This window comes from Anguilla anguilla, chromosome 2 (genome assembly GCF_013347855.1).
Source record: "Anguilla anguilla isolate fAngAng1 chromosome 2, fAngAng1.pri, whole genome shotgun sequence".
Taxonomy (NCBI): Eukaryota; Metazoa; Chordata; class Actinopteri; order Anguilliformes; family Anguillidae; genus Anguilla; species Anguilla anguilla.
In genome coordinates, this window is record NC_049202.1 from 36,302,868 (window position 1) to 36,424,763 (window position 121,896).

The 121,896-nt window shown below is 42.7% G+C and overlaps 3 protein-coding genes across 12 annotated transcripts; all 3 read left to right on the forward strand.

Moving 5' to 3' along the window:
* Positions 1–1,766: 1,766 nt before the first annotated feature.
* Positions 1,767–30,636, forward strand: stat3 (signal transducer and activator of transcription 3 (acute-phase response factor)). Of its 8 annotated transcripts, none has more exons than XM_035405023.1 (24): positions 1,767–2,073; positions 8,252–8,401; positions 11,596–11,839; positions 12,345–12,437; positions 12,733–12,814; positions 13,010–13,107; positions 13,540–13,691; positions 14,848–15,006; positions 18,027–18,119; positions 18,284–18,343; positions 18,558–18,581; positions 18,707–18,800; positions 19,272–19,319; positions 19,654–19,737; positions 20,971–21,069; positions 21,404–21,539; positions 22,461–22,513; positions 22,616–22,710; positions 24,573–24,712; positions 25,220–25,432; positions 25,623–25,668; positions 26,230–26,283; positions 27,951–28,051; positions 28,983–30,636. In XM_035405023.1, exons 2-24 carry the CDS (start codon positions 8,274–8,276, stop codon positions 29,036–29,038), a joined length of 2,352 nt encoding a protein of 783 aa, XP_035260914.1. In that variant the 5' UTR covers positions 1,767–2,073; positions 8,252–8,273; the 3' UTR covers positions 29,039–30,636. The 8 variants fall into 8 exon arrangements, with proteins under 8 accessions (XP_035260914.1, XP_035260915.1, XP_035260916.1 ...); XM_035405024.1 differs by having other exon boundaries at positions 25,626–25,668; XM_035405025.1 differs by having other exon boundaries at positions 25,220–25,429.
* Positions 30,637–35,026: 4,390 nt separating this feature from the next.
* On the forward strand, positions 35,027–108,197 carry stat5a (signal transducer and activator of transcription 5a). Of its 2 annotated transcripts, XM_035405021.1 has the most exons (20): positions 35,027–35,175; positions 80,153–80,215; positions 84,649–84,786; positions 86,409–86,565; positions 87,278–87,367; positions 87,898–88,072; positions 89,186–89,316; positions 89,923–90,074; positions 90,332–90,487; positions 94,114–94,293; positions 95,936–96,023; positions 96,878–97,000; positions 97,286–97,378; positions 97,821–98,027; positions 99,925–100,019; positions 100,578–100,720; positions 102,288–102,443; positions 102,729–102,780; positions 105,603–105,710; positions 105,843–108,197. In XM_035405021.1, the coding sequence occupies exons 3-20, from the start codon at positions 84,659–84,661 to the stop codon at positions 105,964–105,966; spliced, it is 2,358 nt and encodes a 785-aa protein (XP_035260912.1). In that variant the 5' UTR covers positions 35,027–35,175; positions 80,153–80,215; positions 84,649–84,658; the 3' UTR covers positions 105,967–108,197. The 2 variants fall into 2 exon arrangements, with proteins under 2 accessions (XP_035260912.1, XP_035260913.1); XM_035405022.1 differs by lacking the exon at positions 80,153–80,215 and having other exon boundaries at positions 35,035–35,175.
* Positions 108,198–109,415: 1,218 nt separating this feature from the next.
* ghdc (GH3 domain containing) lies at positions 109,416–119,445 on the forward strand. 2 transcript variants are annotated; one of them, XM_035405031.1, is made up of 10 exons: positions 109,416–109,926; positions 110,708–111,007; positions 111,474–111,670; positions 112,422–112,736; positions 113,113–113,410; positions 114,212–114,401; positions 115,496–115,567; positions 115,692–115,825; positions 116,556–116,644; positions 118,294–119,445. In XM_035405031.1, exons 1-10 carry the CDS (start codon positions 109,830–109,832, stop codon positions 118,513–118,515), a joined length of 1,914 nt encoding a protein of 637 aa, XP_035260922.1. In that variant the 5' UTR covers positions 109,416–109,829; the 3' UTR covers positions 118,516–119,445. The 2 variants fall into 2 exon arrangements, with proteins under 2 accessions (XP_035260922.1, XP_035260923.1); XM_035405032.1 differs by having other exon boundaries at positions 109,418–109,582.
* The last annotated feature ends 2,451 nt before the right edge of the window (positions 119,446–121,896 follow it).

The window sequence follows — 121,896 nt, forward strand, 5'->3', positions numbered from 1 at the left end:
AACAATTACATGTTTTAAGTTAGCAATTGAAAGTAATTTCTCAAATGTCTTGAGGGACTTTAAAGAGTATCACATCACTAGAGCGGAGGTGATGGCTATGTGTATTTCTAATTAGTAGACAGCTGAGGTATGAAGGAAGTAGACCAATTATTGTTTTGTAAATGTTTTGTAATATATACCAGATGTAATGAGGTCATCTCAGACAATTTATATAGCAGACAATGATGGGTTAATGATTTAGCACCTGAAATGAAGCACAAATCACTATGGTAAACTGTGTCCAAGGCATGTAAAGTACAGGAGGAAGCGTGCATGTAAAGTATGTCTCCACAGTCTAAAATGGGTAAAAATAATAATAATTTTAAAAGTAGCGAAAATGAGTTTCCTCTTGATTTAACTGAAATATTATTCCTGAAATAGAAACCTAACTTTGTCCTCAGTTTTTAAAATAATTTACCTGTATGAAATTTAAAACCAAGATTATCATCAAGCCAGGTATTTATAGCAAGATACTCTTTCATTGCACTTGTCATCTAAAGTGGTGATTTTCATTTCATCTATGGACTAAGAATGAGACATTGCACCAGGTAATGAACAAACTCAAAAATCTATGCTTTCATTTATTTGAATCCATGAGTATCCTTTTTTCCCTCCCATTTTGGAATGACCAGTCATGAACATTTGCTTTACACAGAATTCAGCAGACCACAGACAAGTATGCACTATGACCCAAAGCACATGCCGCCTGCATAGTGTCCTTGTTAGAAACAAACAACTAAAAGGTACATTTGCTGGCAAATTTTACTTACAATAAGGAATAGACTGTGGCTATATTGAGTAGAATGCATATTTTTGAGGCTGACATATGTATTGATGCCAAGTGATGTAGTTCATTTGCCTGTCTAACAACCTGCAAACAGCCTTTGTTTTACTTTGACATGGTGGAAAATGTTCAGTGCCCTGCTAGCAACTCTAAGAGCGTTAAAGCCTTTGCCATTCACTTCATTGATCTGTTGGTATGAAAATGAATGCAGTAAAATTCTGAGTCTTAATGTAAGTATATATTTTGGGAAAGCAATATTGTAATAATTGTAAAGCGTTCTCTTAGAAAAATTTCTACACATCTGTCATAAAACAAGTAAAAATAATCTTGAAAACATGTCTTAAAATTTGATCATATATGAAAGTAATGAGAAAAATAAAAGACTTTCTGTATGTATAAGAGTATTTTAAGCAGTATTTAGGTTACCTATTTATCACATTGTCACACATCAAGCTAAGTGATACATTACACTACACTGAACTGACCAGCTCCAAAGTTCACTACATCTGTGGTGTTTTCAGGAAAGCGCTCATGGGCTATGATATGCGCTCTACTGTTTTTCAAATTGGGGGAATTTCAAGAGCTTTCGAAGTCCAACTTTAAAGCTCAACGTTATCTATTCAGTTGAATGGACCTCGATCTGCTCGTCCGTATTTTGCTTATTATTCCTGGAAATCTGTGCGTTCGGACGCAGTCAAGAACATCGCCACAGTTTACATTTCTCTTATTAAAAACTGCTGGTGACGTAAACTCTGCCGGTAATTCAGATGACTTCCAGCCTTGCTATTCTAAAAGAAAATACCCCTCCCTCTGTATAATCGCATTATCAAGGGCAGATTTCATTTTAAGAAGAGGGAGTAGTATTTTCTCGGAACAGCGACGGGGGCGTAAGCAGTAAACAGTGCACAAGACACACCTCTTTTTCTCTCAAACCATACCTTTCTGGTTTGTTTCAATCACCGATTGGCTTACCTCTCAAAGAGTAATGATTTATTTATTAGACAGGGTCCGTTCTGTAAAACCATTGCGTTGTCGAGCTGTCTATGATTTTTTCAGTATTCGTTCGGTTGTTCCGTGTGCTTGCGACAGTGAGGGTGTCGTAAAGTCATATTTTTCGAAGAGGTTCTAGATATAGGCCTATTAATTGACAGAAGTTATATAGTCTCATTTAATCAGACCGTATATTCACGTCTCCTGGTTTTGGAGGTACTGTAGAATAGTTCATCAGACGGGAATTTCAAGAGAGAACGGTAAGTTTATTTCTGGCAATTAGTTTGTAGTTTGCTAGCTACAGTCTGACAATGTAGTTACTATTGCGAAATGTGTTTAATGCGGATTGTAGTTGTTGTTTAATGTTGTTACTTAACACCTTGTTAATGTGATTGGTTTAATCTCACATGCTGCCAAATACTAGATTGTTTGTGTCAAGTAAAGATGTAGCCTAACATATGCTAGCTGGCTATATTGCAACGATACTTTCCAAACAGTTTATCTTTTGCTAGCTCTTGTACTGCTTTTATTTTATTTTCTATAGTTGTTACCGACTTGATACCTATTTACAAAGCCAAAACAATCTATTTGCACTATACTGTCATATTGTGAATGGATGAGAGCTGTCATACCGATGCACTTAGTTTACATATGAAAGAATACCTCACTGGGAATATCGTCTAATGTTGTGATCAGTTATAATAGAATTTCAGCTGAATATTTTGAAGACGAAGAAAAAAAACGTATACCTATACACTGGAGAAATTATTGTCTCTACTGCGACTCACGTGAAAGATGATAATGACTCGAGGAGAACGGAATTTCTGATAGTACTCTTAAAACTATAGGCTGTACTCATCTCGAAAGGCCAGCTCTGTGGAAAATGACTGGCTCTGAAATGTTCAAAATGCGGGAGGCAACCTAACTCTCTTTTTTAATTTCTCTTTGAAGTGGGATGTCTGGTTTGTACCAACAGATAGGCAACAGCTCTGAGACTTAGGCTAGTACCTGTGTTGATTTCTGAGTATATGCACGTGTGTGGTCTAGGGAAATTCCTGCTTCCGAATCAGTGATACCGTAGCTTACAAACATCATGTTGACTTTTCAAAGATCATGAGAGACCGATAACGGTGTCATTAATTTATATATAAAACTGTAATACGAAGGGTCCTATGCATTATCTGGAACCGTAAGCCGTGTGAAGCTGAGCTGCCGTGAGTTGTAGAGTTTGTAATGCACATTTCAGTTCATTTTCATTGACTAGAACAGAATTAGTTCTCCACTGATTCACGGTCAATAGTTTTAGACTTAACTCTACTCCTTTGTGCACAGTCATTTCATCCTGCAACATTGCTTCATCTGTTGATATGGAGCGAGCCCCATGGAAATCCTTGCTGTACTGCTGTAAATTTATTTTTATTTTATTTATTTATTTAGTTTATTTAAGAAGGGACAGTGCATATTAACCAACAACAAATGTAAATATGCCAGATTTAGCCAAAAGGCTCTTTTTCATCTGTAGTCCCTGGCCAAAGTGTTATAAAAAGGCTTCCTAAAAAGATAAAAGATAAAGGTAAACAGTAAAACATACAGAGCAAAGAAAAAGAAAAAAACACACACACAGTTATTTAAAAAAGGTGGTCAACACAAGCAACAACAGATGTTAGAGGGTTAGAGGGTACACAGACATACTGACATGACACAGAAGCATAGGACATGTGACATTTCAGTGCTGACAGGTTTGTATTTTAATCATCCATAGTTTTAAGTGATGGCTAAAAGACCTGAAGGTATTGAGTTCTTTGAGGTGAGTTGGAATTGAGTTCCACTCTCCTAACCCTCTAACTGACCAGGCAGACTTTTCCTCATTGGCATAATGCAGTCCGCTCTAGTAACCTCTCTCCTGATGCGAGATGTACCCGTTCGATGGCTAACGAATGCTTTGAGTGGAGGTGGAGCCAAGATTGTGCTCTTATTTTTACAGTTTGTGGACATTAAGTTTACAGTATTTACAGAGTGTAGACATTTGGTAAATCCACGTTTCTCTTGTCTTCTTACATTGTAGTTTCAAACGTATGTTGTGGGTGTCCTCTGGCCTTGTGTTTGATGTGGAGGCAGTCCGTCTATGCGCTACTTTTGTCGTCTTGTCAGTGCTTAAAACTGAAACCAACTTGTCTCTCACATAAACTGCAGTATTTTTCAGATGCGTCACCAAAATGAAACGATGTATTATTTATGCAAATGGGTAGTAAATGTTTTATTTGGCAGGTGACAAAGACCACTAAAATATAATGCCAGCGGCTTGCATTATAAGGAAATCACTGACATAACTTTATTTCTGGCTTACGCCACTTTCTCTACCCATATCTTGTTTTGTTTAATCACATTTCGTGAGATGTAGCTCATATCTAAGGCAGCTTAGAATTATGCAGTATTAGACCAGCTATGGGCTGATGGGCTTATGGCATTATCGTCACCCAGCATAAGTATTGGCAAAGTGTAATTCTGAGAATCTGCTTGAACTGAAATTGAGATTTGTGTGAACTTGTGTGCATGTGTGTATCATACAGACATTTATGATGTGTACGAGGATGCTGGAGGATGCTTGTTTATCCAATGGAGGCAATTAGTTACAACGTACACAGAAAATATACTGAAAAGTATTTGCCTAACATAATTCTGTTCTCAAAATTCTTCCATTTCTAAAAGATAAACAAAGCATGCAGGGTAAGCTTGAAGTGACTGAACTTCTGGTTGCTTTTGATCTTTTGCAATTTGATCTTTTGCTGAACGTGCGTATCCTGAACAATTATAAAAATATCTTCAGCATGACTAAAGCAGGAAGGATTATTTATTTTTTTGTATTCATTGTTACCCTACCTGAATGGCCAGGTATGCTTCTTTGAGGAAGTAGGTTAAGGCAAAGGGTGGGTCCTGATCACTGCAGGCTGGCAGCTGTCATGCTGTATAAAAGGCAAGCAGTCTGTGTCTTAACTATATACAGTATTTTCAAAACATACAGTTGCCTAATGTTTGTTTTTTTCACATTGCATGAAGAATGACATATAGACACATCACTGCCCTCCTGCTATAGTTTAAGAGACAATGAAGGCCTATTCCATGGCCACCATACAGACCCATTGTAAAAAAAATGAGTTCCTTGTTTTCAAAGTATTGTGTATCATGTTATTGGAAATGGAGGTGTGATATGGGTGTATTGTTACATAGTGAATTAGTCCTAAGTACATCAGATGATAAAGAGTGCATAGTCAATGCTCTTTGATGTATTCAGGTCATCCAGGAAGAAGGAAGTTTTAAGAATATAGCTGGTGACTTGATTGTTCTCATTCTTGACATATTCCCGTAGGTCAAAACTTCCTGTTAGACTAGAATGGCATGGAATATAGGAACCACCATTATGAGAAGATCACACAGTCAGAAATTGATTGCTAATCTTCGGTACAGCTTTGGGTGTTTCATGGAATATGTCTTGAATATTGATCCAGAAGACGGTGTACCAGGGGTTAGAAGTGTTATCACAAAAAGAGAAGCTTTAATTTGTTCCCTTTGTTAACATCGCATAAGCATAAACTGTAAGCATTTGAGCTCCCAAGTGCTCATTCCCTACTCATGCCTTCTTTATAATAGAGGATAAAATACAAGCAGATGATATCTGACCATTCTTAATATGGCATGCTATGTGTCTCTAGAATTTGTATTTTGCGTTACATTTTTTTTTTACATTTTTCAACACCAATGTGCATATGGCTTGAAACACCGTAGACCCATGACATTGCTTCAGGATTATCCCTGGTGCGCCCGAGGACTGCACGGGTGCTAGGTTAGCAAGACAGATGTGGAGGCAACTATCCATTCAGTTTACAAGATGGGGTTTTATTGTGATCTCTTACTGTAACTGAACAGGAATGGGGAAAAAAACCGAGAGGGTAGACACTGAGCTAGCTCGCTTGCTCATTAACCTCTGAAGAAGATGCTTGTCACATTGACACTTTGGTCTGGCTCTTCTATTAAATTAAATTTTTACATGAAACTATGTTTTGAGCACTCCAGTTTTTACTCAGCTAGTCTCACTCTGGAGAACTTGCCTGGTCATGGAAATTTGTTATTGATCACAGACCTAGTTGGTGGTTTTAAACGCCTTCTCCCTGCCTAACCCTTTCAGTAGCTGAGCTGATTCACATGGGCTTTCCTGTCCTCTGTGCTTTTCTCTGTTTATGATTCATAACACCAGAGACTAGTCTGACTGGAAGAATAAGAGTGGGTGATTGGGCAAATGTCCACTTTTAGCTAATGTTACTGTTCCTAACAGCTCCAAACCCAAAAAAGGAAATGGCTTCACCCTGCGATGACACTTGGCAGAATCTGTGCACTTCCAACAGAGAGAATTCAGGATGTACTAAATCTGCAATCCACCTAACAAGGGTTGCCATAATATTACTGTTTCCTACCCGAATGTGCTATTGTCTTTACCATTGATTTTAGCTCGAGCCATCTGTATTGCAAATTCATTGTTTTTTGGGTGATAGCTAGTTATGTTGGTGGTGAGCAATTTAGTGTTTACAGAGAACATGTTTCTACTGGCAAATGCATGAACTGGACATGAGTACACAAAACTATTTATGCCAAAAATATGGTAGATAGCCAGTTATGCACTCCTGGCCACAGTTGCTGTTGGCATGGACTGGAATTGATCTTGGCTGTATGGTTTGCCCCTGAACTTTGGTAAAGCTCCTCCGCTGGGTAGATGCTCATGGGTTGCTATTCTTCTAAAGAAAGATTCCAGACCAGAGCACAGCTTACAGTTTTCAGTATTCTCAACCCTACTGAAAAATACATTGCCCAGGACTAAATATTTAATGGCTAACTTTCTCAGGCAAATGTCTGTGAAGAACATCAGACTAAACCTATTGCTCTTAACCTGGAGCTGTGCTGTTGTTTAGGGAAATATTTGTCCATTCATAGAGTCTCTTTGAGGGCCTTAGCAGGCGTGTTATGTTGTATTCCTCATTTTCTGGTATTCAGGGCAGCTCAGGTGTTCTTACTCTCAATTTTTTTGCATGAAAGTTTTCTTCCCCTCACACCTTCAGGATATGAAGGATCCAAAGCTATCACCACATCTGTGTTAGCCGTGCTTAAACACATTCTGTCACCACATGTTCTGATGGGGCCGTAGAGCACATAGGCTGCCAGAAGGTGATAAGTCTTGCCTTCTTGTCATGGACATCAGACACAGAACCCCTTTTCTGGACTGAAACACTGAAGATGAGGCCTGGATGCCTGGTACTGTTTGAGTAATGAAAACAGTGCTAGCAAGACCAGAGCTTTGTGAGTGTATCTGTCAGTCATAAAATCTGCACTATGTTTTCGTTCATATTTCCAAAGCCTTTGACATGCAGTATAATTCAAAATAGCTGTAGGGTGTAATGCATATTGTAGTGCAGATATCTTGATGGCAAATAGCCTAACATATTTTGGAGGGAGAAATCAGCTAACCAGTAGCATCCATCCATCGATCCACTTTATGACTCACTGACTGCTCTATCCAGTAGCACACACATTTAATGTGTTATCTTTTGTTAAGGTGGATTTATCAAACCTTTTCCTTCATTTGATGCTTATAGTCGGGCACATCTCAGATCTCAATGTTGTGTAAACACACTTGTGGACTCTTGCTTGCCATGTCATTGAGAAACAATGGGTTGGCCATCTCCTTACAAAGTCCTGTGAAGTCACACTTCTGTATCCATGTCTTGATTGAGCTTTTGTTTTAATTAAAGAGGACGTTCCTGTGCTACATGGTAGACTGGGTGGGGTATCATTTATCTGTCAATGCTGGCTCACACTGTTGGTCTTGCCCATTCACAATGTGTACACTGGACATAGTGCTCAGAATATGGTGTGTGGGTTGAGTCTGCACAGTCTCTCTCTCTCTCTCTCCCTCTTTCTCTCTCTCTCAGTGCTTCAGTGCTTCTTTAAACTTCTTTAGAACTGTCTTCTATTATAAATGTTTTGGATCTTCTAATAAAATAGTGTTGTTTCTTGTGTCTTTTCTTATACAAAGAATTTGATCAAAAGTTAGTTTATCACCCTTTTGACTAACTCTTGTGTTGTAGTTCTTCCTCTTGCAAGTTTTTTGCATTTATATATACTGTAAGTTAGGAAAATGGGGCATAGGATATATCCATATTTGAGTAGTTAGCTAGTATCACAACAACAATATGAACATACGGATTCTCCCTAATGTATAAATATATTTATACTGTCATTTTTCAACCTTCATTTTTTTTGCTGAGATGGGACAGTCCAAAACAACAGTTTCCCAAACATTTTTTGGCCCGTCCCATTTCTGCAGTGTCCCCCATGCATTGTAAGTACTGTTTTTCTGAGACCTCCGTGTCTTCCTGTGTTTCTGTACAGGGTTCAGAAGGTGCCAGTCAGGATGGCCCAGTGGAATCAGTTGCAGCAGCTGGACACCAGGTACCTTGAGCAGCTGTACCACCTGTACAGCGACAGCTTCCCCATGGAGTTGCGGCAGTTCCTTGCCCCCTGGATTGAGAGCCAAGACTGGTAGGTACAGTGAAAGGTCTGGGTTCATATCGTGCTGCCCCTATAGATATTCTACTTACTAGCAAGTCACCTTAGTATGTGCTTCACTGAAAAAGTTGGATAGCTGAACTGAGGAAAGGTCTACACTCTTCTATCTCTGTGTATGTGCGAATAGGGCCCGATAATAATTTTGGGAATTTCAGGGCATTTTCAGTCTGCTCCATCTTGGAGTTTGTCCTTTTCACGGTGCATTTTGTGAAACCACAATCGCCCTCTGCTCTGAACCCTGAAATCTGGGCTGAACTGGGGCTAAAGTCCAGGTTGTTTTGGCTCAGTTTGCAATCGTGCCCTGGATACAACCAGTATGAACAACTGAGTCCAGGAAAAAAAATTCCGAAATGAGGGATTTGTTCATTGTTTTGTTGAAACTTCACATGCAGTTCATGTGGATTACCTATTCTCTGCTACGTGTTACTTAAAGGCGTCAGAGATACTGCATGTGTATTCTCATTTGAGATATGCACCTGTGTAACTCGGTAATAGGTGGTTCATCTTCAGTTTCACTGCGTATGAGCTGGCCATGAACAGCTGTTATTTACGTGGGCAGGGTACGTATTTCAAAAACTTCCAATTTAAAGGGGAATTTCGCTTTATAACACTTCTGCTTCTCATGACTGATATTGTCCTTCTAATGAATGTGTCGCCCTTCATTTCGATTAGTTAATTCATTATGTTAATATTTTACGCTGTTTTGTTGTTTTCCTTTACCAATGCAGGAAGTAGACCCAGGCAGTTTAGTGTCGAACTGAGGATGCATATCATTGCACGACATCTGATGTGGGCATACCTGCAGACAATAACATTAGGTTGGTCATAGAAATAGTGCTGTATGACTACTAGCTAACGAAACCAAAAATGTCTGAGGACAAAGGAGATTTTGTTTTTGATCATGGGATTGTTGTGCCCTATCGATTCAAGCCGGAATACACAGAAGAAGAGCTTTTATTTTATTTATTTCACCAGGCAAGTCATTAAGAACAAATTCTTATTTACAATGGCGGCCTGACAAGAAAAAAAAGCCACTTAAGGGAAGGGGAGGTGGGCTAGAAGATAAAAGCACAAAATACATCAATAATAACAAACTAAACATAGGCACATGAAAACACAGGCAGGCAAGCAACAGTCAACAAACGAGAGCTGGCTAATTTGCAGGCTGATCGTGCAAATCACAATGACATAAGACCATGAAATGTAAAACATTATATGTTAAATAGATGTATATCTTCAAAGAGTCATTTTAATACAAATAAATAAATAATTTAAAGCTAAATGAAAAAGATGAGTCTTTAGCTGGTGCATAAAAGTATCCAATGAATTTGCCCCTCTAACAGCCCTGGGGTGTTCCACAGCCTGGGGGTATAATTTAAGAAGGTGGATGCCCCAATCTTTTTCTTCGTGCTGTGGTATCGAGAGGCCAACAAGCCAGCATCAGATGACTGCACAGAGGGCTCGTGCAGGATCATAAGGAGCCATGGAATCTGTGATAAACGTTGGGCCTGAGCCATTGAGTGCTTTGTAGACATGCAGGAGGAATCTATCCTGGATGCCACTGGGAGCCTGTGTAGGGAAGCTAAAACTGGAGTGATATGCTCCCATTGCTTTGCTTTGCTGAGAAGACCAGCAGCGCCATTCTGTATGAGCCGTTAACTATTAATAGATCTTTTGGGCAGCCCAGAAAAAATGGCATTGCGTTAGGTACATTTTAAGTTTTTCACCATCACGCCTCCTGAAAAAGATTGTACCTCAGCAATGTGTTTGAGATGACAGAAAGCTGTCTTTGTCACCTTATTTATGGAATAAGTCTGGACCAAGTAAAAGAATTTCAGTATTTCAGTTACTCCCTACTCCCAGTTATTGATGGAAGATATGCCAGAAAATAAAGAACTTTGTGTATTTGTGTCATTCAACAGAGAGATATAATTGTGTGTCATTAGCGTAGCTATGGAAATTAACAATTTACTCTCTGATGAGCCCACCTAGCGAAAGCATGTAAATGGAAAAAAGACCAAGACAGCTTACATGTGAAAAAACAAAGAGTATGTTGTACCTATCTGACACAGGCTAACAAATTTCCAGCAGCCAGCCCAGTTCTCTAGATGATCTTATGAGGCTATTGTGGTCAATTGTATCAATTGCTGCACTGATTCTGTATCTAAAAAGACTGTTTGCATCACTACTAAGTCTTAGATGATTGACTGTTTTGGTCTGAGCAGACTCTGTGATATGGTTGGCTCTGGGAACTGACTGAAATTCCTCTAGGGTATTGTTTTTATTCAGAAAGTTGCTGATTTGGTTAAAAACTTCTTTCTCTTACATATAAAAGGCAGATTTGATATGCGTCTGAAGTTACTCAGTACCACACTGTTTCAGTTAGATTTCTTCAGTAGAGGCTTCACGACTGCAGTTTTGAAAGCCTCAGGGACAATTCCTGTCTCGGGGGATGTATTTATTATTTTGAAGACAGACCTGGAGATATTATTAATAATATTCTAAAGAAATGTAACACAGATTCTGCTATATATTGTAGTAAATAATGTCTTATCTGCAAAGTTAGGATCACTGTCTACGTTTAGAATATGTTACTGACTCTACTGTTTGGCCAATTTGTTCTGCTCTTGTGAAGCTTTCAATCAAGCTTGACTTCACATGGACATTGTTACATATTCCACAATGTACATTTTATCTCTATCTTTTCTTATTCAGTATTTTAATGAAGATTTTGTTTCTGGGAAGTTCATGTTATAGGCCAATATTATGTTTGTCATGAAATCAAAGACTGAAAGTTGTTTGTGTAAAAGAATTTAAGTTTTTCCAGTTCTGTGTTATCCCCAACTTCAACTTGTTATACCAACCTTCTCATTCATGCAACTCAGGTACCTTTGGATAGAGAAGTGGTTCTCAGACTCAGTCCTGGGGGACCCCTGTGTATGCTGGTTTTCATTCCAACCTCAACAGCCATCCCAGAATTTTAACAAGCATACACGGGGGTCCCCCAGGACTGAATTTGAGATCCACTGGGATAGAGAGTGCTGTACATAACAACTTAGAATTTAACAGGAATTTTGAAGACCACATGGTTCTTTCACTTCCACTTGCAGAAGAGAAGTTCAAAAACTTCATGCCATCACTGTAATGTCTTTTCCCCCTATGTTCAGGGCCTACGCAGCTAACCAAGAGTCCCATGCCACGCTGGTGTTCCACAACCTCCTGGGGGAGATCGACCAGCAGTACAGCCGCTTCCTGCAGGAGAACAACGTGCTGTACCAGCACAACCTGCGGCGCATCAAGCAGCACCTGCAGAGCAAGTACCTGGAGAAGCCCATGGAGATCGCCCGCATTGTGGCCCGCTGCCTGTGGGAGGAGCAGAGGCTGCTGCAGTCGGCCACCTCCACCTCGCAGGTACTGGGCCTAGCTTTCAGTTCATTGTAATCGTTTTGTTATGTCAGTTTAAATCAGGCTGGTCCCAGCAATACTCCCAGTGCAGAAATTGGTTATTCAAATGACAGATAAAGCCACTGGTTGACCTTGAAGCTGGCTGAGTTACCCAAACAATGAGAGAAGCCCCCCCATTTTATCCAAGACAGAGCTTTTTTTCAGACCGTATGCAGTGCCATTGCTCAAGAAGGGATACTTTTCTCGATGTAGCTAGGCCAGAAGCTCAGCAGCGTACAAAAAGTTTAGTCTCTAAGCTGCCTGTTAGCTTTCTGCAGTGCACAGAATGCCATTTCGTCATACTAATTTCGCCACGCTAATTTCATTCATGTGTTGCGAAATTCACTTATGAAACGACCCTGTCGACAGCACATTAAAGCACACACATGAAAAAGAGCGCATTCAGTGTTAGGGAACGTCTCTAAATTTACATCCTTAAGACTAGCTATAATCCTCCATTCCCCCCCTGCAGGACGGGCAGGTGACCCACCCATCAGGGGCAGTGGTGACAGAGAAGCAGCAGATGCTGGAGCACAACCTGCAGGATGTGAGGAAGAGAGTGCAGGTGAGGATTCCCTGGGTGTGAGGGCTGACCCGCCTGCACTTGCGTCTGAGCGCGCTCGCCTCAGGCTCATTTACCCGTGTGTCTTTCCACAGCAGTGGCACAGGCACTCACATTTCCAAGGTGGGCGAGCTTCCTCTTTGTAGCTGTCAAGGGCCTTGGTGGTTTTTAGTGCTGATAGATACACTCTGTTCTGGCATTAGCTGAATGGATTTCTGTCCCTTTTGGACTGTTGGCTGTCCTGTCATATCTGCTGTTGACAGGAAACACACTGTGCTGTTTCTGTCACTCTCCTCAGGACATGGAACAGAAGATGAAAATGCTAGAGAACCTACAGGATGACTTTGACTTCAACTACAAGACTCTGAAAAGCCAAGGAGGTAAGGTCATACTGTAGGCCATTCAAGACATCCTAATACTCCTACTGTATACCCTCATTATAAATTGCATAACTGTCTCATTGCTGTAATGAGATGAATGAGACTCTCTTAGCGACGGTTGGCCTCTATGCTTGCTGAGCGCATTTAGAGAGCAGATACTTGCATCCACAAAGTGAATCTGTTCCTATTATGCAGAGGTGCCGCAGGAACTGAACGGGAACAACCAGGCAGCCACCAGGCAGAAGATGGCCCAGCTAGAACAGATGCTCACTGCCCTGGACCAGCTCAGAAGGGTAGGTCATTCGCAAATACTACTAATTTCACATAAAGCTTTAGTGTACCTTTTTTCCTCAGATCTGTAAAAGAATGTATACTTGTATTTATATTTGTTATATATCATTTTCATTCTACTTCATTGTCCACCATTCCCTTTTTTTTGCAATGTTCTGCATAAAGCATCATTATTTAGGGAAGATTTGTACATCAGAAATGTCTTTTTATCAGCACCGCTTGTTTAAGTTCAAGCCCTTCCCATTGGGAACAAAGGAACACATAGGGTCCTGCTATCTTCTTTTGCTCCTTTGATACCTGCTGTTACTTTGCTTGCAAGACTCTGATCTTCCAGCATGTGCAGCTGAACTAATAGAAGTTCCCCCATCTGTAAAAATATGTGGAGTATGGAAACCCAGATGCAAACAGGCACTGACTGCGCTCTCTCTTGGCAGCAAATTGTGACAGAGATGGCGGGACTGCTGTCGGCCATGGAGTTTGTGCAGAAGAACCTGACTGAGGAGGAGCTGGCCGATTGGAAAAGGAGGCAGCAGATAGCCTGCATCGGAGGAACACCCAACACCTGCTTGGACCGTCTGGAGACCTGGTACTGTACGATCACCTTTCCCCTAAATCAGAATTCTCATTTTTGATGTAGCTAATAAGTCGCTCTGTGTAAACCAAGGCAGAATGTGATGTATGCACATTCACTCACAGGTGGAAAACTGTTGTTTCTTTATTATGTATGAACACAAGATTATTTGACACACAGGGTTTTTTTCAAATAACTGTTGTTTGTTCAGACATTTAAGAAACAGTGGCTTGCAAAAGCATTCAGACATTTTTTCACAATTTATTTCCTCAGTGCCTTATAAAATGACATTTTTAAAGAGGAACTAATATTTCTGATCTACTCCAGCTACTTCGCAATGTCACTTCACAGTACTGGCCTGCCAGTGTATGCATCAGATATAATGCTTTTGCATGGCAATTAAATTTTCGTCTCATCTCAGCATATACAATGAGCTCCATAATGTTTGGGACAAAGACATATATTTTCTCGATTTTACTCTACTCCACTATTTTAGACTTGTATGATAATTCACATATGGTTAAAGTTCAGATTCTCAGCTTTTATTTAAGGGTATTATACAGTTAGGTTCCACCATGTAGAAATTAGAGCACTTTGTATACATAAGGTTTGGGACATATTAATGTTACGCAGTTGAAATTTGTCATGTTTAGTACTTTGTTGCATATCCTTTGCATGCAATGACTGCTTTAAGTTTGTAACCCATAGACATCACCTGATGCTATGTTTCTTCTCTGGTGGTGCTCTGCCAGGCCTGCACAGCCAATTAGATGCCTCTGTACACTTCAGAATTCATTCTGCAGCTGCTATCAGCACTTACATCATCACAGAACACACATGAGGCAAAATCTGTGGCAGCCATACATGTTTCACCACCATGTTTCACAGATGAGGTGGGGTGCTTTGGACCTTGGGCAGTTCCCTTTGGCCTCCACACTTTGCTCTTGGAATCACTCTGATACAAGTCTCATCTGTCCACAAGAGCTTTTTCCAGAGCATATACGGTGCACATATATGCATCGTATATTGTAAGAGTCATTGCAAGAATCATAGTTAATTACTGTTATATCCAGTGCACTTCATTATGAACCTGTTTCTAACAGCCAGATAGCAATAGCTTTGTTCGCCTGTGCTGTGGTTGGACTAAAGCCCTGACCTTGTCCCCTCCCAGGATAACATCCTTGGCAGAGTCCCAGCTGCAAATCCGGCAGCAGATAAAGAAGCTGGAGGAGCTGCAGCAGAAAGTGTCCTACAAGGGGGACCCCATCATCCAGCACCGGCCCGCCCTGGAGGAAAAGATCGTCGACATCTTCAGGAACCTCATGAAGAGGTGGGCGTCCCACTCGCCTCCCCATCCACATGCAGTGTATAACCACCCACCCATTACCAGATCGTTATCTACTTCCCTATTATGCTGAAACACTGTCAGTTCCAGTTCTTTGTTTTGGCCACTTGAATCTAGACGACACCGGGTTCCCGGAACTTCTGAGAATCTCTCGGGTTTGCACGCACATGCAGAGATGCTTGCAAATGATAAGTTCTCCCGGAAGTAAAAAATAGAAAAATGAACCTCAATCTATTTCTGAAATCATGCTAGAAATGATGTGTGTATGCGCACGTTTTTGGAAACAAGCCATCAACATTTTTCCCCACTCGTCCTTTCATGTGACTTGCATGGACATAACCCAATAAATTTTATTTTTATAAATCGCGTTTTACGCCAAGGTGTCCCAAAGTACTGAACATTTTAAAGAATACGAAGCCTGTACATGAAGATTTCTTGAAAGCACAATCAAAGACAAGTGCCTTTATTTGGCCATGGACAAACCAGCTATTGTGTCTTGCAAACTTGTCTTGCAAGCTTATAATGTCAACCTAATTGGGATGGCAGGTTTGCCACGCAGGGCCACATTTATCATACCTATACAGCACTGAGAGTTCGGCACTTTTCAAAGTTTCCTACAAAAATAACCACAATGACCACATACTCTCAGCCCTTTTTCTCATTAATTTCTGTTTCTTCTGACATCATGTCAACAGACAGAATTCACAAGCAACTTCACTAGAAGTGAAGAAAATAAAGCCCCAAACTTAGGGGATTTTGCATTTTTTCCTTCTTCTACTTTCTTCTCCTGCTGATTACATCATTACAAATGCTCCAGGCCCACAACGTATACATTTCCCCATTGGACATTTAGCTACGTCAGCCAAACATCGAATAGACTTGGCCCTGTGTTTTTTCATCTTACCGTCTGAAGACAATGCGGTCATTCAAACTTCAAACTACTGATGAATACTTATACTCCAGCCAGGATATGTTTATACTTGGTTGTAAAGTTTTACATTTTACAAAATGTACAGTACAAGTTCTTGTATATTTGCAACTTAAAATAAATAGTGATTGTAAAATAAATACTGTTCATACATTCATATATGCATACATGCCGATAAAAATGAAAAATATTGAGGCCTATTAAATTAATATTGAATCTTACAATCCAGACATAGGTTGCCATTTTTGTATGTGGAAAACATGTTTTTCTTCAGTTACCCATACAGTCCCCTCCAAAAGTATTGGAACAGCAAGGTCAATTCCTTTGTTTTTGCTATACACTGAAGACAATTGATTTTGAGGTCAAAAGATGTACATGAGATGACAGATCCGAATTTCAGCTTTTATTTCCTGGTATTTTTATCTAGATTTGTTAAACAACTTAGAACATATCACCTTTTGTATCAGACAACCCAATTTTTAGGTGAGCAAAAGTATTGGAACATGTGACTGACAGGTGTTTCTTGTTGCCCAGATGTGTCCTGTTAGATTGATTGGTTAAACAATAAATAGTTCTGAATGTCTACTCTTGGTTTTAGCCTTGGGTTTTGCCTGTGAAAACTGCATTTGTGTTGTAAAAGATAAACTAACATGAAGACCAGAGAGCTGTCTTTGGGAGAAAAGCAAGCTTAGAAAAGAGGGGAAATCGATCAGAGCCATTGCACAAGCATTGGGGATAACTTGTACGACAACCTGGAATGTCCTGAAAAAGAAAGAAACCGCTGGCGTACTGAGAAACAGATATCGAACAGGTCGACCAAGGAAAACAACAGCAGTTGATGACAGAAACATTGTGAAAGCTGTGAAGAAAAACCTCAAAACATCAGTCAGTGACATCACAAACAATCTCCACAGGACAGGGGTGAAGGTATCTCAATCAACTGTTTGAAGAAGACTTAGAGAGCAGCAATATAGAGGCTATACCACAAGATGCAAACCACTCATCAGTAGCAAGAATCGGAAGACGAGATTACAATTTGCAAAGAAGTACAGAGATGAGCCACAAAAGTTCTGGAACAAAGTTTTATGGACTGATGAGACCAAGATTAACCTCTACCAAAGTGATGGAAAGGCCAAAGTGTGGAGAAAGAAGGGATCTGCTCATGATCCAAAACATATAAGCTCATCTGTGAAGCACGGTGGAGGAAGTGTCATGGCTTGGGCTTGCATGGCTGCTTCTGGAGTGGGCTCACTAATCTTTATTGATGATGTAACTCATGATGGTAGCAGCAGGATGAATTCAGAAGTCTACAAAAACATTCTGTCTGCCAACTTACGGAGAAATGCGTCCAAACTAATTTGGAGGAACTTCATCATGCAGCAAGACAATGACCCAAAACACACTGCCAACACAACAAAGGATTTCATTAGGGAGAAAAAGTGGAAGGTTTTAGACTGGCCAAGTCAATCACCAGGCCTTAACCCAATTGAGCATGCATTTCACCTCCTGAAGAGGAGATTGAAGGGAAAAACCCCCCGAAACAAACAACAACTGAAAGAGGCTGCAGTAAAAGCCTGGAAAAGCATCACAAAAGAAGAATGCAACAGTTTGGTGATGTCAATGGGTCGCAGGCTTGATGCAGTTATTGCAAGCAAGAGATATGCTATCAAATATTAAGTGTTATTTGCTTTCATTTACTTAAATACTCTCTGTTCCAATACTTCTGCTCACCTAAAAATTGGGTGGTCTGATACCAAAGGTGCTATGTCCTAAGTAGTTTAACACATCTAGGTGCAAATACCAGGAAATAAAAGCTGAAATTCTGAACTCTTGTCTCATGTTCATCTTTTTATCTCAACCCCAAATGTATTCAGTGTATTGCAAAAACAAAGGAATTGGCCTTGCTGTTCCAATACTTTTGGAGCGGACTGTATACTGTATCTTGGATCGCAACTATTCTTTGCAATAACCAAGCTTTTTGTGTTTATACATTGTTAAAAGGTGTTCATTGACCATACAGTACGTATAGCGTGATGTGTATCAGTGTGTTACATGGCCCGTGTATTTGGCATTGCAGTGCCTTCGTGGTGGAGCGCCAGCCCTGCATGCCCATGCACCCAGACAGGCCTCTGGTCATCAAGACTGGCGTGCAGTTCACCAACAAAGTCAGGTGAGCAAGTCACACCACCGCAGGACATTTAACCTGTCTGGACCTTCATTGGTCAGACAGCAGAAGGCATTAGTGCGTGAATGGTTGCAGTTTTGTGGATTTTTTCTATAGGGTCATATATTGATTTTGTTCTGAACTGGATTCTTTGTTTCTCTTGTTTTCAGGTTACTAGTAAAATTTCCAGAACTGAATTACCAGCTGAAAATCAAAGTGTGCATTGACAAGTGAGTTTCAAATGTGTTTATTTTTAAGTCACTTTCAAAGGACCAGGAAGTTCTGTATGAAAGAGCTGAAAGCTTTCATTGCTCAGACTCATGTCCCCTTTGAGCATTATCTGAGCACAGTCTGTAAGAACTGACAGACTAAGGAACAGAAGCCTGTTTGTTCTGCCTTGAAATCATGAGCCTGTCAACTAATTGGACGTAATTGTTTTTGCAGAGAATCGGGGGATTCGCTGCGGGGGTAAGTGAGTTCCCTGTCCTGGATCCTGACTGAGGATTTGGTTTGGATGTGATAAATCCTGACAAAGGTGAAAGAAGGTTTTCTTGATTTTTTAAAATTCCTTTTTAATACCATTGATGTTCTAGGTCCCGCAAATTTAACATCCTGGGAACCAACACCAAGGTGATGAACATGGAGGAGTCTAACAATGGCAGTTTGTCTGCAGAGTTCAAACACTTGGTGAGTGCTAATAACAGACCTCTCTGGTCAGTACTGCTGTTAGTGCTGTTGATGCCACAGCATTACTAACAACAGGCCTCTGTGGTCAGTACTGCTGTTAGTATTGTTGATGCTACACTTGCTAAAAACAGGCCTCTGTGGTCAGTACTGTTGTAAGTGTTGATGCTACAGCTCTTCTAATAACAGGCCTCTGTGGTCAGTACTGCTGTAAGTGTTGTTGATGCTACAGCTCTGGTAATAATGGGCCTCTGTGGTCAGTACTGCTGTAAGTGTTGTTGTTGCTACAGTGCTGGTAATAACAGGCCTCTGTGGTCAGTACTGTGGTAAGTGTTGTTGATGCTACAGCTCTGGTAATAATGGGCCTCTGTGGTCAGTACTGCTGTAAGTGTTGATGCCACAGCTCTGCTAATAACAGGCCTCTGTGGTCAGTACTGCTGTTATTTTTGCTGATGGTCTATTTGTCCACTGCAGACCCTGAGGGAGCAGAGGTGTGGGAGTGGAGGCAGGACCAACAGTGACGTGAGTATTTACTGTAAAAATACAAGTTTACAAGTCCAGCGTGCAGGTTCTGTCATTAGTATCTTTAATGCAGTTTGTTCATATTGTGTTTAAAATATAAATATTGAGTCTTTGATTCTAGGGTAGTACAACTGCTATTGTACCCTTGGGCAAGGTACACAAATATGGAAAAATGTTAAAGAGTCACTTTGGAAAGGAGCGTCTGCTAAATCCCTGTGATGTTGTGCCAGTCTCTTTTAATTCTTACCGGCTGTCAGTCAAGAAGCCGGATTTGTAAATAATGTGAATTGGTGTGACCACTGGCTCTGACCCCTGACTCTCTCCCGATTCCTAGGCCTCGCTGATTGTGACAGAAGAGCTCCACCTCATCACCTTTGAGACAGAGGTCTACCACCAAGGCCTGAAGATCGACCTGGAGGTACGCCAGAGGCAGGCTCTACCGGTTTCTAAAAGTGGAACAGTTCACCGAGCACTTGAATACCTCTGTCAAAACACTCCAGATGATGAGTTTGTTTTCAACATAGCATTGAACGTGCTGTTACTCAATGCGCCACCTGAATAGCAATTACCCCAAGCATATGCAGTCCCACATTCAGGCAACAGTGAGGGGATTTCACGGCCACATTCAAATTTGCATGCAGTTGAGTATTATTAGAGAATTAGAGGCACACAGGTTGTTTTAAGAGGCCATTTTCTCATTATGGGTTCCTCCAGAGATGTCCTAATGCCACTCGAGGGTGTTCTTTTCTCTGATCAACTGCACTAATCCACATTAGTTTGTCCTCCTCACCTCTGGCATGTTCCTTCAGTGCCGTCGGGAATCAACTTCCCTCTGGCGTGGGAGGGATTAAATGAATTAAGAGGTGTGAAATTAAATGTGCTCTGCGAAACATTGCTCTTTTCCTTATCAACACAGCTGCATGGAAATCCAATCAATTATCGCACAAAGGAAAATGAGCCCATCAATTACGCTCTTTGCTGATTCTTTATCACCATCAAATTCCTTAACTAAATATTGCTGTTATTTCTTATCATATAACAGCGATGTTTCTGAGGGCTAAGCTTTGGTCTTTTCTTTAAAGATATATTATTCCAGAGTTTGAGTCCTTACCATTACAAAATTTTCCTCATATATATTCTGTGGAGCACATGCTTTCTGCAAATTTAGAATGGCCAAATTTCGTCTCACCACCGCCATTAATTCTGGAGAGTGCAGACGAGACACGCATGTCCCCCCAGACACGTGTAGCCTGCTGGCTCTTCTTTTTTTACGCTGTCGTTAACCAGCTGAGCTGCCCTTTAGGCTGGCACAGGTAGAATGAGTGCTGCTAGCCAGAGGAGTTGTGTAATGAGCCAGGAATACCCTGCCACTTGAATCTCTCTCTCCCTCCTCGAGTGGCTCCATGGCCAATACACGCACAGCTTTGGGGTGCTGCCCACCAGGCAACAACACAGTCAGGATTCCCAATTGTGTGGAGTCCTTTAGCAGATCATGCCAGGCCCTCTCCCCCCCCACCCATATTTGAAATATGGCTGCCATCTATTTGTGTTCTGTGTACATGTATTTTCTGTCACTGCATTGAGTGTCCTTGTTTGGAGATTGACAGCACAAGAGTAAGGATTGGCAGTGAATGTGTATTCCCTTCTCTAGGCACACTCCCTCCCTGTGGTTGTGATCTCCAACATTTGTCAGATGCCAAATGCCTGGGCCTCTATCCTGTGGTACAACATGCTCACCAACCATCCCAAGGTAACATACCGCCCCCTGGTGGCTATCTTCAAATAGTAATGTTGAATTTCCCTTCTAATGTGCTGTGTAATGTGGATAGTGAATCATAAAATGTTTGAATATGAATTACATCCGGTCATAATTTATCAGAACATGATGTTTTCTTCCATAGAGCAAAGGTGTTTAAATTAAAGGTGTTATATATTGTATAGCTGTTACAAGAAGTGCATAGTGGGTAATGTTAATGGTCTCTAACAGGTTTCTAGTGGAAATTTAATGAAATGGTTGGCGCTGAACATTTGGTGTTCAATTCTACCCCCACCCCCCCCCCCCCCCCCCCCCTCCCTCCAATTAGAACATCAACTTTTTCACTAAGCCACCAGTGGCTACTTGGGACCAGGTGGCTGAGGTTCTGACCTGGCAGTTCTCCTCCACCACCAAGAGAGGCCTGACCCTGGAACAGCTGACTACTCTGGCCGAGAAGCTGCTGGGTGAGGAGGGATGGCGCCTCTGCGTTCACCCCACAATCTGCGACTGTGCTCCTATACTGTGACTGCGACTGTGCTCCTACACTGTGACTGCGGTTGTGCTCCTACACTGTGACTGCGACTGTGCTCCTACACTGACTGCGACTGTGCTCCTACACTGTGACTGCGACTGTGCTCTTATACTGTGACTGCAGTTGTGCTCCTACACTGTGACTGCAACTGTGCTCTTATACTGTGACTGCGACTGTGCTCCTACACTGTGACTGCGGTTGTGCTCCTACACTATGACTGCAACTGTGCTCTTATACTGTGACTGCGACTGTGCTCCTACACTGTGAACTGTGACTGTGCTCCTACACTCTCACTGTGACTGTGCTCCTACACTGTGACTGCGACTGTGCTCCTACGCTGTGACTGCGATTGTGCTCCTACACTCTCACTGTGACTGTGGTCCTACACTGTGAACTGTGACTGTGCTCTTACACTGTGACTGCGACTGTGCCCCTACACTGTGATTGCGACTGCGCTCTTATACTGTGACTGCGACTGTGCTCCTACACTGCGACTGTGCTCGTGCACTGTGACTGTGCTCCTACACTGTGACTGCGACTGTGCTCCTACGCTGTGACTGCGATTGTGCTTGTGCACTGTGACTGTGCTCCTACACTGTGACTGCGACTGTGCTCCTACGCTGTGACTGCGATTGTGCTCCTACACTCTCACTGTGACTGTGGTCCTACACTGTGAACTGTGACTGTGCTGCTACACTGTGACTGCAGCTGTGCTCTTATACTGTGACTGCCACTCTCCCTTGTTCACTTATAGAGTGGAGCCACAAATTGCATGTCACCTATTTGTGGCTCCACTCTCACCGTACAACACAAAGACTCATTTTTTAATTCCCTGTTGCTAACATCTCCACAGGTCCATGTGTGAACTACTCTGGATGCCAAATCACTTGGGCCAAGTTCTGCAAAGTATGTGTTTGTAACGATCATAGCAATCTGCATTATTATTCTGGACTTCATATTTCCTCTAGATGTTAACATACTGTGCGATTTCTCTTATCGCCAATCCAGGAAAACATGGCTGGAAAAGGCTTCTCTTTCTGGGTGTGGCTAGACAACATCATTGACCTGGTGAAGAAGTATATCCTGGCACTCTGGAACGAAGGGTGAGCAGTTGGCAAATACTAGCACTAGATCAAAAAGAGGTCTGCCTGAATCAGAATTTTGCATTTTAACAAACAAATGCAGGTCATGTGGACCACAGCACAGCTTAAGTGTCTAACGGGTCAAAGGTGAGTCAAAGCTTTGACCTTGCACTGGCCATTCAGGAATCTTTTCATGTTCGTGTTATGGCACTGTCGTAGTGCATGGGCGGGGCACGTGGTCTGGTATTCAATGCAGATCATGCAAGTGCTGGGTACAGTGTCTCTTTCACTCACTAGCAACCCAAGCTGGTCCATCAAGTGCCTGCAGTTCCATCTGTTGAGCTGCAAGTGTAGTATCTTCCTCTGACTCTGTGTCTGTGTGAACCCATCTTGCGAATTGGTATGTGATAAGATGTGATTTCGCATGGTTTGGAGGAGAGCATAGGCTTGTCTGTGCTCTCCCAAATTGGCAGAAGAGGTTGCAACAATGAGCTCTGATATATATAGTTTGGAATTCTAAAATGGGGAGATTGTGTCTGTTTAAATCAGGTTGCATTTTTTTAGCATTAAAATCAAGTAGGCTGTCCAATTCAGTGACCTTGAAATGTTGATATATAATTTAATATTTGTTTCCGTCTACTACTGCAGTGATACTGCAGCATAAAAATGCTCTTTTTTCCTTAGTTATCTTCATATGAACAAACCAGAAAGTACTGTGTGTAGCTTCATCTACTGAAAGAAAATATTTTTGCAGCTAATAGATGCCAACTACCGCAGCTGGAAAAATGTACCATGTGTAACAAATTAGCTGTCCATATACAGGAAATAAAATTAATTCAATCTCTTCTTCTGGTCATTAATAAATTATCTTCTTGGCAGGAGTAAAATAAACCAATTTAAAAAACCTTGCAAGTTGCCACAATGGAATCCAGATACTAATCACTCCAAAATAACGAACTAACTGCATTTGCGATTGCGTCGGCTTTCTGTGCCATTAAATAGGGCCCGTAATGTACAGTAAAAGCATTTCAATTGAAAATGAAATGAGTAATTCCTTGAATTCTGAGAATGATCGTTTATGATCTAAAGGTTGTGTGCTGTAGATGCGAGGGGGTTAATGCATTTAGATTATACGACTTTACTTTCAGCATCATCAAGAAATGCTTTAAGTATTTCCTGACTTAGGATATTGCTCGCCAATCTTATTTGTGCATGCATTAGCCTGGAGCGTCTCAAGTGTCTTACTCTCCGACAGGCATTTTTTGCTCGCTTTTAAAAAATAGACTCATCCCATTATAGGCGACAGTGTCTACGACCCCCAGTATCCCCTCAAAATGGTTTCCGCTCCTCACAATCGCCTTGCTTGATGAGTTATTCCTTCCGGCAGTTTATACGCTGCCAGAGTAGGAATCCATTAGAAGTCTCACAGACAACATCACACAGCTTCCACAAAATTTAAAGTTTTTTTGTGCGCACGCGATAAGTAAAAGAAATGGCGAAGCGTACAACTACATTTACATTAACCAATTAGCTAGCATTGACTATTAGGCTACATTTTGGCAGGTTTATGCTTGCATATTTTGGCTCCTCTATAACCAGCTTCAACGTGCTTTGGTTGCCTCATAAGAATCCAGCTGTTAAAATTGCCCAAAGAACATGTGGGCCATGAACACGAGTCATCGTGTATACATGGCATATGCAAATTTCATGTGCGTAATTGTGAATTTATTAATTATCTACTGCTCGTAATTTGCTAATTGTATTACGGTCTGTGTGAAACTCTGTGTAAGAAGTGGAAGCCAGTTGGGGAAATAGAGATTTATTGTGCTCTGGGGGCTGTCTGAGAGGCGGAATGACGTGGTGTGTTAATGTGTGTCGGGCAGGTACATCACGGGCTTCATCAGTAAGGAGAGGGAAAGGGCCATCCTCAGCACCAAGCCGCCCGGGACCTTCCTGCTGCGCTTCAGCGAGAGCAGCAAGGAGGGGGGCATCACCTTCACCTGGGTGGAGAAGGACATCAGCGGTGAGAGCAGCCGAGGCCCACGAGGGCCGCTCGCGGTTGTTTTCCCCCAAAGCAGCGGCCATTAGAACGGGAATGTTCTCGCTGAAGAAGGGCTGGTGGCTTGTGTACCTTGCGGGGGAAAGCCCGTTCGTGATGATACTCTAAAAGAATTAAGTAGCGTGTACTTCTTTTCACGAATTGAATTTTAGTTGAAGCCCTGCTTGGGCATGGTTCTGTGAATCCAGGTATTTTCAAATCTAGCGCACATACAGTAGGTTTGCATCTGTCACAGCGTTGGTTTTGCTAACTTCTTTCCAACCACACCCACCTCATGCCTTTCTTTCTTTTACTCCTTGTTTTTCCCTCACACTTTATCTCCTTTCCAACATCTCTCCATCTCTTCCCTTTCTCCCATTCTCCTCTCCCTATTCACTCTTCTTCCTCTCCTTCTTTCACACCTATCCTCCTCTCTGTCGTGTCTCCTCTTCTCCTTCCCTCCATCACTCTTCGTCTCCCCGCTCTCTCCAGGTAAGACCCAGATCCAGTCGGTGGAGCCCTACACCAAACAGCAACTCAGCAGCATGTCATTCGCTGAGATTATCATGGGTTACAAGATCATGGATGCCACCAACATCCTGGTCTCGCCTCTGGGCTGCCTCTTCCCGGATATCCCCAAGGAAGAGGCCTTTGGGAAGTACTGCCGAAGCGAAGCCATCGAGCCTGACTACACTGACCTAGGTAGTTGTTGATTTTCCTCCCTGCCAGAGGTGGTTACTCAAGGAGAGGCAGTCTGTTCATTTTATCTGCAAAGTATCAGCAAATACAGTTACACCCTCAATGCTCTACAGTACATCAGCCACATGTTAATGTTAATTGTAATTCTTCATTTTGATGACGCTTTCAAGGTGACAATTAGTCTTATTGTGTTTAGTAGGTACTGCACCATACTTGAAGACAAGGTTCATCTGCGTTACGTCGTAAGTATTTTTGTACAATTTTATTTTCAGCTATTTTATGTAGTGAAACATATTCCTCTGTACAAATTGTTCTGAACAAGCCTGGGAATTAGACACAGATTACAGTATCTAGTATTTTTTAATCACTGCCATGGTCTTCAACACATTACTGTTATAAGCTCCTGTTTTTTCACATGGGAGATGAGGGAAAACCTCTGGCTATTTAGCTGCATCTTGCATATGTTGCTCAAGTCAGGTTATATAAAAATAACACCTGTTTCAGTTTGGGGCTGAGGGCTTTTTGGGCAACATATAAGCGAAGTTAAGCCATGCCTGTTCCTGAAGATGAAAATTCCAAAAAGTCCAAAATAAATGTCTCCATTTTTCACGCCTGTAAACAAATAAACAAATTGCACCTAGTTTGAATTTCACCTCTGTGCAGTCATTAGCCTCTGCCGATAAAGGTGACGGGTAATGACGGGGCTACCCATTTCACAGGAAAGTAGAAAGAGAGAACTGCTAAAATGAGGAAGTGCATGTGTGTGGAGTCCTGCGGAGTGAGAAACTGGCCTTTCTCCTTAGGTTCCCCCCCTTGTTCTCGGACTTGCCGGAGCTGCTGGTGAATGGATTTCCAGGGTAGGACAGTGCAGGGCTGGGGCATGGAGAGTGGCGTGCTTGCCTGTCGGTGGGGTGGCGGACAATGGTTCTGAAACACACCATTGTTGTTCCTTTAATATTTCATTGGTTTAACGTTGGTTAATGATTTCAGAGACCGATGTAGTACAGTAGTTGGCAAAATAGGGGACATTCAAAGGATCCTTTTGATAAATAATATATTTTTAGATTTCATTTCACACTTTATTCATGTGTTTATTCAATGTTAATTACTACTGTAGTATATTATACTTAGAAAAAATAGTTTCTGTAATGTTTAAGTTGGAGCCCATACGCACTAAACTGACATATAGTTTAAACCCTTAGAATGTCATCTCCATCCAGTCTGATTTCAGACTATCCATTGTACTCAAGCTTGTTTTCATACCCAGTTTATAACAGTGTGTACTGGTGATTGTAGTGGTACCACTGTTCAGCATCTGGAAACCACCATTTTAAAACATGTGCTGTGTTCCATAGAACAACTGCTGGTGGAATTGCAACACTCCAAAGCTGTCTTGTTCTGTTGTCCTTGTGAATGATAACAGACATAGCAACTGGAGTATGTGATAAACAGTATACAGTGTAACGTGTAAGAGTGCAACAACTTATAGGAACATCTCTGGGGACAATACAGGCAGATAAACATGAGGCGCAGTCTTACGAAATTTGGAAAACCCAGAACTTGTAAAATAGAGACAACACTGGTGAACTGGAAAGGGAAGTGACTGCATTCTCAAATGTCATGCTGAGCCATGACTGCTTTGCATTTTGCATGTTTCAGTTTGGTTCATTATGCATAAGCTATGATAAAATTGTTCAGCTGTACTTCGGGGCATAGGCAAGCTTTGTGGCTTAATACAAGTTTAAAGGTTAGTCTTCTGGACTTTTTCCATACAGAGACCCCTGCTTTTTGTCACCAAATTTAGCCCTTAACCACTGTTCCTGTGCTTTTCTAGTCCATTAACTTGAGTCTTATTATTAAAGAGGATCCATGGTTAAAATCAATGGTTGGACCAGAAACCTTTGTGTGGAGTAAGGGTTGGGTGGTCAGATATCAGACCAAGAGAGTGACTGACCGAAAGCTAATATGCAGAGCGTGCTAAATGGCCCAGTGTTTGCAAGCTGTATAGGAAGAGCAAGTGCTGTGTTTTTTCTGGCAGACATGGAGTGACTTTATACATAGCTATACAGATTGTCTATATGTCAACATTTGAAACAAACGGGATTTGCGCCAGTTTTCCTTCAGATCTCCCGTGGACACTAGGGAAGCACAGTTTCAGGCGTGAAAGAGAGGGGTCGTACTTCTTTGTGCTTTATTTACATTTTTCATGTATTATCTGTGACGTCTTCCTTTTGATTTGGATGATCAGCAGTCTAGATTTTTGCATGCGATTTATTTTCAGCAAGCCTACAGGAAAGACCCAAAACTTTGTTATCTTACAGAAGACAAAGCATGATATCAACATACTAGTTTGGATATCACTGAAAATGCCATATCTCTGGGCATCGCATTGCCTTTTTTTGGCAGTACAGTGTTTTGCAGAAGCAAAGGTTTGTGTTGAAGTTGATCATGTTGTTGTGAAAGCAGGTCTTGCCATAAATGGTGAGTGCCCGTATGTCTCATGGCTGCTCTCTGCCTTTTCCAGCACCAACTCTGGCAACACCAGCGACCCGTTCCCCCTGGAGTCTCACATACTGGACTCTCTGTTTAACAATGACAGGGCAGACGCCAGCCCCGGCCAGTTGGGTAAGACTGCTCTTTTCTAACCCTGATTAGAAAAGTTTAAACACAAAATGTGGGCAAGAGCAAGGTCCAGGGCAAGGTTTATGCGCAGCACGTGTTTAGTTAAAAGTGTATAGTTCAAAGTACTTCTATGCTCAATTGCTTTATTTTCAAAGTCTAAAATTATTGCGGTGGCATAGTCGGTTGTCAAATATAGATTCTTTTTACATTTTGTTGTGCAATATTATACATAGCACTCTTAAGAATTCCTAACAAAATTTGTAACAAAAAGACTGCTTGGCCAGTCTGATTGGTGTGTTCCCAAAAGCTTCCCAGCATTGCATAACTTTTTTTTTCTTTTTTTCCTTTAAGGACAACTGAAATAATTTTGTTTGCTCTTCACCTGCAGTCATTTCCATGAATGAATTGTACTCCTAGGTTGTTAAGTGTCCTCTTGAGGACTGGCAACCTTTTCATTTGATGACAACACAGTTATTCAAAGGGGTTTATCAGGAGTTCTTGTGTGACCAGATGCTCTTTGTGTAGTGGTGCGCCCTGTGGCCCAGAATTGTAATTCTGAATATGCCCCTGTGGGCTGTGATGCGTGGTCCCACGGGCAAGCGCGCAATTGGCCGTCACATCACCAGGGAGCCGCCCCTGGTCAGTCTGCATCAGCGGTGTGAGACCCGTGGTCCTGCGGCCTTTGGGCCACGCAGCTCAGTTGGCAGACTGCTGGGCGACAAGAGGTGGCAGCGTGCGACAAACATGCCAAAGGGAGGGCAGGCTTGTCTGCCTCTTCCTGTGTAAGAAACTGCCAACTTTATTCTATAAAAGTGTCCATTTCAGTTCAAAGGCCCTAATCTTTACAGAAAGGGGCACCCAGCAGATGTTTGTTCCTTCCACGACTGACTTTATATCTCATTCCCTGTGTGCCTTTGGGTTTTTCTCTTCTCAGAATCCCTCACTTCGAAAATGGACTACAGTTCATCCGACATGGCGTCACCCAACTGAAGAGTCTTGGGCCCAGGAGGGAAAGACCAGCATATGTATCCCTCTGCCCTTCACATCATACTTTGCGGTGTCGTCTGAGATGGTACTTTTCATCCCACCACTCACCAGATCCCAAACAGAAGCCCGGGGACAATGGAAGACCACCGCTACATCACAGGAACCGCCGCGTTAACTTCTCTGACAAATACTGACAGTCTGGAACCTGATCACTTATTGTTGACGGTGGCTAATTTCTCTGATCACACGCTGTATTTACCCGCTGTCCTTAACGCTCGAGTCAGTGAAAAGAAAACCTATCAAAGAATCAAGCATAGTCTCATCAAGGAAATGTGTTGGCCTTCGTTCCATTGAATGTTTTGTCTCTGCTGTGTTTGTTCTGTGTTATTTTACTTTATTCTGTGTCTTTCTTTTCCCAGGCACTTTGTTTATAATGGTGTAATGTTTGCCACTGAATACAACATGCAGTCATGTATAGATTCAGTAAATGAGGGATTTTTGCTTTTCATGGTCACGGGTGTTCTCACCGTGAAGCCATGACGAGTGGTCAGCTTAGTCCGGTTTGTGATGGTTGAGTAACTGATTTGCAAGCATAATGTTTACACAAATACCAGCTGAAAATAATTAAGTGGAAATATAATTTTTGCTTACTGCAGTAGGTTGATCGTGTATATATATATATATATATATATATAAAATAGTCCAATGTAGTATATCCTTTTTTTAATAATTGAATAATTGAACGAACACTGTGACTGCGATGTGTTCCACAGTAAAAACTTTGCTTTGCTACGGGTCATTTACACTCGTACATTGGTGATTTAAAGTGTAAGTCCATGTGTGTCTATTGATTGTGTTCCTGTTTAAAAATGGTTCTAAAAGTAGAGCAAGTCATAGAAAGTCTGTTTCTAGTTAATTATCATTCTGTATTGCAAGATATTAAAAGTGATGCCTACAGTGAAATTCTATCACGGTAATGTAGCTTATGTTATTGCTTTTAAAAATAGATCACACATATTTTCTGACTGACCAAGTGATCATTTGATCTATGACAAATGGGATTGTATTGGTGACTATGTTACCTGCTGTTTAATCTTCTCTGATCATTCAGTTCAAGTTTCTGATGGATCCCTGGATTTCATCCATTAAATCTCTGTTGAAGCTTGCATAAGGAGTACTGGCAAAACTGGCACACAGATGCTTTTGTTAATTATCAAGCCAGACACAACCTAGAGTCACAACATGCTTACCCCAGGCTTGTGGTAAACCATGCACATGATGAGACCTCAAAGTAAGCTAATGTAATGAGGGGTACTATTATGTGTGTGATTATCAGGGACTAGTTTTTTTCCCTCAAACTTGCCATAGGAAGTCTGAGTCCAGGCATTCACTTCCAAGTCTTGTATTTCTTTACTGGGGAGGGCTATGTTTTACGCTTTTTCTGTAAATGGAATTTAGATGAGTTTTTCTGTAAATTATGCTCAAACTAATGGCTTATTAATTTTTATAAAATGTATGACACATCTTAAATGTTCTGGTCTGCTCTGAACTGGTGGGTACACGGTTTTAATGAGTAAGAATAAATGGATGTGTTAAAATGACTTGGTTGGGATTCATTAATGAAGTGTGACAATTCTGTAAATTCTGTAAGTGTACAAGCTTTGTTTGATGTTGCTAATCCATATATGGTACAGTATGTTTATTTTGTTAATATTGATGGTAGTGCACCAGTTCATCACTTGGTTGAATCCTCCTAAAATGAAAGTGTAGCTATCTTGCATTTACGGATATTTAAACTGCAAAGGTCATTCCATGACTCTCCATATATAGTGACGGAAATACTTCTTTAAGCTAACTTTATTGGCCTTGGCTCAGATCATGTGTGTTCACCCAGTGGGGATGTCACGGTAGACTTGATTTAATCATTTGCATTAAGAAGAATATTGTATTTGCTCCAGGGTGGTCAGCAAAGTTAAAAGGTCAGATCTGGGTACCCAAACTTGGAGACTTGCCAGGGAACTGTTAAAGTAATAGGTTCTTATGGTTACTTTTATGTCCTCCTCTGGATAAGGAAAATGACTTAAACATGGTCTTGAAGTGGCAAGTTGTCTCATGAAGCTTATGTTTGACTGAAAAAACCACTGCAGATATGTTGTGTTGACAAGCAGTCAGAAAATTGAAGTAATGTTTTTATTTTGCATCTAAAATCCCACCAATTTGATTAATTTGAAGTTGCTATTAAAATTAACAGCAGGAAGGTTTGTATGTTTTGTGTAATAATGTTGTAAATTCTGCTTTGAGGGAAATGAAGAAGGAAAAAGTTCACTTTTGATGAATGTGAGCAGCCATATCACAGCCCTACTAGTAACTGTCCTTGCATGCTTTGCATGCTCACAAACGAATCAGCTGTGCATGGCGAAGATGAGCTGCCTAATGTACTGCCATTAGTTTTCCAAGGCCTCAGACTTGGACATGCAAAGTTTCAGTGTGCTATCCATCCCTAGCTGTGTGTATCAGCTTTCATTAAATTGACATCCACGTTCTGCAGAGAACAGGTAATCTTTCCAACAGCTTAAAAGCCAGTCTCCACCACTTTACATTACTCATGAGAAATTATCGTTTGCACCATCATGATGTAGTCATTGTTCTGAGCTTAATAACAGTTATTTTTATGTGCCTGTGCTCCTCATGTGAAGTCAATGGGAGATTTGCATGCTTGAAGTGATTCACCTTTAAGACTTGCTTGTGTGTAGAAAGGTCAGCAGGGACAGAGGCAGCCCGAATCACCTTGGCAACCACACACACTTTGCCTCTCTACCATTTCTCCCTAGTGGAGTTGTTTTGTTCTTTCTGGCTGCCTCAAGCTCTCTGATTTGATTGGTCCATTAAATTTAGTTGTTGGCTTTCTGTTCCTCTCCTACTGCCTCATTATGTCTTCTCAGAGACCGCTAAATCCATTCCCATTTTTTCCACATGATAACAGTAGGTATGGAAATATATGTACACATAGATCAACATTTACATGTTCAAAGGTTTTCTGCAATAGTTGTGAAGTTGTTTTGTTTAAGTTTGTTTCCACGTGAATCCGACTGAGTTGTGTTGGGTCACTATGTGAGCAAAGCTTCTCTGTAATTATCCTAAATTGCAACAGAATTCCACTACCTCTGTAGCACCTGAGATCGGATTCTCCGATCCTGGTCTTGAAGAACTGCAGGAACTGATCCTTTTTGTTTTCATCTTAAGGTTAACAACCAGGTGAGTTAACAGTTTGATCATCTGCTTTAGTTGATAAATTAAATATGTGTGAGTGACAATAAAAATCAGAAAGCCCTGCAGCCTTCCAGTACTAGGGTTGGGATGTCCTTATCTAAGATACTTGACCACAAAGCCTACCTGTATTACTTTATGACTGAGTATAGCCGAGATCCCTGCTTTCCAAACGTGTCAGTTTGCCAGTTGACCATCAGGTGTCGCCATTTTCTATTTTGAAACAGTTGTTTCATTAAACATGATGTATTTACTTCATGTGTTTGAGCAAATGTCCTTTTTACTGTAGCTTTCGTCGTGCTGCTGGATATTTAGGCTACTGAAGTAATTTAGGTCAGGGAGCATATTAAAGAGTTGTATGGGCTTATCTTTTGGTTATAAGCATGCAAGTATCCAGTTTTTTAATGACAGGACGACTCTGCTAGCCTTTTAATTAACATCACATCTACTGATATGGAGAAAATGTGGCAGATTTGAGGTTTGAGTTATTAGAGGGGAAAGGCTGAGTATATTCCACTATACATACGTATTAAGTTATCTTAGGCTCATGGAACGACTAACACACATTTTGCATTTCAAAAGCAGTGATGGAAAGTCCAGGAGTCAGAAAGTATTATTAATTACATTTATATAGCACTTTTCCAAATGCTCAAAGTGCTTTACAGTGAAGGGGAACTCACCTCACCCACCACCAATGTGTAGCACCCACCTGGGTGATGCACGGCAGCCAATTTGCACCAGAACGCTCACCACACAGTAAATTATTACACAAAGTAAAAGTCCTGCCATATGTTTCTTCCATCCATGAACACAGCCAGTTGATTTCACTAATTAGTTATACCTCCTGGCTGAAGACCTGTACCTAATTAGCAAATCCAGGTGATTGGAACAAAATACTGGGGAGGATTTTTACTTTCTGAACTTGGATTTTCCACCTTTTGTCAAATGGGAGAAAAAACAATCTTAACATTCTGTAGCTTCCCCTCATCATTCATTCATTCAGCTTTTTTATTTTAGACTCATCTAGAAAGAGGTCTATAGCAGGAAAAAAGAAAAAGAAAACAAACAATGACAGGCAGGTTACAAGAAATGACAAGGCTTCATTTACGTGTAAATTCACTTTAAGTTTCTGCATACAGCCTTTCGTATAAGTACACCACTGGTGAGCAGTATACAGGGGCACATAGAAAGCTCTCAACAATGAGGTGTTGACATTAACTGTCCACATAATTACGTGAAATTTACATATCAGCATGTTAGCCTGTTCATATAATCAGCGATAATGTCTATAGATACTGTATCTCTTTCATCTGTTAAATTGTCTGTGATACAATTAGCCTACCAAGGTATTTTAATCAGTATTTCCTGAATTTCCCTTAAGTGCTATTTTTGGCATTATACTGTATTTGATGTCAAAATCTTCACTGCACTGGGAACATAATAACTGTTAGAAATAAGCACTATAACATCACAAAACAACAAAATCGTCTGCATACATGAGCTGGTTATGAAGATAACAGATGGACGTTATAGAATTTAGTCCTCTATATTATTTTCCTTCAGGGCAAAAATACCATGTTTTCTTTTATAACCAAATTGATTGTCAGTGATAAGAATGTACAATTCAAGCCTGTCCAGCAAGATATCTCTCCAATATTTTAGAAAGAATGCTGGCTAGGGCAATATCGGTCTATAATTTCCCAATCTATTTATTTTACCAGCCCTGTCTTTAAGGACAGGCACAAGTGATACGGATATAAGAGTCTGGTAGGATATCGTGAGCTAGAAAACCAATAATACAAAAAACAAGAAGTGGAAGAAGTTTTGACTAGCATGCTTTAGATGTCCTGTAGTAATTTGATCCATTCCACATACCTTGTTGTGTTCAAGCCTCATTTCTAGTTAGGCTATAACAGGCCTATTGTTAGATAGTCAAACAAACTTATAAGGAGCAACATCTACCCTAGGCTATGACAGTGACAGTTCACTGGAAAAATAAGTCGTTTTTGGACATCCCTGCTTTTCCTCCCACAAATAGCAGGTCACAGAATTGCAGTGTGGTCGGAAAAAGTAACGCAGGACAAACGCCAAAGCCTGGGAGAAATACTGTAGAAAGCGTATGCCCTGCCTTAGTCATTTGCATGCGAGCTGCTTTTGATGAATGGCGTTGTGTTCTCAGCCATCCCTGCTTATAATTCCAACAAAACATGCAGCGAGGCGAATCGTTTGATAACTAAACCAGAAAAGTAAAGACTGCGGAAAGTGCATTTTGGGCAAACCCCCTATACAATGCTTTACATTTAAGTGTATTTGGGACAATTACATACGAATGGATTTGGGATTAAGAATTGTCTCGCGCTCACATAAAGTTAATGATAACAGGTAGGCTAATACTGATTTTTACTCAATAATAATAATAATAATAATAATAATAATAGAAAATCTATGTTACTCAGTTGCTATAGTGAACTACTGCCTGTTTAACTTGTGGCTAACTATAGGGCACAGAAGGGCATTCTCTTTACAGAAACCCCTGTAAAAGTAAATTATTTGAAATTAACTAACTTAATTTAAAAAAAGACAGTGCTAGTCAGCTAGAAAAAAAAACGAACGAGCTTGATTTAAGTCGCTCCGACTGAACTTGCTATCTAAGCAGATAAAATGAATTCAAACTGAAACGCATCTGTCACACGTTAAGAGCCGGAAGTGGGCGGCTGGATGGAGCTAGCTAGATTGCGAGAGACCGAAAGAACGAGAGAAAACTGCGTATCTGACAGGGACGTGGAGAGCTACTCTCTCTGCGTTGCATGCACGGTGTGGATATTTCCTGTACTTTCATGTTAAAAGAAAACTAAATTTTACGTTCTGACGAGGTAAGTAAAGTATGAATTGTTCACTTTGGACACACTGTGCTCTTACTGTCCTGTTTATATCGATTTTTTTTTGTAAACAAACTATGACTCGGGCTCCACGACACCGTTCAGCAGTTGCTGTGAGCTCCAGTGCACACAGAACGAGAGCAGTTGTTTACATTTTGTTGGTTTAATGAAGTTTAAAGTCACTTTTAAGAATATTGTTGAATTTTTGTTTTACGGTATGTTATTGCTATATGTGGTATTTCCTGCATAAAGGGGGATTTGGGTCAAACAGGCTGTGAACGTCACAAGCAGTAGGCTAGTGTAGTGAGTGTTATTTTACCTGCTTGCTAGCTAGCTAACGAACAGCTAGCCAGCAAGCTCGCTAACGTTAGCTAACGAAACATTACCTTCTCTTTTTGCGCTGTCAAGTGAGAACGGATTCGACAGATGTTTATAAGTATTTGAATTCTGAAGTGATTTCGTTGAGTCGATTGTAGCTTGCGCCAATATATTTTATTTCATTTAACATGTGTTTACTGTAGTTTAATCATAACAATAATACAAACTTTCATATGAAATAGCTAACTACTGTCGACACGGTGCTGGAAATAATTGCCAATGCTAAGTTTCTAGCTAGCTAACCACATTATTATGCAGTTTACAAGATACAATAAATAAAATTTAACATTAAGTCAACTAAAGCCAGCAAAAGTTGAGATTCCGCTTGTTTTTTCACGCTGTGAGTTGGAATTGTTTTTATTTATTTAACGTAATTTATTTTCCTCGAAATGTCAGGAAAATGAACCTTTTTTCACAGTAAGATAGCTAGCTAGCTACTCGCAGGAGTCGCCAGGATTAGAGAAAATAAATTCTGCAGTCAGTTTCAACCTCCACAACTTCTGGTAACTGACGAGAGTGACTTACTGCTGACACATGTTTACATCATTAGTCATGTACACGTGTGACGTTTGACAGGAGCACATAGTAGATTGTGTTTGGGACCGCTACTTAATTAACGTTAGCTGGTTTAAAATTAATGCCGCATTCCGGCGACTGGTTTAAGAAATAATTTCTAGTTCTGTAAATGTTTCAGGTTTTCTTGGCTATTTGAAATGGATGGTGTCGCTCTGGTTGAAATTGTTACTTGTGCTTTAAAATTGCCCACGTTTCATCCATTTTCATCCAAACTAATTTGAGTTTTGGTGTGTAGAAGAGGGAACACAGTGCTTTTTAACAAGGAACTTGGTGCTATGTTTGCATATGCAAAAGGAGCGCTATATATGTCACACAGTATTTTTCAGTATAATATTAAATTACTGTTGAAAATTTCGTGTTGAATTGCTTATTCAGCGAGTCTAGTTGATATGAATGTGTTCTGTAGCAACCAGATTTTACACTGCAAGCATTTATTGGTTTATTCATTAGTGATGCGTTGCCATATATTGCACATCGGTATTTGCAACAGGGAGAGGACTGCAGGAACCAGAGTAGAGCAATACTCACAACTGAGATGCCAATGAGATACCAGAAAACAGCTTGTAATTTTTGTTATGCTTGCGGTTGTAAATTATTTTATTTTCTTTCATGTGTGCAATTGTCTTTGTCTGGCCGTTCCTAGATCAGTTTGGTATTTGCAAAGTAAATACAATTTGTGTTTAGGCTTATGCATTGTTTTCAGTGTTCTGCAGTGATCAGCTAGATTGTGAGTTTTAGCTGTTCTGCAATTTAGGAATCTGTGATGCTGCTTGCAACGCCTTATAATACTAGGTATGATGAATATACACGTAGGCACTGTGGTCTGAGCCAAAGCAATGTGCATATACCATTCAGGTGCTGCCATATTTTGACAAAAGATGAATCCATCAATATAAATAGTACTGTTTTAAGTACATTGCTGACATAACAGAACTGTTTTCCTGTTGTAAAGGGAAAAGTTGAGTGTGCTTTAATTAAAATGGTTCATATTTTTACTGAGAAAATGGCCTTCAATTGCATGAGTAATGACCAACTGACAGGTTAATCAATATACAGTTTGTCTCCATGTTGACTGTACATTTTCCAAGGTAAATAGAAAATCACAGACATCCAGATAAAACTGTCTGTGTTTTCTCACTGAATACAAAGAATTTCTCTCCAAGCTGGGCTTCTTTCTCTCCAAGCAGGCTTACTGTGCTAAGGCTGAATAATTCCTTACCTGAATAGCAGGAATTTAAACCAAATATAAGGAAATATATTTGCCTATCAGATTTTAAATATTAAAAGAAATGCTTCAAAAGAGTTACGTTTGAGTTTGTCAGAAAGCAGTCAGTATAGCCTTCCTATGGAGGCATAAAGCCTTCTCGACAGTATCAGAAACAGCATGTAGGCCTACATACTTAAGTACACTTTTGGCAGTATCATTACTAAAAGCTTCATATTGCTTTCATTGGGCTATGTCATAATGCGTATTACATCTAGAAGAGCTAATACAACTTTAGCAACCTTTGGTTACTGATTGAATCCTGGATTAAACATAAGTGTGATTATAAACAATTAGCTTGGTCTCGAAAGAGATCTCTTTGATTCCTAAGGTGATTGCACTCCATCTCCCAACTATTGTATCTGTTTTAGTTATGTCATCCTGCCTCCTTATGCAGGGTGAAATGGAGAGATTAGAGGGGGGTCGGTCCTCTTTGATGTGCATGTATCCAATCATGGAAAGGCTAAGTACTGAAAACGGACCCCAGTTCAGAGTGCTGCACTGATGCAGAAATTGATGTAAAAGGCCCCTCACCACCCACAGTGGGAATTAACAGAGGTCACAGATTAGTTTGATCTTACACAGAAGGCCCTTCCTGGAGCCTCTTTGCATCCTCTCCATTTTGAGAGGGGAAAACATATCTTACTAAAATCATTTAAAGGCCCATGTGGAATTTACAGTGTTGACATGGCTTTCTACTGCTTTGACTTGTTTCCTCTCCAACTGATTGCTTGCAACAGAAATGTGCAGAGTTCAGTGGTCAAGAACACAACTGTATTACACAAAACAAATTAACAAGTGGGAATACACAAAGTCAAATCTCAACACGAATGAGCAACTGTGAAAACATAATGACGCATGCTGTGTTGGACAGTGCAATGCAGCTTGCAAGTGCAATGACTTTACCGGAGCCAGGTTCACTTCTTATGACCCAGAGTGGCATCGTAGGCATCCAATCAGCAATGAAAATGCTTGTACCTGCCTTTTCCGGTTTCACTTTTGCTGTTGTGTTTTGTGAAACGTCCTTGTGTTTCTGGTTCTGTCAGTTTGCCTTTTGAAATGTTGTGCTTTCGGAGTTGTCAGCTTGTTTTGTGAAACATTGTTTTTTTCCCTGTTTTATTCATTTGTTTTATGAACTGGCATTGTGTTTTCAGACTTCATTTGTTCTGAGATTTTTTGTGTTTCCTAATTTGTTAATTTTTTGTGTGTAATGCAGTTGTGTTTTGTACTTCTCGGGCACTGTAGTAGAGGGCCCGAGTTATGCTCATCATGTTGTATTGTCCCCTTGAGTCATTTCTCCCCTCAAGTCCCACAATCATCATTGGGTGACTTAATTTTTATCACTGAGATTAACAATTAAAATTGTGAACCTTGCTGCTCTTGCTTAACTTCAACAAAATCTTAACTCTAATGTTATCTCCTAATCTCTTTCAAAATCTGTGTTTTACACTAATTTGCTTTTGTTCTGATAAAAATAACAATTTTCGTTCATAATTTTATTATGATAATTGTAACTAGTCGGATGAAATAGCGGGATTTGCAGGATGAAGTAAGATACAAATAAAGTTTAGGTATTTTTATCAAAACAGTTTTTTGCCACACGGGCTCATTTTAAAAATACCTTGGAGAAATTTCTGTTTTAAATTAGGCCTACTCATGTTGAGCAAGCTAGCTAATCTTGTTTTCAACTTTTCGTTCAAATTAAGCACTTTCTCGCAATGCTACGAACGGCTGTGTAAATATTATGATCAGTAAACGACACAAATGTCAGACCCTGAAGGAAGATTGGCTCAAATAAATAATTATTTATTTAATTATTATTTTGTTATTGTTCAAGTAATTAGTAATTATTTTGTTGTGGTTCAAGACTGGGTCATTGCCCGTCGTAATCCTTAAAAAAAGACCTCGGAATATCTGCGTCAGTAGAATGCATTGTATTCTTTCCCCTGCATTTTGGCTTTTTTGTCTGTGTAAAAATGCAGAATTCTGCATTAAATGGTTTTGATGTTGTAATGGCTCTAATGGTGTTTCCTAACTCTAATGTTGTTCCTCAAATTGTTTTATGGAAAGAACCTGCTTTGCATATTATTGTCATTTTCTTTGACAATGTGTTGTCTGATGTCAACAGACAGCCCCTCTCATGCATGAACGATGAAAGGGCACTTGGTTTGTGACTTCTGCTGCTGGAAAGTTTTTTACAATGCCCATGTATGCCTTCAAACCATGCGGCTGTCCTGAAAAAATGAAGCTCTTTATTTTTTGGTCGAAATATTAACATTTCTTAAGCCTTGCTTTGTATTGCCATCATTTATTGTAGGTTTGTTGTGGTGATATTTCTCAGTTCTGTTCACATTATCATTCTTCCATCCATCCTGCAAAATCAAATAGCGGTCTTCTTTTTTGCTGTTGTTTCCATCGCAGTACTACCTTTTGCAAAGCTCCATTTGAGTTTTTTTTTTTTGCTTTGCAGAAAGTTTATTGAGAAAGAGAGAAGTCATGCAGAAAAACTGATTGAGTAGCCTAATAGAAACTGCTTTTCTCATCTCTGTGACAGTTAATGTTGCCCAAGAGTTCCTACACCTTTGGAATAATTTGTACTTTTGCTGCTGCGCAGAAGAGAGAACTATGAACATGTGGCTATGAGGCAGCTAGTTTGCATCGACACAGTGCCAGCTGGAATGGTTTGGATATCTCTACATATTGTGTCAACAGTGGGAGTGGGGGAAGAAGGGGATTGTGGGTGATTACTCCGGTGGGCGCTGACACCGTGAAAGACCATGTTTGAAGTGTTGGATTTCAGAGCTTGAGAGGCTGAAAATATAAAATCCCATTCAAGCCTTCTCACCTTGTATTTATTATCCTCAGGAGCGGTCCTTGTAATTGGACAGTTCCGGAGCGCACATGACACGTTCAGTTCTCTTGGAAGCCCACAAGTCCCATTCTGGGACACACTGGGGTACACTGGGTTTTTGCAAGAGGGGAATCGTTGGGAGACCGTTTAGGCTATGTGAACAGTTTTTGCATTGATTGAATTGATTTCTGACTTTTGCAAGCTCTGGCTGGAATGCAAAGCCTAGATGTGTCTGTCCTTCTCAGAAACAAGTCTTCTCAGAGACACCCTGCTTCTGTGGATTGCTTCATTAGTTTTCTTTCGCAACTAATTTTCTGGTTGAAAAGGGACATTAGGGGTGGTTATTTTCAATCTTTTCGCAGATTGAGTGATTGCTGAATGTGCTCGATTCCAAATCGGTTTCTAGCACTGGGAAGAATCTATTTTAAGAACGCATCTTGGCCAGATGGCACCACTCTTACAGAATATGCATAAACGCATAACAAAGCACGAGTGCGAGATATGATAGAAAGAATTTTATTCTCAACTCACAAATATACAAGGGCTTTGCTGAATACTCGATTCTGATTGGTTGGAACGTGTGCATTATTTTTCCATATATGCCCGGCTATGAAGTAGTGCCGGCAAAAGTTAAATCACCAATCTAAATTAATGCGTATAAACGCCTTGATAAATAAAGTTGAAATTTGTTAGAACAAGCGAGCCAACAGTTACCAAATCGTACTTACAACAGCATCAGCTTGATGTCGATGAATGACTGTATGGAGAGTAGCTAGTATAGTTATTGCTTGACTACATTTATAGTTGAGCTTCTTTTGCTATTCTTTTGAATGTAATTCAGTAGTTGGCTAGCTAGCTGTCCATGATGAGAAACATGCTGTGAGACCATTCTGACTTAAAACCAAACTGGAATTTTTATATTAGGTAAGCCGGTTGAGATGGGGTACTCATGAAAGTTGCATTCGTGGCTAAGTGGTATGGGACAGGGTGTGGGACATTTGCTGGAATACTTAAGTTATGTTTCTATTGCAATGCAATCCATATTTTGAAGTTTTAGTTTTCATTACAATTGAAGGAGATAGTGAATTCACCTTTGGCAATTTCCCAATTTCCCTCAGTGCATTCAAACTGCATAATGCTCAGCCCCTCGGACGTTGTCCCGCAGTGGTTTACCAGCAAAAAGCATAATTGCAATCAAACAATCAAAACGTGTTTCAAAATATATATTTGCCTTGTTTTGTTCATAGTAGATGAAGAAATCTCTATTTTAATGCATTTATTCTTTTTTTAGTTAAATTCAAAAATTGAACCAAGTTACAACACATGGTTGTACATGCATAGCCTTTATGAGAAAAAAAAAAAAGTTTGAGTAGGCACGTACAGTGTCCGGCGAGCGAGTAATCGATGGATCCATTACTGGTACCCACTCCTAGTATCCATCCTGCCCCGTGTGGCTCATGCAGACTGCCAATAGAAGGCCTGCGGTTGCCTGAAGGAGGTCCTGTTTTTTAGGATTAATGTTGCAATTCGCAGATCTGCAACAACCTTTGCAGGAATCTCTGGGCGAGCTGCCAGTGCTGGCTGATTGTTATTCCCAGGGCCTGGTCCTTTTTTCACTATGTCTTAATTCAATTGTGAATCAAGGTTCAGGGACATGATGCTGTGCTGACAGGGCCCAGGATGTCTCTCTGAGCCCAGGACAGAAAGAGCCCCTTCGGGGCTGCTGGGCGGCTCATTTGGTTAAGGCGCCCCGTTATAGTGTAGGGACGAGCCCCACGGTGTCAGATAGAATCTGGAATGTGCCAGTGCTGACTGCGGCCAGTAACTCCAATGGGCGACGTGCATTTGGCAGTTGCATTGCCCAGGGTATGGGATGGTTCAGTTGGTAGGAGTCTGCATATCATTGCTCTCTAGCACACTGTTTGTCAGTCAGGTACCTGCGGACTACACATTGAAGTTGCATATAAAAGGTCTTCCTCTGACTCTTCTCTGTGTGAGCTTAGCTGTAGTCTGTGATGTGGAAAGAAGCAGCTGGTTCCACCGGGCGGAGAACAGTGGATGGAGGAGAACACTCTCCCAAATGGCCAGTGGGGTTCTCGCATGAACGCGGCTGTGGTTGCAGATAATCGGACATTCCAAATTGAGGTTGTAATTATTCATGCTCGGCCCGATTAGGTGCCAAATTAAACAAAAAAAAAAGAGCCCCTTCAGCTAATGACTCGGAAGTGTTCAGCAGTGAGCCCAGGCCTGTGGTTGCCTTCTGCTGTGTTTGTGCTTCTCTTTTCCATTTTTATTCATTGTTCTGTTTTTTTGACCCTGTTCTTACAAGCTTTCATTTGACAACTGTACCTGAATCAGCAATATTAAAACCAAACCCATGAGAATTTAGTGCATTAAAATACAGTACATACAATACTGTAGTTTATTAGTCTTGTGCAAACCACATGATTCCATTCAGATTTTCCGTGTGCTTATTCCTAGATGAATTATATTACTTTGCCGTATAATTATATTATATTACCGTATTGTATTTGAGAGTATGTTAGCCACCTGTGCTACCAATTGTATGTACTGCCATCCTAGGCATGACGTGAGGGGAAAAAAAAGTCTTGTGTCACTTTCCACTTGTCACATCCACTTCAAAACCTTTTATACCCAATGAAAACACCCTAGGGAATTCATTGTGCAGTATTGATCCTGTAGTTGTAGGCTAATTATAAACTTCAGCTGGTTCAGACATTCTGCTTTTACTTTATTGAGAATGGTGCATTTGATGGAAATGTTAAAAGTGTGTGTGCCTAGCCTAAAATTTTATAATTTGGCTGCTGAATGGCTCGTCTTCTCATAAAGTTCTAGTGTACGCATGGACCCCATGGTCAGCAGATTTCAGAGCATTCTGTTGTGTTTCTGTTGCATGCAAAACGAAAGTTTAAGTTGCTTTTGATTTTGGAGGGGTGGTTGTGCTGCCGATCATACACACATTGATTTCTGAGAGGTTTATGAAAAAACATCTTAAAATTAGAAACAAAAGGTTTATTCAGCTACTTATATTTACACTAATTCACAAATGTCTGTGCAACTTCAAAAAGTTGTCAGAAATTTAGTACAAAGATGATTATGTACAGTATAGGCCTACCTGTAATGATTTTTTTCTACAATGTGCGGTTTATGGAAACTCTAGGTGAATTCCTTCAAGACAAAAACATTTCAGCAAATGAAACTGAAAGGAAATATTTATGAAAATAGCGTTAGTTTTATGTTGTTGAAAGTAAACTAATTAATAAACATTACAGGTACAGTTTTCTGTTTGCTGTCAACTCCCATCACTTTCTCTCCTCTTTTGGAATGATAAAATCTCCTTTAAAATGGAAGAAAGTTCTGGAGGTATTTGATCAGGGACTGATCCTGTGCGGTTTTACAAATGATTACTTTCACATTGAGATTGAGCTGCAGACAGAGAAAAGACAGATGCTTCCAGACATCCGTGGGTTATCAACCTATTGGCAGTAAAATAGAGTGGGGCGGGTCCAAGTAGTGGGAAAAATACGAACTATTTATCTCTCAATTGTAGCATCACGCATGCACATTTTAGGTCGTCTGAACTCTGGAATTATAGCCTGCAATTTCTCTGTTGTTGCAGTTTGTTACAGGGCTTGAATTACACATCAGCCATACAGCCGTTGCCCTTGATGCCCTGTGTTTTGGGCTTAATGCCCTTTTAAAAATAACTACCTGCTTGGCCATTTGCGCATTGCCTTTTAATCTCTATGGCCATGGTTCCCTTTGGAGGGGAAAAAAAAAACATTGCCAGTCCCCGCTCATGGAAGTAATTCTCTGGAGCGTTTATTCGCTGCATACTGAAGTGGTGCCATTTGGCAGCATTTTCCTATAGTATTACCGCCACCCAGACTCCTGCCTTGTGTACTTGTGCAATAGTGCACCACAATCTGGGAATATTGCATAACTAGCCAGCATTGAAATTTCTGAGAATACATTTATATTGATGATTTGTGCCTTAAATTATATTGTTATTGTTCAATTCCAAAACAATTTTCATCAGCTATTGATGAGTTTGGTTTAACAATTATTTTTTTCTGTAAATGTGACCCCCATATCCGACTACACAATGCTTAGGCATAATGCTTTAAGTAAGACATTCACCCAGAATATGCAACCAGGAAGGTTTGAGAAGTGCATATTTTGTCATGTAATATACAGGTACGCCACCTATTCGACCTTCTATTTTGTTGTGGCTGGCCAGCCTTTAACCCTTAAAGGTAGTTTACAGGTCCCTTCATTTATGGTTTAAATCATCCATGTCGTTCGGGCATTGCCCGACCTCCTCTGCAATCTTGACCCATGTTACCGAGATGGTCCATGCTTAAAGGGATACTTCACTTTGTAACACAAGTAATTGTGTGGAGCTTACCCCATTGTATTTGCATAGCGTGAATACTAGCAACATCTGATGTCCCTGTTGACTGTTAATGGTAGTGCTGTTCCTTCCGGTTATCTGGTTCCAAGTTCCCGCCCATTCATTTTCGTGACCTCGCCAAAATTAATTAACAAACTAACTACAGAGCCTAATAGGTTGATAAATGAGAGTACTAACATCAAACAGTCCCAGGTTTTTTGAATATCTGATGTATTTTCGACATTGTATTGCTTTATAAAAGAAAAAGATGATTGAGTAATAGTTTTGTTATTTTAACCAAGCAATGTATCCATGAGCACAATAACATATTCACATGGGCGCGAATACAGTGTGGTAAGCTGCACATAGGCCTAATTACTTGTGTTATACAAAAGTAAATTATCCCTTTAAGGTACACAAGCCATATCGAATGGAGTGGTGCTTGCCTCTTGCTGCACAAGAACCTCTGGCTCTTCGCTGAAATAACCTCTGCCATATATCTTTGAACCAGTATCTACTGTTGCAGGTACTAAAGCAAAGGAAATTTGTTAGACCATTATTATCAACTGTGCAATTATTGGATTCAAATATCATGGATTGGCACATAATTGCAGCTCATCTGACAATAATCTGTTGCCCATTTCATCCGTTTCTGCATTTGGAATGTAAAGTGGAAAGAGATAAACACCTTCTCCGAGGTAGCTGGCAGCTGCATTGTTAAAGGGGCAATTTGCTTCTCGTTCAGTACACAAACCTTCTGTGCTGAGAAGCAGAAGAATGTACTCTCATCTCGCTGTTCAAACAGACACAGAATATGGGCTGTAAATCAGTACATGAACTTCATAGAAAAAGTCATATTTATTTATGGTTTTGACTGATGCATGTTCATTGGACCTGAAGTTGCACAATTCACGTAGCAAATGCGCCATAAGGGTAGCATGTGAATATGCTACTCCCGCATACAGAATTGAAAAGGGCCTAGCTCACAGTCTAGAAAGCATGGTTGAATATTCAAAAGTCATCAGGCAAAATCAAAGTAAACATATTACACGTATGCAATATGGATCACCATATAGCATCAAAAATGATTAACCCTGGCGAACACAGTCCAAGTCAACATTGTTCCCCGGTGTATAATTCTTCATCTTATGTTGTTTTGGATTCAGTATAGGCTTCCCTCATTTTCCAAAGAGGTGAATAGCCTACATTGCTGTGTACGATGTGGAATTTATTTACATTGTGTCTGAAATGAATAGCACAGTATAATTCTGTAATGGGTGTGTGTGCAATCCATTGTTACTGTGCATTAAATAGGCAAATCAAGGAAAGCTGTGGTTGTCTTGTCATTCTCAGAATGTTGGCTATACCCTACTGAATAAATAGCCTATATCGCCCACATGCATAAAAACAGACTGAGCATCTATCAGGCCAATTGAAGTTATTTTTGTATAAACACACAATGAATTGGTGTATTTAAAAAGATTTATTAAACTTTTTTTTGAAGCCTACCTGTTCCGTATTTATTGTCAGATAAATATTACGCTTCTAATTTCAGTTTGAAATGCAGATGAAATTGGACAAAACAGAAAATTTAATTGCCTGCATTTTCTTCAGTAATCCATCTCAGTGTGTTCTCAGTGGCTTTTGTCTGCTCTGCTATGCGATAGCTAGCCTATATCCTTGACTAATAAGATTTGCCTTGACCGTCTCTGACGGACTTTCCATAGAAAGGCAAGGGGAGATCACATGTAACACAATTAAGTGCAGAGTTGTCACTGGGCCTGTGTTTTGTGTTCATTGAAGAAATTCTGGCAGTAGCTCAGTAGCTGGCCGACATTACAATAGAGAACAGAGTTTGAATGACGAGGCAGAAGCCAGCTTGCAGCAGTTTAAAGAAGTTGCGGCCAGGACACTAACTGTGTACCGCACTCCACTGCCACCATGCAGACTTCACTTCTGTAGGAAAAAGAAAACATCCACCTCTGTTTTTTGTGGCAGGCTAATCTTTGCACAGGAAGTGCCTCGCCAACCTCAAATTGGAGATAAGGGGTCATAACGGTAAGAGCAGGCCACTGCCCAGGGTAGAGGAAGCTGGATAAACAGTTAGGCAATAATGTTATAGTATTATCAACACAAACTTCCAATCATGATGTGTAGCTATGTATCGATAATATACTGTACTTGCTTTTCAGAGTTTCCTTTTAGGAGCAAGAGCAAAAATGCCCCCATATCTTGTAAAAGACTTAGAGCTTGAGGCCTGCACCTCTCTGGATTGTTATCTGCGCCTTCTCTTGGAGCTAGGCATCGCAGCTTCCAGTGTCTGCACTGTACACAGTACAGTGTTCTTACTGTGACTCAGTCCAGCCAATTGTGAGCATGACTTTGCCACTGAGTTTCCTGTCACTGAGTTTTCATAACTTGTATTCAACAGTAAGAATTTCTGTCTGTTCAGAAATGGTAGACTCCAATATCTCATGAGCATTTGTTACTAGTTACTGTATCTCCTGCTGACTCCTCTAGTTTTTGTGTCACTCCGTTGCCCCTCACTCTCCTTGTGAATTTTCGCTGCACACATTTTCACTCAGTCCCTTAGACCTGCATTGGCATTGCTGTCTGGCGTCGGCTATTAGGTCAGCCTGGGTGCTGAGGATCAGAAACCATAATATGGGCACTCGTGTGTTTCACACTCAGGCTTAGCCAGTTAGGCCTGTTTAGCTCCTATAAACAGCTTGCCCTTTAGCCGTACGTGCAGGCACAGTCTGTTCTGCCAGAGGCTGGAGGTGAGCGCCGTCCAGCTAAATCTCTTTCCTGTGTACTGTGGTCTAGTTCCCTCAATACCTTCTCTGTGTCTCCCCTGTACCGTGGAAACAAGTGGCTAGAGAATACACTGCTATAGCAGAGCCGTTCGATAACGATGTTGTTGTCGAGGACCACTGTCCTGTAACGTCGAACCGATTAGAAGACAAAGAGATCCAAATCTGATAAGAAGACAACTTAATGGGGATCAAGTACAGAGCCTATATAGGAACTGTCAAGGCTGGGAGGGGCCGGACGGTGAAGCACTTGGAGGGACTGGGGAGCAGCCTGTACTGCGAGTGGCTCTACTCAGGCTGAGAGCAAAAAAGCTTGCTGCCCATTGAACTCAGTGAAGAAAACCAAGCTGCTTTGACAGCCAACCTCATCGGTCATTTCATTATGGCTGGGTAGCAATTTGTGAAACAATGATTTATTATTTTTTGGTCCAGAAGTTTTGGGAAAATAGAAACTTTTAATACCTTTTTATAATTGATATCCCATAGAGCCCTGTCTTCAATATGCTGTTTATGTCTGTACACCAGTGCCTCTGTTGCTCTGAGGTCAGTACTGGTCAAGTGACCCTAGCGGCCTCAGTGAAGATGATTTATTCTGGTACTTAATGAATTGCATTTTATCATCAAACTCGAGGAGAATTGTTTGTGAAATAGGTCATTATATCTATTTTGCCTCCTATGTATATTTGCTTGTTTGTTGGCTAAGAACATAGGTAGACATGGCACATCAATGCTAGCTTTTAAAGTTTGCCAGTTGTGCAATAGCTAGCTTAGTCTTACTTTATGCAATGCCTACCTCAGCACCATAGCCATATCGTATCATAAACAAGCAGATATTACAGGGCACAACATTATCGGCAGGCCTGTTGTTGTTTGCTTTCAATATTTAACATGTACTCTACCTCAGATTTCAAATGGCATCCAACTGAGCTGTAATTCAAAGGCAAAAATAAGGAACATTTAAATCAAATGTAATTGATTTTCCTTGCACAAATACGATACAGTGTGCAATAAATATTTGTCTGTGCCATCTGTTGACTCATCTGTAGGCACAGACATGCCGTCAGCTTGACCAGCTCCTTTATCTTTCCTTTACGTGCGTCTGCAACCTGCACACACACACACTTCATCCAAAGTTGCTTCGCAGAGGGAACAGCCTTACATGCATATTTAAAAATGTGTGTAATTTAGGGTTGTCAGCTTTTTCAAGTCAAATGTTTGCACTCAAAAATGCGTCTGTGAAATCTCAGATCTGTCTGCTGTTCAATTCTGCTTTTTCACTGAAGGAAGTTTCTCCCTTGTTGATTTCAATTAATATTTTTTTTCCTGTATGGATTAACTACAAACTGTGCAGAATAATTGCATGGTCACTGTGCAGTGTACCAGGAGGGCACTGTTGCACCCGGTCGCACAAATCTTTTTTTTTCTGTTTAGCATTCTGTTCATTTTGCATTCCTTCTTTTCCCCCTGTATATTTTGTCAACTAATTGCCTTTATGAGGGTCACATTTGATCATTGACAGGTTGTGGCAGTACAAGCAGTTTAAAGGTCAAGCTCCATCATCCAAGTCAGCATGCAGCCCTACATTCAGCCGAGGGTAGTGATGTCTGCATTGTTTTACTCAGCCGTTTACATATAATAGGCTAAACATTGTCTGTGACTAAAGTTTGACCCTACTGTTGCCTAAAAGGTGATTTGTTTTGTCTATGAAGATGTAATGACCATTTACATATTGTTTAACTGTACAAAAAACATCTCTTGAACAAATTGCCTTACTTGGCAAATGAATTGGCAGTTGCTGTTTGGATTGTTTTAATGACCTTGGATGTCATACTGAATTCTTGTTGGCTTACGGTGATAATAAGATCTTTCTTACAGGTCATTTACTAAAATAAAGAATAATTTAAACTCATTTTATAATCGCCGTTGTATAGGCTAAGTGAAGTAGACATGAGAAATCCATTGGCTGCACCTGCGTTCAGTCTCACAAGGCAATATGGTGAGTGTTTCATCTTTAAAAATCTGCAAATCAAATTCAGATATTTTATTTGAAAATGTCTTCAGTGGGGAAAAAAAGTTTTGCCTGATTCACATTAGCCACAGTTCTAATGGAGTGCACTGAAAAGGTTGGTGCCTTAAAGAATAAAAAAAAAAAATTGTTTTATTTTTTGTGTTTAGGACTATATTTTTTTTTAAACAAATTGGCAGCTGTATAAAAGGGCTGATTTAATCAAAATCCTCTTTGCCTTTGTCGTTAATGGCACAGATATCGTTTAAAAAAAAATAAAAAAAACCTATTACTTGACAATCTCAAAGCTGTTCTTTGGCTTCCAAATATGTCAAAGTACAGTGCATGTGTATCTATAATTATTCCTGTTACTTTAATATTCCTCCTTCTTCCATTGTGTGCTACATCTTCTCATGGTGAAACCCCTGATCTGACCTAGCATGAACCCTTCAGTCAGCTGTCCTTGCCTTGAACCTTTTAGCCCTATAGCTGCACAACACTAATCCAAGTTGTTATGAAACAAGCAAAGTTGTGCTAACAACACTGTATGCACTACAGTATATCTTGCATCAAAATCACTGTACTGTACTGAACTGAATCAAAATATAATTCATTTTGCACTACAGTTAGCAATTGCATCTTTTGACTAATTAAATAATGTTTCCATGGCCCACATTTTTGACACATCTTTGTCGTACGTTTGTGAAGACTGCTCTTTGAGAGCAGCTTGTTTTGAAGCGACACATATGATAACAGACTGTTAGTGGTCATAGCTGCCTGATTCCCTGCATCAGGGGCAGTTGATTAGGCTACTTTACAACCCCTCTGACACCAATTTATTGTCCTCTTGTCACATAGCTTCCCCTTCAGGAATTTCCTGCATTCCAAGTTTAATTCAGAATGTGGAAGCAAGAACTGACTGAAAAACCCACATCTATCAACACCTTGGTACCAAACAACTTTATTTTCTACAGGTCATTCAGGCTCACCAATTAAAAACCAAAATGGCTTTTCCCATTTTTGCATTTTTTGATAAGAAAAAAATAAACAAATTGTTGTCATTGAACTAATTATGAGTAATACACTATGCAGTGCTTTTAATGAGGCCTGCCTGCGTACCACTTTCACTACAGAATACAGTGTATGCTATTGAATAGGCTGATGTGTTCTTTTTATTAAAAGACCGTGTTAGCGGCTACAAGTGTTGTCAGAAATGCAAAAAAAAAAGACTAAAGTGCTTCATTTGTTTATTACAATGTTAAGCATTAATAAGCAGAATAATAAGAAATATTTTTTGTCACCTTTGCAGTAGCAGCTCAGCCAGCCTGTAATATAAATGTCTGTGATCCCTCTGCTCCTGTGCAGATTTCTCAGTCTCTGAATCTGTGTTTGTATAATTTAGTTTTTTGCCATTATGGCCTTAATACATAATGCAAATCACGTCTTAATAATTGTTTCAGCTTGTCTTAATAAAACCTCTCTGATATATGCAACTCATTAATTGGGCCTATTTTGAGTCATTCGTTTTATAGGCTATATCATAGATTTTAAGCTTATCAGATAATCATTTATCGATTAATGGGCACCAACCACAATTGCACGAAATTTGCTTCCCTAGCATATACAGTTGCAAGAAAAAGTTTGTGAACCCTTTGGAATGACTTGGATTTCTGCATTAATTACTCATAAAGGTAGTCTGATCTTGATCTAAGTCACATTAATAGACAAACACAATCTGCGAAAAATAATGAATAAATAACCGTTTTTTCTTGTCAATACTGAATGCATCATTTAAACATTCACAGTCTAGGTTGGGAAACGTATGTGAATCTCTAGGCTAATGACTTCTCTAAAAGCTAATTGGAGTCAGGTGTACCAATCAATGAGATGAGATTGGAGGTGTGAGTTGGAGATGCCCGGCCCTATAAAGAAGGCACACAAAGTTTGGTTACTGACAGAGTCTGCGCTTCTCAAGAAACATCTGTTCATGTGAACCATGCCCTGATCAAATCTTCAGAAGGCCTAGAAGAAGAACTGTAGGGATGCATAAAGCTGGAAAAGGCTACAAAAGTATTTCTAAAGGCCTGGGTGTTCATCAATCCACAATAAGACAAGTTGTTTACAGATAGAGGAAATACTGTACTGTTGCTACTAGGGTTTGGCAATATGGAAAAAAAAATCTCGATATTTTAAAGCTCTTTGGTATTATCTCGATGTTAATGTATTCTCTGAAATAGCTTAACAGAGTGATTTTCAATCAGAATCATATACTTAATGTAAACAGCCTATATTTAGTGCTATCCGATGCGCACAACTTGCACATAACCTCTTTTAGGAGCTGACTCAATAAAACAATAACAGTGCTCAGACGAACCTATAGTGGCATGATAGATTGTTGCCACTGGAACTAAATGCCCTCCGAGGGAGAAGGACAAGCTGACAGGGCTCGTTCAAAAACCAGAGTCAACCTTGAAACTGCTTTACCTTGATGGTGACAGAAAAACAGTGATATAAAAATGGATATAAAATATAAAATGGAGGTGAGTGGGCGGGGTTGAGAACAGAGGACACTTTGATTCTAAAAACAGGACCACAAAAAAGCTAAAAATGCTGTTGTAAATAAGGTATCCTCAGGAGAAATAGTTCTGTTCATTAAAGAGATTATTTAAAACCGTTATAAAAATTCAAGCAGTATGTGCAGTGTTAACAATAATACAGATTAACACGACTTGAAAAGTGGAACTAATGTTCAAAAAGCAGCTCAAAAAGAATCGTAGGGTAACGGCAAAGGACCTGCAGAAATCTCTTGAACTTGCTAAAGTCTCTGTTCATGTGTCCACTATATGAAAAACACTAAACAAGAATGGTAGTCCTGGGAGAACACCACAGGAAACTACTGCTCTCCCAAAAACATTGCTCCACGTCTCAAGTTTGCAAAAGTTTATGTTCCACAACTTTTCTGGGATAATGTTCTATGGATGGATGAGACAAAAGTTTTTTTGCAGAAATGCACAATGTTTTGTTTGGAGGGGAAAAGCACTGCTTACCAACTCCAGAACCTCATCCCAACTGTGAAGCATGGTGGAGGGAGCATCATGGTTTGGGTCTGCTTTGCTGCCTCAGGCTCTGAACAGCTTGCAGTCATTCAGGGAACAAAGAATTAAACATTGCATCAAGAAATATTACAGGAGAATGTCAGGGTAGTGGTTCATCACCTGAAGTTTAATATAAGTTCGGTGATGCCACAAAACAATGATTCAAAACACATGAGTAAATCAACAACAGAATGATTTAAACAGAAGAAAATGCAAAAAATGTTCTGGAATGGCCAAGTCAGAATCCAGACCTTAACCCAAATGAGATGTTGTGGCATGACCTGAAGAGGGCTTTTAATGCAAGAAATCTAAGAAATATTAAGGAACTGAAGCAGTTTTGTGAAGGAGAATGGTCTAAAATTCCTCCTAGCTATTGTGCAAGTCTGATCGGCAGCTATTGGAAACATTTGGTGGAGGCAATTGCTACTAAGATGTCCTGCCAGTTACTCGATACAAGGGTTCACATACTTTTTCCTGCCTGAACTGTGAATGTTTAGACCGTGTGTTCAATAAAGACATTAATAGTTCAATTGATTGTGTGCTATTCGTTTAAGCAGAATGTGTTTGTCTATCATTGTGACTTAAATAAAGACCAGACTACATTTAATGAGTAATTAATACAGAAATCCAGGTAATTCCAAATGGTTCACAACTTTTTTCTTGTATATAAAAAGTATATATGTCTATATTGCGCTTTGTGTTTGCTTATTAGATTCCATATAATTTTGTTCAGTTGGTTTCATTATTCATTATTGTACTTTAACAACACTTGGCCTTTTTTTTCCATTTTAACGACCAACCTTACACTGATATAATTATTACTTTAGACAGAAACTGTTTACCACTCGTTTTTATTTGGCTTGAGACTCTATTGTTTGCACCGGACTGTCGACGAGGCTCTCCTCTTTTGCCCAGATAAGATGCTGATCTTACAGTTTGAGAAAGCTCCAGTGCAGAGAAAGGGGACAAGCCGCTACTGCTGCATTTCCAGCCTACTGTCACAGACCTGTAGGTTCTAGTAGCAATTAAGAGTGTATTCAAGTAGGACAGCTGCTTTGTTAATGGAGTGTTGGATTTGGCAAAGTGAGTAGTTCTACAGTCATGCAGTCTCAGACAAATGGGCTGCCATTGCCGGGGTCACGCACCAAACGCTACACTTTCCAGCATCTAAGGTTCTACAGCCCAGGTCCACATTTTTACAAACCCCTGTGCTTTTCACTGTCCTCTCCTCTCCTCTGGTGTGTTTATGATGTTAATATCATCCTGTCGGTACAACAGAACCTCAATGCAAGCACCATTTATGCGGCAGGAAATGCACACATATGCCATTTAAAGAAAACTGTATAGTGAATCCTCAAGTGCTCTCAAAGCACTCACAGTGCATTAAGCAATTATTAGTCAATGGTGTGTGGTGACTTATGCATGGTGAAATTGTTAAAGTGAGCCCAGAATCTTTCCTAATGGCAATGCATAAAATCGTTTCATCTCTACCGGCATCAGTCATGAATATCGTTTGCGAGCTCATCGCATCGCCTCGGGACAATGCCGAAGCCCCCCCCCCCCCCCCCCACGCCCCACCCCGCTGTACTGCAAGGCTAAACCTGGGGATCAGATGGGAGATTGCCAAGCAGAGGGCAGCCAAGCGTCCCGCCGTGTTCAGTCAGGGGCTTATGGATCCAATTACTCCCTCAACACCCCTGTCCATTTCACTGAAGCGGCTTACTCAGCACGGCTCGGCACAGACCCCTGTGGAACCTCGTATGAAAGCTGGGCTTCGTATGAAATGTACAAATAAAGGAACGCCCTCATTAGAATTCATGTGAGGAGTTGCCTTGCTGTCTTGGGCTGTGGTGTAAGAATGTGCAGTGAGGTGCCCTGCGTTGGCATGGTCATGGGTTTGTTCTCCCTGTCTTACAGGATGGGAGTTGCTACCATCCTTGCTTTTTGCATTGTAATTATCGCATATACTGCAATGCAGTGTTGACAAGACAGCATCTCGTAGTATATTTTACTTCAAATAAATTCAAGTAATTTTATGTTGTGTAAAGTAATAAAATACAATCTCTTGGTAACCAAGTCTGTTTGCCAGAGGGTGCCATGGATCATTAAAGCTTTGGCTCTCAGATGCTCATTAGAATTGAAGCTCCTCATAATTGTAAGCTTATCGAGTGTTTTTCTGGGCTCTTCTGACATTGACACTATTTCTGCTTTAACACAGTAGGAAGGCAGTGTTGCTCATCTGTTTTGGGAAGTTTTATGAAAGTCTGTGAGAACTGAACTTCACATAAAATGTGGGAGAATGTTCCATGTGACAATAGAGGGTCTTTAATAAAGCCTGTAAACATGGCATTAAATCACATTGAGTGCAGTCATCATGAAATCATCTCAACTGACCTTTGGCAGTGACCAAGTGTTTGGATCAGGTTGAAGTTATTTTCGTCGCTTGGATGGAAATGAGAGAATATGTTTCGTAAGAATTGAGGTGGGCTAGGCTAGTTACTTATGGGACTCTGCTCACTTAAAAACCTGAAAACAGTTGTTTGCGGCGCACGTTGCACACTGTAATACTGTAATCTGTGTTTGTCGGCTGTAACTTAGTACCTCAAATGTATGATCTTGTGCACTACCCTGTGTAAAAGTCTCCCAAGTGTGCCATCGTACAGAATAGGAACAGAGCATGGAAGTGTAAAATAGATTAGGAGGGAGGGAATGGGCAGAAAAGGGGAATGGATGGGGAGGGTAAAAAACAAGTTGGTGTTCTGAACTTTCAGCATGATATTTTGAGAATCACACATTATTTTGTCAAATATTATGGAGTCCCCAGGTAGCTTGCTAGCACAATGTAGATGCTGACTTCATGAACTGTTCAGTTTGTGAGAGATTAACTTGATGCCTATGAAGGCCGCTGTCTACTTGAGCAATGAGGGTGCCTTCGAAATGGAACGCAGACACTATCAGCCCTTTATTGAAACCCTATTACAAAACTAGATGAGGGCCGTGTAGTGGTACTAAAGAATACACTGTGGTGAAGTCATTTAAATGAGATGTAGGCCTATCGTTCGGAAAGCCAGCATAGAAGAAATATTCCAAATGGATCGTAACTGGTGTACTCATTGGTTATTAATTTAAACTAAGTTTCATAGCTAACCTGTATGATGAGAGCAGCTTTTTTCTTTTTTTTTTCCTTTTTTTTAATAGAAAGGCTATAGAAATAGAAGTTATGGCAGCAGTATTCACATTAATATGGTGAAGTCCTGCTTCATGGTCAAAGGACACACAACAACACCTCTTACTGTGCATCTAGGTCTTTCATCTCATATAATTATTTTTCTCAATTGAGGGCACATGAATGCTTTTAAGCCAAATGGATGAAAGTAATGAGTCCAAAACCACCAATTCATGTGAATCTTTCTCTCTTTTTCTCCAAAATGGCATTCAATTCAGGCTTAAAAGCCTGGCAGTAGGAAGAGGCCACCCTTTGCAAGCAGATTAGTGCTTTTTTAGCAGATGACAGATTTGTGTCCACTCCCACATGGACTGCTTTACCTTTTTTTCCAAAGCGATGGTTTGCCCCTTGTTTTCAGTTCTAATGTAGGTTAAGCGTTAAGCTCCCTCATAGCTGATTAATTTAGAAAATAACATCCCCCCCTCCCCCACCCCCCCTCCACAGACCTAACTGCACAACATGCCTTGTTGTCATCTCTTGGTTTTGTTTTTGAAATCATCTCTGTTGACGTGGTGCCAGCTCTTCACTGCTGCCAAGCGAAAAGACGGCTACATGTAAGAGTTTAAGAGTCTATGCTCTGTGGCTGCTGGACTGGTAGGACCACAATCCACGTTCTTGCTTTCTTAGTGCTCCAGTCAGGAAATAATGGTTGTCATCTAGGAATAGTTTCACGGGATGCAGGTACGTCCCGGTGCTTAGCTGAATTAATATCTCTGCAGATGCCTTTTTTCCACTGCCTTACCTTGATGTTCACTTTCCTTTGTTGAACAAGGGTGTCCTGACTGTTTCCCCTGACTTTGCCTTTCTCTTTTGCCCTCTCATCCCATCCAGTTTCCACCCATATTGCTCATTCCCATTGCACACAACTTTTTCGGTTTCATGCTCTTCTCCCTTTCCCTTTCTCCTCTCTTTCTCTTTTCCCCCTGTCTCTTTCTCTTCTCTGTGTCTCTATCTCTTTCTCCTCTCTCTCACTCTCACCTGTCTCTCCCTTTTCTTTCTCTCTCTTTCCCTCTTTTTTCCCCCTCTCGCTCCCTCTCTCTCTCGGCAGAGTTTGTGTCAGGTCACAGAGGGCCTCTCGAGTTCGGCTTCCTCTGGGGTGGGGCGGAGTCTTTCACCCCGGCCCCTTGCAGCCTGTAAAGCTTGTGGGAATGCATTTCTCTTCAGAAGAGTGTGATTTGGAAGCAGGGGTATGGGGCGGGAGAGTGAGTCACCTCAAAGCGGGTCAAGCTGCCTGAGCTCTTCCAGCACTCATTCCATACATACAGCTTTGGAAAGGGTGACTGCAATGCCCTCTCACTTCCTCTGTGTTTTTCTTCCTGTATTCTCAGCCTTTCTGTTCACACCTCAGGGCTTTTGGTGCGTTCAGCCACAGAGTTATCTTAGGGTTTTTTGCATCCTCTTTTTTTCCCATTTACAGTCCATACCGCACAAGTGCAATACAAATACCCATCCACAAATGCACTTGCGTACATAACAACCTTCTGGTGGCTCTGCACTAGAGTTTTGTCTTGGTGCTTTGTTTACATATTTTGCTGTAGAGTACCTGTTATGCAGTTGAGAGCAAAGTCTGGATGTCGATCCCAGACACAAACAGAAAATGGCAATATGTTACAATAGTTTGCTCTGCTGAAATGATCTGATTGCTTGTGTACTGTTGTTACCTTGTCCAAGAGGAGAAACAACCTTGTTTAAGTAAAGTGATATCCATATTGAAAGTTTTGCACTGGTAGGCCTGTGGTAACAATTTTGGTATTTTAGTGATCAGCATGCCTAGTGACCTGACTTTGGCTCCTGATTACCATGACCCAGGTGTGATTCGATACCAGCATTGTATAGCCCCCGGGTTATCTTTTAAATCCAAGTGTCAACCCATTTATTTGATTAGCAATGGATATTTTAAGTTGGGAACAAGCATCTAAAACCAATAAACGGCGAGGAGTTCAAACAACTTTGGCCTGGATGTCAATGTGGTATGGAATTTCCTTTCAGCTTGCTTTCGTGTTCATTTTAAACCTGGATTCTGCATTCTGTTGACAGAGAACTAAAATAACTGGAAACGTAACTCAAAAAAAACATTTTTTCCAAATAATGGCTGTATCCAGAAGATACACACAAGTGGGTCTTGCTTTATCCCTCTACTTTTGTTCTGTTTGTTGTTTGAGCTGCTGTGCCAGATGGCCCCTGGGATATCCGCAGACACACAGGCTGAGAGGGATTTAGACTGATTGACACACACAGACACCAGCTCAATGAGGTCAGACCACTGTTCTCAGGCAAGGCGGACTTCTACAGTTAAGTCGGTTGAGTCAAATGGAGCCTTCAGGCTCTGTAGAAGATTTGTGAACCTTGATGTGCTTTCTGCCCTGTGTACATTCAAGTAAGCCAAACTTTAGGTTTAGAGGGTTCAACTTTTACCTGCAACATTGCTTCCCAAATCTATATATCGTTTGGGTATTTTTCCTGTCTAGTTATGAGACACCTCCTGGACAACTTATTATGGAGCGGGATTTAGCAGAATCAAATGGTTTAATTTGCTGACATACTGTAGGTCAAGATTAAATACACATTTTAGCTGCTTGTCATTTTTAATCTGTACATGAACCCAGATGTCTCAGACAGACCTCTTCATAAGACCCTGATGCAATAGTTGTTTGTAAGATTTTTTCCCCCTCCACATGTAACTGTTCACTTCCAGTGATTGCCTCAACATGCATCTAGTGTTACATGGCTAAACTGGAATCTCGTTCGGTGCAGCCTGTAATTGTGTGCGGGGGTCTGCAATCATCTCTGTGGCATCATTATTTAAGTACTGTACATCCGGCAACATCATGGCTGACTACTTTGTGGCTCAAAGCTTTTACTTTGTGACTCAAACGTCTAAAGACGGAGAGAGGTACCTGCCTCCCAGGCTATCAGAGACAAGTGGGCTAGTTCAATTTTGAAATGGAAATCTTTGGCTCTGTGTTTTTTTGGCGCATTGTAATGACACTGTGTTTAATCTCGGTGCCACACATTTGCGTCCAAAATGGCGTGGACTGTCAAGTGACGTGAATATCGCCCATCGCACATGAGTGACAATGACACAAAGACCTAGATGGGTTTTTTTTTTTAAACTCGCTTATTAATTATTAATGTTAATTGAATGATTTTCACAAGAAAGTGACAAAGATTGATGTGCCATAATGCAATGCGGGTGAGCTGGACAGTACTAGCATGTGGCATTTGAGCAGAGTATTTGTCATGGTCCTTCAAATACATTTTCAGTGAGCTCATCCATTTTGTTTTTTAAATAGCCACAGCTTCCCCTTCCCCTGGCTTGAGGCTCTTTCAGTAGCCTGAATTGATCTTTAATATTTCATGTCTGATTATACTTGCTCATTAAACTGTTGCAGTGCTTTTTATACACCAGCTCATAAAATATGGAGTTTTGCCTTATCAGCATCCTCAGATTAGTCAGATTTGTTTTGTAAGTTTATAGCTGTAAATTATTTCTGGACTTAGTTGACTGGTTTAATAGTGGCAGAATAAAAGTTTTGTGGTTGCTTTAGTTGTTTTATGTTGAGTAAACCAGTAAGTACACAGCAGAATGACTGTGTATGAAATACACAGTATAATTTTATTAAATTCATCTTCTGCAATAAACTCCACTCAACTGCAGTATGTAGACCAGAATTCAGAAATATCATTTTCTTCTGTTTAGTTAATGTGGAGTCTCTGCTGGCCTCTGCATTCCTCTTAGCAGTTATTAGAGGGGCTAGCAACCAGATAGGCCTAAATTTGTCCTGAGCAAGAAAATACGCAAAAAACAGTTAGCTACATTTATGTTAATCTTTTACCATTATCAACACCACATATTACGATGACAGCAATGGCGAACAGTCGGTGATCAGATTCATATGTCATATGGATGGTTAAGGCATTACTCTCATTCGAAAACATGGATGGGCCTCATGGTCCAGGGTCAAATAGCGACCGTGCCTGTGGCAGTGGCAGCGGTAACCCCCCACAGGGCGATGCCTAATTGGTGGTTACGGTGCCCTGAGTGAGGGAGGGTTCAATCAGCAGGGATCCATATCTCATTGGTCTCTAGCTACTGCCGGTCGATAGGACCACCCATCTAGCTGCATGTGATGTCTTCTTCCAATTCATCTCTGTGCAAGCCCGACCTGCCAGCTGTGACAAACACCCAGCCTTAGTTCTAACCTATAAATTGGATGTTTTGTTAACGATTAATCGATGACTGTGCATTAATGTTAAAGGAAAACAATTAAATAAATTCCTTAAATGTTTCATCCCTAATCATGCCCGTTCTGTTAGGTCTATGCCTAAATTGGTGTTATTGTTTGTTTTTTTAGACTAGCATTTTAGTTCTATGTAGGCCTCTCAGCAGTAGGCTACTATAAGCTATTGGCTAGTGTAGGCATTATTTTGATTTGTTTGTTTTGCCCAGCCCAGTAGTTGCATTCTCTTGCCAGTCTTTTATTGCAAGTCTTGCCAGTCTTTCATATTGCTAATGTGAGGATAGGATATAGCCTAGGTGTATCCAGGATTTATTTACCTGTATGCTGTCACTAACTTTTAAATATGGGTATCAGTCATCTTAATTAGGTAACTGAATTCATCAGCTAAGGTGAAATTGGGGAGGAAAAGGGTTCAAAGTTCAAAAGGGAGGAAATCCTCATTGAAATGCTGTGCAGCACAGACTGTAGGCTACTGTGTTGTAGATTAATAGGAACAACTGGGCTTCCAGTGAATGTCGATGGATAAAAGGCAGAATAAGTTCTACCTACAAGGCATTTAAAAAACAATGATTTAGGATTAATCTATGTAGGCTATTATGCATTAACAAATTATAAAAAGTAAAAATGACTGCATTTCTCATGCTGAGAAATAATTAGTTATACTCATTTACATCTACTCCAGACCGTAGTGGGACACTATTAGCCTAGTAGTTAGCAGTGTCCCCTTTAAAGGTTCTGGAAACTGAAATCTGTGAATTCTTTGTTGATGTAATACCATTGTAATGCCAAGAAATTATTCTTGAAATTACTTTTGAAAAAAAAAAAAAACCAATAGGCTACTTACCAAAAAAATGACTAAACATACCAGAAAAATTCTTCTGAGGATGTCAAAATCTGAAATATCAAAAAAGTTTCTTTGGAACGTCTTCTGCGGTCACAGGAACATCTCACCCATGTGCATTCCTAATTCCATATCAGCAAATCTGATTGGTTTAAAATAAAATCTGGCATAAATGTATCAAGTAGCTTCATTTGAAGAAACATTAGAAAACACATTTGAAAGTGGGCTTATATGGTACGTGGGCTAAATATGGAAAAATCCTTCATCACGCTCAAAAACTGTCTGGTCCAATCTAAAACAAGCTGAAACTGCAGTAATATGATAATGTATATGACCTTACTTGAAAGCTGGCATGACTCGCTTTTTCTGTCATGTGAGTAAGTTTTCTGTATCCAGCTATTCTAGTAGAGTAAGGCACTTGCCCACAAGCCTCAAACTTCTCTTTGTACCTTAAAGTTGAATTTCCTTAGTAAACATCCAGTGTTTCAGTTCAACTCACTGAAACTGGCCATTTTCCCACTGATTATTTGGCAGTCAGCCTGCCTAGTTTGTTGCGTCTACCATTCATTGATAGCCAACTACGCGAAATGAGACTCAGTTCTGCATTCCTCCCTATATGGTCCCCAGAATTGCTTGTCCAATTTACAGTATAATCTTCATTGGACAGGGACTGCAAGGAGTTATTGTGCAAGGAGGTGGGTGCATGGAGAGGATGCGGGACATGGGCGATTTCTGCATTGAGGTTTGCCTTCACCATTTAACTGATTGTTTGTGAAGGGCTGGACAGTGGTGCAGCCTGTTTGCGTTCAGGATCAGCAAAGGTTTCTATTAGTTTCAGCGGTTTTGGCTGGACATGCCCTGACCCTCAGATTCCACTGCTGGATTCATGATCCCAGCAGCCACATCCAAGGTTTGTTCTTTGGGACGATATTGTGCAAGAGCTCTCAGAGTTCACTTTGTTCAGCTCTGGACACAAGCCGCATCCAGAGCGGTCGCCGTGCATTTATAGTTGGAGCTGACCAATGGTCGCCCTTTTTACTTTCCAAATCGACCTCCCTCACACCTTTCACCTCACTGCTTTAAATAGCTTGGCTTCTCCCCATGAGCTTGCAAAACTTCTCCTGACCACTGAGTTGTTGTGCCTGCAGCAGTGACTTTATTGTGCGCGTCAGTTAGTATTTGCCAAATTCTTGAATACTAGACATTTGTATTTTAAGATTTAGCTGAATACAGCTCCTTACAATCCAACATAGTAGTTTTACTCCTTCACAAAAAGTACAGCGTTTTTACAAGGACGTTTAATAAGCAGGAACATAGCCCTCAGGTTTTGAAGCAGGGGTTTGACTGGCTAGTGCTTCTGCGCTTTGTGCCCTTGTTTGTTTTCCAAGGCTATAGGCCAGAAATATGCTGGACGGAAGTCAGGGTATTTACAGGAACGTCTGAAACAGGATGGAGGAAGTTGAGCAACCTCTTACCGGAGCTGTTGGCCGCGAGGAGGCCTGCGAAGTGTTGCGCGAGTCACGCACAGACTGGGACCCGGGGTGGCGTTTTTTGCGGCGTGGGTCACGTTGTGGAGAAACCGACACTGCTGTTAGGGCTCAGGGTTTTGATCCGAGTCAAGAAAAGTGCCTCGGATGCCCCCCCCCCCCCCATCCCCCGAAGATACGGCCAATTACAGCGTGACAAGCCAAAGAATACGGTGCTCTGCTTGTCTAAATGCAGAGACTCCCTGTCCCTGCTGGGGCACTGCGAATGCCATCAGTCTGTTTCCATACTCGAAAAGGGACAGCTTCTATGTGCTTTTCAGCGGAGGTCCCTTATTGTGAATTCCTAATATCCACTATATCTTTAAATAAAATTAAATAAATAAGGAGTCTCTTTGCACTGCTTTTTGTTCTGAATAACCAGAGCCAGTTGTGCCAGGATGAACTGTCTTCGACTCAACTGAAGGTCTGCGTTATTTACCATCTGAAATGCTGTTTTAGACTCGATTTTTAGCTTCCCACTCTCATTTTCACATCGCATATGCTTCATTTGTGGGTACATCCTCTCTGATATTACCGGCTCATTTTCGTGATCAGTTCGGTCCATGTTAATTCTGATAATTTTGCATTGCTCATCTGTCTGCCTGTAGATGGGTTGTAGTAGCCTACTTGTTGCATGAAAATGCAAAAAAGGGAATTAGTGTGACTAAGGTTTAAAATGTTGACTGCTATGGTAAATTTTGTAAAACAATTCACCTTAAGATGGTCTGTCATGTCCTGGTCAACCAGTTTGCTAGTAAATCCAGTATGGGTGTGTGGAAGTGCAACTATTCTGGGGTTTCACCGTTTCCTTTTTTTTTTTAACCTGTGCTACATTCAGAGACAGTTTTTCATCTGTGCGTCTCATGTTATTGCATCATCACCATCTCTGCAGTGGTTCCTTTTGGAAAGCTGGCTGACTTTATTTCATCACATAGAATCATGATAATAGCATGATATAGCATCACAAACATTATCTTCTATATTCTGAAGTACTCTTCAGGTTACCCATTCACAGCAATGGCTATCAGATGCATTCTCTGCAGTTCCTCTGTTTGTGTGCTGTCCAATGTGTTCTATGATGTTTGTGCTCCTCTTTTGGACAATAAGGGTTAATGTAGCCTATCTGCTGCTCTGGTCATTATGCGGACAGCAATCGCGCCAAACCTGCATGTTCTGTGTTGCATCTGTGATCTTAGCAAACTGCACCGTGGCTATGACATTAGAAATGGAACGGAACCCAGCGTCAGTGATAATTGGCAGGGCAGCCTAAGCCATAGTCCTGCGGCGCCGCAGTGGAGCTCAGCGGTTTCTCCGTTCTGAGACGGGTCTGCTTTATGTCCGTTCACTGCCCCCTTTTCAGGCCAGCGCTAATGGAAGGCCAGAGCTAGCAGCCCTCAGCGCTTGGCTCTCACAGGCCTTAAAACCAGAGAGCAGCTCCTCACTACAGATAGCCACGGCCTTGGTTTCTCAGAAGCCTAAGTGCTCCGGTATGGGACCCCTTTGTGATTAAATGCCTTCGCTTTGAAGGTGGTAAGGGCCAAACCTTGCTATCACATAAAAGTTAGAGCGTGTTTGGCTGTGCTCATAGACGCTGTCAGTCATTTGGAACTTGAGTCCAGCCATACTCCTCTAGTTTACTGAGGACTCTAACTGAAGCAACTAAAGTCCTGAGGTCAGATATATATGGCGAATAGAATGCTTCTCCTCACCAAAATCATGAACACACAAACCCCATCGTCATGGAAATGTAGAATCTTGACATGTAGGATAACAGCAATAGCGTTGTGTGTGTTTGTGTGTGTGTATGGTGCATGCATGTGCGTGCGTGCGTGCGTGCGTGCGTGCGTGCGTGCGCATGTAATTTCATATATGCTCATAGACCTCTGAGTATCATGTCCCCGCAAGTCGATTGAGTCAACACCCTCTCTTTTACACCTTTTCTTGTGTCCTTTATCGATGTTCCTTTCTGCTTGTACAGCCTGCTTGTGAAAGGACAGGGTGCATTGAAAGTATTTTTCTGTCCAGTGCTGTTGTTGTCTTTGAACATCCTGCTCTTCACCAACAACAGTTGTATGTATAAAGACACAAATAGTACAATTCCCACAACAGCAGGGAGGGAAATTGCTTTCACTGAATACCCGTTGAACTTCAAGAATATTGGGATTCACAGCAATAGCAGTGTGACAGTAATGACAGTCTGATGCTTTTATCCATTAGGCTACTGCTGAGTAGCATCGAAATGGGTAGCCTTTTGCAGCTTACAAATGGTCATCAAATAGCAAATGGCCTTACTGCACTCTCCCTGGCAACGTTGGGTTTCAGCTTTGGCAGGCAGGGGGGGCAGATTCAATCTAACCATATTGAAGTAGGTTGTTACTATAAAAAAGTAGAGTGTTCTATACATGCAGCATACATTCAGCTGAGACTAAGCACAAGTAGGCTACTTGTAATTTATACACTTTTGTTCATTTTCTTCCATGAAAATCTTTTAGCCTATATAGCTGAGTGTTGTATTCTCTAAACAGTTATTTAAACGGTAAGATCTTTGATGTCTAATATCATGCACCCTACAGTAATGGCTTATATTTTCATACTATATAGAGTAAAATGGTGTTCCCAGAAAATAAATATGCCTTTATGGATAATGCATTGGAACCTATTAGCTATTTTAGTAGTGCGGTTCCTAATTAGTGAGCTGGGTTTGTATCTTTGAGGTTGTATGTTTGGTTCCCAAGTGGGACACTGCTGTTTTGTACCCCTGAGGAAGGTTCTTGACCTGAATTGCTCAAATGTCTTTTATATTCATATCGTTTTCTCAAAGTTCTGTTTCTGTTAACTTGATACCCCTTCCTTACTTAACTGTGCAGTGCAGTCTTTGCTGATTCGCTTCAAGTTTCACGTTCTCATCGCAGTCTGCCATAGCGCAGACGAATACCCCTTCTTCTGGAAAATTCTAATGGAAAATAGTCTGGAACATGAGTAAAAGCAACATCCTTTAGAATGTCTGGGTATCACATTGAATCAGCTCAATCTTTCACAGGCATGGATCTAATTAAGCTGGCTTAGTTGTCAAACCCTAGTTCCATTTAAAGGCTGTTAACCATGTTAACCATGTTCAGTCATATCTTCAATGCACTGAAGTGGTCTCTGTTTTTGTGCAGATTTGCCAAGTCTGTTCTCTTTTGGCTGTATTTCTTTTTCTAAAATGTGTTTGGAACGTTTCTGGGCTTTTCTGTGTGGAGATGGAAGGTTGTGGATACAGAGCCTGGGGTAGGATTGGGTTTGCAAATAGCTACTGCAATGCCAGAGGTGAAGCAGCACAAGTACAGCAAAGTATAATGACAATCCAACAGGGCTCATTCAAAAAACAGAATTTGGAATTGCTATTCCTCAATGGCGACAGTTGAAGTTTACCAAGGGGATGAAAAGCGATGCAGAGTTGGCATGTTTTCTTTTGAAACTGCAAGTTACATTCCCACTACCTATCCAGCTAGCTACATTCAGTAGCAACTGTAGATGGCCAAAGTCATATGCTCTGGGTGAGTGGGCGGAGTTGAAGACAGAGGACGAGACTTCTTGGGTTGTAAACACAGGACAACAGCAAGGCAAAAAAAAATCCTGCATAGCATACCTTTAAACTACGCTTTTGTCAGTTTTAGCAACATTTCAAGTTTGAATTCATTACACATATTAGAGGCAAAAATATGATATGGTAGGACTCCAGAGCAGGGCTAGGTATACACTACGGCATGCTGTATTGTACATTGGGAATGCTTTGAAAGAACGGAAATAGAAGTGGTTTATTCATGGTTACCTCACCAAATATAGGCTACTAGGCCCTATGTTTTATGATGGACTGGAATGTTCACTTTGCTGCACTCGATGTGATTGGATAATGTCTTGTAAACATCACACAGTCAGCTTGACCTTACTTTACTTTCCTTGCTAGTTGAGCTGGAATATGTACCAGCAGGACCATTCTTGTTTTATGTGAATGTGTCATCCTCAAACTGTCTCTGAAGTTACTTGGCTTGGAAGACAGTTTGATTATAGCATAAGAACATACTTAAGGACTTACTTGCAGAATAGTCAGAGACATTATCTGGTCTGTGGATCGAAGGTGACAGAATGCAAGGCTGAATTTCTAAAATGTTTGAGTCATACGCAATACCTGAAACTTAAAACACAGGCCATAGCTACTACTGAAAATTTCCCCCCTGAAAAACACAATTGTTTTACCAACCGCTTTTCATACTTGACAGTTTCACTAGGTGGGTGGGAGGTAGGGGGGCTCATTAAATGTCATTATTGTTTGCTACACAGGGATTAGCGTTATTGGTTCCTTAGGCCTACACCATAATGAACATGGAAAAAGATGTGCAGGAAAAAAAAGTTCAGAAACCACTAGATGTTTGTTGTGCAGTGAGTCCACAGTTCAGGTGTTGGACTGCACAGTGGAAAGAAATGGGGGTTGGCGTCATGCTCTGAGTAGGAGAGCACATTCCTGTTTCTGTTTTTCCTAAATAACAAGCAGTGTTGAACAGATGAGATGGACCTACAGATACAACTAAAAGTGGGGAAATTTAAAATGATTTTGTCTTCTCCCACTGTATTATCTGTGTCTTGTTGTGGACCAGCAGGTCAGAAAATCCCTTGATCATGTTACAGAGTCACTGACAAGTGCTATGGGACTTGTATTGATGCCCCCAGCCCTCAGTCCCACCCCCTAACCCTTTCAAGCGGGGTCCATGGAGAGAGACATTGCATCCAGCCTTAAGGATCACGAGGGTGCCCATCTCACAAAGGGACCCTTTGTCCTGTCGGTCTTTTTCAATTGTGCCATATCGTGCACTGAGTTGATGGCTGGAAGTTACACTGTCCAATTCTGCTTGTTATATTTTCTGGGGCGTGTTTCCTCTCGCAAACCTCTCTCTGCTCCTCCCCTGACTTCTCCATACATAGGAGGACCAGGGTCCAGGGAATCTTGTTATAGTTTCTTTAAGACCTTCAAAAGCAGTTTTCCATTTGGCCTGTCGGGGGTTTTCTTTGTTTGAGCGATAATGGCCTGTTATCGCCCATTTTTTTTCATGGAATGACATTTTTATTGTCATTAGCAGAGCACCTCTTTGGTAAACTCAGGAAAGATCTGCGCCCATTATCCAAACTGTATGTCTGGTTGCAGTTTCGTTTATGCAACGCATACAAATGCATAATTTCATTAGGAAAGACTAGCAGTTAACTCTTTGAACCTCTTCACTTCAGACACAGAAACACTGACCTGTTCAGTACAGACCTGCATTCACGTTTGTGAGAGGTTTTGTTCGCCTTGTTGAATGCACTCGGTACTCTTTTGGAATTGCAAGCTAGAGTGTTGAAAAAGAACAAACTGAAAGAGCTTTTGGCACCAAGTGTGGGGCGTTGTGTTCAAGTGATGGACATGAATGGTTGTCCACCAATAGCCAGCATTGTGCAGCAGGGAAAATGGCCCAATGACCTGCCGTGACTGCAACCTTGGGACCAAGGTTCCAGAGTGGCACATTTGCCTGGCAATGCTTTGTTTGAGAAAGAAACTTTACTTTTTATGGCAAAGCGGCATTGAACCGCTCAAATACTGATGGGCATTTGAACAAAACTTTTACACTTATGCAGTGTTGGGGTATTAAACTTTAAAAAAAATTTTTCAAATGGATAGGCTATCACTTCATTTTAGTAAAACAATGAAAGATATAATATTTGAATTTTTTCAGTGTTGTATGCTTAAAGTGCTAGAAATTAATTGTCATTGAGTTGTCTATATTTTCTTAATGAAGTATGGTATTTCCCAATTCTTGAATGGTGCTTTCAGTTCTTTCACCTTGAATCGTACAATAGGCCTACTTGCAGAAAACGAAAGAAATAATTCCGACTATTGAATAATCAGGAAGGATATATGGGGCGATGCCACTAGCCAAACCAGTGCTTATCATTAAGCGGCCTGCTGCAGACAAAGAAGAGTTCTGACATTTCATTTCAAAATAAATTGGCAAATGGTGTCGACTGTCGCTTAGGCTACACTAAACTGCCAGCCTGTCTGGAAAGAACACAGCCGAAGAACAAAGAATGACACTGATATTCCAGGCCACTTTATGTTTTACTCATTTTCCGGATTGACAGGAGCCCTTCAACCTGCTTTTGAGGACAGTCGCTTGCCACGTCTTTGCTGTCATTGAATGTGATTCTCAGGTGGTTTCAATATTTTTAGTGTTTAATATTCTGTTAAAAAGAATCCCTCCATCAATTCCTATCAAGAGTGCAGCCTATGAGGCATGTCCTCCACAGGATGCGTAGCTAGCCGCCCGCTGCTTCTTTTTAGAGCCCGACCGATGCCACATTTTTAGGTCCGATGCCGATCCCGATTTTGGAGAGTCCTAGCCCACCGATTACCGATGTTTAGACCGATATTTTGTCAAAAAATGCAACATTTTCAAATCAATTTGAAAAACTTATATTTGAGAACATTTAACTTATAAGCAAACAAATAAATAAAAATAAGCACACAACAAACTTTTTGATAGATAAAAAAATGTAAAAGATTAATGTAAATTAAATATATATATTAACACCATCTTCAAGTGGTGTGAATTCAAAATAACTCCACACATTACTCCTTTCTTTTCCAGCCATCTATAAAAAAAATAATTTAAAAAAATCAGTTTTCCAGTTTCAAACATGTATTTTTATGAATATTATTATTATTGTTGTTGTTGTTATTATTAATTTGTTATTATTATTTCTTAGTATCTATTCTCAGTAAATTAATTATATTTTCTTATATTATTCCTAATACATGATCTCAAAGAGTAAGACTATCTAGCGAGCTTCCCTGTCCATAAGAATTCGGCGGTGAAAAAAACTACAATGCGCTCTGAAGCGTGACTAGATGACACACACCCACTTGCAATAACGCATTAGCTGTTGACATAGCCTCATTATTTCTTATTATTTAGTCTCAGTAAGTTAAATGAATTATATTTTCTTATTTTATTCCTACTACATGATCCCAAAGAGTAAGACTTTATCTAGCGAAGCTAATGAGTGAATCAAGTGTAACGTTAGATGAAACTAAATTGACTGGATGAAATACGTAACGTGAGGCTTGTCCATAAGAATTTGGTGGTGAAAAAAAACTACGCGCTTTCGTGCAGGTTACCCGCGCTAACTGTTGGTTGATTCACTTCTCCAACAGCAATCCTTCTCTCATGTTATCACGACAACGCAAGATAACATGGCTTAAAATGATGCACGTTAGAAGTGTTTTATCTACGTTTTTACTGTCTGGTTAGCTTGCTACGATGACGCGTGACTAGATGACACACTCGCTTGCAATAACGCGTTGGCTATTGACACAGCATCATATAGTAGCTAATATCATTATCTCAGATTTAAAAAAAACAAATGTGTGATGCATTCGACCACCATTTTATTTTGGCTGGTTATTTATTTGAGAATACAGCGATGTCCTCTGGAAATGTAGATCCTACGCTGCTTATGTGCTCGCTGCCACTTCATAAAGGCTTGCCAGCCAGCTAGCTTGCCAAAGTGAACCAAATATGTTAGCTAGCTCGCTCGCTTGATAATGAGGATTGATAAACATAGTGGTCGTATAAACGCATTTAATTAAAAACTTTAATTAAATATACATACCTTTATTGCGGCAATCAAATCTGTGCAGACAAGTCTTGCAGTGGAGAATATTGGATGAGGCACGAGTGACAAACGTCTAATTACAGAAGTAGTGCGTCAGCTGCTGCAGTTCACACTTGTATTAGAGCTCCCTCTACTGGATAATTCTAGCAAACCAATTACAACTTTCGAACAGACAAGTACAGATAAATGATCATTGATTCTTTTGTTTATTATACTTATTTAAAAATCGGGACACATCGGCTGCATAACTGCCGATCCCGATGTCGTCAAGAAAGTCAAATAATGGCCGATATATCAGCCAAACCGATATATCGGTCGGGCTCTACTTCTTTTTACTCCTGCAGACCGCCGCGCAGTCCGCCAGCAGACCCGGGCCCCGCCGCCGGCTCGGGCCGACCGCACACGCTCCGTTCGCCCGGAGGAGCTGCTCACGGGGGGCTGCGGGGCGTCCGAAACGCTCCCTCCCCGGGCGACGCCGCAGACGGCTGGCTCCTCTCCGGGGCACGGCCGCGCGCTTCTGCTGACTTGTGCTGGTGGCCTTTGAAGCCCGCGTGCCGCCGGAAGATGCTTCTCGTGCCGCATATAAATAGCGAGGGCGAGTTTCGCGGCGTCCATGTCTGTGACATTACGATAACGTTCCAGCGTAATTTGTTACGTGTATGTGCAAAGAACTCCTTTTAGACTGTATCTTTTAGACCAGCCCCCCCCCCCCCACCGACTCCTTCTTCCCAAACCCCCACCTTGTCTCTGACTCATTGTGCCTCCCCTCCACAGTGTGGGAACCGGGAGGTTGCCCTCTGCACAACAGGCTTGGTCAGTGTTTTTCATTCTTACTCTTGACGTGTGTCACACGGTATTAGCACCCAGTTCGTTTCTGTGTCTCCGTTCTATTTATGGGTCCTGTCTGCATGTGACGCCGTCCACCCCTGTCTGCTGTTGAAAAGGGCGGGGTGGGGGGGGGGGTTTCTTCTGCGTGGAGTCTCCTGCAGATGTTCCACAGGGCCGCCACGTCAGCCATGTCCAGGGCGCGGCCGGCTAATGCGGCACGGGCGCTCGCTCGACACCGCGCCGTACACTGAGCTCCGCTTCGGGCTTCTGGTCCCCAGACATCCAAAATGGGGTCACGGACCTCACCTGCATGCCAGTAGGAAAGGCCCAACGGATTCACATAAGAGTTGGGTTTCTTTTGGTATGCTGCGATGTGCCGGGAAGGCCGAGTGCTTTAAATTGACCGCGGCGCATCACCGATGGCGAATTGCGTAGCTTTATTACGCCTTGTACGCACCGCAGGCTTGCGCCTCAGGGTACAGCGGCAGCCCCGACACGGGTGACTGCAGGTGTCTCTTGCTCTGCAGCGCCCCGCCCTCTACGTTCCAAACCATGGGTTGTGGGGGGGGGGGGGGGGGGCGGGGGATGTAGGTGAAGCGACTAACCTTTCGCACAGCCAAAGTTATTCATAGCCCTCGACGGGGAGGTGGGGTTACCCCCCCGAGCCGCGAGGCACCTCGCGCAAAGGGCAATCGCGTAACCGTACGCCTGGCACCCTCCGCCTTTTGCTCTCAGGGTGCCACTGTAAAGGCCTGAACTCTGGGCTCTTTATTAATAGTAAACAATGGCTTTGATTCTATCCTTCCTGTCCCCGCCTCTCCCCTCCCCCCTACCAGCTTGTTTATGGTTTTGTGCCACGGTGCTAATGCGGTGAGAATTCTTATCCAAAACACTACAGTAGCTGCAGACGGTAAGCTGAGCTGTTTTATCACATAATTGGTAAAAAAAACAATTTTTTTTTTTTTTTTTTGGGTGTAGGGGGTTGGGTGCTTTAATCACAGTCAGTTTTGTTCAAGCTGCTGTTGTTGGAATGCGGATTATGTTTATAGCTCATGTCAAATTTTCACTTAAGTTCCTGCACGTAGATGTCTCATTTTGTCTGGTAAAATTAATGTTTGACAAAACGCTGCAATTAATTTTTTCGAAAGTTTTAGCGAATGTCACATCAGGATGAACGGTGTGCCGGCCCGGTCTGCTGTTTTGTCCGAGGCTGTCTGAAGAATGCTGGTCTTCATTTGCATTGCTACTTTATTTATTGAGTTGGAGAACCGTCATAGAATTTAGTGTCCATTCTGTGATGCCTCCGTTGGTCACACAGGCATGTCCCATGCCCCACCACCACGTATTATTTGCTGATAAAAGCAATGGAGGATGCTGGGGTATAATCCAACAGATGGTCCCAGTGACTCAGCCATTTACTCTCATGAGTTCACCTGGGCCGCGTCACATTTTATGATTACTTTGAGTCTGTCGGCCGATGAAGGGCCCGGGGACGGACTCAGAGACGGCGGCGAGCGGCGTACGCGTACCGTAGCGCCCAAGGCAACGCGCGGCGCTGCACCCAGAAACGGCACCGCTGAGATTACTGTTAAAGCAGAGAGGGCCCTCGCCCTCCCTCGCAAGCTCAAAAGCAGAGACCTAAATGAGTCATCGCCATGCGTGCCGCCTCTTCTGGCAAAGACGGGCAGCCCGTTGCAACACTGCAGGGCTCGGCGCTGCTCCCATTTTACGAGCGTTTGCTCCTGAAAATGTGCGCGCTAACTGGAAAAATAATTTAGGAGCCCGTCCGCTAATTGAGATGCATTAGCGCGCTCGTCAACTTTTCAACTTCGGAGCGCGTGTGGTCCTTGGGGAAAAAAAAAAAAATGTTAGCGCAGAAAGCCCTGCTGCCGGCCGTGGCCGAGCCGTCGACTGCGGTTCAGAGTTTAGTCGTTAGTAGCAGAGGCTGCTACCCGAAACAGCCTGCAGAGCTGCACTGCGCGCGGTGCGCCAGCGGCGCGGCTGGAAACCCTGCTCGGGTGGGGGCAGGGCCGCTCGGCTTTGGCGCGGCTTTGAACTGAACTCCTGCCGTTCTCAGCAGTGCGCGCGTAGCTGCCAGGCCTGTTCTGTTGCACAACTCTACAGCTGTCGGTTGCCAAGAGGTGTGGGGGGGGGGGGGGGGGTGGGGGGAGTGTACGGGGATGAACTCGATTGCCAACTTGCCGTAGTAACTTTTCTAGAATAGGTAATGAAGTTCTTCTTCCCATAACTTTATGGGTGGGCAAAGGGGGGGGGGGGGGCTGCATATTGAATGGGGAAGGTGGGCTGAGCAGCCTGTTCTTTTTATTTCACGTGTCCTAATGAGTAAATAAAGAGCTCGAAATCTCGCCTTGCTTCAAGCTGTGTACGTAGAATTGTGACGGGCAGCCCCTGAGGGAGGGGACCACGGTGCGGCCCTGTTGCGCTCGCTGGTCTAATGCCTGCCGTAGGCGTGCTGGCAGAAACTGCACGACGTTGTCTGGAGGAAAAGATGGCAGCGGGGGCTGCTTCACTGTGAATCATTGGACCGGTTGCAACATTCGCTCTAATGAACCACATCTGGCTGTGAGTAACTCTGTGTTTACCCTCTTTGTGGATGCAGCAGGAACAACTGACCTGTTTTTTGACATCAGCGCGATTACGGCGCTGTTTCTGTTGTTCAGTGCCGTTCAGTGACTGCTGTGAGGAATCCTTCATCCGGTATGGATGCAAGGGAGATTTCGAAGCACATCTATACTATTTCTTTAAAGAAGATGGACATGGCAGAAATGCTCCAGTATCAGGTGTGTTTGTAAGGTATTGTTTAACTTGTTTGAGTGGTCATTTGTACAGAACCCCTGATACTGTCCATCTTGACTAAAACCTCCTGTTTCTGTTTTCTTTGGGTTCAGCCAGTCAGAACTGGTAGGAGCTGTAAAAAACGGAAAGGCTGTTCATTAACGATTTGATGCTAAAAGCAAACCACTAGTTCTTTTTACGCAGTAACGGCGACTTAAGGATATTTCATCTGAAAAGCATGACTCCTGAATCTTGACTCCTGAATCTTGACTCCTATTCAAGACTGGAATTTTTCAGTCATGAATCAAAGAGATGTGAGGCAATATCCATGCCGTTTGCCCAGCATTGTGCAGGTTTGGTTCCACCTCTCTCCTCAGCCTTGGCGCTAGCCTGGGAAGCAAATGTTCCAGATGTTTCCGTGGCACGTGTCTTATTTGTAAGACCAGTTATCTGTTGACCAGGTCCTGGACAGCCACAGAATCTGCCGGTTTTCATTGTTGCTCTGCACCTAATCAATAAAGCGGTTGATTGCGCATTTAACTCTCCTCACCTGGTCACTTGGGACTGAATTGGGTGCTGACTTCAAGGTGAAAACAAAAACCAGCAGACCTTGTGGCTCACCAGGGCCGGAGACTCCTACCGTAGACCAACACCCCGGACGCTTCTGTGAAACTTGGGGTTTTTCTCTGAACACGCCCTGATATTTCGTTGGCGATTTTGTCTTGAGAGGTGTTTCCTTTCAAGGAGGGAAATAATTGTTTTTCTTGTCTCTTTCTTTTCAGTTTGGTACCAGCTGCAACCGCATTTACTTCTGGTTCTGACTCATTGGGACTTTTTTCCTACCCTGCCTGTTTTTTTTTTGTTCTAAACTGTGTCTGAGCTGGCCATAGTGCCTATCCTTTAGGCGTCAGTGCCCCCCTTGCCATGTGATGGGGTTCCGAGTTTAAAGCGATACAGGCAGTGACCCTCTCACCCATTTTTGTTGTGTGATTCCAAGTGTCTCGAGAGTTGAAGTGCTCTGTGGTGGCTGGGGAAACAACATCAGCACCTCTTCCAATCATTGACTTTGTGACGTTAAAGTGAGATGAAGTGGCTGGGCTTTCCCCATATGATTTGTTTGTCTTTTCATTTAGAAAGTTTCCATGTGTTGCCAATGCACTGACCTCAATCTCTTGCTCTGCAAATTCTGTATAAATACTTTGCCTGTTGGTCGGTGCTTTTCTTTTTTTTTGATAAGACAACCAATCAGCAGCTAGTCCTTGAAGCTTCCATATGATTGACAAAAGCGTATTAGCTACGTGCTCACATGGAAGCAGTACAACATTGCTGCTGATTGGCTGTCTTATCAACATCCAATAGATATCATTGGTGATTTATTTTATTTTTTTTCCGGAGGGAGGAAGGAGAGGCGGTGATTGTTATTGCGCTCCAAAAAAAAAATGTGATCATTACCGAAAGTGCGCATCGCCCAGCCTGAGACTGACGGGCCCCGGATCCAAACGAGTTTGGCGAGTTTGTCTCCGTGATCGCTGAATTTGCCAAACCGTGTTAGCGGAGGGAAAAAACAAAAAAAACAAAAAAGATTCTTGCTTTGAACTGTCAGGCAGGGCAAAGTGTTGAATGAATCCCAGCCTTTGACCACCCGAGATGGACGGCACGTACTGCAGGGGTTCTGCTCACCAGCGGCCGGAAGCCCGCCACCCACTGTGTACAGGCCCTGAATGAGCACGGCAGGGGTGGCAGCAACAGCCTGAGCTAAAATAACACAGAGGACTGCCCCACGGACAGGCTGTGCCCTCGCAGCTATTTGTGGTTCCCCCAGCTGTGGAGGCCGACAGTCGGCCATGTCAAGGCGGTCCTGCCCTCACACCCACCTCTTCAGTTCTCTAGCTCTTAAGCAGTTTTTTTTTTTTTTTTTTTTTTTTTTTTTTGGGCGCTCTTTCAGACTTTCTTCCTTTTTAAAAGGTCATCATCTTCAATTACTGTAAACTTTCCCTGCTGGTAGAAATGGCCCGTATTTCTGTGAAATGTCGGTCTGTCAGTCTCCCTGCCTTCACGTTTTTGCTGCTTTTCTTTGTATTTGTGTATTTATTTACATTCTTCTCGGTAGGTCTTCGCTGGGGCACCATAGGAAGCAGTGCGTCTTTGATGTTGTATTTCCCCTGCCCCTGAGCTGTGCGTGGTTGTTCTGTAGGCTACTCCCGTTCTGTGAATTGCACGGTTGCGTCTCTCAGGTTCTCGCTTCCATTCGGTTACCTACGCCTTGGTCTGAGGGATTTCCCATCAAAGTTCCGTTTTGCTTTAGTCTCACTCCCACGGTCTCTCGCCACCCTGTTTGTCCTGTGCTGCACCTCACTTTCAGCCATCGCTTCAGCTCCTGTCTCTCCTGTGTGAAACTGTTTATTTTGGGTAAAAAGTCGGGGGACCAAATTTTTATTTTCTAAGAAATCCCCTTTACACTTCAATGTATGCCTAATTCACAATATTGTCTCACAGAAACACTATTTCTGAGGCTACTATGTATTGAAATACTAAATTATGAATAATGTGTTGGCCTAAACACTCCTACTGTGAGTGTGACCTTTACGCTACAAATGTTCTGTCACCAAAGAACTTCAGAAATGTTGGGGCTTTTTTGCTAAGGCGTGCAGTCATGTATTTTTCACGAACTTTATATGCCAGGGATGAATTATTTTTAATCAAACTACTCTCTCATGCATGTGCCTGTGTCTCTGTTTTTAGGCCCAAGGCAGGGCCTCCAGGAGATGCATCTGGGTTAGCCTGCATGAGAAACAAGAAGGCCGGCGTAGCATTGTCCGGCCTCCAGACCGCATTAAATGGAATCGCATGTGGCAATTCCTGGCATATCCTACCCGTGTGTGTCAGCTGAGATACGGGAGTACAGCATGAGATCACTTCCTGTGTTATCGGCCAGTCTCAGCCCCTCTTTTTCCTGTAGACGTGTGCCGGTGAAAATGAAAGAAAACGAGTTCTGAATATAGACAGAAAGGAAGTGGCATCTGTGTGAAAAGAAAAGAAAGCGAGAGCTATAATAGTCTGTCTCTCAAATCCGCCATGCTCGTGTCAGGACTAGCATTGATACAGTCCTACAAATTGCTGCCGCTTAGAACAGACATTTGCTTTTAGTATCAAATCGTTAAAAAAAAAAAATCAACCTCTCGTGTATACCTCATTGCAGTTCTGTCTGGATGGCCTCGTAGAGCAAACCAAAACAAGGTTCTAAAAAAAGTGACTTAAAACAGTTTTTATGGTTTATTCAGGATTTCTGTTCTAAAAATAGCAGTATAAATTCAGTGTTTAAAATAGGCATGTATAACAGGTTAGCCACTGACAAATTAAAAACTGGTTTTGCAGAATAACTGAACACAAGGAGCACACCGTCAAAGAAATTCTACCTTTTAATGTAATGAAACAACATGTGAAATCATACCCCAAAAATCTGCAAACAAAGTGCTAACGCCAAGCTGAATTCTTCGAAGTTGGTTTCCGTAAGTGAGGTATGTTTATCAGTGATGAAAGGGTCACTAATCATGAAGCGTGCAATCTGTCGCTGATCGATTCCGGCCTGGAATTACACACAACGTGTCATTTCTGCTGCACAGCATGAATATTGGTATGATTCATAACCCCCACCCCCCTGTAGTTTCTGCATCCTGAAGGCAAAATGAGGCCCTGGCAATTTTGCATCACTCATTCATCCTGGTGAGGTCAATGAAGTACACAAAATACGTGCACGCACATGTCTTGTAGCTATTACGTCCTGTGGTGCAGAGGTAAAACATGTAGCATAAAAAGCATAAATTATAGCAATGGAATGACGACCGAATGCTGTTTTTAAGTTTGGTGGGTTTAAAAAAGCAAGCGTTGGAGCAATGCATTTTCCTCGGTACTTGATGTTATTTTTCCTTGGTGTTGTATTAGCCTGTGTTGTACAACATGTGATGTCAGAAGCTGCAAAAAATTAAAAAAATTAATCCAAAACTGGTTGCTCGCACTGTATGAGCTAGTAAGATGTATTTTAATTTGAATTTAACACATATTAGAAATCCTGAGGATATTTTCCTTATGGACGTTCTCTCCTGCGAAATAATTTTGTGACAGTTGGTGCAGAATTCTGCGTAAGTTTTCAAAATGTGCAAAAGATGTATGCCTGTTCATCTGCAGGATTTGCTGCAGACCGTGATACCTGGGTGTTAGTGCGCTGCACCCCTTCTGTTCCCTGTGCTCACATTTTTCTCAACAGTGCGTCTGGTCAAGGTGCCATTTAGGGTGACTGCCCTGAAGATGTAGCAGTGCTTATTCAGTCAATCCAGACTAAATTTAAAAATGATTTAGAGCTTTACAGTTAGCTGTGTGAAATATACTTTTGGCCCAGGTGTCTGCCCACATTCTGTTTAAATATTCTTGGCTTTGTACCTTAGTAAATTCCAAACTGTTTGCGTAAGCCCCGAGTTTCGTGTCAATTGCAGTTTTTGCCATTGTGCCACTGATGTCCTTATAAAGATAACATAAGCCGCGTTTCCACCAAAAGTACCCGGAACTTTCAGTCCCAGGAACTACTTTTCAAGGAACTAAAGTCCCGCGAAGATTAGGCAAATTAGCCCACTGACGTATGAAAAAGCGACGTTGTCATCGGTCCATCTGTCCTATGATTTCTTCTGTAACCCCATACTACCATCGAAGTAGCCTACATTATTTTCTAATAACCGGGACAGCCCGGAGGGGTTTATTCCACTTATATACAACGGGTTACCAACAATGACTATATATGGTTACTTTTGTATTTATTTATTTTTATCGATTTCATCACCTGGAATTGAAATATTCTTCTGCAGCCGTTTGGGCATATTTTACCGTTGTCAAGCAAAACTGTCGTTGGTAGTTGAACTTGGACCGTTGTTATGCAACAAATAGGATATAACAGGCCAATAGTCAGATTGTAACTGTTTTATATATCTTCTCAAACACATTCATTATGTTTTTATGCGAACATTCACTTTCATGTCTTGACATCCAAGGCGACAGAATGCATTCACATTTCCAATATAACTGGCAACAACAGCAGAAAACATGCACACGTTGTAAACAATTTGCTGTTTGATTACTTTCTCACCGTCAATTCCATATAGGCTAATCGCAAAATGACAAGAATAGAACAAAAACTCGGACTTGCGTGAAAATTTAAATTAGCAGTGGTACAGCCACCGTTTGCTTTCCTTCAAAGTTACTGCTAGCCGAGCAGCGAAGTGTGCCCTCCAGATGCGAACCATGCACCATAAATTAGTCCATAGTCTTCCTGGTCTTTTTGTGGAATTGAAGAATGGCAGAGTAAAATTACGGCAGTCTGAAAAAGCTAAAGGGACGATTACTAGAATTAACCTGTTATTTTACCCTGACAAAAAGTGCGGAAGGTGATTTCCAGTTTGCTTTTACTGTATCACCAATGTGAATTACACAGAACTACCGCATACCTCACATAACTGTATCAAACGTTTTGAGTCAATTACAACGGGCTAACAAAGAAAATCCGGAAGAAAATATTCAGCAACCGAATTAATCCGTTTGAATGTTTTGGTACGTAATATGCTGTCCCAGCACGAATGCTTAGCATTTTATAAAACGAATACTAAAGCAAGAAAAGAACAGAAGAGCACACGTTATAATTCCAAGACGTTGGCAGGTTATAACCAAAACTAGGCTACTGCGCCGCATAACATACAAGTTTGATTTGAAGTTATTATGAAAATAAATCGGTCTGCGGCTGCAGATTTTTAAACATGGCGATTGAAATAAAACGCTGCAAGTAGTCGACCAATCAGAAATTTTCAGCGCTTGCACCCCACCCCAAAGGTTCCGGTACTTTTGGAAAGTACTACCCCCCGAGCAGGGATGTTTTTGGGGGTAAAATAAAGACCCCGGAACTTAATTTAGACCCTAGTTCCTGCGGTCGAAAGTCACTGAGTTCCTCAAAAGGTTCCTAGTTCCGGGCTAAAGTTCCTGCGGCGGAAACGCGGCTATACCTAAATAATTAACTGCAGAAGCCCCACATCGATCCTTTTGGGGTACAGCTTCCTATTCCTCTTTGGTTGCATAAGGTCTCCAAAAAACCTCTTCTTGAGTAGTCTGCCTTGCATCCAGTTTCAAAACTGATGAAAAGCTCCTGTGATATTGCTCTAACTTTGATGATGAGTAGGCCTATATTTTGTAGTCATGTCAAGTCAGGCTAATGGTAGTATATATTTGGAGTGAGTCAAAACCAGGCAAATGATATCATGTTTATTTAGATTCTTTGTTGGAATATAGGCTATTGGTCATTTTGCTGTGGTCCCCCTAGAAACTTATTAGCTTAAGTCTTCTTGGGTATCTCCAATAGTTATAAACCCTTCTTTTATTGTCTCTCTCTCCTCCAGGTTTGTGGCTTTCCTCTCCAGAATATCGTGCTTGTACATGGTAACAGAGAGCTGAAGACTGAGGTACGCTGTACAATTCTGTGTATTCCATTTAGGGCGCATGACATTATATTACCGTGCATTTCATTAATTCGGAGCGGCTTACATTGAAAGAGAACACAAGGCCCTTCCATTTATACGAGTTATGTGTGCAGCCGTGCCAGACCCGGCTCATAACATTCCCAGACCAGTCAATGTAAGTGCAGCTTCAATAAAGCACTAAATCTAAGCTAATTTAAGCGAGCCGTAAAACACATCACAGATTTATACAGCCAGCAAACTTATAAAACCATAAAGCTAACCGTTGCAATCCTAACATTATTACCCAAGGCAAAAAAAGCAGTCATTCTGTGGTTTTCGTTGCCGTTTTAGCTATTAAGGCTGGATCTCCAGTGGGCTGGAGCATGTGGAAGTGCCCAGGGGCTTTGCGTTTGCTCTGTAGAGTGATGTAAAGACTGCGTTGTGCGAGTGTTGGCGGACCGAGGGGTTCTCCCTGCTGTCAGAGCGCTGCGGTTAATCCCCTGAGGCCCAACAGTTCCCATGGGAGAGCACGCTCGGGCAAGCTAAAGGAGAAGGGTGCCAATGAACTCGCAGCCTGAGGCGGCAGCCGCTGCAGACGTCACTTAAGTTCAGAGCAGTGGGACTGACACTTTCACTCACGATCGCACGGGAAACACCCCCCGCTCCAGGACGGGTCGAGGCAAAGACAGACTGAGATAGCGAAGGGGGGGGCGGCGGTGGGGATGGGGGAGCAAAGGGGTGAGGGTTAAGGTTAGGCACCGGTACGTCATTGCATGTGCACTGTGCCCTTCTCAGCAGCTGACCTCTCAACCGTTTGGCTGCTCACCACTAAAGAAGGGAGCCGTGGACATCCATCTGGCAGTCCTTTCCTCCAGCTCCAGAGCTGGACTTCACGACGTCACGTTTCTCCCTTTTCATTTTGCCTTGCCTGGAAGTGAAGCTTAATGTGTAACAGAAGGCAAACATTTTTTAAGTGTTTGGGGACAGCAGGAGCCGCTGGATCTGCGGGGGGTGCGAGTGATGAGGAACTGTACGCCAACGGGCACGAGTCTATCAGCTGACTATTCTAAAGTACATTTTTAACGCCTGGCAGCGTGCAGGTGGGCACCCTTTTGGACTGTGTGAGGCCGGTTTCTTCACTTTCCCAGAGTTCCTCTATCTGAATGGGACCGACTGTTCTGAAGAGCTCAGAAGAGAGCAGGCCAGCCAGTGCAAGCATTTTCTTCCCATTTCTGACTCCTCCTTTGGGACATTTGTCTAGTGTGGTTTTTCTTGCAGCGTCACATCATTGCACAAGCAGATGCTAAATTGGACAGCCAACTCAAGGCAACGGTTAAAGGCACGTGAACTGGTCAGCTGTGCAGAACAGGAATAGTCCTCCGAGTTTGTCGTGGAGGCTGTTCTCTTAAAAGCCCATGCAAGGCTGAATGTCATGAATAGCCTAAGCGTAAGCTAGAAACACCACTGCACAATATTGCTAAATGAATTGTGCAATGCACATGTCTACCCCTTCTATATGAAACAAATTATAATACACAAATTGTTTAGAACACTAAGTTCTCCTTGCTTGCGTCTATTCGGAATTCCATGTCGTACTTTTAAGTGTCAGGTGGTGACCGCTCTAGTTGTTTTAATGTCTATGGTTGCACCATTTCTCTCTTTCATTCGTAGTATCAGTGCTGTTTGTGCCAAAATTTTAAGCTTGTCCAGGCAGCGTGAAGCACTGAGGAAGTTAATAAGTTAACCAGACACTACATTCGGCTCTTTCACTTCCCCTGTGAAAGCTACTGCTGGGACAGAAAAGGGATGAAAGAGGAGTTAAAGCGGGGGCCTCGTGGGAGAGCCTCGTAGCGAATGACACATAATGGTCTCCTTTGTTTCAACCGCACGGCGGTTGTTTCTTCCTTTTCTCATTCGATCCTCCTCTCTGGCCCCAAGTGAACTCCAGAGGATGTCTTATGATTCCTCCTGTCTCTTGGGTTTTTCAGAAAGGCGAACTGTGTTTCCGTGCCATGTCTGTTCTTTCAAGCCGACTTTGGCCATTGGGGCCAAACAGTGTGGTCGGTGATTAAGTTTTGGTACCCTAGGCTCACGGCAAAGGATTTGTTACAACTTATTTTAAATACTATTAACATAGTTATGGCTCTGGTCAATAGGATATGCTGAAAATATTTGTGCATGAGGAATGTTTTATTAGTAAGAGGCTTTGTCCTTTGTCACTTAGAGCTGAATTGTAATGTTAGAAGTCAGTACTCCCTCTTCATTTGGTTGCACGCGTGATTTTATTGTTGTTCATTTCACCTCATTTCACCCTGTGCTCTTTTGCTTTGTGTGAGCACGGCGACTTTGGCGAGACTCGCACGTAGACCTCTCCTGCCTCTCAGTGTGATTCGAACTGGTAGACGCCAAGGAGCATGAGCATTTGATTTGCCGCTTCTCGTGACACATCCTACCAGCGGCCTAGTTCAGGGCTTATAAATTGGCGACTTGTAAAAACTCTGTAAAACAACGAGGGTTACTTGTGCTATAAGGTGAGTTGTGAAAGTGGAATTTATCACATTATTGAAGTTTTTAAAAAAATATTATTTGAGATTTACTTTGTGTTTCCGATTGGCCCGGACAGTTTTTATGTGTGGCGATGGATTTTTTAGATACCTGAGAGAATTTAGAATGACTAGCTGGTTTGGGGCAGTTGCAGGCTCATGTTTGAAAGCTTAATGCAGAAAGAACAACATCAAAAAAAACACACTAACTGCAGTCACATTCTTTCATGTTTATTTGTCTCTCTGTTTCCCCACCCCTGCACTGTAGGCATCTGTGCATATGGCCTCTCTTGAGCACCAGATTAGTTCAACAAAGTGATGGAATCTTCTCAGAGTATCTGCACTCTGCTGTGAAGGTCCAAGGAAACTGATATCTGTGAATTTTTTGCTGATGTGTTGTTTGAACACTTTCTTGCATTTACAAACGGCCAAGAAATATTTTCAAATGATTCTTGCGAAAAAGAAAGTATAAAAGCTTGTGCCAAATTTTCTTGCTTTCCCTCTAGACCAAACGGCCGGTTTTCTGTGGGCGGGGTTAACTGGGTGTAAGTTACGCAACAAAAACATTGAGCCCAGTGAAATCTTTTCTACATGTAATATGTAAATGATGCTCTTGCCATTTTTTTGCCATTTTGTATTTGCAGTGCCCATTTTCGCTTGGATCACAGAAACACGGTGGATTGGTAGGAAGACCTACCGTTAGCTAGCAACCAATAAATAGCTTTCAAGCGTAGACATGTGAAATCAACGACTTTCTCTACTCGGGTGTCCGGAGATTGAGACTGCTGTAGAGTCTAATGTTAGTGTACGGTAGCTCAGTGCTACAACGCTATTACACACAGAATGATAATCAGGTTTAACTGTACAATGGTAAAGCCTAGTTCATGCTGCTTTCTTTCTTTTGTCTGGTAGCGTAAGGTTGTTGTAAGGTTACTGCTCTAACCGGCTCTAACCAAGCTAGCGATGAGGAATGGTTTGCATATGACGTGTCTTACAGATATGAATGCTAATGAGCGCAGGATACACGCCCACCCTGTCCTTGTCTGCTCAACAGGTTGCTGTAATCTAATAGTCTTTATTACAATTTAATGGCTATCATGGGGTTAAACTTGACTCGAAACTATTATTAAGAAGACAATGAATTGTTGCTTCTGGGAAATATAACTTGAATCCATTTGCCTGGACCTGTTCTGCACAAGCGTATGCCTCATTTCTTTTTTTTTTATAAAGGAGAGCAAACAGTCTCCTCCTCCTTTTTTGTTATTTTTTTTTTTTTGCTTTATTCAGATAGAAAGCATGGACAGTAAGGGGTAGAAAAGTGATCACAGCTCAGAGCGTACCGTGGCACAGGATCAAATCCTATTTTGTTCACATTTGGCAGATTAAAGAATAAACGAGAAGATCATTTGCAGTGAACATGCATACCAGTGTATCAAATATACATTCCCAATGTGAGAACACTATGCATGACCGCCATTTCATCAGAAATAGACTGCCATTTCTCTCTCTCTCTCCCTCCCCCTCCCACTCCGTCTCCCTCCTTCTCTCTCCCTCTCTGTCTCTTTATGACGGTGCTGATTTTGTGCACTATAAGGCTATGAACACCCTAAAGGATTTTAAACCTGTTTAAATGGGTGGCAAATGAATGGGGCTCTGTAATGGGTGGCAAATGAATATTTGTGAATGCTTTTTGCTGACTCCCGGTAGTGTTTTTTTAATTCATTTTTTTAAAAAAATGTACCTTCTTTAGCTTATGTTTTGTCTGGTTCCGTTAGATATTTACATTTTTGATTGCTTGGGTTTCTACAGTGTGTCGCCCCAACACTAGTTAACTGTCCGTAAAGGGGTTTGTTAAAAGGCGCGTCTCTCTTTTATCTCTCTCCTTGCCTTCAGGGTGCTGAAGATGGCAGTTTGGATCCAGGCCCAGCAGCTCCAGGGGGATGCGCTGCACCAGATGCAGTCCCTCTACGGCCAGCACTTCCCCATCGAGGTGCGCCACTACCTGTCCCAGTGGATCGAGGGCCAGCTGTGGTGCGTCCGTCCGTCCGTCCGTCCGTCCGTCTGTCCTCACGGCCCTCTCTCGGCGCCGCTCCCGAAACCCTCCGCGGCCCCCGCCCCTCTCCCTCTCCCTCTCCCTCCCTCCTCACATGGCCTGTGCTCTCGGGCTAGCGCGGCATTTCTCCGGCGGGCATGTCTGGAGCGCAGTCTCTCTGGCTCCTCGCCCGGCTCGTTCTCTCCGTACGGACTAGAGCGTGTAGAACGTGAACAACGCACCAGACGTCCATCCAAATATCTGCCCAACGGGACAGTATCACAACGGGGAGTTTAACTATGACGGCAGCTGCTTGGGTAACTTTATATTGTGCAATGTGGATGGGTGTGTATATATTTTGTTTTGGTTTATAATTTGAGCATTTCTATAGAATCCATTAATTGTGATTAAGGTATATGAGTAGACTGTCAAGCTGTCCATAATTCCTGCAGTATTAAAAGATTAAAGATACTGGTAGTCTGCTGGAAGTCTACTCCCCATCCACATTTTCAGGGCAATTTTATTGATTAGTATTGCTCAATATTTAATAAGGTTTAATACATATTTTACTGTATTTAATCATGTTTTGGCTACCAATCCCCACATTCCCAATGCAGGAAATTTTATATTGGTTAGCTGGTTAGCTTAAAGCATGAGATATGAAATGTATTTAAAATTCATTCTGATTCCTTTGCTTGCTACCCAGCTGCCATATTATTGTTTGAGCAGCCATTTCCAAACATCCTTTAAATTCAAATTTTCCCAAACTTGCATGAACCTGGTAGTTTAATTCTCCTATAGCATTCCTTTGCTGCAGTCAGTTTACATGTTTTGTAAAGGAATGTGTAAGGCCCAAACATTTCTTATTTTCACTTTAATGATTTTCGTTGAGTGTATGTGATGATTTTGAGAATTCAGGCCGGCTGGCTGCAGGAGTCAGCTTATAGCACCAGGCCGGTGTAGCAGAGGCAGCAGCGACACGTCTTTCTGGCACGCTGGTTTCCTGCGTTTTTAGAGCGGTTGCACCTCTTTGGCTACGGCGTGGCTGTCAGGTTTGCCAGGTCACTCCCGGGAACCCAGAACGTTTGCGCAAGTCGTGGCTGACTTGTGCACAGCGATTCCGGTCACAGATTAGGGCAAGGTTCTGTGAAAACCTTGGCACGCTCCTCAGTGGAGTAAAATCGGAAAGGGCCGAGCTGTGAGCCATTCGGTCACTATGTGACCAAAGGCCTTTCCTGGAATTCCAAACAGGCTAACACTGAGTCAGGCCCATCTTTTCAGTAACTTCATCTGCTCAGAGCGAATTTACCGTTACCGCTTTGAAGCCATTACGGCTGCAAACCACAGGAGTCGTCTTTTCCTGTTTCCATTTGGATCCATGCCTATGAATTTCCTAGCCCTTTGGGCTGTCCGTGTGACCAGGCGACTGTTCAGGGCACTCAGAGTTTATCGCCACAGAGCACGAGAACACCCCTGGCCTGTGTCGTTCCGCCAGCTTAATGGTTTATCTTCAGGGTGAACGGTCCTTGACCTTCTTCTGTCGTTAGCTTCGGCTCACGTGAGAGAGGCTTTTGAGGGTTTTTTCAAAAAAAAAAATTTTTTTTTTTTTTATGCACTCCAGGGACTCGATCGACTTGGAGAACCCGCAGGAGGAGTTCAAGGCCAAGCGAATGCTGGACAGTCTGATCCAGGAGCTGCAGAACAAGGCCGAGCACCAGATGGGGGAGGACGGCTTCTTGCTGAGAATCAAACTGGGCCACTACGCCACTCAGCTAAAGGTGAGCTGCCCCTGTGGGCCCGTCACGCCGCTAATGAGAGGTGCATCATGGGTTCAGCCGCTCCGAGAGAGGAAAAGCTCAGGTATCAGAGGTCGGGACAGGAAAGGGCCCTGATGTACCAATGCAGGAAGAGGCCTTGGGTGCTGGTATTTCCGAACAGTTTTCCAGTAACCTTCTACTCACGGTCATCTCTGATTCCTGACACGAATAAAAGGAAGCGGAGATGAAAAACTCTCCTCGAACTAGGCCCACGAGACATCTCAGACTCCCTCTGTGTACCTTCTGTCCGACTGTCCGAAGCCCGGCCCTCGTGTGAATTTCACTGTAACGAGCGTGCCCGAGGGCGGCGGCGGCGGCGGCGGCTGGCTCCCGGGTGGCGCGGCGGTGAAAGACGCGCTCTCGAGCCACGGTGCCAGCGCGCGCCGCGCCTTCGGCGCGGGGGGACCCGACGCCCGGCGCGGACGGACGGACAGACGCGCACCGCGCGAGTCCAAGGCTGCGTCCTGAGGGCTGTCCGCACCCGGCGCGTCTGTTGAAAGAAGTCGTGCTATTTTGCGCAGACGGGACGAATGTAATTTGACTACGTTTGAGCACTGTGGGCAGACCGTTCCAGCCGGGACAAAGATGCTGTTGTGTGCGTGGCCCGCTGGCGTGCCGGGGGCCCCGCGTGGCTGTTTTGCTTTGCAAATGCTTTGCCGTTTCCGTCTCGCAGAGCACGTACGACCGATGTCCGCTGGAGTTGGTGCGGTGCATCAAACACATCCTCTACACCGAGCAGAGGCTGGTGCGGGAGGCCACAAATGTGAGTGAAGAGCCCGTTAAAAATAAGATTGTGCGAAGACTCGTGGCTTTCTGGGCCATTCAGTGTTTCACCAATAGCTGGATAGAATTTTGTTTTTTTTAAAATTTATTTCGCCTTTATTTCACCAGGCAAGTCATTAAGAACAAATTCTTATTTACAATGGCGGCCTGGCAAGCGACAAAAGCCACTTAAGGGAAGGGGAGGTGGGCTAGAAGATAAAAACATGTTAAAAGCACAAAATACAGGAGCCACCAGCAGGTGCTAATACATTTTTTTTTGTTTGAGATGTGGTATTTTGATTGTACACACACATTGCAGACAGGCACACAGATGCGCTCACACACACACACAACACATACACAAGCGTGCGCACACACATATGGCATTTAATGATGATGACCAATTCACTGACAGTCGTCATAGGCGAGTCAGAAGGAAAGGTTAATTCTCGTGGTTTGCGAATGTGTGATGTGAGAGCACGTGGGCTCAGAAAGTTCACACGCAGTACCTGTGCTCTGATTGGCTTGCAGTCAAACTCCCCAGGGGGCGGGATGCTGGACAGCATGTCTCAGAAGTACCAGCAGATCAACCAGGCGTTCGAGGAGCTGCGCGTGATGACGCAGGACACGGAGAACGACCTGCGCAAGCTGCAGCACAACCAGGAGTACTTCATCATCCAGTACCAGGAGAGCCTGCGCATTCAGGGTCAGCTCCCATCATGCCTTTCTACAAACGCCTCTTCTCTGTCCTCCAGAGGCGTACCGAGCTCCCCACTACAGACAGGACAGCCGAGTCACTGTGCATCCTCTGCAGCTGACTGAGAATACACACTTATACTGAGTATTTATTGTGGATTTAATACCTTTACCTATGGTGCATCAAATTCTATACCATAAAACCCTTCTGCTTAAACGTCTACATTCACAATATTCAACTTGCACCTACTGTAAGGCAGCTGAAGGTAAAGCTCTGTTCTATCTTCAAATCAGCATCAGGCACCTCCCCCCTCCCCCCCCAACCCCCCCCCCCCCCCTCCTCCGCGTACCTGCATGTCCTGGTCACGTCTCCCGTCTGTAATGGCCCCCTGGTGGTGGAGTGCGCTTCCCACCGCAGTCAGGACAGCTCATATTCTGACGCAGGCTGAAGACTCAGATTCTTCAGATTGTGCCATGGCTGCCCTAGATAACCTTTCTTTTTCTCTCTCTTTCATTGGATTGAATAATGTTAAACTTATAGCTGTTCGAAGATTGGTTGTCTAGTGGTACTTTGTTTAGTTACTGTACAAATTGTTGTTTATTGGGTTAATATGACGCTTATTCATTTTTATTGGGTCACTTTGCTATCTTGGTGACACTGCATTTTTGTATTTGTGAGAGTTACACTGATGATCTCCACTTCTATACATTGCTCTATGTCTACTATGTGATGTATTAACGTAATGTAATATACAGGCTACTTAACTTTATGTTGTAGGTTTATGTCTTCATTACTAAAGTGGGCTGTGACACTGATTGCTTGGCACCAGCAGTGATCATGGTCTTAACCTTTGCAGTATGTATGCGCATATTGAAGTCACTCTGGATTAGAGATTCTGTTATATGCATAAACTTGAATGTAACTTCGACTATGTGGCTCAGCAAGAGTGAGATCAATGCAAGTACGTACGGCTCAGGATGCACGTTACTCGCGTGCGCTCGTGTGCACGCATGGTCCGGTTAGCCCAAGGCCTGCGGTGCGCCTGTTGGAAGCATCCGGCAGGTGGGACGAAGCGAAAAGTGGCTGACTCCTCTCCCCTGCCCCCGCTCCCCTCCCGTCCAGCCCAGCTGAGCAGCCTGTCCACCCTGCCCCCGGCCGACCGCCTGCTGAGGGAGCCCGCCCTGCAGAGCAAGAGGGCCACCGTGGAGGCCTGGCTCACCCGGGAGGCCAACACACTACAGAAATACAGACTGGTACGCCCCCCCCCCCTCCCCCCTCCCCAGTCCACCCACTGCCAGAATTCAGCCCCCCACCACCCCCCGCCACCTCGCCTGTTAGAGTGGAGCGCCCAAATTCTCACCGCCCGTCTAAAATTCGGCCTGCATTAGTGAGGCGGTTTAAACTCATACTTCACACATTCATCAAAAGTCTTTGGAAAAAAATATGCAAAACTCTTATCTCCCTCATAAAGGCATTTTTTTTCCTTCTTATGAGGAAATATCGGTTAAAATATTCTTCATTAAAAGGCATACGCAACATTTTATGGTATCGCGAAAGGAATGGTTGAGCTTCAGCTTGAGTTGGAGCATTTGTAGATGCGCTGTCAGTGAAAAGCTATGCGAGGAATGCTTGGCTGACAGGTGACACAATCTTCGTGGGCTTGTCCTCATGTAACGTGTGTGTGCTTGTGTGTGTGTGTGCTTGTGTGTGTGTGTGTGTGTGTGTGTGTGTGTGTGTGTGTGTGTGTGTGTCTGTTTATGAATGCGTGTGCGTGTGCGTGTGTGTGTGTGCCTGTGTGTGTTTGTGTGTCTGCGTGCATTTGTGTGTGTGTGTGTGTGTGTGTGTGTGTGTGTATTCAGGACCTGGCAGAGAAACACCAGAAGACCCTGCAGCTGCTCCGGAAGCAGCAGACCATCATCCTGGATGACGAGCTGATCCAGTGGAAGAGACGGCAACAGCTGGCGGGCAACGGGGGTCCACCAGAGGGGGGGCTGGACGTCCTGCAGTCCTGGTGAGTCCGCACCAAAGAGAACCACCACGATCGGTCCCGCGGTATCGTGTGACACCCCTGCAGTACTTCAGATGGGATTCTGGTCCAACCGCGGCGGTAAGCTCCCCCTGAGTCGTATCTGCAAATTGCAGAGGATTCAACGAGGGTGACCCCTTGTTGATGAGGATGGCGACGAGGACGAGGTAGAGGAGGAAGGCACTCAGGACGGGTCCCCGTCCTTCCGCGCGTCTCTGATTTGAGCGTCCTTCCGCCTCCAGGTGTGAAAAGCTGGCGGAGATGATCTGGCAGAACCGGCAGCAGATCCGGAGAGCCGAGCACCTCAGGCAGCAGCTGCCCATCCCCGGCCCCATCGAGGAGCTCCTGACCGAGCTCAACAGCACCATCACAGACATCATCTCCGCGCTGGTCACCAGGTCCGTGCCCACGCGCGCGCTTCCGAGAGGGGGGGGGGGGGGGGGGCGGCCTGCGTCAGCGTGCAGATTTCCATGCTCCGCCCTTGGCGACGCGCACAGCCGTCCAATCTCTGCGCAGAAGCGATTTCCTGCTGCGGCCCACGCCGCCAGCGCAGTTTTGAGAAAGGCCGCGCTGTAGGAACTGGTATTTGCTAGCAGATGCCAAATAGTTTAGGGCAGGGCTGCCCTTCCCTGTTTCAGGAGATCTGATGTCCTGTAGGTTCTCACTCCCACTCAAATTGGGCACACCTGATTCTGCTAATGAGCCGCTCAGTGAGATCTTTAGCAGTTAAATGAGGCGTGCCTGGTTAGGGATGGACTGATAACCTACCCTGATTTAGGGCTTCAGGGCTTAGGGCATTGAGCATGAGCTATAGGCAGGTGAATTCCAGGTGACTTCACAGTCTTTTTCACGACAGTTAATTATGGAATAGAGAAAATATAGTCATTGTGCATTGTGCTATATTTTATACGACTGTAATACTATTCAAACTTTCAAAATTCTTTTGAAAATGTTGGCGTTCATGCATTCGTAAGCATGTAACCGTCCTGTTATTTAGTCATTGGGGATTTTTTTATTTTTTATTTTTTTTTTACATCTCTTGTGCTGTAGTACTGCCAAGCTTTTCTTTTTTTTTTTTTTACTGTACGCATCTGTCTTGGAGGGCCGCGCTGATGAGGCTTTCCTGGTGTGTGAGTGCGTTGGCTGTCGCCATTTTAATGTACTTCCATATGGTGAGGATGGAGGGAAATTAAAAAACAAAAAAAAATTAGATACAATGTTTGAATCATGTAAATCTGTACTGTCCTCGTACAGGGCATCATTTATGTGGTGGTGTCGAGTATATCTTATTGCTTTGGTGTATCTTATTGCTCCACCTCAGAGGTGTTTCAGAGGTGTGTGTTTGTGTGTGTGCATGGTGTGTGTGTGTGTATCCTCCAATAACCAGGCAACAGCTTAGGAATTTAGAATTTACAATAAATAACAATTTAGGAGGAACCTAGCAATACTTTTAATTTGAGTTTGTTTAGTCAGTAGAGTGCACGTATTACAATATAGAGACAACGCAATCTGTAACCCAAAACATTTATTTACAAATGATTAAGAAAAGACAAAGATGAAATAGTTAATAGAAACGATAATATGTGTTCCACTCAGATATAATAGTTATCTAATTGTCTCAGGTCTCTCAGAATTTCAAGTTATTGCACTCAGTCTGCCTGGTTGTTGCTGCTGAGAGGGAGGCGTAGGGTGCAAGGGCAAGTGGTTGCCATGGCAATGTTTGTATCGGTCGCTGCCTCCTGAGTGGAGCATGAGAGAATGGGAGGAGCCTCCCGCTGCACGTTCTCTGAAGATGCTCTATACAGAATTGCAGCAGCGCACTGGTACATTTTGCCACTGAAAAATGCTTCCCTGCGGTTTGTGCTCATTGTTTGAAATCGGTGAAGTCTATTTTTGAGACAAAAGCCACGTTAACCTTCATCTCCTAATCTTAGTCGGAACCACAGAGCGTAAGCACATTTGCATGTTTTGTAGAGCACAAGCCAGTCTAACTAGGTCAGGGGTGCACAACTCCAGTTTTGGAGGGCTGGTCTGTGTGCTGGTTTTTGTTCCAACCAATTACTTTAGTTTCAGTTTTCTGACTGCTCTTTAAACTATGCCGGTTCACTCCTGTGCTTTAGCACAGTAAAATCTTTAGTGTATGCTTGCAATCTGCAGTTGCTGCTGGTGCTTAAAAAAATGTCAGGTCAAGATATGATCTTATCTGCTCAGGTTCAAGAAAATGCCTTTAAACTCATTGGATGGTGCTTTATCCTACAGCATGTCAATGATCCCGAACATACTGCTGAAGTAACAAAGGAGTTTTCAAGGCCAAAAACTGAAAAGTTCTTGCCAGGGTGCAGTACAGGGCTATCAGAGCATCACTAGAGAAAATACTCAGCACCTGGTGATGTCTATTTTGGACAGACTTCAAGCAGACATTGCCTGTAAAGAACGTAAAATATGACTGTCATTACATAACATTAACTGACATTGTGGTGCTCTGAAATGGGGGCTGTGTAAAAAGTGGTGCAATTTCTACATGGTGAAACCAGAGTGTATGAAAATACCTTTAAATAAAAGGTGAGGATGTACACTTTAACCACATGTGGACTTCTTGATCGCACATCTAAAATTGTTGAGTACAGAACCAAATCAAGAAGAAAAAAACAAGGTCTTTGTCCTTAACTTTATGGTGCTGATACTCACTTTGTGTACCATTACATTCATACTACAATAAGGACAAAGGACAAAACAATTAAACCGCAAATATACTGCAGTTGAAAGTCTTTAAGGAGTCCATTCATCAGTTTGTAAAGTGCAAACAAAAAATGTTGAGCAACACAGAATACTTTTGTTTGTTTTCTTAGGTGTTTGGATATACTCCCCACAATATCTGCCATGTAGCATTAAGCTTTGTTAATTTTTATTTTAGAGGTACTGGCCATGCCATATTTGGGGAGGTTCCTGTAGCCACAAGCCGATGCGCACATTTGAAATTTTCTTCACTACCCTTCCCCAGTCTCAGTCTACTGAGGGAATCATCTACTGTACACAAGTCAACCTTGTCATATCTGCACAACTCTCCAGTACAGTGTATCTACACAACCTTCTGCTTTTTCCAAAAGTACAGAACCCTCCTCTCTCTGCATATCTACACAACACTAATCTCTTTGTGCCATAAACCATCCCGTCGTCACAGGGAAAATATTAAAGTTAAGTTTTATTCCTTTATTACTTTCCTCTTCCATTGACAGTTTTGTTTTTCAAAAGGAAATAAAAACTGTGGACGCGCACTTGTTAAAACGTAAAGCATACAATATAATCTGTGAAACATGCCAATATCTGCTATATTGTCTAAGATTTACTGTAGGTTTTCTAAATGACCCCCATTTTATTGAATCTAATCAATAATTATTGACTGTAATGGGTTGAATGGGTTTTTCCCTCCTGTGTAGCTCAACGTCTTGTTTGGAGACATTTTGTATTTTTTTTTCTTTCTTTTGAGGCATTTAGTTCCTGCATGTGCTTTGTGTGCTACAGAATGTGGCAGGGAAAAGAAGAAGTACAGATTATTTTAACGAGCTGTAAAAAGCGAGAACATACGGTGTTCTATGATAACTCTTTCTCAATCTATTTTTTTATTTGTCTTGCTCATCATTGTTTGATAATCTCAGTACTATGACGTTTGTGTGTCAGATTTTGGATACAAGTAATATTTGTTTCATGGTTATTTTTTTATGGTTGGAATTTAATTTTTTTACCGACAAACTTAATACTTCTTCATTCTAACCAAGGTCAGCGTGTTTTCCCGACAATTACATCATTCTTTTATTATAATGCATGTTGATTCATTTTCCCTTATAGAGTTATCCAGAGTGACTTACGAAACTGCAGATTGTTAGTCTCGGGAACACAAAATTTGATATGTTCAAGACGGCACAGAAGGCCCATTTAATCTATGTACATATGTACACACTCTGGATACTGTGGATACAGGGTCCCATTTGAAGAAGCTGATCCTCTGATGTCACTGTCCCCCCAGCACCTTCATCATCGAAAAGCAGCCCCCGCAGGTCCTGAAGACGCAGACAAAATTTGCCGCCACCGTGCGGCTCCTGGTAGGGGGAAAGCTGAACGTCCACATGAACCCTCCTCAGGTGAAGGCCACCATCATCAGCGAGCAGCAGGCCAAGGCCCTCTTAAAGAACGAGAACACCAGGAAGTAGGTCTAGCCCCCACCGCTCCGCTCTAGTTTGTTAAGCAACGTGACTTCCATGGAACGATTTTTATGTCATTATTGTTCATCATAATGGGATATTAAGGAGTGTTACATTACATTACATTCATTACATTTATTTGGCAGATGCTTTTGTCCAAAGCGACGTACAATAAGTGCATACCAAAGATCATTGGAACAACTACAAAACACAGGTCCAGAGTGTTGGATAAATATTGGCAAGCTGGGTAGGAGGGTCACATGGTGCAGAAATGAATGTACGTGGTCACATTTGTAAGCTAGATGAGGACAAACTGTATGTGCACAGGTGGTGACTAATGGAAGCCCAGACATCGGCATAGGGCTGAGCAGTGTGATGGTAGTGTCGATTATCGGCGATGGAAACTGGATATCATGTTACTTTGCTAAGTTCATTTCCACATGCAGGCACTGCACCTTGAAAGAGCATAGTCCTACATGGCGGAGAGCCAAAAAAGCATTCCTTTTCAAACTTGGCCTATATCAAGCATGTTAGGCATGGCCAAAAATGCAAGAGGGACGCTTTTTGCAAAAAAACAGACGAGAAGGCCTCCATTTGTCTTTCTCTCTAACTCATTCCTTGGTATTTAGGTGCTCTGAGACTTGTGCAACATCGCCTATTCCTGTAGTTATTTAAAAGGTCTTTTCTTTTTGTTCAATCTCTTCGCTAATATAACTAATTAGGGTTAAATGACCGTTGCATACATGACATTTGGTAGTGCAACCGATAACACCTCCAACATTGTGCGGGAATGGACAATGGGCCTTATAGGCTTCGTAAATAATGTAAAAATAGTAGGCAATTTATTGTAATACCTATAGCCTGCTGATAATAAATGCACACCATAGACTTTGTTGCATGACTATGCTATGACAGCCTAAAAGACTAGAAGAATATGAAAACAAAAGGGTCGTCCAATAAAAAGTATCTTAAGATTTGTAAGATTATCCACTCAAGTCTCAAACACTAGCACATCAACCATGCCAGTTTCCTGGGTAGTTTTGGCCACTTATCATTAGGACAATGCAGGTTACATGCATGTAGCTCATCACCAGTGACCGGCATAGTACTCAATTACAGAATAGCAGCTGGGACTGGGTGATCAGGAACTATTCCAAACAAGGAGACTTGATTAAAAATGCGGTAGACTTTCCTGGCTAGGGACCTGGAACATCAGACGCCCTATTGACAGTTGATTTAGGGAGTCCAGACACTGATCAAATCGCATTATCTCTGTTTCACGCCTCAGAAAACACTGCATGAAAAAAGGTATTTAAGGACATTCAGTCCTGAGAGCAAGGTTCAAACTAACTCTGCTGAATCCAGAATCCATTACAGTATTTCTGACAACTGCTGTTCTTTTAAATAAACCATCAGTTTTCATCGAGTTCGAGAGACCTTCCTTTTTCTTCGTACAAGTATCATTGTATATTATATCACGATTTTTACGGGACAGCATCATGGCGTGACATTGGTGGAGAACATTACAGCACAAGTGAATTCTGGTTCCAGACAGACGATGCATTAAACATCCAGTGATGACAAATGAAGGCAGATGCTTTTTGTCTGGGCTACTGCCCAGCTAACAGACTTTGCCCTCTGCTTCAGTGACAGCAGTGGCGAGATCCTCAACAACAACTGTGTAATGGAGTACCACCAGACCACTGGGACACTCAGCGCCCACTTCAGGAACATGGTGAGTGGCGAGGACGCCCGGATCGTACCCATGTGGTATCTATTGAAGATCAAAGGCCTCACGCTACATGTGCTATTTTTATGTGCTTCGTGGGTAAAACAGTTCGGTTTAGGCAGCACACTGTGGTGCCTGGGTGAGCCTCACGGCCTCGGGTCAAATCCGGACTGTGCCTATACCAACTGTTGGCCGGGAGCTCCATGGGGCGACTCGCAGTTGGCGCCTGCATGGGAGGGTTTGGCCGCATAGCGATCTTTGCTCTCAAACAACCCCCCGCTGGCTGAAAAGGGCGCTCGTAAGGCTGCATGTCAACACAGCATATGCGAGCGTAGCTGTGGTCTCCGATGCCAAATGAAGTATATGTTGGACGCCACATGTTTCAGAGGTGAACCACAGATGTCTCAGTTCTCCCAAATGGACAGCTGGTTTGCGGACAGTTGGACAATCCAGATTGGGGTGGAAATTGGGTACATACAGCCCTGGGTAACATATAATGTGTCATATTTAGCACATTTATCCTAATATACCAGGGGTAGCCAACCCTGGTCCTGGAGTGCCAGAGATGGTCCTGGTTTTTTCCGCATTCAAAGCTATAACTACATAACTGGATTCATTTTAATTAATCAGGTTCAATGAAAGCAGGTGACAATGTGTTTCACCATTCAGAATATTCAGGTGCAGGCTTTTCATCGCCCGTCAAACTGTTGTGATCAAACTCAGGTGGATCTAAATGCGGAAGTGTCACTGGCACTCCAGGACCAGGGCACTATACAGTAGAGTGAAGGGGGAAAGTACACCGTCCCTCCCCTTCCAGGTTTACAGATCTTCCATTGCTATCGTCCTTGTCTTTCCTGCAGTCTTTGAAGCGGATCAAGCGCTCGGATAGGCGCGGGGCGGAGTCGGTCACGGAGGAGAAGTTCACCATTCTGTTCGAGTCGCAGTTCAGCGTGGGGGGCAATGAGCTAGTATTTCAAGTGAAGGTACGTACCGTGAGAGAGGATCTGACGAAGACTTTTTGTTTTTAGGCAGATAACTCTGTGAGTGAGTGAGTGAATGTATCAATAGAGTAATTTCATCGGTTAGAGAAGTGATGTATCCTATTACGCCTGTGAGGTAAAAGTTATCCAAAGCATCACTGCCAGGCAGACTGGAAGTTCCTGTGTTGCATGCTCCTCAGTGCTGTGGTGTGTGATACATGCCCAAATTCAGCCTCTCTTTTCTCACATCTGAAAGTATTTCCTGTCTTTGCCTCACTCCTCACTTAGACATTATCACTTCCTGTGGTTGTGATTGTCCACGGTAGCCAAGACAACAACGCCACTGCAACGGTACTTTGGGATAATGCTTTTGCTGAGCCGGTGAGTGTTGTTTGTTTCTTTGCATGTCATTACATCAGTTTCTCAATACAGAAGAGCGCAATGCACTTCCCTTACTGACTGCAGCCTTACCCTCCCGCGTGAATTTCTGCTTTTACTGTAGTTGTAGGCCAACAGTTAGTGCCAATTAAGCACTACTTAGATTTGCCTTGAGATCTTCAGATAATCCAAAGTCTTATATGCAAGACAAACCCCACTGATACTGTATTTATATGAAGACCCCTGTCACAAAGAGTGCTTAAATGTTAGCATGAACGCGGCAACAAGGTGACAGCCACTCTGACGTAAAACTGAAGAGGATCTCCAGTGCAGATGAGTGCCGTAGGGATGTAGGTGTACGGATAGACTGCTTCATGAGCGCACGAGGGTCGTGGGTAAGTTCACATCCGGGGCGTGACCCCAGACCTGCCCCCTGCTCCCTCAGGGTCGGGTTCCCTTCATCGTGCCGGATAAGGTGCTGTGGCCCCAGCTGTGCGAGGCGCTCAACATGAAGTACAAGGCCGAGGTGCAGAGCAACCGGGGGCTGTCGGAGGAGAACCTGGTCTTCCTGGCTCAGAAGGCCTTCAGCAGCTCCAGCATCAACCCGGAGGACTACCGCAACATGACCATGTCCTGGTCTCAGTTCAACAGGGTGAGTGTCCGCAGCCGCGGAGGACGAACGCTGCGCGGGCGCGGTCGTCGCGGGAACGCCCGGTGCCCTTTTTTAAGGCCCCCAAAGAAACCGACCGCGCCGCCGTCCTGAACTCCCTGTTTCGGTTGGGTTCCGCGGTAGGCTGGTGCCTCCGGCACCGCGCTGACGCTGACGCACGGTGACGTCCTGACGCTGACGCACGGTGAAGCGCTGAAGCGCTGATGTCTCATGATGTCTCATGTCTCTCTCACACAGAAGGAGCAAGCGTGCAGCTGTGACTGGCCTTTTGTTGTTACAAAATGGAAAGAACGGAAGGCAAATGGAAGGCAAATCACAGCTGCACGCTTGAACTCCCGCTGTTTTGCTCGATCATGCAGCTGTAATGACCAATCATTGCCAAATCGAGAGGCCTAAAATAGCGCAACAGTATGATAGACTGTCTTTTTGAAAATTCCAGTTTAAATGCAGATTCTTGTAATGATATCTAATTTTGAGTTTAATTAAAAATGCAATACTGATTTCCTGAGATTTCCGAGATGCGCTCGTAACCTGTCAGGTCTGTAAAATTAACGTTTTCTGCAGAAGAAGCTTCCTGTGTGACAGTAGAGAGCCCACCTCCTCATGAGTGACAATATCCTTTTATCATTGCTGGGAGCGGAAAGCTTTTTGCGCTTATGCATGTTCTGTCTGACAGACCCATCAGATGGTGTACTAAAGTGCTGTCTCAGACAGTGCTGTCTCAGACACCGTGCTACCTCAGACAAAGTGCTGTCTCAGACATCATGCTGTCTCAGACACAGTTGTCTCAGACACAGTGCTGTCTCAGACACTGTGCTGTCTTAGACACAGTGATGTCTCAGACACAGTGCTGTCTCAGACACACTGTACTGCAGTGCAGTCTCAGACGACTACTGTACTAGTACTCCTGCACAGTGAACTTCCCCTTTAAGCTGTTACCCATTTCCTCCACAAGAAAGACCAGTCATAATTTTTCTGTTTGTCCAGCCCTGCCCCCAGTGATTCCAATTCCAGGTCACCCTTAACTGATCTCTAATGGCAGCGAGCACATGGGTAGCTTGCCTTCAATTAGGGGCATTTGTTCAATTAAGGGCCCTACGGTCGCTGAAATTTAACGGATGTTGCTGTCCTCGTTCCACACGGTTTCTTAAGCACTGAAATGCAAGCTGCACTGAATGGAACAAAATGTCCTCGTATCCTGATGGAGAATTATGGGATGGCTCTGTACACAAAATACAGAATTGCTTTGTCTTGAATACCTCCGTTTCTCCCGTCTGTCTACTCAAGTATGATTTTCCACTGCCGGATCCTCTGATGCAGTATACGTTGAACCGACCATTAAACAAAATTAATATCCGTATTGAAGCACTGCATGTGATTTACTTCTCTGCAGTGAAACTAGGCATCTTTCATCACTCACAAGTGTTTATTTATTGTTGGGGTGCTGAGCTTGTATCCAAAAGGATGCAGATTCAATTCCACGGTTCCCCTGAGGAAGGTACTTAACCTGAATTGCTTCTGTATATCCAGCTGTATAAGTGGTTCATACTGTGAAAAAAAAAGCAAAACCTGTGTAAGTCTCTGTGGATAAGAGCAGCTGCTAAATGCCTGTAATGTACCGTAAATGTAACTTTATGTTCTCAAATTTAATATTCTGTTATGTACATACAGTACAACGAAGCTGTTCCTGGTTGCCATGGTTTCGGTTCGAAAATAAAGCGCTGTTTTCGTTCCCTTGAGAAATAATGTGTAAAGCCCTTATGTCGTTTGCAAGAAAAGCGCATTTGCTAAGAAAATTAATATGTAATATCAAATACATTATGCAATGAAAGGCGTGTTGTGAACTGCTAGAATCTTTATCCCAACTTTCGATCCACAGGAAAGCCTACCTGGTCGGAACTTCACGTTTTGGCAGTGGTTTGACGGAGTCATGGAGCTCATGAAGAAGCACCTTAAACCACACTGGAATGATGGGTAGGAGAACACTGTCATCTGCCCTGTGTTCCAGAGGAAATGAAAGATCATTTGTGATTACCGCCTTTACTGTCAAGACTAGGTCATTGTACACCTTTATCTTCAACTGTGAAGAAATTTCAGGGCTTTGAAAATGTCTCATTGCAAGAAAGGTCAATGTAAAAATAGGAATAGAGAGAGAAAGGAAATGGCATATTTCTTTCTGAGCGGTAATTGAAATGGGAAAAAAAAATGATGGCACTGTCTCATGCGCGTGTCAGTTGTTTTTTTCTTTAGTTGTTCGATGAATTCCGGTTTGATGTTGATGGTACTCTCCTTCCACAGCGACAGCATGATCATGACAAAATGGGTTCTGTTGACGAGGGATAAAAATGAATTAATGACGAGTTGAATTAACATTACATCAGGTGCGACCTGGACGCACAAAGATCTAATTAGGCCGAGTAAACGAGGCTGTATCTGTGCTGTGCGTCTATTTACGTCTGTCTTTTTGCTTCTGTCTGTGTCTGCTTCTTCTGTCTCCTGTCTGTCTGTCTGTATGTGTCTGTGATGTGGCAGGGCAATCTTGGGCTTTGTGAACAAGCAGCAGGCCCAGGACATGCTGATGTCCAAACCCAACGGGACCTTCCTGTTGCGCTTCAGTGACTCTGAGATCGGGGGCATCACCATAGCCTGGGTGGCCGAGAACCCAAACAAACCAGGTATTGTCCGCCGACTGAGGGTTGCGTCCGCTGTGATTGGCTGGTTGCGGTGGCTTTACTTGGGGCTGACTTGCATAGTTGGTTATTTTTGTGTGTTCCTATCCCTAAGTGCTGTCTCTGCTCATCAAGCCAGTTGCTCCTAACTAGCAAGAACATGCAGTTCTTGGTGATTTATTAGCATTCCTTACAGTACCTTCCAAAGCCAGGGTACACTGGACCATTGGTATTTTTCTACAAGAGACTGAAAAAACACTCCAGAGGGCAGTGAACAGTTTTTTGCTCTCAACTTTACAATGAGTGCAAAAAAACAATGATTTTTCTTTTTCGATATAAATAAGAAATGAAACTTTTCAAAACTAAATGACAAATTAAAACTACTGTTCTGTTTTTCTAACGTGTGGGTGTTCAGACTCAGTCTGGGTAAAGTTTACGCATCTTTACTGCATTTAGCGCCAGCATTGGAAGAGTGTGCTTGCGCCAGGGTTTTTGTTGAAAAGGGGTTTATAACACATTGATTTCCGAATTAAGCTTATGCTGACTCCCCAACAAGAGTGTTTTCTTTCTTCGCTCAGTAAAATGCGTGGAGGAGTTGCCCTACTGGCTGGGTTGTATAAACTACAGCATAAATATAAACATTTCTATTGCAGGGAAACTGCGGCAAAACAAAAATGTAATTCACAAATAATGTGTTAAATATACATTAAGTTTTGTATACAAAATGATATAATAAAACGTGTAATCAATTATGTAATTTAACATTTTCATTAGCAAAATATAGCCATATGAGTCAGTTATATTACATTTATTTTACATTTATATTATTGCTGCTTCTACATGCAGAGTCCAGAAAGATGGCTCTGGTCTGTGTTCACTCTGCTAAGGCATGGCACAGTTTTTTTCATCTCTTTTTTTTTTACAATGTGGAGCCCCAGATGCATCACCCCACCTCTCTGAACTGCATATTATACATTTCTTCATTTGTTCTTCCTGCTGCCGGACAGTTTAATACCTCAGACTGTAGACCATTTGATTATTTGCTGTGGCAGATGCCACATTGCATTCGCTATGATCCACTCTACCCTTTACCCGTCCATTTGGCCCCCTCAATAGCTGGGTTCCTCCTGAGATTTCCTCCCTTCGGGGAGATTTTTCTTCAGAAGGCAAAGCTCACGATTTACGAGTCAGTCTTCATCTCCACTCTCACCTATTGGTCACATGCAGTGGGTAGTGACTGGAAGAGTGAGATTGCAGATACAAGCGGCCGAAATGGGGCTTCTCCGTAGGGAGGCGGGGCTTGTTCTCCTTGATAGGGTGAGGAGCTCAGCTGTCTGGGAGGACCTCACAGTAGAGGCACTGCTCCTCCACATCGAGAGAAGACAGTTGAGGTGGTTCAGGCATCTAATAAAGATACTCCCTGGGCGCCTCCCTTTGGAGGTCTTTTGGGCATTGTTTGGTGGCCAAAAGTAACCAGGGAATTCCATCCAAATGGAATTGGCAACCCATTCCTGAGTAGCAGGTCAGATGCTTGGTGGCTGACAGTGCTGTGTCTGTTTTCCCACTGACCCAGGAGAGAGGATGGTGTGGAACCTCATGCCCTACACAACCAAAGACTTCTCTATCCGCTCCCTGGCCGACCGCATCAGCGACCTCAACCATCTTCTGTTCCTCTACCCCGACCGGCCCAAGGACGAGGTCTTCTCCAAATATTACACCCCTCCTCTCTGTATGTACCGCTCCTCGTGCCACCCCGTTGTTGCTTTGTCTCAACATACTACCACAACCAATGTTCAGTGACTGTGGATCTAAAGTGGTAGCTGCTCTGTCGATTTCTCCTGTGCACATTGCCAGATTGGTAAGCTAATTCCAGGGAACAAGAGCTTGTGGGTGCTGGTTTTGGAAGGCTGGACGGATGGCATTGTGGGATGCTTACCCTTCTCTCTGCTCTCCTCTCACCTGTCCCACCCCCCACCCCCCCCCCCCCCCCCCCGCCCACCTCTCTCCCCTCCAGCGAAAGCAGTGGACGGCTACGTCAAACCGCAGATTAAACAAGTTGTGCCTGAGTAAGTCCCGCCGCTGGTCTCCGTGCATGTCGGGGGGCATCGTCCTCCCCGCTCCTCCGTCCCCTGCTGGTAAGGGGCCGGGGCCCGTCGAACGCGAGACGCCGGAACCGCTTTATCCGCGCGGCGCGGAGACCGCGGATAACAGGAAAGGGCTGATTATCGCTAATTGCGCCCTTCAAATTCTCAATTCAGCTCCGGAGTGAGCCGGAGAGGCGCTAATGCAGAGGAGGGGGGGGAGGGGGGGGAGGGGGAATGGATGAGAGCCATTAATAGCACTTTGCTCTACAATGGAAAGATTGCCTGACCCGTCACACTTGCAGCGTCTTCTCCTGTCTTTCGCTCCGGGGGTTGGTTCATTAGCAGGACGTCTTTTGCCTCTTATTTAACTGGCAGCTCAGTATGCCGCGGGCTCCTTTCGGCGGTGCTGCCTTCTGAAGCCCCCTTCCCCGCTCGCTCTCCCCTCCCCGACGCGGGGCATTAATTCCTCTCGGGCCCTCTCGGCCACGACGCCTCCGAATTAATGGCCGAGGGCATCGCGGCCGGCAGGCCCCCTCGTTAATTGCCAATTAAGCGCGAGCTCCCTGTCCTCGCATTAATACCGTGGCGGTTAGCGCATTAGCCCGAGCGGAACGCACGGAAAATGTCGCCCCTTCTCCGGCGCAGCAGGGAGCTGTTGCTAAGGAGCGCTCGTCTCTGCTCCCTCTCATCGCGCTCGTGACGGCAGCAGTACGAGACGCTGTGTCTATGTCACACAGCAGAACACAAATCCATGAGTGAGGCAAAGCCCTCTAATGTCTTTATGAGGAGTAAAGACATATTTGCCTCTTAGAGGCTTGGAGGCTGTTATTTTGTAAAATAATGTTATAAACTCCCAGAACTAAAATACGTCAATTTAATGTGGTACCAACAATATCACATTAGTGCTGTTCTTCAGTGGCGGCTGGTGAGTTGAGAACAGACAGGGCTGAAAACTTCATTGGTCTCAACCTTTTTTCAGTCATTTTCCGTGATTAACAAGTGGGCCAATGATCGGAATAATCAGTTGGCAGATAAACACACAGCCCCTTTCTTCACATCATGTTTGGGGGGTTAAACGATAAATTCAATGTAGAAAAATCTGTTTTAATCAGTCAGAACATGTAACGACAAAAGATTACACCACTCCGTTAGCTGCTTATGTAGGGCTTCCTTTTTTAACACAAGCCTGAAAATGACATACCCAAAATAGAATGGTTACTATTTTTGAACCCTTTTGACTACAGGCATAATTTTGGTCTCTTCTGAAAGGTAACCCTTGGGAGTTTGGTTCCGGTCTCGCTCTAAATATTACTGAAATAAAGTAACCAAAGCTCAACAGTGGGAGTTTTTTTCTCACCCACTTTTTTTGAGTGCATACAAATGCTTGTGAGTGTGCCTGGTAGGCTTAGAAACACAGTGGAGCCACAATACTGGACAAATCCTGGTTCAAATTTGATGACAGAATTCTGCATTGATTTTCTTTCTAAGCTATGTGTTAACAGGTTTCCAAAAAGGCCATTTGGAGACTCCAAAAGGACACTTGGTTGTTAAATGATATTATGGGTCTTTAAATGTGTAAAGTAGTATATATTGCATACTGTATACTTGTGTAGGAAGTGTGCAGAAATGAGCTGCCTTTTCCCCTGCCCGTCAGCCTCTATCTCCCCCTCCCCCTCCCTCTAACTGCGCTCCCCTTGCAGCACCTCTTGCAGCAGCAGGTCTGGAAGTTTGTAGAAAATAACTACATTAGCTAGTTTACTAATCCATTGATTGAGGTCCATTGATTGAAGTTTTTGTCAAATACCCCACCCCATCAACATGTCTAACACATCCCACAGTTTCTCGTGCCAAATTTATTATTTAAAATCAGGCGTACTCCTTATTTTTAAGCATACTCAATAATAGAAATATTTTGACTCACCAATATAAAATTGGAACATGTCCTCTGCTGTGGAGTTGTTTTTACTGTCATCCTCAGAAATATTCACTCACATTGATTGTTTTACAAGGCCTCCAAAGGCATTTTTATTGTAAAACAATCACCTTTTTAGGCATAAACTCTCAAAAACTTTTTGCTGGTGCATAACGTTCATAGCGTGCATACTGAAAAAAAGGTTTGTTTACGCAGGAGAAAGAATGCGTGTTCTTTTATGCAAGCCTGACAACCTATACACTGTTACAAACAATTTCATTGGCTATAATCTTCTCAGTTGTCATTATAGTGGCTTGCCATTGGCTGGCTGTGTACTTGGCAGTAGTTATTGTGTCCATTTTGAGTCGTTGCTTGCACACAGCGGGTACCATTGGCTATACTGAGGGACTGCTTAGCCAGTACTGGTCAGAGAACAATTGTAGGTGGGCTCATCTTGTTCCAGAGAGTCTATACAAACCAGAGATAGTAACATTTCCTGTGTACAGAGTACTCCCAGTCCTCACAGTGTGTATCATTGGACAACAATAATAATTCTTCTGGAGAATTGCTAAGTAAACAATAGGCATTCTATCAATGTTTCTCCGTATCTTGTGATTCATGTCCGATTTCCAGAACGCCTAGAAGGTGAGGACCCCCCAAACCTGTTTTGCCTCCCAAACATAAAAATTGAGTATTTTGTATTGTTAATCAAGGAAAACAGGCCAATAATTGTTTGAAGAGGAAGTTTTCCACCACATCAGTTTTCAGCTCATCAGCGACCAAGAAAATTTTATTTTTTTTATCTTGAATGTGTCTTCAGAGGACAATGCAATTTTAAGTGCAGTACAGTACATTGCGATTAATAAGGATATGTCTATACTTACACATGCAGGTTCACCACAGCCAGTCCAGACCCATCCGGAGGAAACCCCACCTACATGGATCATGCGGCCTCCCCATCTGTCAGTCACCCTCACAACTATGGCATTTACCCTCCCATGTGAGTACTGTGACATCAGCAAATACACCTGAGCATATGTGAATTGGACCTGGAGTTTGACACTTTGTCTGTGGTTTGTGCGCAAGCTTAAGTAGATTGTTTATATGTAACGGCTGTGTTGCATTCTGGTAGGAGTGATTCAATGCTGGATGGAGATGGAGAATTTGACCTGGAAGACACCATGGACGTAGCCAGACACGTGGAGGAACTGCTACGTCGGCCAATGGAAACCCAGTGGAGTGGTCAACAATCGTGACCCTTGACCTCTGACCCCTGACCCTATACCGCACCAAAAGAAAGCACCCTTTAATTTTCTGATGTTTTGATTCCATTGTTGTTTTTATTTCTGTTTATGTTAAATAACCACAATGTGAAATGTTAATAATGGTTGTTAATCTGAGTATTTTTTGTTGTTTGTTTCTCTTATAGCATGCTCATCAAGTGGCAAAAGGACTTTGTCCTAGATTCTGTCCCCTCTGTACCCGTTAAAGAGATAACAACAGGGAAAAAATTACAGTAATTGAACTACACTGCTAAAATAACATTAAACATATTTCCCTGGTCAAATTTTCTATCTCTGTTTCACATAATAATAATAATTATTATGATTATTATTATTATTATCAAAAGCACACATTGTGATGGGGAAAACAACAACAAGAAAATACTATACTAAAAGAAAAAAAATCCAGGTCAACATTTTTAAATTAATGGTTCAGAAGCTGTATCAAAATTACATTAAACTGCCTAAAACGTTGTTATAGATTTCATCATTATTATTGTTATGATGATGTGATGTAATTGAGGCTGTTTTTGTTTTGTTTTGTTTTTTTGAACAATTATTTCCAAGTGCTCGGTACTTGGTGGTGAGTTTTGTGTTGCAAATAAAGTCCTGTATTTGTTCCAAGGTGCCCGTGCCTGCCGTGGAGACAGACTCATGTGACTAGGGGTGCGGCCCCTTCCGTGAGTGGGAGGCCACCGGCCAATCGGAGCGCTGGTGCAAGACCCCTCTATCGCTTCTCGTCTCATCCCAGTAGTACACTAAAAAAAAAAAAAAGCACTTGCGTAACCGCGTCTAGATTAAGTGTTCCTCTGTATCCTCGGCCTTTACCGCGTTGTATCTTGTAGCTACGTCCTTCACCATCTCCTCTGCTGGTGTTTGTGCCCCTCCTCGATCGTCAGTGTTAACACAGACGTGTTGTGTTTGAATGGTTGTCAAATGTGCATGTGAAGGCTCGTGACGGACCCAGAGTTACGCAGTGGCTCCACTGTCCTGTGCACACTCCCCATACCGATGTGCACCTCCAACTCCAGCGATTCCCCTACGCGGCTGTGAGAGCAGACATTAGACACAGGTGAAGTTTAACGAGGAGTACAACATATGAAGGCAGTGGTGTAACGCCTCCTGTCTTGCATACTGTACAATATCTCCATCCTTTATATGGCTGCCTGAGCTTTCAAAAATGCAGAGATGTCCCTTTTGACTATATTAGCCAAATGTTCTACCATCAGTGTTTACAATGTCTAAAGCAGTGACTACATTTTCAAACATTTCTTCTGTTGCTGACCTGTAAGTTGTTTTTTTTCCCCTTTGTCTTTGAAGTGATGGTGAAATCAATGCTTTGCAATTACGGTCTGTGTTTGGACTTGGACTTATCTCTGTGTCGAGTCATACTGAGCATGTGCAGCTGGAACCCTTTGTTGCCCCAACAACAGTGCAAAGTGTAAAATACCTTCCTCCTATCATCAAAGACAATTGCCCATTTCAATGATTCCAAATCCTCCCAAATTTCCCTCCCACCCCTTGCTGTGGATCACAATCACGTAAAAGCCATAAGGTCTCAGGACAGGATAACTGTAACAGGTGGATGTATCAAAAAATAGAGAAGAAAAAAAATATGTATATGAAGTTATTTTCTCTAAAATAATGCTATTTTAATAATATGTAAATCTATTGCAAGATAACTATATGAGGGGGAAATGGCTAACAACACAACCATGGATTTTCATCAAAAGAAATAAAAACAGCTGGATAGTCAATGTGGAATCAGTAGCAGAATAAAGATTTGGTGCTTTTGTTTGTTTGACCGACATCATGGGTTTTAAAGTTTTTTTGTTTTTTTTTTCATGTAAAGGTTTTTTGCTGATTGAAAGAGGGTCAAGTGACACATGAGAAGTTAGGAAATGTCTTTTAATTTTTACATTTATTGTTATTTTAAATTCTGATCGTTCTCTTGTTTCACCTAGCCTATGTGTAATCTCAAAGATCTTGTCGATGGAGTGTAGTCTGTCTCATGTTTGTTCTTCATTTGTGTTTGGTTTTAGTACCTGGATGTAAGTTGAGAGGAAACAATTGGAAATAAAGTTTTATAAATAATTTTAACATTAAAAAAGAGATTATACTTTAAATTAAATGTTGATAAGGGTCACGGTATTAGTTGAATTGCTATGAAAAAGAATTAAAGGACTGAATATTCTTGATGTGCAGACCAGTTGCATGTTATGCACATAGAAGATGTCTGAAAATCGTTCTCTGTGTTTGTTCAAAGTAGCAATGCATGTTTCCTGTTCCATTTTTTACAGTGACATACTGATAGTAAAACAAAATTGCCACAACTATGTTGTTTATCAACATCAGCTCAGTGGTTGGCAATATTTTGAAAGCCAGACATGACTACTTCTTATTGTGTGCCTCTCTATACAGTTGACCACAAGAACCAAAATTGCATTACCTTTTTACATTACCATCTGAATGTTGAATTATCTTTAAGCTCCTATTGTAGCAGGGTGAATAATTATTCTTATTATCATTGTTTATCATTTATCTGTTCAAGGCAAAAACATATATATGTATATATAAGTTGAGACGACGTAAAAAAAAAAAAAAAGAGCAGAAAGACTGCCTGGCTGTGCAATGCATGTCTCTTTCTTGTTATTATTGAGTTTGGGGCTGAAATCTGTCCACAATTAGACTCCTAAGGTTTTCATTTCCTTTGGGGGTTTGCCTAAGCCAAAAAGAGGAAAAACAAGACATTAATCTTTTCTGTTTGCTTGGTTGACGCTGGGAGCAATCTGGAAGCTCACTCCTGCCATCCTCTGGCAGAAGTAGGCCTATGTTTGTGTTCTGTTTTCACTTTCTAGTTATTCTTTTTTTTTTTCTTTAAAGACATTAGTAATTTAAAATATGCATTAACAATATTAATAGCTACAGTAACTGCAGACAGTAATAAGAGCCACTTGGTGGATTGTTTAATTGTTGGATGACACTGCTGAAAGCACAGAACATGAGAGGTTATTATTAAATAGATGTTAAGAAGCTGCATAAATACAGTACTGGCTCAGATGGAGGGTAGGAAAAAGCAAAATCAGACTTTATGAATAGCTTTTGGCTGCAGCAAAAATGAATCCATCATAATTGTTTATAATGTATTTCAACGAGATTTAAATAAAAAGATGCGACACAACACCAGTCATACAAATAGCAATGGAACTGCTGTGATAAAGTTTCCAGTTACCATGCATACAATTAATGTGATCTAGCGAACTGTAGGCGAACAGTGGCCAGCGTTTCCTTCCATTCTAAAGTTTCACTCTCATTTACATCTAGCTAGGCCTACTTTTATCCTTCACGTTATTAGTGTCTTGCAAGAAAGGGAAGTCGGGGTTTTGCCGGTAACGTCACACAATGAAGTGACATCATCGTAATTTGATACGGTCAAAGTTCAGTTGTGTCATTGGAATCGGTCAACGTTGGCCAGCTAAGGAAGTAGGCTACTGATAAACAACAGTTAGCGGATGTTACCTAGCTAAATAGCTACAGCGAACGGTTCAACTATGAAGTGGATCTACAAATACCCCTGGTGTTTTACAAAGTAAACGACATTTTACGCCACGATTTGCAGGCCGTTAAAATACCTTAGCTAACTGTAGCTATAGTTTAGCTTAGTTCGCAAGCCATGTTCTACTATTTTTTTATTTGTGGCTAGCTAGACTAGTCTAATATTACGTGTTCCAGTCACTGGAAACTAAGGAAAGTATCATAAATACTTTCCCGTGGAAGTATCATAAGTACTTTCCCCGTAATACCTTGGAAATACTACAGATAACTGGCTCGCTGCAATGGCAACAGTACAGCATCGCATTAAACGGACCAGTTATGCATTTTTTATGTTAACGTTACTGGTTATCATCTTAATTGTGTTTGGACGTAATTACGGTATGTGAAACTTCTCAAACGCGTTATCTAGTTGATTATGGTTTACTACTTTAATTGTACCAGCTATGCTGAAATGACAGTATTCTGAAAATACACGCATCAGCACCAGTTACTAAGATGATGGAATATTAGCCAACTAGATCAGGAAATAAAGCTTGTACATAGTTCAATCAGAGGATAGCGTTAGCTATGCTAAATTCAACTGGCTGGTTAAATTAACTAGACGTATACAGAACGTTGCTGTGGATGTAATTTCGTTAGAATTGAGCAAATATCGGCTACTAGACTAGTAACGTTGCTTTCTAATGGGTGTTGATTCGCTACTCGCTACACCACAGCAAGGCTTCCTTACTTCGGTCCTGATGCTGTCAAACAATGTTATAATTTGGCAGTTTACAGTTTGTTTATTTTACCATAAGGCTGCATTTTCGGAAATATATATGCATGCCACGGAGAAAGAATGGCACTGCATTCACACCCCGATGTTTTCTCATCAGTCAGATCAGTTTTCAGGCTGAAGTTACTGGTTCAGTTTTCCATAATTTTCTTTGGCCTATATATGACAAATAAAGTACAAAATCCGGGGAGCCCTAAATCTAAATGTTGAAAATATTTCTGCCTCAGCACTGCATAAACTGCAAAAACATAAGGCATGTCGCCTTAGTTTAAAAATCTATGACTGTATAGAAAGACCGAATGTATATGTATGTATGCGTTTTTTGACGAAGCAACTGTGAGCTTGAGCGCCTTCATGTGGGCGTGTCTGTTGTCTCCTTTGAAGGACTTCTCGGAGTGCCCTCTTCTGTCTCGGTCGTTATCGGAGTTTTTTCTTTTGGTGGCATGGCGCTTCTGTGGAGTGCCATCGGCTGGAGGGTGAAAGTGGATAATAGATCGTTGGGCAGCCTTCTCACTCAATACGTGGCCGTCAAAGTGGTGGGCTGGCTGGGGAAACGGCAGAGGGAACGTCTGGAAGCAGACACGCGTGACATCAGGAAAGCACAGGAGGAGACACTACTCAAGCGCCTGCGCAAAAACGCAAACACCTACTATGGACGTCTGTACGAATTCAGTTCAATCAAAGGTAATATCAGGCCTAACCAACACATGTGTGTTAAACATGACACCGTTAGGGGAAAATATGTGTGCAAGTAATATTTTTCAGAGTGACAGTTGACTTTGAAGTGACGCCACTGGCAATTAGGTTGGCCAACGCTGCGTTCTACCAATTGAACTTGGTTGTCAACGTGAAGTGTACACTGGGCTTACACAAACTATTGTTGCATGATATTCCAGTGAAACATCTATTTTTCATCGCATAACCCTAAATAATTGGAAACTAAGCTTACATGGAATGGAATACCCCATATTGGCTGTATGTGACTTACTGTACGATGAATGGATTCCATAATAACTCGCACTGTCCTCTGGAGATTTGAAAATGACAGAAATGAATGTTCAGATGATGGAATGCCTTTACAAATAAAGGCATTAAGTCAAAAAAAATAAATAAGTGATTAAGTAAATAATCATAAAAACTTGTTTTTTAGACTGTGTGACTTTTTGCCAGCTTCACCCGTTGACTGGGTATGAGCACTACTGTGACCTGGTCAAGCGTGTGGCTGCAGGGGAGGAGGGAGTGCTGATAGCTGAGAAACCCCTCATCCTGGCCATGACTTCTGGCACATCTGGAGCCAGCAGCATGCTACTCAGCACGAAGGACACCAACACAGAATTCTTCTTACAGGTCAGTGTCAGAACTCTTGGGGCTCAGGATAGCATTTCGCATTCAGCCTTCTCCCTCAGGTGACATGCATTCTTTAATTTATCTAATGGTTCTGCTGCACCATAATAGTTAAGACGATGCTATTGGTCTATTCTGGTAGCCTACTTCTGGGTCTGTCAGTTTCTCAGTGTAGATGGCTCTTCGCTGATAGACCTATATTCACAAACACTGTTGCTACTATTTATCTATTTATACAGTACATTGTCGTTTCATTATGCCTTTTTCTCAGTAACTTGAAATACTTTGAAATGATTAAAATGAGATATTTTTGGCATTACCTGAGTGCAGCTGTGTTCAGTGCACTATGTTCAGAAGCTTAGAAGTACTTACTCCTGAATTTCTTGCATTATGCAACTTTGGAGCTACTAAGTAGTTACTCTGCCCAGTATTCATCCTTTGCCCACCTTCTCTAGTAGTATTGTGACAGATTTTGAAGGATTCTTATACTAAATGAAAGAGACTCAGATACAGCTACTGCTTCGCCTTCTATAAATAAGTCTCAGCTGTAATCTCAGCAAGTTACAGATCAGACATGGGTGAGTTCAGCTGTGAGCTTGGCAAAGGCAGAGCCCTGCAGTTTTGCCCTGCAGCTTAACACGGACCCCGCATTCGTGTAGAGGCAGTTCGGCGTAAAAGATAGCGGGACGGTCGAGAAAGAAATACAGTGAGATGCACATATCCTCCATCTGCTTTGGCCTGTTTATCCGTCCAGGGTGTCGCTGTGTGCCTGGATGCCAGGAGGAAGGCCTTTCCTGCCAGCGACAGCCTACAGCGCACCGTCAAGTTCTTCTACGCGCCCACGTTCCGCCAGTCGGAGGCGGGCATCCCCATCGGACCCAACTCCTCCAGCCCCGCCTCCTCCCGCCACATGCTCGCCCTGTACACCACCCCCGCACCCGCCTTCCAGGTGCCCAGCGAGCCGGACGCCCTCTACCTGCACCTGCTCTTCGCCCTCAAGGACCCGAGCGTGGGCACCCTGGAGTCCAACTTCGCCTCCACTGTCTTTTATGCCTTCAGGTTCTTGCAGGTACGGCAAGAGCGGTACTGCCGTCCGCTCAAATTCAAGCTGTGTATTGCTCTGATTTTGTAGATGAGAATTTGGTAGTTTTGGAGCCTTTCGTGGATATTTCTATTTTTAACTGGCATTCACCAAAATTGACATGTAGTGGCATTTACTTGGCCAGAAAGCCACTGGAGATCCAGTCATATGAGGTCATTTTCAACTCATTCCTAAAATGTGTGATGCCGTTGAAAGCTTTGTGGGTTAACCGGCTCCGTGTTTTGCCCGTGCAGACAGAGAAGCAGTAATTGGTGATTGGGAATGATGCGTTTGGAAGGGGGTGCTTGTGCGTGAAGGCCCGCGCAGCGCTAACTATGCTCGTCCGTCTGTGCCATATCTTCAGGAGCGGTGGTCGGAGCTGGTGGAGGACGTGGAGCTGGGCCGGGTCAGCCCCCGGCTGGCCCTGGAGGACGGGGTGCGGTGCGGCCTGGACCGGCTGCTGAAGCCGGACACGGGGCGGGCGGGCAGGCTGAAGGCCGAGTTCGAGCGGGGCTTCGAGGGCATCGCGCTCCGCCTGTGGCCCCAGCTCAACCTGGTGCTGGCCGTGGACTCCGGCTCCAACCAGATCTACGGAGAGCTACTGAGGCGGCACTACTGCCGGGGCGTCCCCTTCTACTCCCCCTTCTACGCCGCCACTGAAGGTCTGACCACCGCCGCCTGAGCCGCCAGCACGCAGGGAGAACTGCCCAGTTTCAGTCTGACCAGAATGTCGAATGCACAGACATGCCATAGAGTTTATCTGTCAGTGGTAACCAACCCTGTTCCTGGAGATCTACCAGCTAGAGATCCTGTTGAACAGGTGTTTCCAATTAGGGTTGAAATGAAAGCCTATAGGATGGTAGATCTCCAGGAACAGGGTTGGTTACCACAGTGTGTTTCATGACTTAGTCTTTAGCCTAAGCCCACTTCCTGTGTCAGTCCAGAGTAGCTTCTTGTGAAATGTTAACATTAGATCTGTAGATCAGAAACAGATAGGCCTTTTCCCAAGCCTCTAGAAAATGGATACTGAAATCTGGCCCACGAATCCAAATCCGGCTCTGGTTTTCTTTTCTCCCAGGCAATTAACTGAATGGTTAGTGCTACTGATTTGCCAGACTGTCTTCACACCTGACTTCCAGGTACTGGGAGTGTTGAAAACTACTGTAGCTGCTTTTGGCCCTCAAGGACCATGATTTTAGTAACAGAGTATACATGATGCTTATACTTGGTCATAGCTAAGGCACTACAGTAATGTACTGCGGAGAAAAATATGGGTACGTAGGGGGACATGTGTGCTTCATCTATCATGGCTGAGATTAGAATGAAGTGCCCCATGAATGTATGTGTTTGTGTGCACGCATGCCTCTGTGTAAACACAGTGTGTGTGGGTGCTTGCATGCATGAGTGCAGGTGCATGCCTGCGGGCATACAGTATGTGGTTAAGGGTGTGGATGTTTGTGCAGGCCTCATTGGGGTGAACCTGTGGCCAGAGAAGGAGCAGCGGCAGTACCTGCTCTGTCCACGCTCCATGTTCTGCGAGTTCCTGCCCGAGGCCAGCCTGGACGAGGAGCAGCCGCCCACCCTGCTGATGGACCAGGTCCAGCAGGGGCTCTCCTACGAGCTGGTGGTCACCAACGCATCTGGGCTCTTCAGGTTCGGCCACCTAACGACTGCCTGGGAAGGCTGGGAGTCGTGTCTGTATACTGTGCATGTAACTGCTCCTGTATTATGTATTAATGCTACAGGGAGCCTATTATTTTCTGTGCTGTTAAAACCATTTACTAATTTTGCCTGTTGGATATGTGTGTCTGGCCCTTGTTCCGACTCGGGTCTTCACAGCTTAATTTGAGCTGATGATTGGACAGGAGCATGAATCTCCTGCTGTTGGTGTCAATCAACATATACCAGGCGGAATATTCATAACAGTTCCATTTTTCTCTCAGAATGACATTAATAAATGCACACCTGCATGCTTTCACAAAGCAAAATGTGTTATTAATTGCATAATGCAAATGTTCAGCTGAGGGTTCTCTAAAAATAATCACATTAATACATTTTATGAGCTCAAAGAATTGTCTTAAAGTTATATATATTATATAATTATATTTACCTAAAGACATTATAAACTGTGAACCCACATTGACTGATAACTTCAGTTTATCCAAGTATTTTCCAATGTTGGTGTTGTCTTTTTGTTTGACAGTAAGTGGTGCCATTAATATTTTTGTGGGGTGATTTGTGCTTTTTGTTAACCTGTCAGAACACCGTATCTGCCTATTCCATACTGGACAAGCATTGTAGGCTAGTGATCATTTATGCCCTGCAGAGGCCATTTGCTTTCAGACTCTCTGCTCCTGAACATTAGCTCCTAGCATTAGATGTGCATTTTGGTACAGATCTTAGTATCTAAAAGCTTTATGAATGACTTATTGACTGGTGTATGTTTGATTCAGGACACTTCAGTGTGGTTTTTGGTTTTTAATCACTGTAATCTGAGTACACATGCAGATCAGTATTTGAAGAAGCATTTTGGGTTAATTTCCTGTGGTGGCCACTAGATGTCAGAAGAGTTTACATGATCTTCAGCCCGTTTCACCTTGCTGTAAACAGATTTTCTCTGACTAATAACTCTGAGTAATGAATGTAATAACACTGGGTTATATACAAACCCTATATGATGCAAGTATTTTCGTGTGGAGAGGGAGAGAAATCCAGTATGAATCTGCTGTTACTATTTGTCTACCTAGGTATCGCATAGGAGATGTGGTGAAAGTGGTTGGATTCCACAATCAATGCCCAGTGGTGGAATTCCAGTACAGGTACATCCCTTATATATTGTCTGTGGCTCAAACACCATCAGTATTTAAAAGCTTATGGCAGATGTAGGCCCGTGCAGCATGAGGTGTCTGGACCTCCGTGTCTGTGTGTGTGATCTGTCAACAGGCGTGGACAAATGCTGAATGTTCGAGGGGAGAAAGTGTCTGAGGCCATGTTTCTAGCAGCCCTGAAAAGAGCCGTCACTCAGTGGCCAGGGGCGAAGCTAGTGGACTATTGCTGTGCAGAAAGTGGAATTTTGGGTAAGATATAATTCGTTGACTGCTGTGGTATTACAAAAGGGGTCGTTCATAAAAAAAGGGGCTATTCATGCTGCAGGTTGTGACACATTTGAACAGAAGCATGTCGGACGGAAACCTCAACAAAATTAGCAATGTGGTTACAAGCTGTGTGAAGTCTTCCTGTACAAGTAGTTTCAAGATTTGCAAAGCAGTTTTGCAGAAAAGCAACATCAAGTTGACTTATCTTGCCACCCAGGCCTTATTTTAATTAGCAATTGAAGCATGTTCGTATTTACACAACATTATATGGTTAGCAGTTATCACAGACAGCGTTTAAACTTTCAGAAAATTTAAATGTCTCTTAAAATGTTGTTTTTACTCTGTCAGTGGATGCAGTCGTGTTTTGTTTGGAATTGATCTGAAAAACCTGATTGCCTGTTGTTTTCGTAGACTTGTTTCATTTAGACTTTTGAGATTGCTTGCAGCGCAAGAACATGCTGGCAGTTGAGACGCGGCTCAATTTTGCCTTCGGTTGTAGAATTAGTTGTAAATTCTCAAAGTATAAAGCACTCAAAGGCGGTAGCATTCGAGAATATTACAGTCCTTGCTCAGGCAGGAAACAGATTTAACTGCCAGCTGTGGATGTCACACAACTTTTGTCCACTTTTTTCCTATTCTGGCACCAGATTAGGTGTTCTTTTGCACATCTCTACCATAGAGTGGCTCTGATTTGATGACTCTTGTGTTGAAGGCGAGTCCTCTGGTGGCTCTGACCCCCACTATCAAGTGTTCCTGGAACTGAAGGGGGTTCGAAACCTGACTGAGGAGCAGCGATACAAGGTGAGGACATCGTCCTGGGAACGTTGCACGTCTAGCGCCTTCAGTGCTCAGGTCCCAAAAGGCAGAAGGGCACTGGTGCCGTGCTCAGGTTTGGGCCAGGGGTGCAGTTTGATTGGGGGAGGGGGGGGGTTAAAAAACAGACTGTTTCACTTCCCCCTCTGACTCGGTCGTGTGACCAAGCACAGGAACTACGGGTCTGTATTTTAACAGGCAACGCCCTTGACGCCACCCTTCAGTTGTGGGGCAGGAGACCGTCACTGTTTCCGAAAATAAGCCCGGGCTGACTCATGCTTTTCAGCGCATTCCACAACCTCTCCTCCTCCACTGGTCATTCATGCTTCTTTGTGTGGAGAAAGTTGAAAATCTGATTGTCTTCGAATATCATACTCGTTTGAAAGGAATGGTCACTTGGTTTTTCAGCAATAGTATATCTGAAAATTCGAGCCATATAAAAAATATCCATGGGTATTTAAAGCCAGAACCTCAGAATTTTTTTGAAGGGAAAAATACACAGAATCTGAAGGTGCATTAGGGGAAATAATACATAATGGAGCTCGAAGGAAGTGTGGATGGCCTTGGAGTTTGCCTGCTATTGCTCTGCCAGCCTCCTCTGTCCTTATGGCAGTGTGTGACTCAGGCGTAATGACAAAGTAATCATGTATCGGTGTCCTCACTTAGTACAGCTGTGGGGGGAGGGGGTTGGTCATGTGACCAGTGTCTTGAGCGATAAGCTCCCCCAGTGGAACCTCCTGGCGAGGTGTTACAGGGGTAATGAGTGTCGCCTGGTAACCGGAGGTATGAGTGACTGCCACCCTGGGATTGGCCCAGAGAGGAAGATCTCACAGCAGTGCACAACTGTAGTGCACTTCCTGCCACAGGAAATCACACAAACTGCAAATGAGGTTGGCTGCCTTGATTTAAGACTGAAAGTTGGGATGAATCACACGATGGCTTTATCTCTGGCTGACTTCCTTCATTACCATGATTTCCTTTATAAAGATAAGAAACCTAATTATATGCAATATATTTCAACACGTGGTATATAATGCTCATAAACAGCTATTTGAAATTTGAAACACTGGTTTCTGCATGTATTACAGAATGACTTGTTTTATTAGGTATGTTATGAATATGTCCTGCTATATATGTAGACAATTGCAGATCTGAAGTTGGAAAATGTTATGCCACTTTTCTCATTGGCATCCAGATGATTTTTGAGCTTTACCTTCTACCTGTTAATCACGTGGTAATTTGCAAAAGCTTTGTCTGCAGAGAGCAGCATATGACACATGCAGTCATGTTAAGCTGTAGTTCAGGGTATGGTGAAAACTAAATGTACCGTAGTTGCTGTATATTGACTCTGCTTGTTTGGAGTTGGAACTGATATCCTCCCGTGTCACAAGACAGGCTGTGTTTTGCACATTAAAGGGAGACAGACTGGCAGAAAGGCAGGGAGGCTTTTAAAAGCTGGATTGTGTAAATTATTTCTGAGGATGCATTATGCATGAATCAGGGGGCTGCCTCTCCGAATCTCTGGCTCTCCCCACTTCTCTGTTTCCTCACTCCCTCACTCCCTTCCCCTCTCCCCTTTCTTTTCTCTCTCTCTCTCTCTCTCTCTCTCTCCCCCTCTCCCTCTCTCTGTCTTTCAGTTGGACCACTGTCTCCAAGAAGACTCGGCCATCTATAAATCTTTCAGGTTCAAAGGGAGCATCGGGCCAATGAGGGTACAGCTGGTGGGGGGCGGGGCCTTCCAGGAGCTGCGCGGACTCATGCTGGCCTCCTCCCAAGCTTCGCCCAACACCTTCAAAATGCACCGCGTGCTGCGCAGGAAGGAGTACGCCGATTTCCTGCAGGGAAAGATCATCTCCTAGGAGCTCTCTGAAGCTCTTTGTGGGAACCGGCCCCGGTCGGACCCCTGCCTATAGCGAGCTTGGCAGCGACAAGAGAGACTCCGAACCCGACCGCGGGGGTTTCATGCCAAGCCTCCGCGGGGGGCCTCTTTTGAAGGTCCCAGCCACCTTTAATCAACTTGTTAAGGTTGCCTTTTGATTTAAACTGTGTTTTTATTGCGCAGATTTCTTCTTTTTTTAAAAGAGCAATCGTTGTCATCCATTCGTACCCACACGGTGGGAATCTTCAGCCTACTCTTCGCCAGGGTTCGCTTCATCATTCTCCATTGCCAGAGACTACATGCTGGGCACGGTTGGAGCGGTTACTATGGGGACAACAGTATCTGTGGTTCTTTGCCTTGAAGAGACGCAACACGCAGTGAAATCACTCAAGAAAATACATCGAAAGTTGAAAGATAACGGAATGTGGCGGCCACAGGGAACTGTGTATTAAACTTTGCAGTTAAAAAACATTTAAAGCTATTAAGTATGTTTCCCAGGAGACCTGAGGTCTTTACAGGTTAGAGTTTACTGAAATCAGGGGAAGGGGGAGGGAGAGATGTCAGACAAGCTGAGCACAAGTTACAGCATGCCCCCACGCCTGGGGGTGCGTTGTTAAGAGCAGGACACTGGAAGCCCAGGAGAATTTGAGAGGGTTGTGCCCCTGAATCAGGATGGGGGCAGGGCTCAGTCGTCTTAAGGTCATAGTTCGCTTAATGAGATTGCAATAGCCATTGGCCATGCTCCATCATCGGATTCCAATATTAATTGCATCTAATTTTGACTTTGCCTGCCTTGCATTCAGTTTCTGTTTCTTTTTGTGCCAAGCCAAACTTTATTATGAAATTTCCAAACGCAGCGATCATTAATGACGTGTACAGATCAATAAAATCACAGCTCATGATGATAGTATGCCTTGTGTTCATCAAGATTGATCTCTGCTCTTACACTTCTCAGCTGATTGGCTGATAGTTCCCTGTGTGCACCAACCACAGAACAACATCACACCGAATAGATTTTGTTGTGGATTTTTATTTTTATCTTTTTGCTGACACAGAGCAGTATTTGCTGAGGTGGGAAGTGCGCTCGTTGCTGACGTAAAAGTGGGGTTCCGCTTGGCAGTCTTTTCCAGAAATTTTAGTTCTTCGGCCACAAATTGTGACATCCCTTCTAGAGGACTTACTGCCACATCTCTGAACCGTCCAGCAGCATGGAAGTCATGAGGGAAGTGGCTTAAATTAGAGCTGACAGCTGATTTTGTGCAAATGAGAGCAAAGTGGAAACAATAATGGACTCCCCTTTAATCAAGGTCTGGCGTCATGAATCTGGCAACTACAGTAATTATCCGGTAGCTGCCAAGACGTGAGCGTGAGGTCTGGCAAGGACCTGAGGGCTTCCTTGCCAGATTGCTTCCACCCCCCACCCCCCGGGGTTTTACACCAGCTTACTGGCCTTGCCTGCCCAGATGATTGGCATCAGCTGCCGGGTGACCTAAGCTGTCCTTTGGCAGATATGTGCTTGCAGATTTGTTCTCCTCGGGAGGTCGACCCCGTGGGGCACAGGCATGGTCCTATCACCAAAGTGACTCAAGTTAATTAAAGTTTTATGTTTCTGGATTATGATGCTTAGAACTGCAGTGTTTTTACAACATAAAAAAACAGTCTTTTAAATGGGTGACACTCATTATTTTTTAAACTAACATGCCGCTAACCAGCTGCCCTAATTATTAATACAGGCTGCTGTGTGTCCAGTCTTGTTAATGCACTGTTTTAGTGCATGCTGGTATGGAATCTGGACTGTGCCAGTGCTGGCTGGGGCCGGCTAACCTTGCAGGGTAGCGCATAACTGACTGTAGCATCACCCAGGAAACAGATGGTTTTCAGTTGGTGGGACCTTTTTTTTCTCTCTGTGTAGCAGCCACCCCCCTGCAGTCGAGCCCACGGCTGAAGTATCCTCCTCTGACTCTGTGTCTGTGCCAGATTAACTGGTGGACCGTACGGTGAAAAGAGACTGTAGCTGAGCATCACATTTGGAGAGCAAGCTATTCCAAAACTGACAGTGATGTGCACAAGCATAAAAATTGGGTGTTCCAAATTCGGAGAAAATATGGCTACAAAATTTGAAATGTACTGTATATATGTATATTGTTCTTCTGCTGTGTTTATGCTACAGTAGGTATCATTTACAACCAGGTATTCTCCTCAACGCTACACTTATTAAATTGAATACAATAATCTACCCATGAATTCCATGGTCTGGAAAGTCTTAAGTGGAAAGGATGCTTTAAGTAAAATGGAGTAGTAAAATTTGTGTTGTGACAGAATAACTGCCAGTTAAGTAAACTGTAAAATCGATTGCCCTTAGAAGATTAATCAGATGCCAACAGCAAAGCCTCTCAACTAGGGAATATAAATGGCAATTTCGGAAATGTGTGCTAATTTCAATATGAATGAATTGATAGATATAGCTGATAAGCCTATGTGCGAATGCTATGGTATTTCTGTCCCTGGGAGCTTATTCAAAACTATTTTCATGCACAGCTTCACCTCCGCTTTCTTCGCTACCTTAAACAGCTGTGTCCTTAAATGGCTTCCGTTAACGCTGGAAGAATGATAATTTGACTGCTATGTCCCATCCCGCTGCAAGTGAGCCTGCTTCCTTTTTTAGACTGTGCTTGTCAGGTTTAAAGCTTTATATCAGTAAGTGGATATGTTTCCACATTTGAAATTTCTGCAAAATTGAAGCAGGGAGACAAGATTTCTGTCCCTTTTCGGCAAGCCGCTTTTTAATAATCCCCTCCCCCTCATTTACATTCATGCTGAAACACACAAGGTCTCCAATTTGTTTTTACAAAGAAAAGGCTGTTAAAGGAAAATTGGAGTTTTAATGAAAATTACATATTTTCTCCTGCAAGGACAGGCTGGCCTCATTCTCTGCAGCTGAAACATAAAAAGAAAATGGTAGTCAGGACAAAGGGCAGACACAGATAAAAACAGGTACAGCATAAACAAAATTGTCCAGTTCTTCATAACATGCTTGTGCCTCCTGTCAGGATGGCTGGCTCTTGTTCCGTTCCTTATGCTGTCAGACTACACGAAATATTTGTTTGCAGGTGGGCTTGTCAGCAATAAATCCCCCACAGCAATTCCCAGACCTCATGCTGTTCACAAGTCAGCACAGCTGTGGAGATCAGGGTTGCGTCTCCTGGGCCTGTATCAATCCCCCAGTTTGTTATGCTGCAAGATCACAAGGTCGGGATATTCCCTCATCTCTGGGGTATCTAGGGCTATAAGGCAGCGGCATCGCTTCAGTCGTCATTCTCGGTTCAGGTTAAATGCTTTGCTTAAGTGTCCCAGCTGAGAC

Excerpts from the sequence above, each read along its gene's own strand:
- stat3 (XM_035405023.1), top strand. The coding sequence starts at position 8,274 with ATGGCCCAGTGGAATCAGTTGCAGCAGCTGGACACCAGGTACCTTGAG. Across the intron at positions 26,284-27,950 it reads CTGGTGAATGGATTTCCAGG|CACCAACTCTGGCAACACCA; the intron begins GTAGGACAGTGC and ends TGCCTTTTCCAG. Across the intron at positions 28,052-28,982 it reads CGCCAGCCCCGGCCAGTTGG|AATCCCTCACTTCGAAAATG; the intron begins GTAAGACTGCTC and ends TTCTCTTCTCAG.
- stat5a (XM_035405021.1), top strand. The coding sequence starts at position 84,659 with ATGGCAGTTTGGATCCAGGCCCAGCAGCTCCAGGGGGATGCGCTGCAC. Across the intron at positions 90,075-90,331 it reads CTGGACGTCCTGCAGTCCTG|GTGTGAAAAGCTGGCGGAGA; the intron begins GTGAGTCCGCAC and ends TTCCGCCTCCAG. Across the intron at positions 97,001-97,285 it reads AGCTAGTATTTCAAGTGAAG|ACATTATCACTTCCTGTGGT; the intron begins GTACGTACCGTG and ends CTCCTCACTTAG.
- ghdc (XM_035405031.1), top strand. The coding sequence starts at position 109,830 with ATGGCAACAGTACAGCATCGCATTAAACGGACCAGTTATGCATTTTTT. Across the intron at positions 115,568-115,691 it reads GTGGTGGAATTCCAGTACAG|GCGTGGACAAATGCTGAATG; the intron begins GTACATCCCTTA and ends ATCTGTCAACAG. Across the intron at positions 115,826-116,555 it reads TGCAGAAAGTGGAATTTTGG|GCGAGTCCTCTGGTGGCTCT; the intron begins GTAAGATATAAT and ends CTTGTGTTGAAG.